Genomic DNA, 121,896 nt, shown 5'->3' on the forward strand with positions numbered 1-121,896 from the left:
TGGAAGATTCAGATTCCCAATATACCCCTATCCTCACGCATACATAGTCTCCCAGATTATCAACATACCCCATCAGAGTTATGTATTTGTTACAATTGATGAACCTACAATGACATGTTATTATCACGCAAAGTCCATGGTTTATATTAGGGTTCACTCTTGGTGTACATTCTATGGATTTGGACAAATAGTAATATAAAGATATGTTGTTGCTGTTTAGTTGCTAGGTCATGTCTGACGTTTTTGCGACTCCATGGACTGTGGCCAGTCAGGCTTCTCTGTCCATGGGATTTCCCAGGCAAGATTACTGGAGTAGGATGCCATTTCCTTCTCCAGGGGATCTTACTGGACCAGGGATTGAACTTGTGTATCCTGCATTGGCAGACGGATTCTTTACCTTTGAGCCACCAGGGAAGCCCACGTGCACTATTATAGTATCATATGGAGTAGTTTTCCTGCCTCCTAAACCTCCTGAGCTCCACCTATTCATCCCACTCTCCTCCCTAATCTCTGGTGACCACTGATCCTTTTACTAGCTCAATAGGTTTGGCTTTCCCAGAATGTCGTATAGTTGGAATCATATAGCATGGAGCCTTATCAGATTGGCTTTTTTTACTTAGTGATATGTATTTAAGGTTCTTCCATGTCTTTTGATGGTTTGATAGCTCATTTCTTTTTAGTGTTGAATATTTCATTGTCTATTTGTACCACAGTTGATTCATTCACCTACTGAAGGATATCTTGATTGCATCCAGGTTTTGTAATTATGCACAAAACTGCTTATAAACATTAGTATATAGATCTTCATGTGGATATGTCTTAAGTTTTCAACTTCCTTGTGTAAATAACAAGGAGTGTAGTTGTTACATTGATACATTTTCTAAGAAACTGCCAAACTTTCTTCCAAGCGGCTGAACCATTTTGCATTCCCACCAGCAAAGAACAAGAGTTCTTGCTATTCTATATCCTCAGCAGCATTTGGTGTTGTCAGTGGTCTGGATTTTGGCCATTCTAATACGTCTGTGGGTGTCTCATTGTTGTTCAATTTGTATGGCTTTGATATATGATGTGTGGCATCTCTTTATATGCTCATTTACCATCTATGTGTCTTCTTTGATAAGATGTCTCAAGGTCTTTGGCCCATCTTTAAATTGGGTTGTTCATTTTTTTATTGTTTCATTTTAAAGAGTTTTTGTAGATTTTGGAATAAGTCCTCCAAAAATATCCATGTCCAAATTCTGGAATCCCTATGAATATGTTCCCTTACATGGCAAAAGAGACTTTAAAAATGTGAAAATTTTAAGGACCTTGAATGGGGGGATTATCCTGAATTGTCTGAGTGAGTGTAATCCAATCACATGGGTCCTTAAAATGGGAGAACGTTTCCTGGCAGTGGTCAAGGAAGATGTGACTACTGAAGAAAGCACAGAAACCACTGCGAAACTAAGACACGTAACGTTGCAGCTTTGAAGATGGAGGAAGGGGATCATGAGCCAAGGAATGTGTTGCTGCTGCTGCTGCTGCTGCTGCTGCTAAGTCGCTTCAGTCGTGTCCGACTCTGTGCGACCCCATAGACGGCAGCCCACCAGGCTCCCCCGTCCCTGGGATTCTCCAGGCAAGAACACTGGAGTGGGTTGCCATTTCCTTCTCCAATGCGTGAAAGTGAAAAGTGAAAGTGAAGTCGCTCAATCGTGTCCGACCCTCAGCGACCCCATGGACTGCAGTCTTCCAGGCTCCTCCATCCATGGGATTTTCCAGGCAAGAGTACTGGAGTTGGGGTGCCATTGCCTTCTCCGAGGAATGTGGGTAACCTCTAAAATCTAGAACAATCATGGAAATGAGCCTCCAGAAAGGAAAGCAGCCCTTTGGAAACTATTTTAGCTCAGTGAGACTCCTGTCAGACTTCTAGAACTAACTTTGGATTGTCTAAGCTGCTAAATTGGTGGTAATTTGTTACAGTATCAATAGAAATCTAGTGCACTGAAACTTGTATTTTTCATGTTTCAAGTGTGTTTAAAATTGCTCATGAAGCATTTTTATCCTGGCTTAAAATCTGTCAATTCTAACACGTTATCTTGGTGTTGGTGTCTTTTTTCTCCCTTCAATTTGAGCTCTTCCTGGCTCTTGGTATAATTTTGATGGAATCATGGACATTTTTTGCATTATGAGACTCTAGATGCTATTTAAACCGTCTGTCAGTAGCTGGCCTTCCCTGACCCCACTGACAGGAGAAGCTGGGGCTGAACCTTGTGACTGCCAGATGTAAGTGTTAAGTCAAGGTTATCCACTCAGCCTGTGTTGCCACCAGAAACTGGGTGCTTCTCGTTATTTCTGGGTGAGTCCTGGCCCCGCACCTGGTCTCCACTGACACTGCTCAGGGATAGAGGGACCCGTCATTCCTGGCTGATGGGGATGAAAGTCCAGGATCTCTACTTGGTCATCTGGGGCCCTACACCAGTGGGGGTGTTGGCACTTCATTTTATCCTTATGAAGGTGAGGTCTAGGCTCCCTATTTTGTCTTTGCTGGTGTGGGTGTGAATAAGGCCAGTTTTTTTCTATGGCTGGAACAGACTGGTTATTGTCTGAATAGGAAATAGCATTTATTTAAAAAAAAATTTTCAGAGTTGTGTTTCTTAACATAGGTGGGTATATTCCAAACTTTCTTTTTTCTTTTTAATAAGAATCCCTGGGATAGAATGTTACTGTTCTGACAGGAGGTATCTTACTCCTAAAGGCTTTGGGCAGAAGAGATTCAACTCACAGCTTGAGACTCAGGTACAATAAAACATTGGTTCCTATGGTCTGTATTTATCACATGTAGAAGACCAATTCTGATTTGTAAAAAATTCCAGAAACTCAGAATTCTTGAAAAAAAAAATGCATCATTTTATTTGTACACTTAAAAAGTTGTACATAGAAACTTATAATACAGTTGTGTAAAACTGAAAGAACTGTCAAGGGAAAGGGAGGGTGTTACCTTTATTGACTGATCATTAAGGAAGTTAGAGAAATAAAACAAAAACACAATAAATGTTTAAAAAATTAAAGAACATTTTCCAGGTACAAATTTTATAAATACAAAACAAATTCACAAAATTACTTTGAATGCTAAATAAATATCTAGTTAATAAACTCAGACTCAATACCTCCAGCCAGCACTGGTACAGCACTTCAAGGATATAAAATTGGATTCATTCATGTGTAGTGTTGTAAGAATGTGCTCATTAAACAATTCTTAGATGTATATACTTTTTCCTAATCTGTGCTATAATGGAAGATTTTTCTGTGTAGATAAATCTCCCTTAATACCACACTTCTAAAAAAAGATCAATGACAAAATAAATCATAGGTGGAAAAATATTTTCTGAGATATTGGGACACATGAATGATCTCAAAATGTACAAAAACCTCTGTAAACCAGTACTGTATCCAATACATATATCAAACTTATTAGATATTGAACAAAACTGTAGCAAAGGAAATCTTTCCTACATTCTCCTGAGTGCTTAATATTAAAGTTGAGAATATAGTGCAGGCCACACTTCAATGTGGTCAATCAGCTGTTATTGCTTTATACATATATGTCTGCTTTAGAGCATGATTTAATGTTCCATTTTCATGAACAATTTGATTTCTTCATATCCTTCAGAAGGACAAAACTAGATTCGTGACTTTTTTGCAGCCGGTGGTGTGCTAACTTGATCCACATTCCCAGATGTGACATGGAGTCCAAGTTTTTGAGCCTGAATATGAAAAAATGCTTGAAGCCTAGTTCCAGCTTTTGCTTCACTTGTGTTACGAGGGTTGTACTCAAAGCAGTTCGAAAACATTAATTCAATATCATCAATAAACTCAGCTAGAATGAAAAAAACAAATGAGATTAGATGAAAGTCAATTATAAATATAATCTTTGTTGGTATCATATCTGGAAATCTCATTAAGAAAATGTAAGTCCACTTTTTTTTTAGAAGGTGGCAAAACTGAAGCTTAATATTTAATTAGATGTATTTTATATAACTGTACAGAACATCTATTAAGATCAGATTCTATAAAATATCTTTAACTCATCTAACCCCCATCCATCTTTCATTTCCATATATGCATGTATATGTATTTTAGGGATTTCTTGGGGTGCCATATACACAATTACATTAATATGCATCATTGAAAGAAAAACAGCCTCTACTTCCTTAAAAATAATTATCAGAAAAAACATAAATTACTCACATGCTAATTTATATTCACACTTGTTCACTTTTTCACGAATTATATTTAAGGCAATGGGCTTTTTGATGATGTCATAATAGTCTGGGACCTGTAAAATAATTCAAATATATCTCTCCTATAGACAATTTATTGAAGATAAGTAGTCAAATATATGCAAGTTTTGCACTTGAAAGCAACTGAATATTAGCCTCTGAATACTATTATTCCATTAAAATTACATAATACATTTTAGTCATTATAATGTTGTAAAAGATTATTTAATACTGTAAAAGTCTCTCTCTGTATATATGTATCTATAAAAAACTTCTTTAATGAGCACGACTACATTTGTAATGAAGAATAAAATATGCATAACAAAATTTGGCACAAAAAACTACTCAGGAAAAACAAGTTACAGTCCAACTGAGAGCTAATTTTTATAAGATGCTATTTCAATTAACCCTTCACATTTTGGCTCTATAAGTCTCAAAACAGAAATCTGATGATGTCACTTTTTCATTCAGAAACCTTCACCTGATACTGACAAGTGAGGCCCTTTACAATCCAGTTGTGTCTGAGCCCCTCTAATACACCCTCTGCTCCATTCAAACTATATCCCTCATTCCCATATTCTCATTTCTAGGTCTTTAACTTGCCATTTTTCTTCCATAAAAAAACTTTCTAATTCCTGCTATTTCCTCCCTCTGAAATGCTCAAATCTATCCTCTCTTTTCTACTTCTGCAAGACCAGTATAACTTCCAGTACAGTACTCGAACACTGTCCTGTCTCTGCTACGGCACATCATATTCTGCCATACATATATAAATAACCACAGCACCATCTCAAACCCCTTAGTTAGGTTATGCCATCTCTGTTAAGAGTACCTTTTATGTCAGTGTTTCTCAAAATGTGGTTCCTGGACCAGCACTAACAGCATTGTTTGGGCATCATCCCAGACCTAGGGACTCAAGGACCCTGGGGTGGGGCCCCGTCAGCTGTGTTTTTACAAGCCCTCCGTTGATTCTGGTGTATGCTAACGTTTAAGAAACACTGTTTTACATAAGGGAAGTACCAAAAATGGTACTTAGTTGAATCAACTCTATTCATATTCATTACACAGAATAAAAACAGTGAGGTTACTGCAACACACTGCCATCGTTTCTAAGCATCAGTCACAGGACTAGAAGGGACTGAGGAGACTATGCTAACTTCATTTTCTTCAATATAGGAACCAACTGTCCAAGTTTTGCCTTGTTTTCTAAGTAGACAGTGACTAAATAAGCATTTTGACCACCTCAAGTTGCTATGCAGACTAAATCAGATCATATACACAAATACATTTTATACAGTCCAGTATTATTACCTGAATTTTAGAAACAAGTTTCAAAAAAGGCCAGCTGTCATCATGCCGTACCAATTCCACAACAAGTTGTTCAAAAGCAGACAGTTCATGAACTCCTCCCTGTCGACCTGAACTCCTTCGATTAAGTGTCATAGGGGATGATTCTGAACAAATAATTATATTAACTTTAGGTGATGATAAAATGAAATATTTGGAAAATACAAACAATTATCAGAATAAAAAAGATAGCTGGTAATCACTCCCTAACAATATTTAACTTATAAATAAGGCATATAAATACAAACGACATTCAAACAGAAAATCAACACTCTACACACTGAGATGTTAAACTAACATATATTCTGAGAGACAAGTAAATCTGGACCAAGTGTTCATTATTTCCTTTTGATCTTAAAGATTTCAAATTGAAATAAACACTCATTGGGAACAGATTGGTGTATAAAGAGTGTAATACAAAAGGTAATTCTAGAACACAAAGTTTTTGCGTTGTTCTAAAAATATGTTTTCAACTACAGTAAGATGAAAGCAAGCAATCGTCTGGTATTTTCTGAAATACATCCTTAAGAAAATAACCTCTTCAGATCTAGAAACCTGGCCTCTTTATAAATTACCTTGCATAACAGAAAATATTTCTCAATGATGAAATAAAAGATTGTTCTTATAAATCTAACTTCATATGGAGAATTTTCTTAAAGCAAAATGCTTTTTCATAAAATGTAAGGTACATAATGAGATCTAAGGTGTATAAATTAGTAGAAAAAGGTAGTATAGTCCATAGATGAATCTAGGTGTTTAAATTCCCTGCTTAAATGTAAATCCACACATTTCCCTGTTTATTTGTCCTTAGAACCACATTATAAATTGGTTAAAAACATTTTTTTCCAGCAGGTTTTTTGTTTTTTTTTTTTAATAAAAATGCTTCAGGTGTATTATTTTCCAAATAGCTTGGGGTTCAGGATTGTGGAAGAGCAAAGCATGTAAGAGGATAGGAAAAGCTCAATTAGATCTTGGTACAAAGTTACCTCATATCCACAACCCACCAAGCCTGACAACAATGACTGCATCATGCTGCATTCTTTCCCCAGTGAATTAATCCTGTCATGTGTTTATGCAGTACAAGCTACCTGAAATTCTTCAAAGAACAGTAACTAGCATTAAAATTTTTTTAATTGGAGGATAACTGCTTTACAATGCTGTGTTGGTTTCTGCTGTACAACAATGTATATCAGCTATAAGTACACACATATCCCTTCCCTCTTGAGCCTTCCTCACACCTGCCCTGCCTCCCCCATCCCCCCCCTTTAGGTTGTCACAGAGCACTGAGCTGAGCTCCTTGTGCTATAAAGTTGCTTCCCATTAGCTACATATTTTACAAATAGTAGTGTATTTATGTCAATGACTAGTAGCAATTTTTATGTGTAACTTCTTTTTGAAATACCAAGGTTTTATTACCACTGATAAAGAAAAAAGAGGATAGCATTAAAGAGATTAATGGAAATAAAATAAAATTAAAAAAAAAAAAGAAATCTAAAAAAAAAAAAGAGATTAATGGGTAAACAGATTATTACATAGATAAATATGACAAATAATTTATCATATAATAAATATGATAAAACAACATAACCCTATATAGTATGTAAACAATTTATATATTATATATAAATATTAAAAAAATTATCAGAATAAAAACAATAGCTGGTAATTACTCCCTAACAATATTAATGTTCCCAACTCTCCCTTGCCCCCAAATTCAGTATATCAGGTGGGAACCTTACCAAATTACCAATGGTAGCTTGTCTAGGTGATGTTGAGTATGTGCATTTTGAAGGAAGCAAAAGTGGATGAGAATGAAATGTGTTATAATGTGATATACTGAGGTTGTTCAAGTTTTGGCCAAATCTCTCCATTAAACACAAAATGCTGTTAGCAAATTTTTCTCAAGTACTCTGCTACACTACTACAAACACTAGCAGTGTAGTTTACCTTTATTCCCCAAAGAGCTGCCCCTTCCTTGAACATTATGCTTCAGGTCAGGTTGCTCCCTAAAAACTCCGTATAGTGGACAGCCTTTCAAAAATGATACAAACTATCTCAACATTCAATCGTTCCAGATTACTCAATTTTCTCAGGTGAAAACATTAATTTAGAATCTTCATACCTGCAGATTGTCTTTTCCTGCCTCTTCTCTTGGATTCACTATCTTGGAGGGAAAGTTTTGAAGCAACATTTAGAGGACTTGACTGCTCACTTGACTTTGCGGCAATCACCCTGAAGTTAGGGAAGCTGGGACTGTTTTCCGGTGTATTATTAGCACTCTTCCTGCCTCTGCGCTTTCTACGAGGACTCAGTAGTTCCACAAATACATCTGCTTGCAGTGCACCATGACTCTGGCGAGTAGAACGACTGGCAATTCTTAAAGATTTAGTTTCTGTAGGAGGAGCAGATTTTATCTTTCTTAGGCTTCTACCAGTAGTTTTAGAAGAAGCAGTTGTTTTCGGCGTACTCTGCTGACTCCGTGAAGTGTATCTTCCAGGGTCTTGTCGTTGGCCACGACTTGAGAAAGAAGAGCTCAGTCTCCCTCTTGTTTTAATTGGCAATCTAACTTGTGGTCTTCCTCGTTTTGGTGGGCTATAAACAGTGTTAGAAAACAGTTACTGTACAGAGCAATGATGCACATATGATACTTCTATCCGCCTTGTTCTACTATTCAGCCAATGAGTTCAATACACATCACTTATGTGTTACTGAGACTTATCCTCAGTAACACGTGGATAAGTAACATCCTTATTACTCAGTTTTTTCCCCGGTAGTTCAAATGGTAGAGAATTTGCTTGCAATGCAGGACACCTGGGTTTGATCCCTGGGTCAGAAAGATTCCCTGGAGAAGGAAATGGCAACCCACTCCAGTATTCTTTCTTGGAGAACTCCATGGACAGAGGAGCCTGGAGAGCTATAGTCCATGGGATTGCAAAGAGGGGGACATGACTGAGTGACCAACTTTCACTTTTTTTTTAAACTTAGAACTGACGAAATCTAAAATGTGCTTTCATTTATTTCTTTGTAATGCAAGGAGAACATGTAATAATTTCTCAGTATAACTCCAGGACATCATCATGAAAATCAAATCCTAAGTCATGAATAAATTGCAATCAGATCCTCAGAAGAACTGAATAAAATGGACTTGATCATGTTGAAAACTTAAAATGCAAATCTTTAGTTTCCTCATGCTTCAGGAGACTGTCACTCTTCCTTATTACTGATACTGAGGTAACCTACAGTTTTGGCCAATGGGTCCCACAAAAGTAGGCCTTAAACCTACTATTCCTCAACACCAGGCCAAGAATCTCTTTGTTGTATTTGATGTTTACTGTAAGATACAAAACTATATTCAACCTTTTATTTGCCTTTATGTTGTAGACAAAGATGATACAATCCCATTAAGCCTCCTATATCCATCTCCCCACATACCTGAACCTCTGGTTTGCCTAAAATATTTCCAAGAATTTTCCAAGTTCTTTATTGTCTTTATGCTTCTATAATACTGTTGAGTTGGAGCTACTAAACAACTTGCTTGAAATAGAGGGGCTGGCTCTCTCTCATCTCCTCAGGCGGTGACCTTTTTGGACTGTGTCAGTTCTAGTCGCCCTTGCTGCACATTCATTTTCTTGATTCCACGTGTGTTACGTGTGCATGCTCAGTCGCTCAGCCCTGTCCAACTCTTTGCAACCCCATGGACTACAGCCCTCGAGGCTCCTCTCTCGTGGAATTTACCAGGCAAGAATACTGGAATCGGTAGCCATCTCCTACTACAGGGGATCCTCCCGACTCAGAGATTGAACCTGCATCTCCTGTGTGGGCAGGTGGATTCTTTACCACTGAACCATCTGGGAAGCGATTCCACATGAATGGAGTTCAAATGTTGAAAAGGGATGGAAAGTCTTAGAGACAAACAAGAAGAGACTGCCCAGCAGGAATAACCAAATCCACGCGTTAGGCCTGGGTGACACAGCTTGCGCTAAGTTGTCAAATACTTGGCTATGCAGTAGTATACTATAGTAGCGTAGTAGATGCTGACGTGGCAGGAGTATAAAAATACAACGTGCTTCCTGGCATTTCTCTCTGTTGACTACCAAGATCACCAATATTTGGGTATAACTTCTTGAGAAAGCAAAACATGCATCCAGAGCTGTGTTCATCTGTATCTCCTAGCTGTCCTCTGGACTGCTTATTTGCTAAAGTGAAAAAGTAAGTAATGTCGACCTTAATGAGGCTCTGACTTGACATCCTATCCAAACTTAAACTCATACTTGACTTTGTTATCTGGCTAAGTTCACACAAGGACTATACGCCTTTGGGAATAATTTCATATGTTTATAATACATAAAAAACAAGGGGAACTTTACAACACTATACTGCACACTTGTTTTTTAAAAATTAGAGGCCAAACCATTCCATTTGTATTTGAAAAGTCAAGAGATTGCCTAGTCATGACTCACGAACTCTCATTTTATTGCATGTTAGGATTTACCTGACTTCTTCTTCTTCTTGAGAATCATCTTCATCTTGTTCTACCTCATACTCTTCCTCTTCACTTTGACCCTCTTCTTCATCATCATCAACTTCATCATCCTCACCTTCCATACTACCTTCCATCTCATCATCACTTTCCAAGGATGGTCTCTGTCTAGAGGAGAGTCTTCTAGAACGCTGCTTTGGCCGACACTCTGGACAAAACCAGTCTCCTTCAGGCACAGTCTGATAAATCACATAAATGATCAGTAATCATCTGTCACTCAAAATCTCAATTCTAATCTGAGAAGCAGAAGAAGAAAATAAAAATACCTTGAGCTTTGGTCGAACACAGTAGGTATGGTGGCCCCGATCACAGCCATCACAAAGTACCATGTTCTCAGCATCACCCTTCTTTCGGCAGATCTTGCAACGGGCATTCAGTATAGATTTAGACCATATCACACTACGATCCAGGGTGGAGAGATGAAGAAAGACTTGGGATAGACTAGCAGAAGAAAGGAGAGACTCTCTCCAACGGTCCAGGACTGTTTTATAAGAACGCCCACTGTCACTGGCATCTTAAATGAAAGGGAAAGTAATTAAAACTTCCTAGGAAAACCCTAGACATCTCCTAGAACTATTTTTTCTTGGTATTGTTAAATAGGTAAGAATTTAGAGTTCTTCTCTCCTAATACTTCACAAAAAGACAATATTGAGATTAAAAATAAAAAATTCATGATAAAAAAAATTTGCTGAGCCACACCTTGCTTATGACATGAAGAATTACTTAAATCTGTAAAACAAATGCTTGGGGATTTCAACAGTTAAAAGAGAAAAATAACTTAGGGCAATGTGTTCTCAATCTAGCAATCTAGTTCTTTGTATCAAATCTTGATCTTATTTAGAAACTTGGCTAAATACAATAACAAGTCAGCTACTATTCATATGAATCAAGAATGTCACTGCCTCATTTGCAGATAAAAGATAAAGATGGATTGCTCTTTAAGTTAAGTCTCAATCATATTTGAGGTTTCTTTTGGGGCTAATGAAAATGCTCTGAAGTTAGATAGTGGTGGATCTATTGTGAATATATTAAAAACCACTGAACTGAACAATTTTAAAAGGGTGAATTTTATATATGTGAAATACGGTTCAATAAAACTGTTACAAAAAATATCAATTATGGATAAATGCCAACTACATTGCCTTCTAAGAAAATATTATTTTTAAAATAAGGTAATTTTTTTATACAGAAACATTTGAATCTATTAAGAATCATTTGACTGGATGCTATTAATCTAGCTAGTCTATCATTTTATATTGGCATGTGATATTGACCTCGAATTGATCTTCACTACTGCAACTACCTTAGTTTTCCTAAGACATTATACTTAACTATAAAGTGCCTACCACATCACATCAAAATTCTGCAAGATATATCCTCAAATGGAATCTCATGGATAGCAGCATGACAGTTAAGAAAACACAGGCTATGGAGTCAATCTGCCTTGAGGTGAGCACTAGCTCCCCTATATAGCTTGGGCAAGTTACTTAAGGTGCCTCAGCAGCAGTATGTGGCCAGCTTATACCTCTGAGTGCTATTGGGAAGATTAAATGAGATAATACACATAAGACATGTAAACTCTGTCACAGTGTAAATGCTACTGTTGTTATCATTATTCCTGCATTGTATTTTCCCTTCAATATGCAGCATTTTAGAAGATAAGAAACAAGTCTACTCTATGGCCCCTGCTCTTAAGAAAATTTTAATACAGCTGGGAGGATGAAGATGTACACAATGAGGGGAAGTCATAAAGCAAGAGACCTGTCAAACACTAGCAGATCTTGAACTTTTGTTTTGATTGTTAGGCAGGAGAGAGACAGGACATGAAACCTAGGGCCCACTCAATGTGGTGAATCTTCCCTTAAAAGTTAGGGCCCCAAAAGGCCACACCTGTAAGTGTCAGGGCGGAAACAAGTACCACAAAGAAGGAAGCTGGCAAGGAAATCTGCTCATCTGGACCGTGATGTTGGGTGGAAAGGGGAAATAAATCTATTTTATGTAACTACAAACAAAATCTTGAACAGGTTTAAAACCTAAAAAAACACAAGCTAAGATTTTACAGTGGTCCAGGTGACCAGAGTTCCAGAAAAACATCTATTTCTGCTTTCAAGATTGCTGGGAGAAATATCAATAACCTCAGATATGCAGATGATACCACCCTTATGGCAAAAAGTGAAGAAGAACTAAAGAGCCTCTTGATGAAAGTGAAAGAGCAGAGTAAAAAGGTTGGCTTAAAGCTCAACATTCAGAAAAATAAGATCATGGCATCTGGTCCCATCACTTCATGGCAAATAGATGGAGAAACAGTGGAAACAGTGGCTGACTTTATTTTGGAAGCCCCAAAATCACTGCAGATGGTGATTGCAGCCATGAAATTAAAAGACGCTTACTCCTTGGAAGGAAAGTTATGACCAACCTAGATAGCATATAGCAGAGACATTCCTTTGCCAACAAAGGTCCGTCTAGTCAGGGCTATGGTTTTTCCAGTGGTCATGTATGGATGTGAGAATTGGACTATAAAGAAAGCTGAGTGCTGAAGAATTGATGCTTTCAAACTGTGGTGTTGGAGAAAACTTGAGAGTCCCTTGGACTGCAAGGATCCAATCAGTCTATCCTAAAGGTAGTCAGTCCTGAATATTCATCGGAAGGACTGATGTTGAAGCTGAAACTCCAATACTTTCACCACTTGATGTGAAGAGCTGACTCTTGAAAAGACCCTGATGCTGGGAAAGATTGAAGGTGGGAGGGGAAGGGGACGACAGAGGATGAGATGGTTGTATGGCATCACCGACTCAATGGACATGAGTTGAGTGGACTCTGGGAATTAGTGATGGACAGGGAGGCCTGGAGTGCTGCAGTCCATGGGGTTGCAAAGAGTCGGACACAACTGAGCAACTGAACTGAACTGGTGACCTCAGGTATGGCAGAAACAAGGGCAAATCTCTGCAATGAAGAAACTTCTGCAGATTAAGTTCTACAGAGTGAGAGTTAATAGTCAACACCCACGAGGCACATGTGGAAACAAAACACTATAATCAAGAGCCTGCAGAATCTGATCCATAAAGAGGCATGAGACACAGAATTAGACACTATATAAAATAACTGTGTTTAACATGTCTTAAGAAATAAACATTTGAAAATATCCATAAATGACCAAGCCATTTGAAAAAGCATCTAGATCTCTAAAAATAATTGAGATTTATTACTCAATGAGAGAAGGATAAAAATGGATGGGTCAAATGACTCTTTAGACAAAGCTAAAGAGAAATATTAGCAAAGAGGGACATAAATGCAATAATATAGTTCATGTAATTTACTTCCATCCTCTCATTTTGTGCTTCTATTTATCCTAATTTTCTAATGTAAGTCTTCATGGAAAGTTCTGGCCTAAGTGGGACTCTCCAAGGAAGAAGGCAACAAGAGTTGCTAGTTCAAAGATCTTAAAGAAATATTTCTGGGTAAATCAGAGGGTATTCTTATTGGTAATGGCAAGAAATAAGATTGCAGAGACCAATGTGGAAGAATGGAAGAAAAATTACGACAAATTGGAACATTAAAAGTCAGTTTGACTGGTTCTTGACTCAACGGCTGGTGAAACTATGGGTTTTGATCAAAGATGTGCTTTAAGAAAATTAACCCAGTGGTAGCTCCATTTTTATTCTACCTACTCCAATCCATTTAAAATATTCTAAATATGAAATATATATGGATGTCCATATTTTTCTATTTTCATATAACTACTTAAAAAAGGATAAAAAACAGTATATAAAATTGATACCATTTTTTCTGTTAATTGTTTTCTCATTTTAAACTTTGCTTCTCCAGATTATACAATTCTCAAGGGCAGAAATGTCTTTCATTTTCCATTAAGCTAGCACAGATAAATTCCTCAAGATATTGCTAATTAAATGTATTTTACTAATATAAAATATTGGTAGATTCATATGATCAAATATCACACCAGGAGATTTTATGCTGTTAACTGCCACTATACAGTAATTCATGTCACCATGCCATGCCGGCTTCCCTAGGAAATAAAACAATAACATCTCCTACTCCAGAATTCTCCCTGTGCTCATAAAGGAAAAACAATGTGAATAAATACTATATGTGAAACAACACGTAAATTCCATAGATGCTCAATCTTTAACAATAACTAAGTATACTAAGGTGCAACAATGTCAGTTTTTTATATAACAGGGTAAAAGAGTTTGATTAGCTGAGGTATGAAATGTATCAAGAGCAAGAAAAATTTTAGGAAGATATTGTTTTATAAGCTTGCCCTCAACCCTATTCTCTCCAAAAAACCAAATTTAAGGTTTTTCCTTCAAAAGCTAAAAATGTAAATCAATATTCAGCAGTAAAGTAAAATTATAATTCCTTAAAAATACAAAATTCTTTAAAAAGTTAAATATTTACCATCTCTCACACTAGATTGATCTTCCTTTTTTTCTTGTCCCTTTTTTTTTTCTATCTCCCTTTTTGATCTTTATTAATTTCTGTGCTGCCGCTGCTAAGTCACTTCAGTCGTGTCCGACTCTGTGCAACCCCGTAGACGGCAGCCCACCAGGCTCCCCGACCCCTGGGATTCTCCAGGAAAGAACACTGGAGTGGGTTGCCATTTCCTCCACCAATGCATGAAAGTGAAAAGTGCAAGGGAAGTCACTCAGTTGTGTCCGACTCTTCTCGACCCCATGGACTGCAGCCTACCAGGCTCCTCCGTCCATGGGATTTTCCAGGGAAGAGTACTGGAGTGGGGTGCCATTGCCTTCTCCGAATTTCTGTGCTACCAAGTTTCAAATTAATCAAGTTAATTTGACAATTCCCCCCCCCCCACACAACTTAAGGGCTTAACCTTAAGCATGACTTAATAAATTATTAAATTATCAACCTAAAACAATTATCACATCTTACCTAAAATTAAGTGAAATATGATTATGTTCCCCAAGTTAAAAAAGCCAAGTTTTATCAATGTGATTGATCACTAGAATAAGAGGGACATCTAGAGAAGGTGGAATATAAGCAGAAATTTTATTTCTTACTTGATTCTTCAAGAAACTGAAATAATTTCTAAAGCTAAACTGGGAAAATTCCTACTATAGTTAATTTGCTATGTTGAAAAATTATCAAAAATAGAGAATTTTAATGTTTTCTATCTTAAGCATTTATAAAGTGGAACACCCTTTTCTCTCCTGGATTAAGTATATATTCTTGATTACCTTTCTCCAAATATTTAGACTACCTTAAAACCCTAGAGGTACTTCCATTTCCTGCTGTCTCATTCAAAATAGATCATTCAAAGGCTTTAAGAATTACAGACACCAGTTCTATTAACTTTGAGGCAGCAATGGTAGATGGTAACATCCATTATTACAAATGATCAACATCTGACTCTGATTAATATTTACAAAGTAAGGTAAGCTGAACACTTACAAAATAAGTAAGGTAAGTTGAACTTGTCTTATTTCATTTATTTTTTCTTTTATATGTCTCAGGATGAAATGAATGTCTAAACACTGCTGTATACAAACAAGCATAGGGAACACTATAGTTCTCTGCTCTTGTATAATCTATTAGGTGTAAACTGCAATATCTCTCAGTGTCAACTTTTTCCCTTTGTCTAAATAGTTAATAAAAGGTACTGATGAAAATTCAAACATTAAATAATAAATTTGATCCCCCCTCACCAAACCTATAAATAGCTTTAATTGATGGCAATTTCAGAAGTGGAAAAATCAGCAGAATTACATTTTATTCCCACACCCCTTTTGGAATCACAGAATTAATAGAATTAATAGTAGTAATAATATTTTACATTTATAAGAGTCCTATGACTTACAAATAACTTTTAATTGAAATAACTATAAATTCACATGTGTTTGTAAGAACAATACAGACATCCCTTATATACATAATTTGATTTTGACACAAAGTATTAGGAAATACTGAAGACAAAATAACAGTGATACAACAAACACAAATTTGAATCTTTGTGCTTATATGTATTTTATTTCTTACAAATGTTACTTTCAATGTGAAAAGTGAGTTATTAAGCTCATGGTGGAATTATCAATTTATAAGAAAATTAAAATATGGACAGGCTTATTAGAACAATAAGATACTAACTACAAATTCTTCATTTTAAAAATAGATAATTTACGAATATACTAATGTTTCAAGCACCATATATTTATGAAAACTTTGTTCTTACTACTCAAAACATTAACATTCAAATCATTTTTAAAGGATTTTAGTCTACTCAAGACTCTCTCAATATGAGATCAAAAAGATATAGTTTAAAACAACTTTAAAAAAAATAAAAAAATAAAACAACTCTTTCTTCTAGTACCTCACTATTGAGATATAAACTATCTCAATATAATAAATTATAAATTAATTCAGTTTTTCAGAAAGACCACAGCAAACTAGAGGCAGTTATGATATGAAAATTGATCTGGAACTTGACACATATTTTCCTAAAAACATAAGGATTATGTTTCCTAGATTAGCCCTAATAACCATAGATTGTAGAGCACTTCCTCATCTATGTACCCTGAAACACTTGGTATTTCTGATTTAGCACTTCGTACACATGCTCAGGTGAGTGACCCACATTATTAAACCATACCCTTAATGGGGGGCATTTAAGTAGTTTCTTTGAGGTTCTGTTTTAAATGGCAATACATTTATGTACAGTGTTTGATTATTCAGGGTCTGGCGAGTCATAGAACTTGGTAATGTCTTTGGAAGAAACATTCATAAAAGAGACCGACAGAAATAGTTAGACATTCATTGAAATGAATGAATACCTAGAATAAAATTTTAAAGTATTATTAAATAAATCTCACCTGAAATAACTTATATTTTAAAATGAAAACGTAATCTCAAAATTTTCAAATTAGTTGATCAATTTTATTCTGTCAGCCAGTAAAGTTCTATTAATTAAGGGGTAATTGAAAAGCATTTAAAATGTAACATATTTTGAATTAAAAACAGATACTTACCAAGTGGAGCTTTTAGAAAACGCCTCTCAATACCCTGTTCTATTTGGAAAAGTGCCATTGCAAGATGATGAACCACGTTGCTCACTGACTGTGGTGTACTTGCATTGGTTGAGACAGTACTTGGAGATTCTGTTTTTATGCCCAAAAGTCTACAATTAAAACATTGAAGAGTTTATAGTACCTAAAACCACTATTAGATGAAACTTGAGTCCACTGACTTACCCAAATCCTTACTTATACCTGTGTAAGAAATGGTTTCCTCAATCTCTAGGAGTTCTCATAAGCCACCAGGAAAGGGAGAGAAAAACATGAATCAAGAGCTAAACTATCATGTCATTTAGGCACATCACAAGGGCAAATACAGAGAGGAGGGAAGGTGGATGAGAGAAGGCTTAGAAGGCTTTAGGAAAGAAGCCTTAGACGGCTCTGACCTTTCCTTAGAGAGGTGGGTATCAGATGGGCCTTAAGGGAAGAGTAGCTTAGGCAGCTCATCTCTATTTCTCGTGCTTCAACTTTTACTTATAGCTGCCTCCTAACTAACTAGTTCCTTGGCCTCCAATCTTACTCCCTTTGCAATAAATCTCCATGCTGCACTTAAAACGATCATTTAAAAATGTAGGCTCATTTACTCAAAACCTGTGTAATGTCTTCCCTCCCAGTTTCATATCCTTTCCACCTTTAGGTCTCAGTTTCAGTCACTTCCTCTAGCATTTCCTTTGCTGTCTTCTATATTCTCCTATGTATCAATATTACATTTCCACTGGGTATTTACTTCTACCAGAACTCTGACACTGCTCTATAATTGCTAGCTTAAGGTCCCTCCACCATTTCTAGACAATAAATTTATTCTAAGGGCAGATACTATCTGAAAAAGTAAAAGTATCTGTCTATAGAGAAATCAGTTCTGATTAATAGCTCAAATAATATTTTAGTCTATTACAGAACAGAAAAATGATAATGTAAAGCTACTTTCTGAAATTAATACAACTTTAAGTTCAAAGTCTTTTTAAAAACTTGAATAACTACCATCATCTTAACAAGTTGTCTTTCGGCTGCTTTAGTACTAAGAAAGGTAAACAGAGAACTTGCAGTTTAGCAAAATCATCATTTCAGTGGTTATAAATATTAATGTCCTCACAATAAGATTTTAAGACCATTTTTTGAAGAAAAAGAAACAGTTTCTTAAAAACATAAAATGGCAAGAAAAAGTGATGGTTACTTTAGAAAAATCCTTTTCCTACCTGTCTTTTACTATGACCTTTGCTTGCTCATCAATTTCCATCTCCTCTGCATCTTCATTCACAGTTTTAATTATCCCGTTTTCCTTGTTTTCCTCATTTAACAGCTCATACTGTCCATTTTCTAATGCTGACCTCCAGAGGTGTCGGTCTGTAACCTGTAACAAAACTCAAATTTACTAACTCTGAAAAATGGCATGTACTGTTCCTAAGAAGTATGAAGTTCAATGTACATATGAAAAATTCATGAATATTCTAGAACAGATTGTGAATCAAAAAGAGATCTAAAAATAAGGTACTAAGTGGCCAAAATGGAGTTCATATCATTCATAGATGGAAGCTTTAATACCTTACTCTCTATATAGTGAAATTATAAATGACTCTAAGGTTGGTCACCTGACAGTAGCAAAAGAGTGACAGATGACAGCAAAGGAATGAACAGAACACACAGATCAAGCATGAATTACTTACAGATTTTAAAAAGGTAACAAAGAAACCAATAAACAAACCAGACTCAGCAGAGCAGGCAGGAGCTAGTCAAGGAAGAAGAAAATATCCTTATACATTTCAACATCTTGGATGAAAATACCGTAAAACAGATATTTTTTAAATACCAAAAGTTAATATTAAAAAAAGGTTTTAAGAAAGATCTATATATATATATATAATTTGATACAGGGAAATAAAATCAGTTATTATAAAAATGCATCACTCCTGCTATTTATTCAGAACATACATGCCTTGACTATATCAAATAAGTTAACAAACATAAAATATCAAATAAGTTACCAAAATTCTGGTAACTAGGCAAGTTAAAAATGGGAACAGGTACAAACCTTGATTGCGCCTAATGTTCCTTGGTAGATTCTGTCTTCAATATCCAAAAGAAAATCTCTCAGCCTCAACTCAAGCTGTCTTTCTGCAGACATCTGGGATGGATCATACACACTGGAAGATCTTCCCCGACTATATGTAGGTTTGCTATCAGTTTGAGGTTTGTCTGAAATAGTTAGCAAACATCTTTATTATGATTTTCTCATTAAAAAACATAATTACCCATATGACTGTATGATTGTGAGACAGTGGATATAAAAACAGTAAGTCCTGAAGTATGGGGAAAAAAAGAAGCAAATGTCTGCACATCATTTATCTCATAAGGGACTTGTATCTATCCAACAGAATATATAAAGAACTCTTACAGCTCAATAAAAAGACAAATAATACAATTAAAAAATAAGCAAAGGATCCGAACACACTTTTCTTCCTTTCTCTCTCTTTTTTTCCTGCTGTGCCATGAAGCTTGCAGGATCTTAGTTATCAAACCAGGGATTGAACGCAGGCCCATGGCAGTGAAAGTGCTGAGTCCTAACCACTGACCACCAGGGAATTTCCCTGAACACATTTTTCTTTGGCCAATAAAACCATGAAAAGATGCTCAACATCATTAGTCATTTGGGAAATGCACACCAAAACCACAATGAGATACTTCACACCTCTACAATGGCTAGAATAAAAAAGTCTGATAACAAGAATTGAGAGGGATGTGGAGAAATTTAACCTTCAATATAAAATAGTGAGCCACTTTAGGGAACAGTCTGATGACAGTTCCTTAAATGATTAAACAGAATTACCATAGTGCGTAGTGATGATATATGCATGCCAAGTCGCTGCAATTGTATCCAGCTCTTTGCAACCCCATGGACTGTAGCCCACCAGGGTCCTCAAGGGATTTTCCAGGCAAGAATACTAGAGTGGGTTGCCATGCCCTCCTCCAGGGGATCTTCCCGACCCAGGGATCAAATCTGAGTCTCCTGAGTCTCCTGCATTGCAGGCAGATTCTTTACAACCTGAGCCATTGAGGAAGCCATATGACCCAGTAATTTCACTCTTAGGTATATACCCAAGAGAAATGAAAACATATGTCAGCAAAAATTTATACACAAATGTTCAAAGCAGCATAACAGCCAAAAGGCAGAAACAATAGAAATGTCCATTAACTAACATATGGATAAGTAAAATGTACTAAAATGTAGTATACAATGAACATAAAGAGAATGAAGTACTGACATATGGTACAACTTGAATGAACCTTGAAAACATTATGCTAAGTAAAAGAAGCCTGTCACGAAAGACCATATATTACACAATACCAGTTTTGGGGATAATGAAAATGTTCTAAAATTGACAGTGTAAGATATCTAAGAATATATAAAAAACTACTGAATTGTACACTTCAGGGTGAACTGTATGATAAATGAATTAAATCTCAACAAAGCTGTTAAAGAATTGTGATCAACAATCAAGATTGCCGGGAGAAGTATCAATAACCTCAGATATGCAGATGACACCACCCATATGGCAGAAAGCAAAGAGGAACTAAAAAGCCTTTTGATGAAGGTGAAAGAGGAGAGTGAAAAAGTTGGCTTAAAACTCAACATTCAGAAAACGAAGATCATGGCATCTGGTCTCATCACTTCTGGGAAATAGACAGGGAAACAGTGGAAACAGTGTCAGACTTTATTTTTTTGGGGCTCCAAAATCACTGCAGATGGTGACTGCAGCCATGAAATTAAAAGACGCTTACTCCTTGGAAGAAAAGTTATGACCAACCTAGATAGCATATTCAAAAGCAGAGACATTACTTTGCCAACAAAGGTTCGTCTAGTCAAGGCTATGGTTTTTCCAGTGGTCATGTATGGATGTGAGAGCTGGACTGTGAAGAAAGCTGAGTGCTGAAGAATTGATGCTTTTGAACTGTGGTGTTGGAGAAGACTCTTGAGAGTCCCTTGGACTGCATGGAGATCCAACCAGTTCATTCTGAAGGAGATCAGCCCTGGGATTTCTTTGGAAGGAATGATGCTAAAGCTGAAACTCCAGTACTCTGGCCACCTCATGCGAAGAGTTGACTCATTGGAAAAGACTCTGATGCTGGGAGGGATTGGGGGCAGGAGGAGAAGGGGACGACAGAGGATGAGACGGCTGGATGGCATCACTGACTCGATGGACGTGAGTCTCAGTGAACTCTGGGAGTTGGTTGGTGATGGACAGGGAGGCCTGGCGTGCTGCGACTCATGGGGTCGCAAAGAGTCGGACACGACTGAGCAACTGAACTGAACTGAAATGAACTGAAAGTAGTCATGGTAATAATAAAACCCTAAATTTAAGATCACTCTACCTAGAAAACCCCATTTACACCTAAAAATGTCTTACTTCTTTCTCTTATTTGTCGTCAACAGACCAGCCATCAAATAGGAAATACTGCTACCTGAACTGTCCTTGCTGCCCATCTCCTAAGGTGTGATCACTAATAGAACCTGTCCCTGGACCCTCAGCTAATACATTCAGTGAGTGACCTCACTCACTATTAGATCTCAAAACTCGATGGTAACCCTAGTGCCACAAGTATTCGATCTACTGATCAAACAATCCAAACAATGAGCTCAGAAAGAGTATGTAACTTCTCATATTGTTAAGATGTGCTTATCATAATCCAAGTGGAACCCAGGAGAATCTAGAAAACTTTATTTCTCTAACTGGCAAATTTCTCTAACTCAAGAACTGAGAGCGTTGTTCAGATGAAAGAGAAAGTGTTTTAAATACAGCTCTTGATAAGTTTGAAAAATGTTTACTCCTGAGCCAGAGATTACAGGAAAAGAAAAATAAAGGAAATAGGTGTCATTGAAAATTTACCTGAAAAATGAAATTTCTCTTCAGAAAATCGGGATAGCTGTGCACATATTCTGCTTTTCTCTTGCAACAAAGTTTCTTTTAAGGCACTTTCTCTATGTCCTCTAGAGTTAAGGGCTTCAATCAGCTGATCCAGCTGTTCACAGGAACTGTAAAAGCACCACCGATTTGGCTTATGCACCGGTTTTGGCAGCTGCACAGTATCATCATACGGACCGTGGTCAATGCTGGAGGTAGATTCAGACATCAATGAATCTCCAGTTTTAGTGGATACCTGAGGCGCTTGAGACTGTACATTATCCTGAAATGATGAAGGTCTAGGCAACAGCATGTCTTCAGTGAGACCAGAATAATCCTCTTCAATAAACAATCCAGGAATAGAAGGGAAAATCCAGTACCGTCTGTACATGCGGTCACGGCCCAAGGGAAAGATATTGGTACATGCTATGGCACTTTGGATTTTTTCTAAGAGCTCTTTCTCTTTTCGTTGGTGTTCCTGTTTTAAAGCTTCTTCCTCCTCAGCAGTAAGAGGCTCTCTTGTTATGCAGTTGACCTCTTCTTGCCTTGTAAATTCTTTAAATCCATTTTGTCCCCTTTTTCCTGTAATTGAAACCACCATCATATTTTAATTTTTCACTAGAAAAACATGACAAGCTACCCCAAGTTACTACACATTATGGAGTAAACTATGTGCCACTCCCACATACCCCCAATTTGTAGGTTGAAGTCTTAAACCCCAAGGTGACTGAATTTGGAGACAGGGCCTTTAAGGAGGTAATTAAGGTCAGACTGGTGTCTTTAAGCAAGAGGAAGGGAGATCAGGGCACTCTTTCTCTCCACTTGCGAGTGAGAAAGGTCATATGAGGACGCAGTGAGAAGGTGCTATTACCAGCTGAGAAAGGCCTCACCAGAAATTAACCCTGCTGGCACCCTGATCTTGTACCTCCAGTCTCCAGAACTGTGATAAAAATTTTTGTTGTTTAAGCCACAGTCTGTAACATTTTGTTATGGCAACATGAATAGCCTAATAAACTATGTTAATAAGAAATTGGCACACTTATATATAAAGAGATACACAAAAACCTTCTATCTCCATACTGGAGAGTGTGCCAGAGTCTGTTAGTTATTTTGCAAGATACATTCAGTCCTTCTTCTAAGGCAGAAGTTAGCAAACCACTTCTATGAAGGGCTACTGTTACTGCTAAGTTGCTTCAGTCGTGTCCGACTCTGTGCGACCCCATAGACGGCAGCCCAGCAGGCTCCCCTGTCCCTGGGATTCTCCAGGAAAGAACACTGGAGTGGGTTGCCATTTCCTTCTCCAATGCATGAAAGTGAAAAGTGCAAGGGAAGTCACTCAGTTGTGTCTGACTCTTCGCGACCCCATGGACTGCAGCCTACCAGGCTCCTCCGTCCATGGGATTTTCCAGGGAAGAGTACTGGAGTGGGGTGCCATTGCCTTCTCCCCTATGAAGGGCTAGCTAGTCAATATTTTAGGCTGCTTGGGTCATACGGTTTCCATCCCAGCTACCCAACTCTGCCACTGTAGGATGAAAACAGTCACAGACAATATGCAAATGAACGAGCATGGCTATACGCAACAAAACTTTACTTAAGGTCACTGAGTCTGAATTTCATGTGATTTTCACATGTCACGAAGTATCACTCTTTTTAATTTTTTTTCCCAACTATTTAAAAATGTAAAAACCCTTTCAGGCTCATGGGTGATATTAAAACAGGGGGCAGGGTGGATTTGGCCAATGGGCTGTACTTTAACAACCACTGCTTTAAGGTAACAGAAGCCTTAATTATTAGCAGGCACCTAGCAATCCAATCGGAGAAGGCAATGGCACCCCACTCCAGCACTTTTGCCTGGAAAACCCCATGGACGGAGGAGCCTGGTGGGCTGCAGTCCATGGGGTCGCTAAGAGTCGGACATGACTGAGCAACTTCACTTTCACTTTTCCCTTTCCTGCATTGGAGAAGGAAATGGCAATCCACTCCAGTGTTCTTGCCTGGAGAATCCCAGGGACCGGGGAGCCTCGTGGGCTGCTGTCTATGGGGCTGCACAGAGTTGGACACGACTGAAGCGACTTAGCAGCAACAGCAGCAGCAATCCAATGGAGAAGGCAATGGCAACCCACTCCAGTACTCTTGCCTGGAAAATTCCATGGGCGGAGGAGCCTGGTGGGCTGCAGTCCATAGGGTCGCTAAGAGTTGGACACGACTGAGCGACTTCACTTTCACTTTTCACTTTCATGCATTGGAGAAGGAAATGGCAACCCACTCCAGTATTCTTGCCTGGAGAATCCCAGGGATGGGGAAGCCTGGTGGGCAGCCATCTATGGGGTCGCACAGAGTCAGACACGACTGAAAGGACTTTGCAGCAGCAGCAGCAGCAATCCAAGAGAAGGACAACGTTTCCCAGACCTTCTTTCCCCAGTAAATATGGCTACATTAGAAACTACTGGTCAAAGAGATGGAAGCAGAAGCACTGTCTGTAACCTCTGGGTTATGCCTCTTTTTCCCCTTTCCCTAGACAGAATGGAGACAGGGTGATAAATCATTTTGGAACATGAGGATGGCAGCAAATGCTCAAGGATGACAGTACCAACAAGACAGAAGGAGCCTAGACTCCTCCTGGCTGGCCTTGTATGCTATGTTGAAGCATTAGACTTCTCTCCTGTTTCATTCATTGTCAAATTGTTTAAACGGATGGGGGGTGTTTCTTCTCTTTCTTTTGCCTGAAAGGGTTTGTGTAAGATTGGAATTATCTGCTTCTTTGAAATTTGGCAGAATTCACCATAAAGTCGCCTAGGAGTGATGTTTTCTTTATAGGAAGGTTTTTAATACTAATTCAAGATCTTTAACAGTTTAGGACCATTCATATTTTTAATCTTTGTATTAATTCATTTCTATAATTTGCATTTTTTCTAGGATTTAGCTTTCTGCCATTTTCAAATTTACTGCTATTAAATTGTTATGTTATCCCCTTATCTTTAAATTTCTACTCTATCTAGTTATACTGCTTCAATTTTTAGTCCTAATTTTGTTTATTGTGACCCCTCACCCCCCCGAAAGTCAATTCAACAAAGGTTTGTCTAGTTTGTGTCTTTTTCAAAGAACAAGCTTTTGGCTTTGTTGTTTTTCTCTATTACAGTTTTATTTTCTATTAATTTCACTCACGTTTATTGTCTCCTTATATTTCGGGAGATTATTCTAGTTTTTACCTCTAACTTCTTAAATGAATGCCTAGTGTAATTTGCCTTTCTACTTTCCTAATATGTATTAAAGCTATAAATTTTCCTTTAAGTAGAGGGACTGTATCCAACAAGTATGGACTCGTATGGATTGTATCCATCAATACGCAGTATTAATTAGTTTTAAATATTTTAAAATTTCTATTAGGGCTTCTCCTTTGAAACTCTAATTACTTAGAAATATGTTCTAAATTCTAATGGCATAAGATTTGTTTTGGATTTCCAAATCAATTGCATTGCAGTCAGAGAATACAGCCTCCATGATATTGTATAAGAGATTTTTCTGTCCACTTACGATAACCACTTTAAAAATAATGTAAAAAAAGAGATACTGTCCAAATTAGAGGCACAGAATAAACTTAAGTATCTCCTTTAATAGTTATCAAATGAAAATGGTTAGAGATCCTCAGAAGTAACTTGTATCACAAGCTTCAAAAAATGCATTTCCTTTGATCCAGCAACTTATGACATTACTTTAAGGCAGCATAGATTTCCATTCTCAGTAATATGACACCAGTTACAAGCATTACTGATCTTTGTATCTCTAGCATCTAAGAGGCATTCAATGTTGAATTGGTACATTACAGAATAAAAATTTCTACTTGGTCAACATAAAGTAGCAAATACAAAAAATCAACAACACACCTTGGAATCACAAATGGAAGTAACCTAATATATATTTCAGAATAGTGAATTAATAAAATGCCTTATCAATTAAAAGCAAGCAAGCATGCCCTTACGAAATTCTGTATTACCCCTTCTGCCTCTTTTATGTGGTCCCGGGTCATCTTCATCTTCAGAAACTGTATCTTGATCTTGTTCCTTTTGCTCTATTTCTTTGCTCTCAGTGCTAGTATCAAAATCTTCCCTTTCTTCCTCCCTTAATAAGAAAAAAATATGTATAATTCCATTCATGAAATATTTATTGCCTGCCTATGAAGTGCCAGGGTTTATCCTTCGAGAAGTAGTGAACAAGATAATACAGAGTTTATAGTCTTGCAGATAACTATATAAACCATTGTACAATTAAAATATGTAATAAATACTAAAAAAGAAGGAGTTCAAAATGCTATGAAAGCATTTTGAGGAGAACTTGATCCCTAATCTCAGGGATCAAGTAACGCTCGCTTATAAGAAGTGACGTTTAAACTGCAAGACTAAGGAGGCTGGGAGGGGTGAGGTGGCAGTTAAGAAAAAATCTTTGTTTCTAGAAGAAGGAATAACCTGCAAATGCACTGAGCTCAAGGGAAAAGGAAGGAGCTTGTAATTTTGACAAGAATATAAACAAAAAAGAAGCAATTTAAGATACGAATGAGAAAAATCAGGGCAAGATCATACTGGGCCTTTTAGGGCATTATTCAAAGAGCAATGGGGGTGGATGGGGAGAAGCTACAGGGAAAAAGTGGAAGAGTTTAGAAAAGGGAAATGACATGATTAGAAGGTACTCTTGCTGTTATGTGGAAAATCATCTGAGATAGAAAGCAGATGAGGGGAGATTAGTAAAGAGGCCACTGAAATTAATCCAGGTAGCTGGCTGGGAGGTAATGGTGGCTCAGAGTATAAAAGGAGATAAGTAGACAAACAGTAGGGGGGAGAAGTAGACAAATTCAGATACAGTAAGTAGGAACAATATGGATGTTTTATCACTGTATTGTCCAAATCACTGTATTGTCCAAATCAAAATTAAAGTTGCATGGAATTTGAATTCCACCACTTATGTTCTACATTCAAAGAGTTTTGCAAACTCAATGTATTCAGGAGCCAGAGGGATAACATAAATGAGTGAGGTTAGATGAGTACAAACATATGAAGTGGTGGGATCTATTACATGCCTAATTTCTTTTTTTAAAAAACTGAAGATATCACATGGAAAAAATAATTGCAACTACATGAGGCAATGAATATTAACTAAATTATAGTAATCATTTAACAATATATACATTTATCAAATCATTATTTTATATACCTTAAATGAATACAGTATTTTTGGTATAACTGACATAATTGGAAAAATATTTATAAAGTGTAAAAAAAAATTTGAGACAGCGTTCACATACCATAAAAATCACCATTTTAAAGTGTACAACTCAGTGGTTTTTAGTAATATTAACAAGGCTGTACAATTACTGCCTCTATCTAATTCATCATCTCAGAAGAAAAGCTGGATACTATTTTCAATTCCTTTTCCCCACTGCCCATGGTAACCACTGATTCTACTTTCTGCTCTGGACTTGCTTATTCTGGACTTTTCCTATAAATAGAATAATCACACGGTCTTCTTTGATTAGCTTCTTTCACCTAGCATGTTTCCAAAGTTCACCCATGTTGTAGCATGTATCAGAATTTCATTCCTTCTTATTTCTGAATAACATTCTGCTATAAGGATATACCACAGAAGCAGTATATCATTTTGTTTATCCATCAACTGACGGACTGATGAACATTTGGGTTGGACTATTTTTTGGTTACGAAGAATAATGCTGCTATGAACTTTCATGTATACATTTTTGGGTGAATGTATGCTCTTAATTTTCTTGGGTACATACCTAGGAGTGGAATTGCTGGCTACATGGTAACACATGGTTTAGACTGTTTGATGAACTGTCAAACTTATCCAAAGCAGCCACACTGTTTTACACATCCCTGTGAGCAATGTATGAGAGTTCTAATTTCTTTATTCTCACCAACATACGTTACCATCCCTCAACTGAAATACCGCCATCTTAGTAAGTGTGAAGTATATCTCATCGTGGTTTTGATATGCATTTCCTTAATGACTAACGATGTTGAGCACCTTTTATGTGCTTCATATAGATCTTCTTTGAAGAAATGCCTGTTAAAATCCTTTGCCCATTTTAAAAACTGAGTTGTCTTTTTACTATTGCGTTGTGTGAGTTCTTTATACATTCTGGATGTCAGACCATCATCAGATATATGATTTATAAAAATTTTTTTCTCTTCTCTGGGTTGTTTTTTTAACTTTCTCAACAGTGTTCTTTGAAGCACAAAAGTTTTCAATTTTGGTGAAGTCTATTTTTTATTTGGTTGCTTGTAGTTTAGGTGTCATATCTATTATTAACTTTCTCAAGGTATCCAAATAAATTTCTTAAAGTATTACTGATGGCCATATAAAATACAACTGTTCCAAGTTTGTGACCTATGAATGTAACAGGTATTTTTATATGTAAGTATAATCAAAAGTCAATATGCTGAATTTGGAATACTGAGGTTTTTAGAATTTCTTTTTCAGATTTTATTTTATAATGATTATTTCTGCTAATTTTGAATATGATTTGCCATCTACAATATAGGAAAAGTTCCCACTTGTCTTCACAGCCAATATTCATCCCTAATATGTCAATATGTAATAAAATACTTTAGGCAGTCACTGAATTATTTAAGGTGTTGACATCTTCTCCCTCCACCTTCTACCAAAAGCTCCAATCTCTTCCTTAAAAAGCTTGAAGGAACTCTGTGAAACACAGAGTACAACTGTGATGATGGTGGTGGAAGGGAGAGATACTATTAGTAATGCTAGAATGAGTAATGCTAGCAGTTTTAGATTCCCTCAAAGTGCTTTTTTTTAAAAAAAAAAAAAAACCAACACATGTATATCTGAGGACTCTCTGTATGTAAATTTCATAGGCTTGCTGACACTATTACAAAACTACAGAAAATTCGTTTTCTAAAAATTTGGAAAGCATTTTAGAGTTTAAGGTGCTGATTTTTATTCTTTATGTCATCCAGATAAGCAGTGTAATTCGAACCATACCCAACAGATATATCTGCAATTGAATTTCTTTGCTCATCTTCCTTTAGTTTTTCTTGTTTCTCCTTCATTTTTTGTTCTTGCTCCTTAAGTTTTTCTTCTTTCCTTTTACGAATTCTGAAAGTTAAAATAAAATATTATAGTCTATATGATACTTTTAACTTTTTATCTTTAACCACCCAATTACAGAAAATGCTCCAAATGTTATCACAAACTACAAAGTAATCTATTCATAACAGCCCAACATGGTTTTATTTTTTAATAAATTTTATTATTATTATTGTTATTTTTTTTGCTGTGCTGTACAGCATGTATGGGATTTTAGTTTCCTGACCAGGGATTGAACCCATGTCCCCTGCATTGGGAGTGTGGAGTCTTAACCACTGGACTGCCAAGAAAGTCCCCAACATGTTTTTAGAGGAAAAGAAATAAATAGCTTTCATTAGCACAACGGACTATAATTATCTCTCACCTAGCAGCTGCTTCTTCCCTCTCTTTTCGATGTTGTTCTGCTTTTAACTCCCGGAACTCCTGTTTTGCTTGTCTTAATATGTCAACATAATCTTCAATGAAATCCCTAGTAGAAACTAGGGTCAGTAGTTTCCCACAGAGAGCATGAAGTATCTTCATCTTTTCTCCTGCCAAAAATTGGTAAATAACTTCTGGATTATCAATGACAAGAAAAAATTTAATTTGTGGCTCAATGTGAAAATATTTAATAAAGACTAGGGAAGAGTCTCTTAAGATCAACTAAGCTAGTGGCATTTATGGAAAAAAGCAACTTTGAATCCAATTAACAGTTATGTGATATACAACACATTTCAAATACTAATAACTACTAAACAGACATGAAAAACTTTCTAATTGCAAAGAATTAACTTTTAAGTTTTAATTTTAGGCTTATGTAGCTTATGTATGAAGAACAAATCAAAACTAAGTTATAACCACATGAGACGCAAGATGTGGGTTTGATCCTTGGTACGGGATGATCCCTGTAAGAAATGGCAACCCACTCTAGTATTCTTGCCTGGAGAATCCCTTGGACAGGGCTACAGTCTACAGGGTTGCAAAGAGACATGACTAAGTGATTGAGCATGCATACATGCACACACACACACACACACACACACACACACAAATGGCAATAGGCAAATTGCTACTCAGAAAAGACTGCACAAAAACACTACCATAAATTTTAAAAATTATATGAATGTTAGCTCAACTATACCACAATAAAAATTTTTTAAACTACATGACTCTTAGGAATTAGGTTTTCTTATGTTTCCTTAAATAAGCATAATAAATTCAATACTATATATTGTACATTTCAATTTTTACTTTTATCTATAAAAGGAAGTAAAAAAAACTCTTAATTTTACATATTGTGCCTCATTGCTCAAACATTTACTCAACTGAATGTTAGCATTCTGCAGCTACAGCTTACATTTCTGATATATTAATAAATAAAAATTAAAGCTAGCTAATTCCCACTTATCTTTCTAGACTTGCTAGATGTAGTAAACTAACCACACATTTTTAAATTAATAGAAAATCCAAAGAGAAAAAAGACAAGAAAATCATAAATAATTAAAAGTTAATATGAATAACAACTGTAGTTAATTTAGGTCACTATTTGTATTCTGATAATTTTTTTTAAAAAGACTGTTTTCTTCCTTTCTCTTTTAAAACTAAATGTCATCTAAAATTTTCTCGTCGGCTACCAAGTATTCTGGGCATAAGTAGGAAGGTTATACAAATTCTAACTTGCAAAGTTTACCTGGTGTCAAATCATACACTGAAGTGCTTGACAGTTTCTTCACCAGGCTGGGGTTGCTCAAACGAAGCTCCATGCAAGCATCATCTGTAGCATCAAACCCTCCTCGTTTCTGATACCTGTACTTCGCATTTGCTGATGTTACATCAGCACCCGAAGCTAAGATGTGTAGTCTGAGGATTTCAGAAAGAGTGCAGCTATCGAGATCCAAGCTTTTCAAACTGCAGCCTATAGTCATTAAAAACGAAACAGTCATTTAGAATGTAAACAATAAATCCTCAGTAATGTAAAATATACCTTTATAAAAATAAAAAGGCAATAAAAAAAAAAACAAAAACCCACACATACCCTGATGCAACTGCGGCCATGCAGCTGCCAAAGATGCAACTGCAGACAGTGCAGATTTTGTGGGGTCTGTATCTTCATCCAAAGCCTCTGTTAGATCTTTAAGGAAATAAATACTTTATTCTAGTGCAAATCAAAGCTTGAATATTTGGGAATAATGCCCTTTTTAAAATGATGAAAGAAACAGCAAACAGCTTAACATTCAGGAACCTCAAAAGAACTGACACTAGGTACCACAAGCATCATTCACATTCTGCCTAGGCTCCACCTAAAACTATAAATCCTAAGACATGTACTACACACTAATTTTCCCCTTACTTAACATAGAGAAGACAATTTCCAAGTTACCAACAAGATACACATACACATTCCAAAAATATGGTAAAATACACTTTAAAATGAAAGACAAATTTCCTTGCTCAATATAACTTTAAAAAAACTCTACTTTGAAAATCAGAATCTATTTGAAGATATCCAAATCTTTCATAAATATTCAATTACAAATACTGAATCATAACAAAGTATAAGTTGTAATCATCACAAAACCAACGCAGGAAAAGAGCTAGAAGAACTTAAAGACAATACTACTGTCACTTAACCACAGATTTATCTCTTCATTTAAATTGCCTGTTTTTATTTTGCAAACTCTCTGATCCATGAAACAATAGGAAGATATCCCTGTACTTTCTAAGTAAACTGCTTCAGCTTTGAAAACAGTGCTTAAGCTACAAATAGGACCAAAGAGCAAGTCTACTGACATAAATATATTTAAACCATTAGGATATACAATTATTCCTTACATAGATAATAAAATGTCACCAATGAAAAAACTTTTAAGCTGATAAAAAGCCCTTCTGCTCTACCACAGTAGACACAGCTTCAGACTAAGTCTCAGATAATGTAAATTCTACTCTTAGCTCTGTCCATCCCTAGTTTCTACTTACGTAGCCTCTAGATCAGGCACTTAATTGGCTTCATTTTTTTTACAGCGCTAAGTCAAGATCAGCAGTTTTCAAATTCCTCAAGTATTTCTTGGAAGCACCATATAAAGTGAATGGAGATGATAATCCTGCCCATTCATCTTTTCAACTCTCCTACACTAGCAGGGAGGAATCCCTGTACAATTTGTAGGCCTCCATGGATTAGAGCTGGGAAATCACTGAGCTAACCTGGTTCTGTGGTTCCTTCACTTTCTACTTTCCCTCCTCAAAGTTCACAAGCTGAAAAAATGAACCTTAGAGAAAAGAACTGCTGTCCTTTACTAAAGGAAAAAGGCCCTTTGGGATTATGTCAGATTACAGTTACTGACAATTCCACAGCATTTGAAGCATAAACAGTACCACACAGGAGAAGTTACCTAACTAAATGTTACATATATACATAAGTTATTCCTACAAGGCCATGAATTTAGTCGAAATGACAGACATTTATAATGTTCCTCACCAGGGAAATACTAGATGTAAAACTTTTTTCAATTTTCATTTTACATACAAAGCCAAACAAACTTAAAATTAATATAGGCACTCTAAAATTAACAAGTCCTAGTTAAAAAGCTGTATAAGTGTACTGGCTCTCTTCCTTTGCAGCAATTCAACTTATTTTATCTATAGTAAGCTATCATTTCCTGGGACAAAGGCTGTAAAGGCCTCAGGAAATGGACAACCAACAAAATGACAATTTACTTTTAGTTGTGTTTAACATGCTAAAATACATATTCTTCAACTCATCTATCTACCAAATTGCTCTTTCAAGAAACTGTAAATATCATTCTAGGGTTTATTTGCTGAGATAGTCACTTGGATACATCATACCAAGAGAATACAGCTAAACTGTGTGGGGGATGACCACCTGAAACATACATTTATCATCATCATAATCTAGAATCAGGTACATATAATTTCAACACTAAACAATAACATCTCAGCAATACACATAACTATTATATATCAGGAGAATGCTTTTGTCTCTATACTTGTGAAAGGCATTTAAGTTCATGATGTAAGACTAAAGAGAGGAACTGATATTTATAATCTAAGTTAAAAAATTGCTGGTCAAAATTTCCAAGATTCAATATAAAAACAAGGAGGCCAAAAAATTACATGTTCTTGACAGATAATTACTTCTTTGCCATATTATAAGGTAATAAAATGTAATCATTACGAGGCTCCAGTCCAGAGTGCCTGAGTTTGTATCCATCACTTCTTATTAGCCACGTGTCTTTAGGCAAGTTAATTAAACTCCTTAAGACTAAGCTTCTTTTACATATAAAGGCAAAAATAATTACATCTTCCTTATAATGGTGGTATGAGGATAAAACAACACATACATGGTGTCTTTCTCGTTACGCCATCACTTAATCTCTATGTGATCTTCAGTAAATGACCTCACTGGACCTCATGTTTCACCACTGAGGTAAATACACGCTTTTATTGTCTGCCCAATTTCCCCATTTCTAAAAGGAGCAAGAAACACCTTACGGAAGGCCAGCTAATGAAGAAGTAAATAATATTCAATCCCATGTGATTATGTCAGGTGCTTTCAGGAAGACTACAGAAAACCCTTTTTGTTACTGAGATGGGAGAATACATGAAAAATACCTGGGGGAACAGTCTGGGGCCCTTAATGAAACTGAAGTCACCATTTAAAATGTGGTATTAGGCAAATGAGAGAAGGGTGAAATTTTTGAAGTAATTTTTTCTCCCTCCATAACATTTAAATAGTTTCAAACAAAGCATTATTAATGGTCAATACTTATTCCGAGGTAGACTTTATAGACAGTTGGTATAGAAGTAGAGCTATAAAAATTACAGGAATGACAAATCATGAATGGAAAATAAAATGGCAATACAAACATCAACAGTTTTTCCTTTACATTAGCTGCTTTTCCAATATAATTTCCTTTTGACCCCACTTTTTGTCATTAAGCCTTCCAAAACTACAAAATTCACCTAATTCAAATCCTGAATTAAAGAAAGCTTTATGTCTTGTATTAAGGTCAGAATTTGGTCAATAACCTTGTGATGTTATCGGTCATTAAGACAACCTAAAGGTTAAAAGAATGAATATATGTTACACAGTCTATCTTAGATCATCCATCTTTAGTGGTGGTACTTGTCAATAGAAAATCTTTGGATGTTTTATAAATGGATATACCCCTCTCCCTTCCCTTTTATGAAACTGACTAAATCATCCAAGATGACAATGAAGACCACATTGCTAAAATGGCCTTGATAAGGGAGCTAGAGTGATTAGCACTCAAGCAAGAGAATATATTTTGCTTGAACTTTGACTGCAAAATCAAAAGACAACTGAACTGACTACATCCTCATGACTATCCTATTGCTCCATCGACCAGGCATAAAGGAAATTAGCTCAAAGTATCTAAGGCCAACCACGCTACCTGAATGGAGGAATGTCCCATTTTTTTTCCTACTAAGATTATGCTATCAAGATGGCTCGAAACTATTTCTTATCGTGTATTTCTACATAATACACTAAAGTTTATTTAATGGTCCGATCTCATAGGTGGCAAAATTCACAGAGAATTTTATTCAGGAAGTCAAATCAACCTGTTAATATAAATGCTTAACAATTCCTTGGATTGAGGTAAATCCTAAATAAAACAATGAACACTCTACTCTGTATTGAAAATAAAATAAGATTTCCCCAAGAATTATTCCTACATTAATATGTACCATACAGACTCTAGATACTTAACTGTACAGAAATTAAAGAGCAAAATTTCTAGTTCAAACTAGCAAAATTTAAAAATTAAATGTTCCTTAACTCTGATCTAAAAATTGTCAGAATGAAATGAAATCAGTAATAATACTTTTAACTTAAAGTATTAATAACAACAACTGAAGTATTTTCTCGGATGGGGACAAAAACTCAGTGCTATTCAGTAAATTTCCTGGAATTACACATACTGGTCAATGAAATTTGTAAGATTCCTAAATCACAGGAGAAATCTAGAGGAATAAAAAACAAGATAGGTTGGCAGGGTGGGGGTTGCAGCATTTTTAAGGTCATCAGAAACAGGATATATTAAAACAAAGCTTCTGTAAAACAACTGATAATGTGTTGCTAGCATATGACTCAAAAATCAAGTAACTTGAACGACCATGTTTTATAACTGTAAAAGCCAAGTTAATTTAAAATTTAATCACAAGTTTATTTCACTACAAAGCTACTATCAGCCAGCAATAATATTGAATTCTGACCTTTGGTGTCAGCATCAGTTATTTGCTCTTTGGCTACTTCCTCTTCTTCTTCAGCTATCGCCTGGAAGATGGCAGTCAGGAAGAAAAAAAGCAATTCACATAGTGGGCCTTCACTGTCATTTCCTACAAGAGCTTCCTCTAACACTTCTGTGAATAAAATGTTTAAAATGAATTTAAAGTTCTGGTCACATACTGGAAAAACAACTCCATTGGAACAATAAACATTTTAATCAACAATAGCCTGTGTAACTATTTTCTTAAGTGCCCATCAGGTAAAGCCAAGTATCACAAAGTAATTTTTAGTAATTACAACAAAATCATAAGCCAAAAATCACTGCATTCAAAGAAAGCCAAATTAGCCTCAGTTGATACAATATTTCACCTAAATTTAAACCTGAGATGCAAATTAGTCATATATTAAAAATTATAATCTTACTCTAATTTGAGTAATGACACCAAAGATGTTATTGTTGTCCCAGTGTTCTCAAGAGCTATATGGGACATGACTGTTTACCAAACAGTACACATAAGAGGTAATCATCAGCATTAGCTGTAATCCTAATATTGTGTTCAGGTCATAAATAATTCTCATCTAATTCACCTACCCTAAATGTCTTACCTCAACCAGCGTTGTTTAGACCTTCTTGATCTGTAAGGCACAGTGATTCATGCCTCACCTAGCTCATAAAGAAAAACTAAGGGACTGTGAAAGCCCTCCTGAAGAATACAGTCGATAAAATAAGAGTGGCATTAAAATTCTTTTAGAATTTTTATCTGGATCTAAAGAAGATTATTTTTCTATTGGTTAGCTAAAAATCTAAAATGGGATCTAAAGCCCTTCTCATACTAATTTAGCTCTTATGATGTACATACAAAGTAACAGTATGTAAGTGCAGAGGAGAAGCAATCGTAAGTTAAAGTTAGGCAGTAACTTGTCTTCAAATATGGCTGTCAATCCCTCCCTTCCCTGCACTTACATACCATGCCACCCTCAAGAAATGAGGTCTATTCCTTCACCCCCTTGAATCCCAGGAGGCCTAACTAATGGAATACAGCAGAAGCAAGGCTTGGCAGTTCTAGGCCTGGCCTTTAAGAAAAGTGATAGCTTCTGTTTCCAGCCCCTTGGAGCACTCGCTGCCACATAAGAAGTGCAGGCTACTCTGACAAAGCAGGACACCATGTGGAGGAACACCGGGGTACCAGGCATGTGTGTGAAGAAGCCACCTTGAACACTGAGCCAGGTGAGCCTTGAGGTGACTCCAGTCCCAGCCACTGTGACTGTAATCACATGAAGGACCCCAAGAGAGGACTGGATAGCTGGGTCCAGTGACTCTACAGAACTTTGAGAGAGAATAATTCGTTCTTTTAAACCACTAATTTTAGGGTGAACTATCACATAGCAATAGCACTTGCCTAGGGTCACTCCCTCAGGAAACTCATCTTGAAGATCAAAAAGCTCCCCAAATGCATTAAGAAACTCCAAAACCATCAGAGCATCACCAAAGATTTCAGGAGGTAGTCTAGTTTTCACTGGAGTTGGTTCTGGAAGTTCCTGCAAGATTAAACAATTTATATAACTATTTGAACCAAGTACAGGAAATTGTACAAAGACAGATATGATATATTCTTTACCTAAGAACTATTTCACATTTCTCAACCCTGGATGTTCATTATAATCACTTTTAGAACTTTAAAAATTATAGATGCGGTGGCTTTAATTCAACCTTATACCTTATACTAAATCACAGTCTCTAAATTACTTACTAAATCATTTTTTCTTTCATTCAACTAACAGCATAATTTAGGTTGAGCTGTACTTCTGACTACATTTCCTAGTTACGAGTGACTCCTAACCTAGATTCTGAGGCCAAGGCATTAGCCATATCAGTATGATCTCTAATGTGGTATTTTCCTTAGGATATGGAACAAAATTAATCTACCATCTATTGTCTTAGAAATGGTTCCATATAAAATGAGATGAATGAGTTTGGTATAGATACTTTGGTTATTTCTGGAGACAGGCAGAATCTTTGTCCAGTAACCACATTAAATGTTTGCCTGGCTCCAGTGGTTACTGGACTACCAAGGATAGCACAGATGACCAACTATTTCCACAGGATAAGAATCATTATCAAAGCTTGTTATAAAATACTAACAATGCTCTCCTAGAACTCTAAATATACATATTTGCCTAATTGGCTATCTCCTCTGTTACACAGGTGTGTGAAACATCACATAACATGCTTATACCTTAAGGTCATCACATTCCATATCTTCTCTGGGTTTACTCCACTGTTTTAAGTATTCCATATACTTTTTCTTTTCTTCACGCAACTTCTCTCTTTCCTAAAATGAAAGGTCAATAAAAATTCTTATAAGATATTTATAAGGCAGCATCGGCATCACCTCGGAACCAGTAGGAAACACAAATACTTGCACCCTACCTAGATCTCTTGGACTAGGAACTCCAGGGTTGGGACCCAGCAACTGATGTTTTACTAAGCTCTTTTGGGGATTCTGCTGTACATAAAAGGGTTAAAACCACTGATCAAAACTATGCCTGTCTGATACAACTGCTACAAAGATGAAAGACGTTTGACACATAGCAACTCATGGGTAAATATTAATTCAATCTGACCTTGTCTATAGCAGTGCTTTCTCCACTTTAAATTAATGAGATCTCAAGTGAAGAGATAAGAAATTATTAGAGTACCTAACATAACTACCCCCCCCTTATATTTGTAATACATTAGTTTTCAAGATTCATTTAAAAATTAACTGCCTAGAGACACACAGAGGGGACAGTAAGTAAAAGCAATATTAGAGTACAATTGGTGAACTTTTTGCTCAGTTGGTCTTTTGACAACTTTTCTTCTTGGTTCTGGTATTTGAAACTGCAGGATAAATACTGACCCTAAAAAGTCTCTGATAAAGCAGAATGTAAACAAAATATTTTGTTATAATTATTTCCAATAAATATGTTAACTATGTAATAATATATATGTTTAATGCATGTTAATATTCTTTGAGATTTATTAACACTGAAAGTAAACAGATGTACACTTCTCAAGTTTAACAGAAAACACCTAGATAGTTACAGAACTTAACTGTGCTTTGAGTGGCCTGCTGAAATAAGCCCTCCCTCCACCCAAATAATTCTTGTAGGGTGTAATAAGATGGGTATTTTCATTCACTGTTGCTAAGAGTATACATAAGTACAACACATTTGACAAACAAATACCTATGTTCACTAGGTACAGAAAGTTTTTAACATGTTCTTACCCATTGACCTAGTATTTCAATTCTACAAATTAATCCAGAGACACAATCCAAAAACAGGAAAGACTTTTGTTCATAAATTTGAACAAAGTATCCTTGTTTATGAGCAAAAATTTGTAAAGTGCTTACCTGTATCTATTTGATTAAATACTACATGCAGTCACTAAAAATTTCACATTACTTAGTTTATTTAGTAGCAGGACAGAATGTTTATAATAATGTTAAAATATATATATACAAAATTATAAATGCTGGATCTTATTCTTTAAGCGCCACAATAAAGTTAGAAATAAATTAATCAAAGCAATAATGCTATCTCTAAATATTACCATTTAGATTACAAGTGGTTTTTTTTTTTTTTCTTGTATTCTACACTTTCTGGAGTGAACACATATCAGACACTCCCTACTTCCACGCAAGGGCCTATCTGAAATAATTCAAGAAACACATGCAATTTAAATGAACATAATATATAACATGATCATCTAGGGTACTTGTGGTGGCTTAGTCAATAAGTCATGTCCCACTCTTGCAACCCTATGGGGTGTAGACCACTAGGCTCCTCTGTCCATGGGATTCTCCAGGTAAGAATACTGGAGTGGGTTGCCATGTCCTTCTCCAAGGGTGCTTGTGAACATCCAGAAAACCAATGACAACGATGGACTTCAGAAGAAACCAGCTATGGAATTCTCTAAGAAATATCTACCGCTGAAGATGATAATAAAAGATTTGCTGAAACAAAGATAATTTATTCTTCAAGGAAAATAACAACACTACACTAATTCTTATCGCTCATACATTTTATTGTATTTTTCTAACAATGTAGTTTTACTTCTGAAAGTTTTATTTCCCTAAATATGGAAGTCTAAACAATGAAGAAAAGCAACGTTAGAATTGTACTTCGGAAGAGGCTCTGAGACGTAAAGTCACTCATATATGTTGAACCTTAAATCATTCATTAAATTTTCCAAGGAAAATGGAGATATCCCAATACCATTTATCAGTGCTCTATGCACAACTATAAATGTAAATGAAAGTGATAAAAGTATTTTTAAATTAACCATGAACTTAAATATATAAAGTGTTGAATACTATTTACTATTTGTGGAGAGTATAACTAATATACTTGGATATACCTTTTCTCTTTCTATTTTAAGCCTCTCTTTTTCTTCTTTCTTCTTCAGTCTCTCTTTTTCAACAATTTTCTTCAATTCTTCCTTCTTTTTTTCTTTATCCTCCTTTTCTTTTTTCTTTGCCTCTAGGGCATCTGCTTTTTCTCTTTTTAATTTAGCCTTTTCAAAAGCTGTGGAGAAGATCAGACTTAGAATTGTACACAGATAGAAAATACCACACTTTTTAAATGTAACAAAAGAACCTCAGAAATATTTTAAGGTTTAAATGAGATCAAGAGACACTCACAGAGGGAGTCAGCTGGTGATTAAAATGGGAAGAGCAAGTCCTCTCTGTTTAAGACAAACTACTGCCATAGGACAAACACAAACCTGCCTTTGAAAGCCTTGCGTGTGGCCCTAAGACCAGCAGCAAGGTACCACCTTGTTGGAAATGCAGAATCTTTTCTCCCACCCAGGCCTACTAATTTAGAATCTTCATTTTAGTAAGATTCCCAAATGATTCATGTATATAGTCACATTTGGGAAACAATGTTTTATAAGGCTGTAGGAATCAAACAAAAATGGCTAGAAACTGCCAACTTGTGCTTAATCTAGCATTAGGTCAGTTTAATAGAGGATATGTTATACCTTGAAATGTTGTTTTAAGAGATAAACAGAGGTCTCATTTATCAAAGAAATTAATAGTTATATGAGGGAAAAAACTAATCTTAAGAAAGACAAAACCAGAAATAAGCCATTTTAGAAACATCCCCTACCTAGGCACAGAGAAATACACTTTCCTGTAACTAAACAGTTTTTGGAGACAAAAAAATGTATTAAGAGGGCTGACAACAAATGAAGGTGAAGGAATTGGAGACATTTATTAAGCCTCTTCTGTTTGCCAAAATCTTTGGTATATTCTTTACATTAAAACTCACCCAGTGATTTCATTTCTTCTTGTTTTAAAAGTTTGTCTCTTTCTTTAGTAGTTTTGTTCCTATAGCCTGCAATAGTCTGTTTACTGGCAATGCTGTCCTCCTAAAAAAATAAAAACAAAACACACACATAAAAACCAAGAAAGTAAAGTTGTAACCACAACTTTTACAAACTGGTCTACTTTTTCCTTACACTTAAAAAACGAAAAAATGTAAAGCCCTCATCAATTATACTTTCTTTATACTAAGGTTTTATTCTAAAATATAATTGAACTTTTAGTAACTCTAATCATAGTAACATATAGAATATAAGTTAATTCTATAGTTCTACAAATTAGTACAAAAACCTCCCAGAAAAAAAAACCAATAATACATAAGAGGAGCCTTAAAAATATGCATTAGAAAAACAAACAAAAATATTCCAGGGTACTTAAACTAGCTGGTGTAGACATCAAATAAGAAAGAGGCAGAGTAAACACATGTCAGAGACATTTTTGTAGTCTATCATGCTTTACATTTTAGTAACTGCTTACATTTCAGTACGAAACCCCTGTGGCATGAGACTCATGTCTAACTCACACCTGAAACTTCTACAAGCCTCACTGCTAAGCAGTTGTCAAAATACACTACACCCTGTTCTTGTGTGAAGGAAAGTGTTCCTTCCTACAGGGTCCAGGGGTGAAGCGAGCCAAACCCTACTCGTAATTTTGGTTAGTTTTATTAAGAACTACTGTGCACTTTTTATCTATTCTCTATTTACCTGACTAACAGATATTCGTTTGGGAGGTCTCCCTCTTCTTCTGTTAGCTGGACTGAAGATAAATGTGGGTGGATCATCAGGGAAGAAGTAAGAAAAATCTTGTTCTGCTATTTTATATGTTGAAAGAGATGATGCCTTCATTAAAAAAAAAAAAAAAAAAGACGACACAGGGTATAATAACACATTAGTAAATCATATGTATATAAGCTTTAACATGTCATATGATTACTGTTAAAAACCAGGTCAAAAGCATTAGAATTTTATGTGTATTGTATAGTAACATACATTTTATTTCTTGATCCTTTTAAAAATTACATAATTAATCAGCTTTACCAGGAAGAAATCCACAATTCAAAGGATTCCTTCACCATAAAATATTTAAGAATGCTTCAACAGTTTCCTGAATTCTAAAACTATCTCAAAATTTCACTTATACAATAATCTTTTTTGTTTGCTTTTGACTAATTTTGTATGAGGCTTTCTAGTAAATAAATAATCCATATATTAAATATTAAAAAATCCACTATATTAAATCAATAAATTTTTCTTAGCCTAACTGCTGAACATTTAGACTTCCCCCTTCAGTTTGAAATGATAACTTAAATACTTTATGTATCAAATTTTAAAGCTGGTCTGGATAAAAGCAGAAATACTGATAAATTTCTATAAAGTTTCAACTCAAAATTTAAGTTCATAGAAGTCAACCTCATTTTTACTGTAAGTTGTGTGGTTCCTGGATATCTGCTAAAATCAAGAGTTTCTTTCCTTCTACTTTCATCCATGTCCAACTCTAAACTTCTTATTTTCGATTAGCAATTCTGAAGATAAGTTTTGGTCTAACAGCAAAGATTATCTTCTTTCTTCCTCTCCAAAAAAAATGCTATTTACAGAAATACAGAAAATGTGATGATATAAAATTTTAAGTTATTAATAAAATAGGATTGCTTCTACTGGGAATTCAATTTACTATAATAATATTTTTACTTTTGGTAGAACATAGCTTTTAACACCTAACACAGTAAATGAATAATTCATTAAGATTTCACATTAAATTCCATTAAGATGGCTGTCTACTGTCCCACTTAAATAACCTGTGATATTCCACACGCAGTGTGGGAGACTGGGTTCCATCCCTAGGTTGGGAAGATCCCCTGGAGAAGGGAATGGCTATCCACTCCAATATTCTGGCCTGGAGAATTCCATGGACTGTATAGTCCATGTGGTTGCAAACAGTCAGACACGACTCAGCAACTTTCACTTTATAGACAACAGTACTTTAAGTATAAGTGGATGGCTTCTTCTGAAACACATACCCAAAAAGGATCAAATAGGCTTTACTATATTAACTGCCAAGGTATCCTTATTCACACACACAACACACACAATAAAAAAAAATCCCACATCTTTGTGTTCTTGCAGGTATTCCTAACAACAGTCTACTACATTCACCATACTGGGTATCAAACTTAGTTGTTTTAAGGGTGTGTGTGTGTGTGTGTGTGTGTACTAGAATATCTACTAACTGTGTATCAAACTTGGTTGTTTTAAGGGGGGGGAGTGTGTGTGTGTGTATAAGTATACTAGAATAGCCACTAACCATCTTTCATTATACTCCTAAGAGAAAAATATTCACTAAAACCTTAATTTTTATTTACTTATTAAGTAAAGTTGAACTTTTCAAACTTATTGACTTTATTTTCCTGGGTGAAAACTTATGTCTGTCACCATTTTTTCCTTATTTGGGCTATTTTTATTCGCTGATGTGGAAGAAATCTTATAAAATTAGGTGAACTGGCCAACTGGCTATTTATGATACACATAAGCAGCTATATTCATTGACTGTCTATCAAATGTTAGGTACTGTTCTAGCCATTTATCACAAGTGTCTAAATCATCAACTTTTTTAAGCATCATTTTACATGACTACCTGTTCAATACTATAGACAGAAGAATGCTTAAATCATGTTCTCTTATCAAGACAAATACTTTAAAAATTCTTTCAGATGATTTTACCTTACATGTTTTCAAGTTTTATACTTCATCCACTATAAATTTTGATCATGTCTATTTTTCTAATGGAGTTCTCATATTTTATAATTGATTTGAGCTCCTCAATGTATTCACTGAAAGTATCTTTCCTCTAGCACTTGCCCTTTAAATCTGTTCATGACATTTTTAATCCTACATAAGTTCATATTGTCAAATCAATCTCATCCTTGGTATTTCTTTTATATTGCTCCACCTAAGTACTTTAGCATAAATAACATTAAGATTTATTTTATGTCCTTTTTATTTTTTGAGTTAGACCCAACATTTTCCAAATAGAGCCAACTATTTTCCAAGTAGACCCAACTATTTTCCAAGTAGTTCCAACTATTTTCCAAGTAGTTAACCAAGTGTCCCAGTTCTATTTATCTTTGTCTCTAGAGATGTGAAATACTACTCTTCACATAAACCAAATACCCTTTTCCTTCGTATCTTTTCTTTTGATGTAATATATACATATGATGAAATACACAAATCTTAGGCATACAGTAGCTGACTTTCGATACATGCATACATTTCTCTAATCCATTCTATTGTTTTACTTAATGTCTCTCTCCCAATATAAGTATTTCTCATTTAAAAAAATTAGTTTCAGTTTTATCATTTAACTTTTTACTGGAGTGTACAATATGAGGTTCCTAAACTTGGTTTTTTCCCTCTAAATAGTTATTAATGAAATATAATCTATCTGCTTAGTATTGGTCTCTGAGATTCTTTTTATTATATATATTATCTTCTTACCTAGTAGGATCTATTTTAGCATTGTTCTTTGAATCTGTTTTTCTGAGCCAGCATTACTATTAGAAAACTCTAGTTGCCCTATCCATTCACCTTTTTTTTTTTGGCCATGCAGCTTGTGGGATCTTAGTTCCCTGACCAGGGATCGAACCTGAGCTCCCTGTAGTGGAAATGCAGAGTTCTAACCACTGTACTGCCAGGGAATTTCCCCCATAGTCTTCCATTTACTCTCATCTATCGTGGTTGACCTTTTTATACAAGGAGAACCGTAGAAGTAACTGAGGCCTCTAGCATTTCTAGCAATTGCATAAAAACTGTATTTAATCCAATGAATACAAAGAAACTAAAAACTGGCTCCAGGTAGAGAGAGCTATTTTCAAGCAACTTTGGAGTAACATTTCTGCAATGTTACAACCTTATAACACTACTCATTTTTATCTTTCTTCCTTCTTTTCAACAAATAATATCACTGTTCTAACTACCTTAATTTTAATGACTCCATCTTGTGGTTCACAGTGTTGCTTCAGAAAAAGCTTTAGTTTATCACGAGAAAATAGGTGTTTTCTCCGGCTATAAGGAAAAGGAGGAGAAAGAAGAAAGTGTTAATATCCAAGAATTCAATCTGAGCTCCATAATCTCTTTAGATCCATAATTCAGTTTCAAACCTAGGAAAAGAACATTTCATTTTCCAATAGTATTTATAAGTTACAAGAAACTTATACAGAAGTATTTACGTTACTACTTCATTAAACAAAAAAGATGGAGAGAATATATATATATTTATATGTAAAGAAGTATTTATGTAGAATGTTATAAGATCTACTTGAGTGGATCTACCATAAAAGTCTATTACAAAAACAGTATATGCATTTGTTGCTTAGGAACCACTTAGAAATCAAATAAACCTCAAAGAAAATATACTACACAGAGTAAACCAAATTTTATAAAATTAGATGATCATCCCTATAAGTATTACCATTAAAATTCTTAACATAATCAAAATTCACAGACTACCATGTATCACATAGTGCTACATAAATCAACATTCAAATGGATATTGTGAACAGAAGTGAACATGGGTTTTATCAAATTGTAAAATATTTTGTATTTAAACTTCATATGTAAGCCAGCAAATTCATGAGATTAAAATTAAAGAGTTAGAATGATTAAAGCTTTAAAAATACACTATTTTTCATTTTCCTTAGGCCCCAATTAAAAAACAGCAACCACAATAGTACCATCACCACACACAGAAGACAAAAAAATAAACATAACAAGTATTTCTAGAAAGGTTCTGGAAAGAAAGCAAATATTTCAATTGAATTTAATGTACTCCTTTTAAGAAAAAGCTAAGTTAAAAATTTCTATGAGTAAACAAACAATATAGGAGTTCTTAAGTAGTGGCCCTCCTCAAAATATGTATTTTTTCCTAAACTATAGGAAGGACTACATGAAAAAAAAGGTCTGAAAAAGGAGCCCAGCACCATACACTAGCTGAGAGTAATTTTCTTTTGACTGTTAACTAAATATACTAGTCCTCAAGAAATGTATTGCTCTACATGGCACCTATTAGCCATATGTTTTTTAAATAAATAAAATTAAAATAAAAACTTCAGTTCTGCACTGTTACTAGCCACACTTCCACCATACTAGACAGTACACATATAACCTTTCTATTACTGAAGGAAGTCCTCCTTGTCAGAGCTACTCTATCATAGTAAGGCTACCTTAGACGAATATTACTATCTCTTTTATTATAGGAGTAGTATTATCATTTGATGCTAACAAAGAGCTGCAAGTCAATTAAATCTTCTATTATCAAGCATAACTTTCCCATCTTATAATCTCTGGTTCACCAATTAAGAAGAAAATGAGTTAATAAGACTGTAACCAAGATCTAGCAGAATTATATTCAAAGTATAAGTCAAAAATTAAATAGAAAAGTGAAAAATATTAAACAGGGGGTTACATTATATAAAAAACATATTTTGACCTAATTTTTAAGATTTCTTTCCTTCTACTAACCCTGGGGTTCTTCATTTCTTCCTTTTCTAGTTGCTTTAGGTGTAGAGTTAGATTATTTATTTGACTTTTTTCTTGTTTCTTGAGGTATGCCTGTATTGCTATGAACTTTCCCCTTAGGACTGCTTTTACAGTGTCCCACAGGTTTTGGGTTGTTGTGTTTTCATTTCCATTCGTTTCTATGCAAATTTTTTTTTTTTTCTATGCAAATTTTGATTTCTTTTTTGATTTCTTCTGTGATTTGTTGGTTATTCAGCAGCATGTTGTTCAGCTTTCATATGTTGGAATTTTTAATAGCTTTTCTCCTGTAATTGAGATCTAATCTTACTGCATTGTAGTCAGAAAAGATGCTTGGAATGATTTCAATTTTACTGAATTTACCAAGGCTAGATTTATGGCCCAGGATGTGATCTATTCTGGAGAAGGTTCCGTGTGCGCTTGAGAAAAAGCTGAAATTCATTGTTTGGGGATGAAATATCCTATAGATATCAATTAGGTCTAACTGGTCTATTGTATCGTTTAAAGTTTGTGTTTCCTTGTTAATTTTCTGTTTAGTTGATCTATCCATAGGTGTGAGTGGGGTATTAAAGTCTCCCACTATTATTGTGTTATCGTTAATTTCTCCTTTCATACTTGTTAGCATTTGTCTTACATATTGCGGTGCTCCTATGTTGGGTGCATATATATTTATAATTGTTATATCTTCTTCTTGGATTGATCCTTTGATCATTATGTAGTGACCTTGTCTCTTTTCACAGCCTTTGTTTTAAAGTCTATTTTATCTGATATGAGTATTGCTATTCCTGCTTTCTTTTGGTCCCTATTTGCATGGAAAATCTTTTTCCAGCCCTTCACTTTCAATCTGTATGTGTCCCCTGTTTTGAGGTGGGTCTCTTGTAGACAACATATGTAGGGGTCTTGTGTTTTTGTATCCATTCAGCCAGTCTTTGTCTTTTGGTTGAGGCATTCAACCGATTTACGTTTAAGGTAATTATTGATAAGTATGATTCCGTTGCCATTAAGCTAACACCTATCCTACTCAAACTCTTCCAGAAAATTGCAAAGGAAGGTAAACTTCCAAACTCATTCTATGAGACCACCATCACCCTAATACCAAAACCTGACAAAGATGCCACAAAAAAAGAAAACTACAGGCCAATATCACTGATGAACATAGATGCAAAAATCCTTAACAAAATTCTAGCAATCAGAATCCAACAACACATTAAAAAGATCATACACCATGACCAAGTGGGCTTTATCCCAGGGATGCAAGGATTCTTCAATATCTGCATATCAATCAATGTAATACACCACATTAACAAACTGAAAAATAAAAACCATATGATTATCTCAATAGATGCAGAGAAAGCCTTTCACAAAATTCAACATCCATTTATGATAAAAACTCTCCAGAAAGCAGGAATAGAAGGAACATACCTCAACATAATAAAAGCTATATATGACAAACCCACAGCAAACATTATCCTCAATGGTGAAAAACTGAAAGCATTTCCTCTAAAGTCAGGAACAAGACAAGGGTGCCCACTTTCACCATTACTATTCAACATAGTTTTGGAAGTTTTGGCCACAGCAGTCAGAGCAGAAAAAGATATAAAAGGAATCCAAATGGGAAAAGAAGAAGTAAAACTCTCACTGTTCGCAGATGACATGATCCTCTACATAGAAAACCCTAAAGACTCCACCAGAAAATTACTAGAACTAACCAATGAATATAGTAAAGTTGCAGGATATAAAATCAACACACAGAAATCCCTTGCATTCCTATACACTAATAATGAGAAAATAGAAAGATAAATTAAGGAAACAATTCCATTCACCATTGCAACGAAAAGAATAAAATACTTAGGAATATATCTACCTAAAGAAACTAAAGACCTATATATAGAAAACTATAAAACACTGGTGAAAGAAATCAAAGAGGACACTAATAGATGGAGAAATATACCATGTTCATGGATTGGAAGACTCAATATAGTGAAAATAAGTATACTACCCAAAGCAATTTATAGATTCAATGCAATCCCTATCAAGCTACCAACGGTATTCTTCACAGAGCTAGAACAAATAATTCCACAATTTGTATGGAAATACAAAAAACCTCCAATAGCCAAAGCTATCGAAAGAAGAATGGAACTGGAGGAATCAACCTGCCTGACTTCAGGCTCTACTACAAAGCCACAGTCATCAAGACAGTATGGTACTGGCACAAAGACAGAAATATAGATCAATGGAACAAAATAGAAAGCCCAGAGATAAATCCACACACATATGGACACCTTACCTTTGACAAAGGAGGCAAGAATATACAATGGATTAAAAACAATCTCTTTAACAAGTGGTGCTGGGAAAACTGGTCAACCACTTGTAAAAGAATGAAAGTAGAGCACTTTCTAACACCATACACAAAAATAAACTCAAAATGGATTAAAGATCTAGAAGTAAGACCAGTAACCATAAAACTCCTAGAGGAGAACATAGGCAAAACACTCTCCAACATACATCACAGCAGGATCCTCTATGACCCACCTACCAGAATATTGGAAATAAAAGCAAAAAAAAAAAAAAAAAAATACATTTGAATCAGTTCTAATGAGGTGGATGAAACTGGAGCCTATTATACAGAGTGAAGTAAGCCAGAAAGAAAAACACCAATACAGTATACTAACGCATATATATGGAATTTAAAAAGATGGTAACAATAACCCTGTATACAAGATAGCAAAAGAGACATTGATGTATAGAACAGTCTTTTGGACTCTGTGGGAGAGGAAGAGGGTGGGATGATTTGGGAGAATGGCATTGAAATATGTATAATATCATATATGAAATGAGTCGCCAGTCCAGGTTTGATGCACGATACTGGATGCTTGGGGCTGGTGCACTGGGACGACCCAGAGGGATGATACGGGGAGGGAGGAGGGAGGAGGATTCAGGATGGGGAACACATGTATACCTGTGGCAGATTCATTTTGATATATGGCAAAACCAATACAATATTGTAAAGTTAAATTAAAAAAAAAAAAAGAAAACAGAAAATAAAAAAAAACACATATTCTGAGCTAAAAGCAAAAAAAGGAAGAAACTCAGTAATGAATAAGGAAAATACTGGTCACCTCAACTATACTATTCATTAGCCCATAAACTGAACAATATAATTATTCTACTTTAAACCAGCATAGAGAAGATACAGAATTTTACCTGATTTGTGTTGCCTTAACAATAGCACACTCATACAATTCTTTTTTAGTGGGTTGCACCTTGTATTTGAATAATAAGGGATCGATTGCATCTTTTTTCTTTCTAAAAAAAGCAAAGATATGAATAAGTTAATAATTTGTTTGGAAACAAGATATTTTAAATGAAATCTAGTTTTGAAAAACATACTATAACAGAATTTAATGCATTTAACTTTTAATTATGATTGTATGTTACTGATATGCCTCACTATTTTATTAGCCAAAATAGTACAAAGCGCTATTTTGTTAGATAGGTACTTTAATTGCTCATTCAATAAGTTTTCCTGAGTGAAGAAATTAACTACAGATAAATAAGCAGAATACCCAGTTTAGGTTAGATAAATTTATAAACAAACAAATAGCTCTCGATTTACTTCTTCTTGGATTTACTTTCTTCTTCATAGACATTGGATTTACTTTATTCTTCATAGCTATGTAATCCAAGAGCAAAAGTGGAGATAATATAGTTTACCTTGTTTCAAGAACTAGCAAAAAGCCTACACATTTAATTCCCACCCCCACCAATTTCTCATTTTTCCTGCCCTTTGAGGGTACATTCATTCATTCATCCATCCATCCATCCATTCACTAAATAGTTAAGAGCCAACCATGTGCCATATACTAATAAAGATTAAGGATTCAGTGGTGAGCAAAATAGAAATACAGTAAGGAGACAGACAAAATACACAACAGGGTAGGTGGTTAACTGCTATGAAGGGAATACAGTACACAGAGTGAAAGGTTCCTCTTTCATATAGGGTGATGGTCCCCAATAAATTGACCAGGTAGGTCTTCCAAAAAGTTGACATGTAAGCAGAAATCTGAAAAAAATGAGTGAGCAACTCATGAGAAAAATCTTGGGGATATGAGTTTTTAAAGTAAGAGAGAAAGACTGTGTTAAGGTCCTGACAGAGAAGCATGCATGGTTTGCACAAGAAGCAGAATAAATAGGGAGAAAAAAAAGAAGGTCCAGTCAGAGAGGTAAAAGCAGGGACCGATGATGGGGTCACCATGAAGGGCTTTAATTTTACTCTGAATAAAGACACCAGAGGATTCTGAATACTGGAGTGATGATGATTTAACTTAATACTTCTGAAGGATCATCTTGGCTGTGAACACGCGGATAGAGTGAAAACAGAGATATCAGTTAGAAAACTGCAATGCAATAGACTAAGTGGGAAAAAATGTTGGCAGGACAGAAGAAGACGGTAGTAGAGAGAAATGGGGTCGCTTTCACTTTTCACTTTCCTGCACTGGAGAAGGAAATGGCAACCCACTCCAGTGTTCTTGCCTGGAGAATCCCAGGGATGGGGGAGCCTGGTGGGCTGCCGTCTATGGGGTTGCACAGAGTTGGACAAGACTGAAGCGACTTAGTAGCAGCAGCAGCAGAGAGAAATGGTTAGATAAAAGAAAAGCTGCCTCTAGAATGCCAGTGTAAATGTAAAGGGGATATAAGTGGAGGTTATAGAGAAAAAAATGATATGAAAGGATGATAAAGAGAAGCAATGGGCAACGAAAGTAAGATACAAAGTGATACAAATATAGTACACACACTGCAGAGTCAATCTATCTGGATTTATATAACTTTCTCGGAGAACACTCAGCTGACCAAAACTGTCAATTGACTGAATTTCAGAGTTAGTTTCTTTACTATCTGCACTATAAAGTGAAACATAAAGCTCAGAAAGTTACAGTTTCTTTACTGCTGCCGCTAAGTCGCTTCAATGGTGTCCAACTCTATGCGACCCCATAGACAGCAGCCCACCAGGCTCCCCCGTCCCTGGGATTCTCCAGGCAAGAACACTGGAGTGGGTTGCCATTTCCTTCTCCAATGCATGAAAGTGAAAAGTGAAAGGGAAGTCGCTTAGTCGTGTCTGACCCTCAGCGACCCCATGGACTCCAGCCTTCCCAGCTCCTCCATCCATGGGATTTTCCAGGCAAGAGTGCTGGAGTGGGGTGCCATTGCCTTCTCCGAGTTTCTTTACTATATACACCATAAAGTGAAAAATAAAGTACAGAATGAATTTTTCCAAGTAAACAAAAGTGGAATGTATAAGTGTTAAGTGAATGAAGTGAGCTTCACTCGCTCTTCAATAGCTGACTAGAATTAACTAGGTAAATTTCAATTTTGCAAACTCTAACGTGTTGTTGAACCACATGGTCTAGATGCACAGTATATACATGTATGGCTAGAAAGAAGAAAAAGTTACTTCAGTGGGTTATCAGTACCCAATCTGACATACATACATACATAACATATACATTTGTTTATTTATTTAAGCTGTGTGTGGCTTGTGGGAACTTAGTTCCCCAACCAGGGATTGAACCTGGGCCCCTGGCAGTGTGTGGACAGCCAAAGAATTCGTACATTTTAAAAGTTGATAAAAATCGCTTACCCATTTTGAAAAGAACTGTTTTGTGTTTCTGAATCATCACTATCACTGATGACAATAGTTTCTCCATCTACACTGCTGACATGCCCATTAGCAAAACCATTCTGGTGTGACGGAGGAAGGACTTCCAAAATCCTACACTGTAATCTGAAAGAAAAAGGGAAATTTAAAAATATAAGTCATTTGATATTTTATAATCAAACATTTCAGAGCAATCTATTTTGAACAAGTAAAAAGCAATTTTGCAGAAACTATGGCTGATTAATATAACCAATTTAGTACAAAAGAAAACCGTCAATTTAAGAAACAGCCAATTTAAGTAAAGGTTAGCTACAATTTAAAACAATACAAACTTATTTTAAAAGTCAGTTTATCAAGATTCCTAGCAATTTATCACTAAAGTTTAGAAAATCAATTATTGCATAATATCTCATTATACAGATTGGTATTATGAGAGTTTTTTTTTAAGCATTCAATATTTTAAATTCTGAAATTCTCCTGATCATAACCTTTATCATAGTAACATTTTGGCTTGCCTTACCTCTGCCTGCGGAATATGGATTTTATGGGCTGCAATTTCAGACTCACTCACCACAACTGAAATATTCCTCAATCTCATTTTTACTGTGCCAATTTTCAATTGATAAGTAATTTAAACTTGGTAAGCCCTAAAACTGAACATTATTCAGCAAAAAATAGGAATGAAATACTGATGCATGCTATAGTATGGATGAACCTTTAAAACATTATGGTAAATTAAGGAAAAAAGACTGAAAAGGTCATATAATATATGATCCCATTTATATGAAACATTCAGAACAGAGAAAGTAGATGAGTGGTTGCAAGGAACCTGAAGGTAAAGGGGAATAAGGGAAAAGGTGAAAGAGGAGCGTAATCGGCAGTGACTGCTAATGAGTATGGGCTTCTTTTGCGGAGAGTTAAAAATGTTCTAAAATTAGTTTGTAGTGATGGTTGTACAATTCTATGAATATACTAAAAGCCACTGAACTATATACTTTAAATGGGTGACTTTTATGGTATGTGAAATATATCTTAAGTTGCTAAAAAACAAAAGTCACAAGTAATAGCAAGGTATAGGTGGTGCAGAGAGTAAAGAATCTGCCTACAGTGCAGGAGACCTGGGTTTGATTCTTGGGTTGGGAAGATCTCCTGGAGAAGGAAATGGCAATCCACTCCAGTATTCTTGTCTGGAAAATCCCATGGACAGAGGAGCCTGGCGGGCTACAGTCCATGGGGTCGCAGAGTCGAACATGACTGAGTGACTAACACACACTAACTAAAAAAGAGAGGGCATTTCTGGAATTTTATCTATGGCACCTCTACAAGTCTCAGGCAATCCAAGGTATTAACTAACTAAGAATATATAAGGCATATATACACCTAAAAATGGGATAAACCCCTAGTCTCTGAGAAACAGTGGCTCAAAATTAGACAATCTACTCACTGTATCATTCATTTGGTTATCCCATACCATAAACAAGTTTTGATACATTGTGGGCATTCTTAAAGCTGCCTGCCCACTCAGCCCTCCTCTTCCAGGAACTTCATTCCCTCCATGCTGCTGCTGCTGCTGCTGCTGCTAAGTCGCTTCAGTCGTGTCCGACTCTGTGCAACCCCACAGACGGCAGCCTACCAGGCTCCTCTGTCCCTGGGATTCTCCAGACAAGAACACTGGAGTGGGTTGCCATTTCCTTCTCCAATGCATGAGAGTGAAAAGTGAAAGTGAAGTCGCTCAGTCATGTCCAATTCTTCACGACCCCATGGACTGCAGCCCAGCAGGCTCCTCCATCCATGGGATTTTCCAGGCAAGAGTACTGGACCTCTATTAATAGTAGAGCTGACATGCTTCCACAAGACCCTGACCAGAGTCAGTTGCTACCCAGTGGGTATCTTTTTGCTGAGTCAATATATCTTTTCCAAGATTTAAACATTTGCAATCAAGAAAGTAAAAATCAGCTCCTCTCCCATCATGGAATCTGTACGATGTAAAATTCCAGGGCTGCCAGCAGCCATGTTTTCTGCCATGTGCAACAGGTGCAGTGAGTGCCATGAGAGAAGACAGGAGAGACAGCAAGGGTTCTAGAGGCAATTCGTTCTCTTATTCCTGCTGCACCTAGCCCAATCTCGTTTACTTGTTTATAATCTTTCCTTTTATCCTATAAACTGATAATTTGGCATTTTGCCTACATTTTCAAAATAAAATGTTGTATTTATAGTCAAAACAGAAGCATACAATTCCAGAAAGACAAATAGTATATTTAGAGCTGATTCATTTTGGGAAGCTGATTGATTTTTCCAAGATAACTGAACTTATTTTCATTAGTGTACATTTTAGCATATGCTTGCTTATATTCTCCTTTAGGAGAACATTAAGTATCCCAACAAAATCTAATATTGCTATTTGTTGTTGTTTCATCACTAAATCATGTCCAACTCTTTTGTAACCCCATAGATTATACCCTACCAGGCTCTTCTGTCCATGAGATTTCCTAGGGAAGGATACTGGAGTGGGTTGGCAAAGGAAATCAAGACCATGGATTCTCTGCTAGGAATTTTGCACTGTACACAAATAGAGGAAAACAACTGGTTTCACAGAACCCTGAGGTTTAAGAATCAATAAAATAAAGACTATGTGGGTGAATACAAAACCCTCAAGCATTTCATCTTCCTCCCTCAATTCATTTCAAGCATCATATATGACTCCTTACTAATCTACTTCTAAAAAAGAATTGAGGAAAGACTCAATTTATTAAAACCAGAAGTAAAAGTTGGAAGAGATTATAAGAGAATACCATGCACTAACTATCTGCTAACAAACCGGATAACCTAGATGAAATGGACAAGTTCTTAGAAACACATAAATTGACTTAAGAAGAAACAGAAAATCTAAATGGATCTATAACTATTACAAGGGCTGAATCAGTAATCAAAAGCATCCCAACAAAGAAATGTACAGGACCAGATGGTTTCACTGGTAGGTTCTACCAAACTTTTAAAGAATTAATATCAATTCTTCTCAAAATCTTCCAAAAGACTGAAAAGGAGAGAACAGTTCTTAATTCATTTCCTAAGGCCAGCATTACCCTCATGCACAAACCAGACAAAAGAACAAAAGAAACCTTAAAACTAAAAACCAAACGAAAACCAAACTAATTCAAAAATGGGCCAAGGATCTAAACAGACATTTCTCCAAAAAGGATACAAACAGTCAATAAGCACATGAAAAAATGCTCAGAATCATTAGTCATAAGGGAAATGAAAAATCAAAACTGCAATGAGATACCATTTCATACCCGTTAATATGGCTATTATTAAAAAAAGAAAGTATTGAGAAGGATAGAGAAACTGGAACTCTTGTACACTACTGGTAGGAATGTAAACTGATGCAGCTGCTATGGAAAACAATATGAAAGTTCCTAAAAAAATTAGTGAATTATCCTATGACCCAGAAATTCCCCTTCTATGTGCATGTATATATATACAGATATATACACCTATGTGTATATACATGTATACATATATATGTATGTATACATATATATATATATATATACACACATACACACACCCCAAAGAACTGAAAATAGGAACTCAACAGATACTTATACACCAATGTTCATAATGACATTATTCACAATAGTCAAAAGGTAGAAGCAACTCGAGTATCTATCAACAAATGAATAGATTAAAAAAACGCAGTATATACACATACAATGGAATAGTATTCAGCCATAAAAAGGGATAAAATTCTGATACATATTATAACACAGATGAACCTTGAAAACATTATGCTCAGTGAAATAAGCCAAACACAAAAAACCAAATATTGTCTGACTTCACTTATTTAAGTATCTAGGCAAATTCGCAGAGACTTAAAGTAGAATAAAGGTTACCAGGGGCAGAAAGGAGGGAGAAATGGGGAGTTATTGCTTAATGGGTACAGAGTTTCTGTTTGGGATGATGAAAAAGTTCTTGAAATAGTAGTGATGGTTACACAACACTGTGAATGTACTTAATGCCACTTAGCTATACACTTAGAAATGATTACAACGGTAAAGTTTATGTTTATTTACCACAACTGAGAAAAAAAACTATTTTTTTGTCCCAACAGTAAAGCTGAAGAAGGCCCAATTACCAAGCCTACCAAGCAAATGGAAATGGTGTTAAAAGAACTGCAGGTCAACTTTCACCACTGGTTGATAGAAACAAAACAGTGTTTCTAAAGAGGAACATCTACAGGAAATTATGTAGTCTGATGGTTAAAAGGTTCTGTAATTTAGTGACATGAACTGCACAAAAATAAGCAATAATCAAATGGAACCAACTCTGAAGGGCCTAGGTATGACATTCAGGGATTATACGGCTCAGAGTTACAGGAGGTGATAAAGGAGGCTTTTCATGAACCTGCAGCAAGCTTCTTCAGATTAGAAAAAGGGGTGGTTTTCATTTGGCAGAGTCCAGGTGCGTGTCCCTAAGTGGCCGGAGTGGTGGCCATCAGAGAAAAAATAAATGCATCTATGCTGGGCACAGGGACATTGGTGTGGTGCCTAAATGGTCTGACAGCCCACTGAAGGGAACAGTCCTGTAGGGCCCACAGAGCTAAAATAATTTAAGAACTAATTAATTTAAAACTAATAGAAAATTAACAGACAGAAATACAATTCCCTGGCAGAGAAATAAGGGAGAAGCAAATCAGCACAGCTTTATAGAGACATTGCTTCAGTTCAGTTCAGTTCTGTTGCTCAGTTGTGTCTGACTCTTTGAGACCCCATGAACTGCAGCAGGCCAGGCCTCCCTGTCCATCATCAACTCCTGGAGTTTACCCAAACTCATGTCCATTGAGTTGGTGATGCCATCCAACCATCTCATCCTCTGTCATCCCCTTCTCCTCCTGCCCCCAATCCCTCCCAGCATCAGGGTCTTTTCAAATGAGTCAGCTCTTTGCATGAGGTGGCCAAAGTATTGGAGTTTCAGCTTCAACATCAGTCCTTCCAATGAACACCCAGGACTGATCTCCTTTAGGATGGACTGGTTGGATCTCCTTGCAGTCCAAGGGACTCTCAAGAGTCTTCTCCAATGACTCCTGGAGAAACCATAGCCTTGACTAGACGGACCTTGGTTGGCAAAGTAATGTCTCTGCTTTTGAATATGCTATCTAGGTTGGTCGTAACTTTCCTTCCAAGGAGTAAGCGTCTTTTAATTTCATGGCTGCAGTCACCATCTGCAGTGATTTTGGAGCCTAAAAAAATAAAGTCTGACACTGTTTCCACCATTTCCCCATCTATTTGCCAAGAAGTGATGCGACTGGATGCCATGATCTTAGTTTTCTGAATGTTGAGCTTTAAGCCAACTTTTTTACTCTCCTCTTTCACCTTCATCAAGAGGCTCTTTAGTTCTTCTTCGCTTTCTGCCATAGGGTGGTGTCATCTGCATATCTGAGCTTATTGATATTTCTCCTGGCAATCTTGATTCCAGCTTGTGCTTCTTCCAGTCCAGCGTTTCTCATGATGTACTCTGCATACAAGTTAAATAAGCAGGGTGACAATATACAGCCTTGACGTACTCCTTTTCCTATTTGGAACCAGTCTGTTGTTCCATGTCTAGTTCTCACTTTTGCTTCCTAACCTGCATACAGGTTTCTCAAGAGGCAGGTCAGGTGGTCTGTATTCCCATCTCTTTCAGAATTTTCCAGTTTACTGTGATCCACACAAGTCGAAGGCTTTGGCAAAGTCAATAAAGCAGAAATAGATTTTCTGGAACTCTCTTGCTTTTTGATGATCTAGCAGATGTTGGCAATTTGATCTCTGGTTCCTTTGCCTTTTCTAAAACCAGCTTGAACATCTGGAAGTTCATAGGTCACGTATAGCTGAAGCCTGGCTTGGAGAACTTTGAGCATTACTTTACTAGTGTGTGAGATGAGTGCAATTGTGTGGTAGTTTGAGCATTCTTTGGCATTGCCCTTCTTTGGGAATGGGATGAAAACTAACCTTTTCCAGTCCTGTGACCACTGCTGAGTTTTCCAACAGACATTGCTTATAATGTAGTAAACATTTTATATATAAATTATATTAGTTACTATCAGTGCTACTATAACTTCGCACCACACCCAAACCATAGGTCAAGTTTTGCTAATCTAATCAAGGCTGGGCCTCTCACTGGTGCCTGTCTAAACTTCAGTTAACTGCAAAATGTCAAGTCAACATGTTCTAATAGATTTCCAAAGAGACTCTCTTTCAAATCCACTTGCTGTAATTTCTTAGTTCTAGGGAGTTCAAAAAAGACTGGGGTTTAAGAAAAGGTTAAAGGATCATGAATTAAGACCAAGCTAGTGGGTCTTGGAGAGTATGGCAACTCTAAAATGATGCTCCATTATTTGAGGACAGAGTAGAGAATGACAATCAAGAGATGGTCCTCATTATGACTAGAGCTCCTGTGTGCCAGATAAGTACCTAACTGACACAAAGTGCTCTCCTTGTATCAGCTCCTCAAGGGACACATTTTTCAGAAGATGAAATTCAGAGTCAGAGAAGTTAAATCATTTGCTTATAGTCACACAACCAATAATGGTATATATGTGAAGCCCATATATTTTCTAATCTTCCACTCTATTACTGGAGGTAAGGGGAACACAACACTACACTGACACAAGAGTAGTTCAGAGCTTTAAGCCCAGGTAGTCAAGAGGCACTTTTGGAGCCTCTCCAAAACGCATTTCAAACTTAAAACATGGTTCAGAATGAAAGCAAGTCTGTGGAACAGCAGCAAGCACAGGATGAGGATATAGCCGAAGTTAGTCATAAATTTCTAACAGTGACCACCTAAAATGCAAACAGTCTTTTATGAGAATATTCTGGAATGGTATATGTCTTTCCCCAAAAAAGTTGTTTTTGTTTTAACAGTCATTTAATAATAGTTATAGTTCAATTTGGGGCTTCCTATGTGGTACTAGTGGTAAAGAACATGTCTGCCAATGCAGGAGACCTAAGAAATGTGGATTTGAACCCTGGGTTGGGAAGATCCCCTGAAGGAGGGCATGGCAACCCACTCCAGTATTGTTGCCTGGAAAATCCCAAGGACAGAGGAACCTGGTGGGCCACAGAGTCAGACATGACGGAAGCAACTCTGCACACATGCATGCACATAGTTCAATTTATATCCCAAAATACAAATTAATTAATATAAAAGTAAATTCTAGAAGAAACATGCATTTACAAGGCATTTGGGTAGAAGATAAATAATTAACAGCAAAAGATAAGAAGACTAGAAACCTGGGGAGACCTGCTTGACATAGAAGATTGTCCTTCTCTGTTTGGGTCTCTAAAAACGGAAAATGCTGAACTGATGGCGTGTTTCACACCTGCTTACCTGTGCTACCTTTTATTTCCTCGAAATCCAGGTGCCAAGAACATTTATTTTAAAAATGTTATGCTTGAATAATTACTTCAAGTTTATAGGTAGGAACAGAGTAAAACCTGCTTAATTTGAAGTTTAGAGTTTAAAAAAACTAAAGGTTAAGTGATACCTCATTTTAAGTGGAGGAAACTAGACTACTCAACAAGTTTGCTACTTCAAACAAAAAGACTGTGAATTATGTTGATTACTTGTCAGTGGGGAAGAAGAGGTCAGGAAAGGTTGCTTTGTAATTTCTCTTTTTAGACAAATTGATCAGAGTAGCTCAAAGAATGTTTCATCCTGAACTGCTCTGAGGCTCTTTGTGGACCTGAGAACCACATCTTCTTACTTCTCCAATTGGCATTTGACTTATTATAAGCCTAAATATCCTAAGACAACTAGAATCATTAGATTCTTACTAAAGACTAAATCTTTTATTAAAAGATACATATAGTGAATAAAAATCTCTAGAAAGAAGAATTCTAGATTTAAGATATGGGCTATATCCTATGTATCTCCAAAGTTTCAAACACTTGGATAGTATCAATATACTGTTTAAACTCTTTAGTATTCAAAATTACCATGTTAAAGCCACATGATTAAGTTTGGTTAATTTCAATTAAATTAATGAAAGTCTCACCAAAATACTTTATACAAAATTCCAACTAGTATATTCAAGTTAATAGGTATTCAATGTGTTTGTGGGCTCAGCTTTATGTTGACACCAACAGAAACGATAACTTGTGAGGAAAAAAGACCAACATATGCAGATCAGAAAAAACAAAACATCAAACACAATGAAAAGCCATGACAGACTCAGCAGCAAGTGACTTCTGTTTCAAAATGCTAGTAGTACTTTAGAGCACTTCACTTGGCCTCAGTGTGAAGGATGGCTAGGCAAGGAAGAGAAGCAGGCCTTCTTGCCTTTCCTCTGTCTTACTGCCGTCCTGAACAAAAAAACAATGTCACAACCGTGGGATGAAAGAGTAGAACACGGGAAAAAGCCTGGGCTCCTGACAGCTTTGTGGATCTGCCCTTACACTACAACTTCTGCACTTGGTTCTGTGCGAGACAGTAATTCCTATTTTGTTAATGCCACTAATATTTGTCCTATTATAGGCACATGAGTCAAATACCAGCTGATAAGGAAAAGTGATATGAGCAATCCATCAGGTATTCTATTTATTAAACAGTAATCAGTTTATAACTTGACGTATGTTAAATTTATTTTGAGTCAGAGTACTGTATTCTTCAATTCAGCCAAAAAAGCTGAGTTAAGATGTTCAAACTTGAAAGTTACCTTGTCATGGGCAATACAGATTTTTCAAGTCAGATTTGTTTCAGAAAACAAAGTCTGAAATAGGAAAGTAAGTTTAACAACCTCTGATTTGTGGGTGTGGCATAAAAGAGCAATATGAGGGATCCTTACAGTGACAGAAATATTCTGTACCATGACTGTAGTAATGTCAATATCCTAGTTGTGATACTGCACCAGTGGGGGAAATTGTGTATTATTCTGTATTATTTTACAACATCATGTGATTCGACAGTTATCTCAAAATAGAAAGTTCAGTTTAAAAATGCTAATGATAAACATTAGGAAAATATTAACTCCAATTAAAAGCATTCATTTCACATCATGGGGGAAAAATCAGTAAAAGATGGAAGTAATATATATGTATCACTAAAAAGCTACAATAAAGAATGACCCTGTAGTTTTGACAGGACAGCCATACAGTTCAACAGAAGGGAGTTCAGAGATAGACCCAAAGTTCTATTTACATTCATATTCTGAAGGGGCAAAATTATGAGGACAGAAAACAGATCGCTGGCTGCCTGAGTCTAGAAGATGGAGGTAAAGGGTGACCACACAGAGGCACAAATGCCACTGCAGGGGGCAGGGGTTCGATCCATGGCCTGGGGAACTAAGATTGTGCGGTCAGGAACAAGAGGCACAAAGAAATACTATAAATGTTTTATACACAACTATGCATCAAAAGTCAGAACTATACACTAAAACGGAGAAGGCAATGGCACCCCACTCCAGTACTCTTGCCTGGAAAATCCAAGGACGGAGGAGCCTGGTAGGCTGCAGTCCATGGGGTCGCTAAGAGTCAGACACGACTGAGCGACTTCACTTTCACTTTTCACTTTCATGCACTGGAGAAGGAAATGGCAACCCACTCCAGTATTCTTGCCTGGAGAATCCCAGGGACAGAGGAGCCTAATGGGCTGCTGTCTATGGGGTTGCACAGAGTCGGACACGACTGAAGCGACTTAGCATCAGCATACACTAAAAAGGATAAATTTTATTAGAAGAAAGTAATGTACCTTGAAAGTGAAAGTCTCTCAGACCTCTCCGACTCTTTGCGACCCCATGGACTATACAGTTCATGGAATTCTCCAGGCCTAAATACTGGAGTGGGTGGCCTTTTCCTTCTCCAAGGGATCTTCCCAAGCCAGGGATCAAACCCAGGTCTCCCGCACAGCAGGTGGATTCTTTACCAGCTGAGCCACAAGGGAAGCCCAATGTACCTTAATCAAAATTAATTAGTTTACTACTTGGGATAAAGCCCTATCTGAATGTAACTTATTCATTTTATTCTTTAACATAAAAGAAAAATATTTATTGCATTTCTTAAAACAATATATATGAAAATGGGTAATTGAAGTAGGTCTATTTGTTAGATCTCACGGAAGTATATAGATGGGTCCTACTAAGAAGATAGCCAGAGAGTCCTTTGTAATGCAAAAAGGGAGTAACAAATCCTTTTCTAGAATTTGTTTCCATTTCAACATCACAAAAATTCATCTTAAAATCCCTATTTTTCATAGAAAGAAGTTCAAGATAGCCAAATCAAACAAAATCAGATGACTTCTACACATATAAAATACAGGGCATAAAAAACTATAAGAATTTGCAAAGAGATTTTTATATAACAAATTAAGATGACAAAATTATACTTTTACTCCCTGCATTCTCAGATTCTTTGAGCTAGAAGCTCAAACAAAATAATCTGAATATTTTTTGTTATTCTTATGGTCAATAAGCATATTTAATATGATAACGATGAAATCAACATGCTGAATCACTTGCTAAGAAGAAAAATACAAACACATCTTTATAAAGATAAAAGGTAAACATGAGCCCATCTAGTGTTAATCACAGGAAATTATTAATGAAGCACTACATTAATTTGGCATTACAGTACCTTTTATTTGGAATGCAAAGTCAAGCGGGCCTTAGGAAGGAAGCGTCACTACCAACAAAACTAGTGCACGTGACAGAATTCCAGTTGAGCTATTTCAAGTCCTAAAAGATGATGCTGTGAAAGTGGTGCACTCAATATGCCAGAAAATTTTGAAAACTCAGCATTGGCCATAGGACTGGAAAAGGTCAGTTTTCATTCCAATCCCAAAGAAAGGCTTTGCAGAGTACATCAAGGCTTTGTTTGGCAGAGTACATCTGAGAAACGCTGGGCTGGATGAAGGACAAGCTGGAATCAAGACTGCCAGGAGAAATATCAATAACTTCACATATGCAGATGACACCACCCTTATGGCAGAAAGCGAAGAACTAAGGAGACTCTTGATGAAAACAAAAAGCCCAGATGTACTCTGCATATAAGTTAAATAAGCAGGGTGACAATATGCAGCCTTGACGTACTCCTTTCCTGATTTGGAACCAGTCTGTTGTTCCATGTCCAGTGCTAACTGTTGCTTCCTGACCTGCATACAGATTTCTTAAGAGGCAAGTCAGGTGGTCTGGTATTCCCGTCTCTTTCAGAATTTTCCACAGTTTGTTGTGGTCCACATGGTCAAAGGCTTTGGCATAGTCAATAAAGCAGAAGTAGATGTTTTTCTGGAACTCTCTTGCTTTTTCAATGATCCAACGGATGTTGGCAATTTGATCTCTGGTTCCTCTGGCTTGTCTAAATCCAGCTTGAACATCTGGAAGTTCATGGTTCACATACTGTTGAAGCCTGGCTTGGAGAATTTTGAGCATTACTTTACTAGTGTGTGGGGTGAGTGCAATTGTGCGGTAGTTTGAGCATTCTTTGGCTTTGCCTTTCTTTGGGATTGGAATGAAAACTGACCTTTTCAAGTCCTGTGGCCACTGCTGAGTTTTCCAAATTTGCTGGCATATTGAGTGCACCACTTTCACAGCATTATCTTTTAGGATTTGAAATAGCTCAACTGGAATTTCATCACCTCCACTAGCTTTGTTCAATTATTTCTCGATAAAACTGGAAAAAAGGGGCATAAGAAGTCTTATTTGGCTAGTGAATATATCACTAACATTCAAATAGAATGAATAAAACGTACCGTAATGCCAGTCAGTATGCAGGTTAGGAAGCAACAGTGAGAATTGGACATGGAACAACAGACTGGTTTCAAATAGGAAAAGGAGTACGTCAGGGCTATATATTGTCACCCTGCTTATTTAAATTATACGCAGAGTACATCATGAGAAATGCTGGGCTTTAAGATGCACAAGCTGGAATCAAGACTGCCAGGAGAAATATCAATAACCTCAGATATGCAGATCACACCACCCTTACAGTAGAAAGCGAAGAAGAACTAAAGAGTCTCTTGATGAAAGTGAAAGTGGAGAGTGAAAAAGTTGGCTTAAAGCTCAATATTCACAAAACTAAGATCATGGTATCTGGTCCCATCACTTCATGGCAAATAGATGGGAAAACAATGGAAACACTGACAGTCTTTATTTTCTTGGGCTCCAAAATCACTGAAGATGGTGATTGCAGCCATTAAACTAAAAGACATTTGCTCCTTGGAAGAAAAGCTGTAACCAACCTAGATAGCATATTCAAAAGCAGAGACATGACTTTGTCAACAAAGTTCTGTCTAGTCAAAGCTATGGTTTTTCCAGTAGTCCTGTATGGATGTGAGAGTTGGAGTATAAAGAAGGCTGAGCGCCGAAGAATTGATGCTTTTGAACTATGTATGGTGTTGGAGAAGACTGTTGAGAGTCCCTTGGACTGCAAGGAGATCCAACCAGTCCATTCTAAAGGAAATCAGTCCTAAACATTAATTGGAAGGACTGATGTTGAAGCTGAAACTCCAAAATTTTGGCCACCTGATGTGAAGAACTGACTCATTTGAAAAGACCCTGATGCTGCGAAAGATTGATGGCAAGAGGAGAAAGGGACGACAGAGGATGAGATGGTTGGATGGCATCACTGACTCAATGGACATGAGTTTGAGTGAACTCCGGGAGTTGGCGATGGACAGGAAGGCCTGGCGTGCTGCAATCCATGGGGTCACAAAGAGTTGGACACAACTGAGCGACTGAACTGAACTGGACTGACCTGTACTACCATATAAGCTTAAATCATACCACATGCTGGATTGATTTACATATATAGTGAAAATCATTACCACAATAGGTTCAGCTAACATTCAGCACTTCATATAACACCCAGCATTTCCTAAGTAAAAAAAAAAAAGAAAATTCGTCTTGTGATGAGAATTCTTGGATTTACTTTTAACAACTTTCCTGTATATCATAGAGCAGTGTTAACTATAGTCATCATGTTGTACATTACATTCCTAGTACTTATTTATCTTATAACTGGAAGTGTGTACCTCCTGAGTGTTGTTGTTTAGTTGCTAAGTCCTGTCTGATTCTTTGTGACGCCATGGACTGTAGTCCCCCAGGTTCATCTGTCCATGGGATTTCCCAGGCAAGAATACTGGAGAGAGTTACCAGTTCCTTCTTCAGGGGATCTTCCTGAGCCAGGGGCCAAGCCCACGTCTCCTGCATCTCCTGCATTGGCAGGCAGATTCTTTACCACTGAGCTACCAGGGAAGCCCACCTTTTGACTACCCTTCCTTCATTCTCCTTCCCTCTATGTCCTCGTAATGCATTTATCTTATTCAGTCTTTCATTAGTCACACATATTTTGCTTATCTTTGTATTTTGATAAGTATTTTGTATTTAAGGTAAGTATTTTGCTTATCTTTGCCCTAAAAATTCTACTCCTACTACCAACAGGCTACATAATGCTAAGAGAACAATAAGTACTATGCTTTTCTGACACTTGATTAACACTTGCATCGAACACAGAGAATTGAATTTAAGTGACTAAAACAAAAAATGACTCAAAATTATTCCATCAAGTTTTACTTTCTTTACAGCACTCATCAGTATCTGAAATTATCCTGATTGTGTTTCTCTCTCTTGCACTTGAATGTAAGTCCCTAGTCCTTGTCTTATTCACTACCCTCTTCCCAATACTTACAACAAAACTGAGCATGCAATGTTCAATAAATGAATTACAAAAAATCTGGCTTTGTATAATACTAAACCAGAATATTCCCTACCACCTCTAAGAAAAAGTCATACACTGTTGTATTTTTCATCCCTTGAAACTGTGCCAAAAGACAGAAAAACAATACATAAATAAAAATTCTATTTTCCCCATGTTTGCAGTCATTTTCATCTTTTGTTGCCACTCCAAAGCATTCTTTCATCTGCAAGCAAAATATTTGAAGAAAAGAAAGCTTATATAGCCCAGAATGCAGAAGTAAAATCATTAAGGCACCTTGATAAGTACAATGGTTAAAAATATAAACAGAAGAACCTGTTTAAATGCAGGAGCTTTTTTCGTTTTGAATCAACAATCATAAGACAGTGTTAATTTTCAGACATTCAACAATATGGGTCAGTCTTAAGAGTAAATGATCAAAAGCTTAATCTAACCACATCATATACAATCCTATGTTGCTTCACACTTTGACAGAATTATAAAATGCTTAAGTAAAGTGAAAAGTAAACAGTAATCAATAAGCACATTCAATTTATAATCTTTCAACCCTGCTTCAGGGCTCTCTTTTAGTAATTTTTCACATTCATTCCTCCTACAGAGGAGAACTGCCTGGGCTTGATAACATCATTGTTTGTGACTGTAGGCAAGCTTCAGTTAGTTAACCTCTGTGCATGAACTCCTCAACTGTAAGATGAGCAAATGGGCACCTATCACATGTGGCTGCTGTGGGAATTAAATAAGATAGTCTAAGTTAAAAGTTTAGAACACTGCCTGGCATATAGTAAGTTCTCAAAAGCTTAGTGGTATTGCCATCATCTCCCTAAAATGTCATATAGTGAACTCGGAAGAACAGTAACTATGATGTAAGAAAATTAGTGACTGGCTACAAGAAAAGATGAGTCATCACAGCTGGCAGTACTTGTCTCTGACAAGTACAGGAAGGACCTAGCATCCACAGAGTGCTTTATGTGCCAGGCACTATGCTGGGCGCCAAAAAATATTAACCTCTGTGACAGACTACTGCAGTTATGGCCCCCACCTCCTTGATCCCCTCGCACGTTAACTCTAGATTTGCTCGTGTGACTTGCAGTGGTCTATGACACCAGCAAACATGGAGCAAGCTGAGGCTTGATATGTGCTTGCACACTGCGGCTTTGCCTTCTCTTGCTGCTGGGAACTCTATTCCTACCCTGGGAACAAGTTTGGATTAGCTTCTTGATAAGAGGCCACAAGAAAATACCCACCCCGGGCTGAGGCCCCAGACATGTAAGGCCAGAGTAAGCAATTTAGACAATCTAGCTCCAGATAATAAGAACATTCCAGTCAACTAGGAAACATGAGAATGTTTATTGATTTATGCCACTAAGTTTTGGGGATGGTTTGTTATGCAGCAAAAGCTAACCAAATACAACCTCTATACGAATGGAGACACTGTTTTACAGATGAGCAAAGATTCCCAACACTAGTAACTCAGGTTGGTTCCAAAAGCTTTTTCCACCACACAAAGCCACCTCTTTATGCTATACTCTGAGGTTCCAGATTAAAAGGGGATCTCTGGAAACTTTTTTCTAGAACCGTTTTTAAAGCAGTAAGTAATCTTTCCTCTCTACCAGGAATCAGCACACTATGGTCAAAGGGCCAGATTCAACTCACTGACTGTTTTGTGTGGTTTATGAGCCAAGAATGGCTTTTACATTTTAAAATGGCTTAAAATAAAAATAAGAATACTTTGTGACACATGAAAATAATATGAAATTCAAATTTCAGTGTCCATAAATAATTACTAGAATAGAGCCAAGCTCACGTATATATTACGTATGGTTGCTTCTGCACTATTATAGCAGGGTTGGCTGGCTGTGCTGGAGACCATATGGACATCGAAGTCTATCTATTTCCTATCTGGCTCTTTATTTTTAAAAAGGTATGCCAATATCTGCTCAGAATTACTCTCTTGGCATATGTTTTTAAGTTAAACAAAGGACCTTGCCTGGCCTTTAGTGATGAGTAGACTTTTTTTGTACTTTTATTACCCCTTTTCCGTTCACTGGAAATTATTTTAGCTTATGTCATTTCTCTAGGTTCTCTTTAACTTTTATTTTTGGATAGTCTCTGAATTGGTCTAAGAAAGACAGATAACTTCATTTTCAAAACAGTTATTTGGAACCATTGTGATCTTATATTGGCCAAATGGAACAGACCAGACAGGAAGTAGGAGATGATGTAGGAGAGAGATTTTATTCAGAAGGCCTCTAATTTCCCAGACCTGAGCCTGTGTAACAACCACATAGAAATGGACTTCCTTTTTATTCCTAACAGAGATTTCAGGGCAGAAGTAGCTATAGTCTCCTCTCTTTTGTGAGATTTGTCTCTAATATTCTCTGGCCACAGTGAACTAAGAACTTTAGGACTACTACCATTCTACTGACATCCTGCTGCTAATCAGTTAAACAAGACATGAACTGAAGTAAACACTGATTTCCTTTTATGTAAGAAAAGAGGTGACCTCAATTTACTTGCCGTCCCCCATTTTTATCACTTGTCTTACTACAAGTAAGACTCCCTTGATAGAGATCGTAAGTCGTGGCAGAGACTCAGCTGACTCTTGGACTTCGCGTTAGCACAAGGGATTAATAAAGAAACTGCCACAGATACCAACCACCCTTGGAGAAGGGCATGGCAGCCCATTCCAGTATTTTTACTTGGAGAATTCCATGGACAGAGGAGCCTGGCAGGCTACAGTCCATAGGGTCATAAAGAGTTGGACACAATTGAAGAGACTTCAGCATGCACACACACACCTATTTATCAAAGACTTTTGAGAGGCATTAGACAGATGCTCCTAATGGCCAATGCAAATGTGAAGGTCCTTAGAACACTGAAGAAGATGAATACGTTTATATGATCAGTCCAAACTTAACTGAACTATTTTGTTAAGCATCAGGCAGTTGAGTCCATACAGAAAATTTACAACAGAAGTTTTATATGTTATTTGAATTAAACATGTTTAGAAAGACAAATTCATTTGTCTTTGTGACTACTTAATAGGGATTTTTAGGGTATAAAAAGTGTTTTCCAGGATGGCCTCTCAATTTACATTATTATACAAGTAAATAAGAATTCTAAATTTTAACTGTTAAGCTTGCAACAATATGGTAGTCAGGTTGTAAGTCTGGGTCTCTGGTATATACAATAATATACATCTAAAGAATATGGTTCCATTCTAACTTAGAATTCCAAAGAAATAACAGCTGTCCCAAATAGTCTTTTTTACCCTATTAATAATTATATCATCAACATACTAGGGTCATCAGCAATTAAAGACTGAAACATCAATTTGGGGATGTTCCTTAGGATTCTCCTTGCCTAAGAACCAGGAACTTTGACCTTAAAAGGGCAGCAGAGTAAGCTGACCAATAGAAAGCCTTTATCTGAAAGAACTATAATAAACTTAACTAATATATGTTGTTAAAATTTATATACTATGGACTCTGTGGTGGTCCAGTGGCTAAGACTCTGCACTTCCACTGCAGGGGGTATGGGTTCTCTCCCTGGTCAGGGCAGTTTCGTATGCTGCATGGTGTGCCCAATAAAAGTTATACACTCTATCTTGGCACCTAAATAAGCCTTCCCCCCCTCAATCCTTTCTGCTAATTTTTTCTCTGTCTTCAAATTTCTAGTCAAAAAACCCTTTTCCGAAAACTTCTCCTTGGATTAATCTCATCTGGATCCAGTCACTGATATCCAAGCACATATTGTTTAAATCAAAATAACTGTATTGTTCCTTACTTACACCTTTTATGTTCCTCTTATCTCCTCAATATATTTAGTATTTCCCTTTGTCCTAATATTAACGCATTTTAATTAATGCATTATGATTCACTAATATCATTTAGGTTAGCACAAAAAAGAGCGCAAAGATAAAAAGTTCATTTTCTCAAAAAAAAAAAAAAAAGTTCATTTTCTCATTTCCAATTCTAATATATAACAAGTACTACTCTCTATATTTTAGGTTTATGTGCTAATCTTCTCTTACTTCATTAGACTAAAGTGCTTGGAGCAACGCACCAATGAAACACAGAAAGCCACAGGGAATGCGCCTTGATAGTTGAATAGATAAGAGTTCTAGGAACTAGGTGGTCGGTCCCTATTTCATGACAAAATTGATATCAGTTTGTAAGATTAAAAGGAATTTCACAACCTGCATTTTACAAAGCAGTTCTAAAAACAATACTGAACTATAGTCTCTTACACTTAATTAGAGAACATTTCGAAATGTTAAATCTAGTTTGGGGATAGTATTTGGAAAATCTAGCTACAGGGGAAACTCTTTGGTGCAAATCCAATTCTGCTTTTGTACTGATTTAACCTACACTGGAGAAAAGGTCTGTCATTAAGTCACAGATTATGTGAAAGAAAATGTAGGTCATTGTTTTCAAAGAGCAAATTCACACAAAGTTTAACAAACGAAATAACTTTCTCCACCCTCAGAAAAAGCAATATTCCAATTAAGCTTTTTAAACAGTTTAGCTAGTTTATGCAAAAATCAGTTAGAAACGGTGTGCGTGGTTTTCTAATATAAGAAGCTATCCAAACCATTACTAACTGAAAAAGTTACTTTAAAAGAAAAAAATTTAGTGTTATATACAAAAACCCCCCCAAAAACTGTGCACTATTTTTTTTGACCATGGTTATCTCTGAGAGGAGCATTTGGGAAATGTATTCCAGGCGTTCACCTTTTACTTTTCTCTGCTACATGTGAGTTTTTTTTATAGGGGAAAAAAGCAGATTTTTAAAAAATGAGAAAGTTCAGTCTTAATAAGCAGAGTATATAACTTTTTAAAATTTAAAGACCATTTTTTTTTAGAGCAGTTTTAGATTCACAGCAAAACTGACAGGAAGACACAAAAATCTCCATACACTCCCTGCCCCAACTCATGAATAACCTCCTCCTCTTTCAGCACCCCACACCGAGAAGTAACACTTGCTATAATCAATGCACATACACTGACCATCATTATCACCTGAAGTTCACAGTTACTAAGTTTCACTCTTGGTGGTGTACAGTCTATGGGTTTGGACAAATATGTCATTATAGCACCACCGAATATTTTTACTGCCTCAAACATCCTCCAAGTTCAACCTATTCATCTCCATTTCACCGTTCTCAACCCCTGGCAACCACTAATCTTTTTCACATTTTACCTTTTCTAGAAAGTCATATTGTTGGAATCCTATCATATGTATCCTTTTCAGATTGGCTTCACTTAGTAATATGCATTTAAGGTTCATTCGTGTCTTTTCATGCTTGAAGGCTCGTTTCTTTCTAGCACTGAATTAATATTCCATTGTCTGGATGTGCTGCCATCTATTTACCCATTCACTGACTAAAGGATATTTTGGTGCTTCCAACTTTTGGCAATTATTAATAAAGCTGCTAGAAACAATTACATGCAGGTTCTATGTAGACATAAGTTTTCAACTCCTTAAGGTAAATACCAACATGCAAATAACCTTTCAGAAGTTCTGAGTCACCCATCAATATCATGAGAATTAAAATGAAAGCATCCAGCGTACTGCCATTCTGCAATGTCTTCAAACTTTATCAAAATATACACTGAGCCAGGCCAGTATATTTTGGAGTTAATGTTTAGTCCATCTCCTCCTTTAAGGCGCCATTTCTTGCTGCTGTCAGTATATCTGCTTTTAAAAGTACCTTCTCACACCTGTTGTTTCGCATTTCCTATGAATCTTTCAGCTCCCAGAACATCTTGACTGTGCTTGTAAAATGCCTGAAAACAAGCTGCCCAAAGCCTACTTTAACTAAAAAAAAAAAATTATCAAATATAAAATTATAATTCTGACTCATTTTTTAAAATTCTTTCAAACTCTATAGTTTTTTCTTTACACTGAATGATGACTCAACAGTCCAAAATGTTTATTTGTTGTGTGATTTCTACCTCCTTTTTCCTAATTTAATTCTCTAGTTCTAGGATTAGGGACAAAAGATGAGTTTATCATGCAAGAATTTGAGCTCTAGCTCATCATCCTCCTAACCTTTCATTAAACAATGGTTATCAAGGTGGTTAAAAAAAAAGATGGTAAAGTTAGTTGAAACTTGGATGTCTTGAAATCTGCTTCTATAGCATTGTAAATCTGCTTGTGTAGCATTGTTAGAAGATAACATAAAAATGTGGGATGACTGTCTTCAAAAACAAACATCTATGTCTTTCTAAGAAATTCTTAACTGTGGGGTTTCCTTTCAGAGTTGTAACAGAAATTTGATTCCAAGTTACAGTGTCCCAGGCGCCTACTGTTTAGCCTCACATCACTACTAGCATGTGACAACAAACAAAAATAAAACACTAAAACTACATGGCTCTCTGTAACCTAAAGGGGTGGGATGCTGTGGGAGGTAGGAGGGAGGTTCAAGAGGGAGGGGACATATGTATACTTATGGCTGATTCATGTTGAGGTATGGCAGAAGCCAACACAATACTGTAAAGAAATTATCCTTCAATTAAAAATAAATAAAAAAATACAACTCCATGGCCACTGATAAACACATTCAAATGCTAACAAGACAATTACAGCAAAGACAGTATTATATTAATATAGCTTTTAAAAGTTCACATTCATTATGCCATTTTATCCCATGAGGCCACCCTGTAAGTCAAGGGTCCATTTAACACATGAAAAAAAGACCGAAACTTAGAGTTTAAATCACTTGCACAGAACCATACAGCTAATCACAAATGGCAGAATCCAAAACCAAGGACACAGTGATACAGAGAAAGAAATAATTTTGTAAGTCAGGCCTATCTGAATTTAAATCCTACCATTTATGACTTGTAAGATTGGAATGGACAGTCCATGACTCCGCTCTGTACACTGCTTAATCTCCAGTGTCTGGAACCAGTGTAAGTAAATAGTAGGTATCAGTAAATATATGTTAAAAAAAATTACCCCCCCCCAAAATCACAACTTCTTTGGATCTGTTTCCTCATCTGTAAATGGAAACCATAAGTCCCTGCTTCATATCTGCTGATGTAATGTATATACAAACATCTGGTAGTTATTTAAGAATTCACAGACCTGACTGTTTGGTGGTTTTTTCACAAGACCACTCATCCCTTCACTTCTCCCATAGGCTCCAAGGAAGTAGCAGAAAACATATTTCAGCATGACTGGCAGGCAAGCTGGTGGTAATGCAGATGGGCGTATAAAGAACTAAACTGGTGTGGTTCAATAAGGTAGCCTGCTGTTCTCTTTATCTAACACAGAAATGACAAAGGATCTTCTAGAAGAATATGTCAGCTTGCTTGCTAATTTCAAAACAGAAAGTTCTGGGGAGGGAAGCACCTAATCTCTAAGATGCAAAAAAGAAAGGAGGGAGGGATATCTAAAGATAAATAAGACAATAAGAATACTGAAGTGAGGAGATCCAGAATACCCATACTGAAATAATTCAGCCTAAGAAGGGGCCCATCCACTTCTCTGTAAAGTAGCATGTTCTTTCCAGTAAATCTAATTCTAATGGATGAAGAGGTCTTTAGGACCACTGCTAAATTCTGCCAACAGAGATAGAAACAAAAGGTAGATACTTTTGATACAAAAGCTTAAAAGCAAAGGGAAATGGTGCTGCAAATGGTACCATTGAGAATATGAAAAGACAACTCACAAAAAGGGAGCAAATATTTGCAAATCACGTATCTGCTAAGGGACTTGTACCCAAAATCACAAAGATCTCTTGGAACTCGGTAATAAAGATAAATAACCCAATATTAAAATGGGCAAAGGACCAGAGTAGACATTTCTCCAAAGAAAATACACAAATGATCAATAAGCACATAAAATGATGCTCAACATTATCAGCCACTGCTGCTGCTGCTGCTAAGTCACTTCAGTCGTGTCCGACTCTGTGCAACCCCGTAGACGGCGGCCTACCAGGCTCCCCCGTCCCTGGGATACTCCAGGTAAGAACACTGGAGTGGGTTGCCATTTCCTTCTCCAATGCATGAAAGGGAAAAGTGACAGTGAAGTCGCTCAGTCGTGTCCGACTCTTTGCGACCCCATGGTCTGCAGCCTACCAGGCTCCTCCGTCCATGGGATTTTCCAGGCAAGAGTACTGGAGTGGGGTGCCACTGCCTTCTCCTATCAGCCACTAGGGAAATGCAAATCAAAACTACAAAGAGAAACCACTTCACACCCACTAGGATGGTAAAACAAAACAGATGGACAACGTCCATCTGCAAACAAATGCATAAAGAAGTTGTTACATATACACAATGGAATATTACTCAGCTATGAAAAATAACACATTTGAGTCAGTTCTAATGAGGTGGATTAAACTGTAGCCTATTACACAGAATGAAGTAAGTCAGAAAAAGAAACACCAATACAGTATATTAATGCACATATATGGAATTTAGAGAGACGGTAACGACAACCCTATATGCAAGACAGCAAAAGAGACACAGACTTTTGGACTCTGTGTGAGAAGGTAAGGGTGGGATGATCTGAGAGAATAGAACTGAAACATGTACATTACCATAAGTAAAACAGATGACCAGTGCAAGTTCAAAGCATGAAACAGGGCACTCAAAGCCAGGGCTCTAGAACAACCCAGAGGGATAGGGTGGGGAGGGAAGTGGAAGGGGTGTTCTGGATGCGGAGGACACATGTGTACCTGTGGCTGATTCATGCCCATGTATGGCAAAAACCACTACAATATTGTAAAGTAATTAGCCTCCAATTTAAATAAACTAATTTTTTTAAAAAAGATTTACAATAATAAATATGTATGGCTTGGTGAGGACATGGACAAACTGGAACTCTCATACATTGCTAGCAGGAATGTAAAATGATGAAGCTGCTTAGAAAAGTTGGAAGATGCCTTAAATGCTAAGTTACCATGTGACTGAGCAATTCTACTTCTATGTATATACCCAAGAAAACTGTAAACATATGCCCACACAAAAACTTGTACAGGAATGCTTGTATCAACATTATTTATAATTGTCCAAAAGTGGAAATGACTCAAATTTATCTATCCATTGATGAATGGATAAACAAAATGTGATAAATCCATACAGCAGAATTTATTAATAAAGAGAAATAAAATACTGATACATACTACAACTCAGATGAACCTGAAAAACATTGTACTAAGTGAAAGAAACCAAACACAGAAAAGAAAGGTACATACTTTATAATTTCATATATATGAAATATCCTGAATAGACAAATCCATAGGGACGGAAAACAGATTAGTGGTTGCCAGGGGCTGAGGGAAAATGCAGTTGGGAGGGCCTGTTCATTGGTACAGGATTTACTGGGGTGATGAAAATACGCTGGAATTAGATAGTGGAAACAGTCATATAACTAAAACCCACTGGGTTGTACACTGGGCGAATTTTACAGTGTGTGAATATTATATCTCAATAAACTTTAAAAGCAAAGGTGGATAAAAATTTATGCACTGTGCAAGAAAATTCTCCTAACTTCACACTCTAACTTTCAGAGAGTGGCAAGTGGAAGTAGGAACACAGATATCTCATACTGTGGATCGTATGGTTCCCCTTGAAGATAGAGCCTGCTATTTCTCAGGCACTGTGAGAAATCCATTGAATTCTCCAAATAAGTCCCCTAAGGATAAGCCTCAAGACACAATTAGGTACAAAGGTCACAAGAGCCTGCAGTTAAAGTCAACAGAGATACTGAGGAAACTCAATGTGACGCTTCTCTCATCACTGAAGCCAGGTTTGCCCTAGCCCACCCAGAGGACACCAGAACCTTTCCACTAGCATCATCACCTCAAAACTGAATTCAAAGGCTTTCTTGGTGGCTCACTGGTGAAGAATCCTCCTGCCAATGCAGGAGACATGGGCGCAAGTAAGAAATACACGTTGTTGTTGTTCAGGCACCAAGTCATGTCCAACTCTTTGCGACCCAATGGACTGCAGCACACCAGGCTCCTCCCTTAAATTTCATGGAGTTTGTCCAAGTTCATGCCCATAATAAATAGATGGCGGTGGTACAATTCCAACCAAAGGAAATTTAGTCAAGTTTAATATATATTACAGTTATTTAAACTGAAATTTAAGTGAAAAAGGTGAAAAGATAAGGGTGTATTCAGAAAATAGTACCTAAAGTTGCAGAAATCTCAAGTCAGGCTTGAAGCTTAATTACAATATAAAGTAATAGAAAAACTAGCCAATAATAGAAGAAAAATACTAACTTGCATATAAGACTTGTGGGCCAAAAGCAGCATTATTTCCCCAGTAAAATGCCACTATATTCTATTTATACAGCAATTCAAACCCCCCGCCCTTGCTCCAGCCACGCTCTCATTTTAGTCTCACAAAAACCTGAAAAGATGTCATTGTCCAGCAAGGTCAGTCTGACTCCAAAGCCTAAACCTTCAGTATCACACAATTCTGCTTCCTATAAAACTAAAAATTTATACTTTTTCTCAAACCATAAACAAACATCAAAGACAAAGATATTTTATTAAAACCAAGTGGTCAATGTGTATTTATTGAATTTTTATTCATTATTCCTTAATTCTACTAGTATTCCTTTTACATATTTTTTAAGTCTTTTTAACTTTACATTTACTGAACATTTAAAAAAAAGCAAAAAATGAAACAAAAATATTTGCAACAAAGTGACAAAGAGTTTAATATGCCTCATATTTAACAGCCCTCTCACAAATCTACTAATCACAGACAAACCAAAAGAAAAATGAGCAAAGGACCTGAAAAGCATATTAAACACTGAGATATCATCAAATCTGGCAAAGAAGAAAAGACCAAAATAATCAATGTTAACGTGAAGAAACCCAGGCCTAGCCTCTACGGTCACTCTGGACCTGGTTGCTCCTGAATCACCTCATTCACATTTTTTTTTTAATATCCCACAAGTTGGCATGTTTGTCTCTCCTTTAACTGAACTCTTAAAGGACATCTTAATCCTTTTTACATCCCCAATAACTAGCGTCTACCCTCTAAGTGACACTCATGAATCACTAAGCAGTATGTGGATGAAAGACAAAATCAGAGCAATCAGAAATATCTGGGCCTGAGATGACAGTGAAGAAGGCTAGACTCTGACAGTATTACTTCCTGAGGCCTCTGCATCTTATCATTCACCCAGCTGCTAAAGGCAAAAAATAAAGATGGAGTCATCAATGATTTCTCCTTTCACACGCAGATTAAGAACAGCCAATATGTATTATGAAAACAAAGCCTTAAATTACTCAGAAAAATATCAATTTCTTATACTTTACCATTTAAAAGCTTCATAAGGCAGAAGAGTGTTTCTAATGAATAATCAACAAAATGGTGACTCTCAGATTTCCCATTTCTACAATGTATCCTAGTTTACTACTGTCATTAAAGCAGTAATTATCTGAAGCCAAAGATAGTTGGTACAACTTAAAAAAGCTATGCAAAAAACACTAAACAACTATATTCCTAGATGTAAGCCATATTTAACCTAGTGTTAAAGGTTAATGTATCGCAATGATTTGTGAGTTAAAAAACACTATTGGCATAAGTCAAATAAAATAATGACTATAAGGAGAAAAAAATTGCGCTCATCCTCAAATAGGCCCTTTTCGTAATACAGATTGGTATGTTCTTGGTGGGATTATTGGTGACATACCAATCTTTCCTCTTGAAAATAAAGATATGTCTTTTACTAAATGTCAGGAGACAAATAAAAAATGTTTCAATTTTTACCATTTTTTACTTCTACAGTTAAAAAAAGAACTTGTTCAGTAATTCACCAAAATCAAATTCAAACATAAATATCTTTTGGCTTTTTAACATTCACATAGAGTAGCATTTAATAAGTGAAATGGATTATATTAAAGACATTATTCTGAAATTACACATAAATTCATGATGATTCTCCAAAATAAAATAATAAAGAACATAATTATTGACATATAATTAAGAACATATATAATAAGTTTTTGCTGCTGAAGTTTAAAATTCAAAAAGAAATAAATCTGCATTCAGGTTAACAAAGAAGGGGAAAAAAGGCATCCCAAAAGAGTCACTGCCTCAAAAGAGGGTATAAAAAGTTTTAATGCAAATAAAGATTACTATAATAAGTATCAGTGACTAGCCAATCATAAATTCTTAACATTTCAGAAAAGCAGATAATTTTTAACTTAGTGCCACAGAAAAACTCATTTTAAATTTCATATATGAAAAATCTACTTTTTTCTGGGTAAAGGAGAAGAGAACTTAGCAAAAATTCTCTTAATCTTATCAAAAATGTAGTCCTCATCTTATCAAGAACTACTAAAACCCAGCAAGAAATATAGGCATATTTAATAGATAACCTAATGACAACCCAGTAGATACATTTATCTAAGATCTTTTTACTGGTAAAAAAGAGAGATGAAACTCTGATATAATAGAACACACAGTAAATGAAAAGGAGAAGGAAAATGGTTTATAAAGCAATAGACCAATCTTCAAGATATTTTGAGTGAAAAAAGGTATAAAATACAGTATGATACCTTTCGCATTGAAAGGGGCAGGAGACTGTGTGTGTGTGTGTGTGTGTGTACATGCTTTTGGTGGTCTATACCAAAATCAGCTTTGGAAAAATACATATGAAACTGTTAACACAAGGGTTATTTGGGGGGAGGATAAAATGGTAGCCGGAAAGTAGTAAAAGGTAAGCTTTCCCTCATTTCATCTGCTTGTGTATTTTGAATCTGAGCAATGTGAATGTATGTATATCAAAAGAAAAAATTAAAAGTACTTTACCTTGCACCATTGTTCCTAATGACTTCCACAGTTTCTTCAACAAAATATCGATCCTTGATGTATGCAAAAATATCATCACAAATTTCATGTAAGCGTGAACGATGGGTGAGGTTGGTCAAGTATAAAACTGGAACAATTAGTGGTTCTGGAAAGCTCTGAAGATTCTGTCTCGCTTTTCTTTCTGACTCAAGTGCTTCCTGATAGGTGAGTCCAGGTCTGCCCGTCACAGCACAGCTCCACACAAGACTGTTGCACAGAATGGTTCGCTCAAAAAAGTCACTGATTCAAAAACACAAACAAAAATGCATTACCTGTCATTCACAAGTTTTATATTAAAAGCTGACAAAGGATTGAGCCTTTATTGCAAAATTTTATACAGAATCATATAACTCATACAAAAATTTAGGGACTGGTCAATTTATACATTAATACAAACATAAGAAAAAGTATATTTAAACTAGACATTTATAGTTTTCAATTTAAAGGTACATTTGGCCAAAATTGGACTGTGATTTCTATCAGTTTTGAAACTGAGTGAAACAAAATAAACTCAGCCTTTCTTTTTCCTTCTAATTTTTAAGCTTTCTATTCCAAAGCAGTCAAAACACTGAATTCAAGCACTTGGCTATGAATTTTGAAAGGGTTTAACATAATAGTGAAAAACTGGGAAATCTAAGCATCTAACAATAAGAGAAAAGTTAAATAAATTATAGTACTTCATACAATGAAAACTCACAGTCATGAAACAGTAAGAGAGTTCTTAAATAATGTAAACAGGAAAGACAACTTTCCAGTTTGCTTCCATCCTATATTTTTTTCAAAGTAAAAGCTTACCAAGACAACTAATGGTTCCCAAGGGAAAAAGTAGGTGGGACAAATGGGGAGATTGGGATGGACATATACACACTACTATATATAAAACAGATAACTAACAAGGGTCTACTGAATAGCATGGGAATTCTACTCAATACTCTGTAACAACCTATTATAGGAAAAGAATTTAAAGTAGATATACATACATGTATAACTGAGTCACTTTGCTGCACACTTGAAACTAATACAACACTGTAAATCAACTATACTCCAAAAAAAATGTAATAAGTATATAAAAAAAGCTTATCAAAACTATATAGAATATGGTCCACTTGTGTTAAAATTAAAAAAAGAAAGATGGAAGGAAAGTAGAGAAATGGCTTAAGGAAGCATAAAATATTTCTGGAATTGTAATACAAAATATATTATATGTTATATTAATATAAAAATCAAGGTAACAGCTACAGAATGGGGATGGGATTAAGGGACCATTCTACTCAGTGTTTTTCTACACTGTTGGGATTTCTTACTACGGCACTGATTTCTCTTCAAAACTTTAATTTGGTCATTTTTAAAATGCAAGAGATCTAGTATAGAGATAGACTTCTAAGGTATATTAAGTAGAAAAAACTCAATCACTGAATGATATAATTCCACATGCATTAATATAGTAATAGCAAAAATGTGCAAAGGTTTGCATTTATACAAATACCATAAACAGATGTTCCCTATGGAGAAAGGGAGGAACTGGGAAGGAAGAAAAGAAAATTTGTCATTCTAAATATTTCCATATTGTTTGCGTTTGTAAAAGTATTTAGTTGATTGCTCGAGGTCTTAGTTGCAACACACGGGATCTTTGATTCTTGTTGAGGCATGCAGGATCTTTACTTGTGGCATGTGGAATCTAGTTCCCTGACTAGGAACTGAACCCACTCCCCTTGCATGGAGAGTGTGGAGTCTCAGCCATTCAACCACCAGGGAAGTCTCTATTTGAATTTTTATGATGAGTATTCATGTTTTTGTAACAAAAATATCTTTAAATGGAAAAGGTTAGAAATATGCAAAAAGATTAACAATAGTTGCCTCTAAGTGGCAAAATTTGGGTAAATATTTTGCCCTCTTCTATATTTTGGTCTCCTTTTCAACAATTATGTGTAACCAACATAACTCACAATTCTCTAACTTTTCCTCCTTCCTGAGATTCACCTTCCCTTCTACTGTCATTCTAAAAATTGTTAAAAACTATTACATGCGTATTTCCTCATCAGTATATCTGTCCAGGTTACCCTTACAGTAGGGTCTGATTTTCAAAGAAGATTTGGAATAATTCCATTAAGATAGTTTCATTTGTATATTTGTCTGTAGTCTACAAGAACAACAAAAAATAAAACCTACAGAAGTAAAGAGAAACTAATCATACCTTAACATAAATGAGATCTAAAGAGATAACACACATAAGCCAAGTTACACGACTGTGCCTGCATGCTAAGCTGTTTCAGTTGTGTCTGACTCTTTGAGACCCTGTGGGCTGTAGCCTGCCAGGCTCCTCTGTCCATGGGATTCTCCAAGCAAGAATATTGGAGTGGTTTGCCATGCCCTCCCTCCAGGGGATCTTCCTGATCCAGGGATTGAACCAGCATTTCCTGGGTCTCCTGCATTGGCAGGTGAGTTCTTTACCACTAGCGCCGTCTGGAAAGCTCAGACTAATTCAGTACAAAGGAAAATCCTTTTGAAGTATGTACCTTTCAGTAATGGAGATAATGGGTGCACATCGTTAAAATACAAAGTAAAAAGTGATTATCTTTACTAGACAGAGGCAGATATTCTTTGGGAATTCAGAGGAAGGGAACAAGGAGAGACAGGCACAAACAAGAAATGCTAGGAAACATCTTTGGGGGGAAGTGGCATTAAAAGTTAGGATGAAATGGAAAAGTAGAGTTGAAGAAAAAATATGTGAGAGAGAAAAAACAATGAATATAATCTGATTTTTATAATAAAATCTATGTCAGATAAATAATTTATTAGCTAAGTGAGAGGCAAGAGACTTACCCAATCAAGGGTTATCAATAGTGCAGAATAAAATGAATGAACAGACAGATCTTGGAAGAGGTCTTATTCAATTTTTACTGCCTAAAACTGCAGTTCACTTAGAAAGCTTCATAAAAAGTCTTGAACTTTTTCCTTTAGAAACAAACATAGGTTCCCAAGCCACATATTTAATGTGCATGAGATATTCTAATAATTTAAGCTGTATCTAGTGGCTCAGAGGTTAAAGCGTCTGCCCGCAATGCGGGAGACCTGGGTTCAATCCCTGGGTCAGGAAGATTCCCTGGAGAAGGAAATGGCAACCCACTCCAGTACTCTTGCCTGGAGAATCCCATGGACGGAGGAGCCTGGTGGGCTACAGTCCACGGGGTCTGAGACACGTGACTGTAGCGACTCACTCAGACACGACTGAGCGACTTCACTTTCACTTTCACAGGTGACCTCTGCACTATGAGGAGAGGAAGAAGGGGTGCTAATCTCCACACAGTCAAAAATCTGCGTGTAACTTTACAATCAGTTCTCCTTATTCACAGTCAACTGTAAGGAAGTGAGGTGAAATGAAAGTCGCTCAGTTGTGTCAGTCTCTTTGTAACCCTTTGGACTATACAGTCCATGGAATTCTCCATGCCAGAATACTGGGTAGCGTATCCCTTCTCTAGTGGATCTTCCCGACCCAGGAATAGAACCAGGGTCTCCTGCATTGTAGGCAGATTCTTTACCAACTGAGCTACCAGGTAAGCCCCAACTCTAAGGAAAAATATACTTCAAATCTAGCTATTTTACACATTAACTAGTCTCTGGTTGTGCTCAGTCACGTCCAGCTCTCTGTGACCCCATGGGCTGTAGTCTACCAAGCTCCTCTGTCCACGTGCAGTTTTCCAGGCAAGAATACTGGAGTGGGTTGCCATTTCCTACTCCAGGGGCTCTTCCCAACCCAGGGACCGAACCCACGTCTCCTGTATCTCCTGCATCGGCAGGTGGATTCTTTACCACTGAGCCACCTGGGAAGCCCAACTAGTTTAAGACACTGCTATCAAAAACAAAATGGTAGCTACACATACAATTTAAAATTTTCTTGTGGCCACATTTAAAAACTTTTAAAGAAATACTAATGAAATCAATACATTTTATTTAACTCAATATATTCCAAAATATTGCAATATGTAATCAATAATGAAATATTTTACTTTTTTTTTTGGTACTAAGTCTTCAAAATCCAGTAAATATTTTACATTTATTGTGCATCTTAATTCTGACAGGTGACATTTCAAGTTCTTAATAACCAATGGCTCCTGCATTAGACAACACAGCTCTAGCCTTTGTAGGTCGGTATCTAACAGGCTGGAGTATTTGCAGCCATGGCAGGGGGAAGACTTTGGACTGAGCTGCAAAAAACACTACTTATTTATTTTGATTATTTTTTTATTATTGGAGTATAATTGCTTTATAATGTTGTGTTAGTTTCTGCTGTACAAAAATGTGAATCAGCTTATGTATACATATATCCCCCCTCATCCGTGAGCCTCCCTCCCACCCTATCCCTCATTCCACCCCTTCCAGGTCATCAAAAAGCAGGGAGCTAAGCTCCCTGAATAAACGTTATTTAGATTTGTTATCACTGTTCAAAGTACCAAGGAGAGGAATGGTGTAAGTACCACAAACCTCCACTAAACATGTCAATAGACAACAACCAGTGATGTAGAGCTACCTGACTTCACCAGGTTTCCACAGCCTCTTGTAAAGGGTTTCTACTGTTTCCTTTGTGCTTATCTATTCTACAAAGCTGCTGTTACATTATAGCCCTGCTATGTACAAAATCCACCATTAGGAGGAGGGAGGCAGGACACACTATCATAGTGGTGTGGGAAGCAAGGGGAAATAAAGCCCAAAGCTCTGTCTCCCTATTCAACACCCCTGCCAACATTGCACCATCTCTAACGTTATACACCTTCACTTCTTCCACTTCTGCAATTCTGCTCTTCACCCATTCATCATACTCATTCAAATGTGTGGGGGTTTGTTAATAATACTGAACTCTAGGGGATAGGTTACAGTGCCTCTTCAATTTCAATATTATAAGGCTATAAATAATGAAAAATTTCCAAGAAGCACATTTTATTATTGTGAGGAAAAATTTATAAAATACAAAGTACTATTTTATATCAGTTTAGACTAATATAGATTATTATGTCTCCAACTGATTGCTATAATACATTCCTTCAACAATCCTCTTTACTAGAAATGGGCATAGTACTAGCCCAGAGGTCAAATCCAGACTTCCACCTGTTTTTCTATTTTTATTGGAACACAATATATTTAGGTATTGCCTATGACTGCTTTCTCACTATATCCATAGAGTTGGGTAGGTGCAACAGACACCTAACAGCCTGGAAAGCCTACAATATTGACTATCTGACCCTTTAAGAAATTGTTTGATGACCCCTGCCCTTTACTATTATTTCATAAGGAAAAACTGCTTCTGAGTTACCAGGTCAAGTACTGGTAAGAACACACTTCTAAGGGCAATATTTCTGTTAACTTGCTGAGTATCTGGAAAACCAAAAACCTAGTAGAATAAGGTTAAGAATGAAGTGACATAAAAAACAGAAACCAAATACAATTAAGAAAAGATAAATGCAAAGCATACTTTATTTACTTAATGGCCCAAACTATTAACTAGACATACAACAAGAAAGATTCAGCACAAAACTGCAGAAAAAATCTAAGGGACATAAACAAACTCCTCCATCTGCAAAATAATTAGTAACTGAGAAACCCATCCATAGGTTAAAAACTAACATAACTCGACTAAAACAGCATATGGCATGCAATAGATGGATGGAAAGTATGGTTTATGAACTTAAAACAGACAGCGTGGGTTGGTCTAACAATTGCTTTCACTAAAGGGGTTACAAGAGCAGATTAGGTGCTAACTATGGCCATTGTAGACTAAACATGTCTTATAGACAGAAAAAGCTGCAAGAGGAAAATTACGTTTGTTTTGATGAGGGGGAGTTCAATTAATTAAAAATATAAAGTTTAAAGACACTTTAACAAGATATTACTTTGCAATTAGTGCTGCCTCAGTCAGACTTAAGATAGTGACATACAAGGTAAGCTTCTAAAATCTTCCGATGACACTAAGGTGAGGAATGGGTTTCCCAGGTGGCGCTAGCGGTAAAAAACCTGCCTGCCAATGCAGGAGATACAAGAGACCAGGGTTCAATCCTGGGGTTGGGAAGATCCCCTGAAGGAGGGCATGCTAATCCATTCCAGTATACTAGCCTAGAGAATCCCATGGACAGAGAAGCCTGGTGGGCTACAGTCCATAGAGTCGCAAAGAGTCAGATACGACTGAAGCAACTTTGCGTGAGTGCAAGGTGAGGAATAGCAATACAGAATTTTAAAATCTAGACAAAGCCTAAAGCACAAATCAACAAAGGTGAAACATATGGCTCCATCTTTCAGGACCCAACTTAGATGTTATCTCCTATTTGAGGGCTTCCTCATCTCCCCAGCAGTCTTCAGCTCCATCGTCTATGTTTCCATTACACTAGCCCCACAGCATATGTGAATTATATCACTGTGTTCCAGACACACATTCACTTCTCACTAGTGAGCATTAGTGAAGTCGCTTCGTCTTGTCTGACTCTTTGCGACCCCATGGACTGTAGCCTGTCAGGCTCTTCCATTCATGGGATTTTCTAGGCAAGAATACTGGAGTGGGTTGCCATTTCCTTCCCCGGGAGATCTTCTCCACCCAGGGATTGAACCCGGATCTCCCGCATTGCAGACAGCCACTTTACCATCTGAGCCACCAGGGAACATATAATAAGCATTACGTGTTGGTAAATAGGAACACAAGCTCTAGAGTCTTAGGTATGTGAGTGAGAACTCTAGTGTCACCAAATTGCTATATAGGTAGTTTTGGACACTGATCTTGGACTTAATTCTTCTTACCCCAATCCCAGCTTTCTCATCTGCAAAAAGAGTACAGCAAGGACTGAATCAACAAGGGAAGAGCTGATGAACAATGAAAACAGGATGTTTTATAAACCAGTCACACTTTTCATTGCAGTCAGGTTGAAACATAAAGCTGGTTTGTCAGTGATGTTGTGGAAGAGACTCCTGCATTGTATATGAAAAATATGACTCACATAAAGATGGGAAATACATTCCAAGAGTATAAATGCCTCAAAAAAGAAGTCACTTTATTAAGGAGATTTAAGTCACTAGGTAATACAAATCATTTTCCTATCCTACAAAACTAGGATTTCTGGGATTCAGACCTAACTGTTCCATTTCCACAGACCAAAAAAAAAAAACTTTAATGAAGTTGTTGTCAGCTAACTAAATTACAGAATAAATGTTTATTTAAGAGAGTAAATTATGTACTTTATTTGGCTTGCTTTATCTATGAGCTTCATTTTTCTTATATTTTTTCCCTTATGTTTCATATATAAGTGAGATCATATAGTATTTGCTTTTCTCTGTCAGACATTTCACTTAGCATAACGCCCTCAAGGTTCATAGGCATTGTTGCAAATGAAAGATTTTGTTCTTTTTAAAGACTGAATAATATTCTATTGTGTATTCTTTACCCATCTATCCATCAGTGGACACTTAGTTTGTTTCTTTATCTTGCAATGAACACTGGGGCGGCATATATCTTTTAAAAAAGAATTAGTGTTTTCATTTTCTTTGGATAAATACCCAGAAGTGGATCATATGGTAGTTCTATTTGTAATTTTTTGAGGAACCCCTATATTATTTTCTAAATGGCTGTCCCAATTTATATTCCTACCAACAGTGCATGAGACTTTGTTTTTCTTTACATCCTCCCCAACACTTATTACTTTGTCTTTTTGATATTATAATAATAGCCATTCTAACATGTGTGAGATGATAACTCATTATGGTTTTCATTTGTCTGTCCCGTATGATTAATGATGTAAAGCACCTGTTGGCTCTTGAATATCTTCTTTGGAAAACTATTCAGATCTGTCCATTTTAAAATCTAATTGTTTTGTTATTTTTTTGCTGTTGAATTGTATGAGCTCTTTATATATTTAGAATATTAGCCCCTTGTCAGATATAAGACTTACAAATATTTTCTTCCATTTAGTAGGCTGCCTTTTCATTTTGTTAATACTTCTTGCTGTGCAGAAGCTTTTCAGTTTGATGTAGTCCCACTAGTTTTGCTTTTACTTGTGGTATTGGGTTAAAAAATCATTGCCAAGACCTATGTCAAGGAGCTTACCACCTATGTTTTCTTCTAGGAGTTTTATGGTTTCAGGTCTTATGTTCAAGTCTTTAATCCATTTGGAGTTAATTTTTGTTTATGGCATAAGACAGTGGCTCAGTTTCATTCTTTTGCACTCTAGCTTATGCATTTGCCTACAGTTAATGTGCTATTTTTTAGGTCTTCTTTACTTGTGGAAAGCAGGTCAAACAAGAGTTAGCAATTAATTAGAGTACATAGTTCAAAAATAAAGGAGTTTGAGCTGTATAAGTGGTTACACTTATGATAAGAATACATCTTTGTCATAGTCCCTGTCTCAAAGAATTTGGAGTCTAGAAAAAGAGAAAATGTGATGCAACAAACACATTACATTACAGAGCAATAACTGCAGATAAAAGTTACACTAGATAAAATGGAGGTGGTGACCACTGCTGCTGGAAGGACAAAGGAGGAAGTGTTAGGCTATAATATCAAGTAAGACAGACAAAACATTAGTTAGCAATTAAAAGGTCACTGGCAACCTCTATTAACCAGAGTTAGAGGCAGTTACTTTGCCTTGTGCTAGGAAGTGAATGAGGTGGGGAGCTGTTGTAAAAATCTTTAAGACTGATTAAAGCTATATTCAAGAAATCAAAAACCTGAGCAAATAGGTAAGCATAGTGATCCTCAGACAAATACAAAAGAATATTCAAATTTATGCACTTAAAGGATAATCTTCAAACAAATTCACATAAATCAATATGTAATTTAATGAATTAGTGAAAACAGAAGCTCGCATCACAGCTTCTCCAGACTTGTGGCAAGGGTCAGATTACCATAATCTGCAGACTACCATATACCATTCATCATGAATGCATTTTTAGAAAAATCCCTTTGTAGTCATATAAGAGAAAGTAATTCAAATAAATTTTAACACAAATGGCAATCTTCTTCCAATTTTGCAATTCAAAGTCATAAACAGTTCTGCTTTGCTCAGGATATATGATTAAGTATTTTTGCTCCCAAACCAATCCTATCCTCTAAACTACTCGTAATTTCCAAAAATCCAAACACTTCAGCACAGAGAAAACAGAAAACAAACAAACAAACAAACAAACAAACTAGTTTTTTTGTTTTCTTTTTAAATTTTAATGTCATAAGACAATAAAGGAAGCAGTTCCTTAACATTAATGGAAGGTAGGTTTGGAATACCAAAAGTCTCTTCCTTTATTTGGCATTTCGGATTTCTCCATGATTATATTAACAATAAATCATCAAGAACCTAAGTATTTGAAAAGTGTTTAATTCAAAGAGGATAAAGGTCATATTTACACACCCTTCTAAGAAGAGTGTCTCAAAAATTATGACTGCTTACATGAAAGAAGAAAAGTTTGAAATTTAACCCCATTTCCTATCTTGTTGGCACTTTTAAATACAACTGTGTGAAAAAATTCAGAATTACCAAGGATTTTAACTTAAATCTTCCTTAAAAATAAGACAACATCCTTGTCAAGTTACTTAATCCAAATTCACTTAAGTAGTTACAAGAGTGAACTCTATTTGAGTAACAAAACAAGTCCGTACAGGAGCAGAGTAAGATGTGCACTCTTATTTATTTAAAAGTATTGTGTGCTGAAAAACTTGTTTAGATGTAACACGTTTACGTGTAACTCCTGTGGAGCTGGAGAAAAAGACTTGCTTAAAAATAAAAGCTTAAAGGAAACGTCTTTCCTAACCACTGCTCATTCCTTAGACAGGTGCAGATGCCTAAAGCCCTCCTTCCATCAAGCCCCTACTCAGAAAAGGTGCCTCCTACACACAATTTATTTGGTTGCTATAACACTCGGTTTCTAAGCCACAAAAGGATTGCTTCTGAGTGGAGAGGATAAAGCATAAGAAAAAGGGAGGGTCCGGCTGTTTCAGCGATTGATCAATTCAGGTTCTCACTTGGAGATCCTGCTTAAACACAGAGATCTGAAACACCCTGTTGTTAGGTGTCACAGGACAAGGCGATCTCTTGGGATACACCAGGCAAGGGACTAAAATTTTAGGGGTTGCAACTACACACGCAGCAGCTCCGGATTCTTATCAAAACAATAGCGAGTGGCACATGTCAGGCGGCCCACATGCTCAAGGGGATAAAGAGGCTGGTTAGGGTTGGAGTTGAACTTGTCTTAACCCCCTCCCCCAACTCCCACCGCCGCGCTCCGGGCTACGGGAAAGTGAAAACGAGGGGGCGCCCAGGGCCCGGCTCTCTCCCCCGCCTTTTCCCCCGCCCGGCCCCGACTTCTTCCTCACCCGGTCTCCCGGGGGCGGAGACGCCAAGTTCCCCGGGGCCGGGAGTTAGTCACCAAGAAGAGGCGGTGACAGAGCGCACGGCTCGCTTCGCACACTAAAGGCCTAGCTGCACGGGACCGGGGGCGGCCGGCTGAGGCTCTGGCGTCCCGCGCTCCACGGCCCCCGGCCCGTCGGGGACCCCCTCTACCCCCCCCCCCCCCCCCCGCTTCCCCGAGTCTCAACTCCGCTCCCACTCCACCCCCGCCCCTACCCGGGGCAGCTCCAACGTCAGGCTCCACTCCAGACTGGGCAAAACGACTCCCAGCCCCGGCCGTTTCCTGCCCCCGGGGGCGGGGATTCCCTCCCCGGGCCGGGGGACGGCAACTCCGTGCCGCTGACCCGAAAGGGGATCCCCTCGGCCGCCGGGCGGGGATCCCGGAACTGGCCCCGGAGCGCGCGTGTGGCCGCGGCGGGGAGGGGCGAGGCGGGGAGTTTCCGCCGCTCGGCGGCCGGGTGGCAGCCGCGACTAGAAGCGGTCCCCGCAACCGGCGGGGACCAAAGGCTCCTCCGCCCCGGCCGGCTGTCCCTCACGCGCGCCGCGGCCGCTCGGGCCGCCGGGGGCCCCCGCGCAGTCACCGGGTCGGGCTCTGGGGGCCAGAGAAACACGGGCCCGCAGCCACCCGTCACTTTCGAGTCGCCCCGCCAGAAGCCCGGGGCGAGGAAAAGGAGAGAGACAAAAGGACGCTGGGGAGGGAGTCCCCACACTCCCTCGCACCCCCCGCGCCCGGCCCGGCCCTTACTCATAGTGGCGGAAGATCTCGTTGGTGACTTTACAGTAGAAAACTTCCTCGTCGGGCCGCAGGTCCGCGGGCGGCTTCTGTCTCACAAACGGCTTTCGGTGTAGCAGCGGCATCTCGCGTCCGCCCGCGGGCTCACCCGGACCCTCGGCCGCCCGCGCCGGCCCCGCTTCCCTATCAAAATTGGAGGGAAAGGAAAGCCGGTAAGGTAGGGAGCGCTTGGCGGCGGCGGCGTGGGCCGGTCCGCGCGCCGGGGGAAACTCGGCTGCCTTTTGTGTGATTGACCGACCGCGGCTGCCACCCGAGCCGAGGTGGCTGCTGTCGCGACCAGGGTAGTGAACCGGCGGAGCCGCCCCACCTCCGCACACCCGGCTGCCGGCTCACAATGGGGCCGGACGCCCTGCCGCGGGCGGTGCGGGAGCGGCGGCCCCCTCCCCCAGCGCCCGCTCCCTGCCTGCTGCCGCTGCCGCCGCCGCCGGGCTCACAACGTGCTCGGCGCGCAGCCGGCCGGCCCGACGCCGCGAGGGAGTTCGCTGCGGGCGGACCCCGGCGCCGCTCCGCTTTGTTCCCCCGCTCGCCTACACTTCCCTGCCGGCGCTGGCCGGCTACCGAGCGACCACACCGAGCCCCTCACCTGCGAGCACGCCGGCTGCCACTTCTCCACCTTCTCAACTACAAAGGCGGCGAGGGGAGGCTCTGTCCCCCCGGGGGGTCGCTTCTCGCCGCCCCGCCGCACCGCTGGGCGCCGCTTCTCCCGCTGCCACGGCCTGGCTCCGCGCGGGGGATCGCGTCCCACCGCCACTTCCCCGCCTCTCGGAGCTCCTGGGAAGTTTCTGATCTACTTTCGGCTCTGAAGGAGGAAGAGCTGTTGGGAGGAGCTTTTCACTTCTCGCTTCTACCTTTTTATTGGCTACTCGATGACTTTTACAGCCTGTCACTGATACAGGAAGAGACGGCGGAGAGCCTGGGAGAGCTACATTATTAATTAATGGAGCAACCCCTAGTGAAGAATCAGAAGCATCCTCCATGTTTGCGATTATCAGCCCAAAGATCTGGGGAGAGCGCTGGGGTTTCATAAACACATGGCTAACAAAGTAAAAGCCTTCCTCTTCAAGTCTGGCAGCAGCGCTTGGTTCCACGATGGGAAAAGGATTCCGATTAAGATTTAACTAGTATTTTAAGGATGGGACGAGAGATAAGGAATAAGAAATGAATAACCTTTTGAAATTTTCTTCTTCAGAATTAGAATTCTCATGTCTAAAATAAAATACTTTGCTAGTGTAAACATTCATCTCGAAAAGAAGATACTTTTCTTGACAGCCGTGCTCTTTAATACTTAGGATAATTCAAAGATTTAGCAGAAGAAAAGACCAAAAAGAAAAGTATACGTCAGAAAATGTCATGTCTGTAGAACGACCCCCACATATTTAAAAACCACACCTTTAAAAAGTAATGTTTAGAATACGCCGCTGAAAATATATGCAAGGGATCAATATTTAGTTCAATCACCCAGAATTTCAAAGATTATGAATTTACTAGTGAAATTTCCCCTAAAACAACTTTCCCATATCTATGATTTCCATTTGTGAAACTAATTTTAATGCATATAGTACATGTGACTCATGAATTTAAAAGAATTGTCAAAATATGTTTGCCGTCTTTGTATTAAATGGTCATTTTTGCTGCTGCCCTTGACATTTGCTTATTTGCAGATTAACATGTAAGAATGGGTCTAAAAGACAGTAAGTCTGAAGAAGTCATTCAAAAAAGGATGCAGTAATACTATGAAATGATCTCAGTTATAGAAACAATGTGGGATCATCTCTGTATTTTCAAATTAAGTACATATATACATGGGAGCAGAAAATGTTAGAATTCTATCCAAGTCTCGAGTTATTTTTAAACTTCTTTTAAGATACTTCTGTGGTGGCTAGCAAAATAAAACTTCGTGCTTCAAAAATCATTAATCAAATTAATGCACCTAGTGTACAGTTGAAGAAGCTTGAAAGTGCTCTCAGTAGTAAGTATATTTTTTAGCCCGGATAAAGTCTTCAAAAAATTATAAATGCAAAGATTTGGTGTTTTAAACTGGTCTCCAATTAGTACACTGAGTGATAATATAGATTTCCCTACCTATAAAGTAACTTCCCAGATAAAAATGTTAGAACCCACAAAGATAAACTCAAAATGAGGACAAGGAGAATGGATACTTTTCAACCAATATTAAACCATCACTCTCACAACTCAAAATCCCACCTTAACTGTTAAGCTAAAATTAGATGAAATTTTGTCTGATTATATAGTCTTTATATTTCTTAGCTCTATTTGCTAAGCTAATTTGTTAAAATCATGATGAAAAATAGTAATGTTGACTTTACTTTTATTAAATATAAATTTTTAAACAACTGGATTCTTTATACTAACCTAAAATTAAAATTTTACTTTACTTCAAACTACTACCATCTAATTTTCTCAATTACCATACCCAAATTTCAGTACCATCATAACTCAGTTCTCTGAGTTACATACATAGGATTTACTTTAATTTCTGATATTTAATCATTGTTATACATAGTTATTATTTTAGAACATGTTTAATAAATTATAATTAACATATTCAAAGTTTATTTTTATATGCTTATATTTGATCAAATCAATAGCATGGCTAACGTACCTCAAAATAACACTTCTCCTAAAATTATCCTACATGTTTACTACTGAAAACTTACCTAATGTATTAGTAATTTCATATATTGGTATCATGATCACCTTCTTGCTTCTTTACTACTTCTAGACTTGAGAGTGAAAAGCTGATTGCTGTATTCAGAAAGTAGTTAAAAGATACTGTCATGAAATAGGACTTTGGGTTTTTAAAAAATTAAAAACATTGTAAAGGAAACTATGAAAGAGTATCACAAAGGAAAAAAGAGAAAACAAATTAATTTAAAATTTTATCAATTTAATTCCGTTAAACATTTGTCCTCCATTTATGTGCCAAGACACTGTACTAGCTTATGTAAGGGATACAATATAAATGTATCCTGACCTCAAAAAATGTATAATCTTGTAGGAAAGAGATGCTGCTGCTGCTGCTGCTAAGTTGCTTCAGTCGTGTCTGACTCTGTGCGACCCCCTAGACGGCAGCCCACCAGGCTCTGCCGTCCCTGGGATTCTCCAGGCAAGAACACTGGAGTGGGTTGCCATTTCCTTCTCCAATAGGAAAGAGATGATGTAAGGGCAAATAACTAATACAAGAATTGTGTGAGTCCTAATGACCATGAGTAATACAATGCAAAAGGAGACGTAGAAAAGATTAAAAGAAAATATAGAAGGGGGACCCAGGGTGGGTCCTAAATGAAGTCATTCACAGGGCATGATTTGGATGGCAATAGAAAGCTCATGTTCCAGCATATCCTCCTCTCAAGTCTCAAGATGCCACCCTCCACTCCGTTACCCCTCTGGATGAAGAAACCAGTGGCCCCCACTTAAATGTAAAGTGTACATATTCTAGTAAGGCAGGACATACACCAATCTAATACCATCCAGACTAGTTTAATATTTGAGAAGGTATACTGCCTTGGATAGGTGAAGACAAGGGTATGAAATATGTATTTTTTAAAAAGCTTGAGCTAGAATACTTTGCCTGTCTTCTATTGACTGATTAAGAAAGGCTTTACTTAGGTGATTTGGTAAGACAGTAGTTATCTGGAACTGAAAGAACGCTTTGGGAACTTTTTTTTTTTTAACACATTTTTAAAAATTATTTTTATTAAGCTTTGGGAACTCAATTCTCTCATTTTGCAGCTGAAGAAATGGAAGTTCAGGAACTGAAATCTAGGCCTCCTGACTCCTTGTCTAGTCTCTTTAGACGTGGATTTGATAATATTTAATTTTCTTGTATACCCTAGTTGCACTGTATCTATAAATGAGCTAAAATACTATTACAAATCCTTCCTAAACTCCTAAAATGTGTAAGGGGATAAGATATACTACTCATGATCAGAAACAGTAGTTTTTGAGAATTATCCAGAAAAGCAATCGGGGTAATACAAATCCTAAATTTGTCCAGTTGAAGAGCTGACAAGACCTATCTCCATGCTTCAGTAAACACATCTAACAAATATAAACACTTAATGTCCCTTGCCTCTAAGTAGCAGTTACACAAATATTCAGAGGATAGCTGAGAAAGGTGTCTTATAATTCTATTCAAGGAATATCTTCAACTTCATAACTCCTTTCCTTAGTATCTCTGACGCCTGTCTCAACTCTGTGATCTCTTTTTACATGCGTGCATGCTTGCTAAGTTGCTTCAGTCATGCCTGACTCTGTGCAACCCTATTGACTGTATTCCGCCAGGCTCCTCTGTCCATGGGATTCTCCAGGCAAGAATACTGGAGTGAACTGCCAGGCACTCCTCTGGGGGATCTTGCTCTCTTTTTAATGTCTTTATAATTCACGGCAATTTTGCCTATAAAAGATTTTTATATATTGTTCTTTAGAAGCAATGAGTACCCGAAACCATTGGCCTTGTATTAGGATAGAGGTGCTAGACCTTAGCTGCCCACTGAAATCACCAGAGGGGTTTTTGGAAGACACTGATGCTTGGGTCATATCCTAGACTAATTAATAGGAACTCTGGGGTAGGGACCCTGGTTTGGGGGGTTTAAAAATCAACTCAAAAAAAATCAACTCATGATTCTAATGTACTGCCAACTAGAGAACTACTAAGAGGAGATTGGATCGTTAATGCTGAAGTAGGAATGTTGGCAATTTTTGAATTCATTTTTTATTCAACCCCTTAAAGATATGAATTATGGGATGGTAAGTAGGAGTTGAAAGAATGTCTGTGGCTATCATCATCATCACAGAAATAGTTTACATTTAATGAATGCTTCCAGCTTGTCAAGCATTGTGCTAAGGGCTTTAAATGAATCATCTCATGCAGTTCTCTCAACAAAGTACTATTTATCACTTCCATTTTACAGATGAAGCCACTGAGGCTCAGAGAGGATAATTAAGTAGCTTGCTTAAGGTCAGATAGCTCAGGAGCAGAAAAAATGAAATTATCAACTCTATGGAGTCCAAACTCCTTACTACTACTCTATATTTCCAAGGGACTGATTTGCTAATCTAGCTCAGATATAAATTGAAGCAGGGAAATTGAGCCAATGCACTAAACAATGCATTTAGAACTTGTAATGATCAAGAATGTTTGTTAGAGGAAACCATGGAGAATTTTTAAAATTATCTCAGAGCAGTGAAAGCCTAAGTATTATAACTCACAGTCCCAAATCCATAAAGATAATTCTATAAAATAAAAATTAAAAGTCTCTGCATGACAAAGGCTACCACAAAGTTGGAAGACAAATAGCAAACTGGGAAAATAATTATTTGCAACTCACTGACAAAGGGATGATTTCCCTAATGTATAACTTCCTGTTTTCCTGTCATAATAATAAATTACAATAAGCCAAGATACACAGAAAAAAGAACATAAATGGCTTTTAAAACATATAGAAAGATTCTCAACCTCACCCATAATAAGAGAAATGCAAATTAAAACTACACAGAGATGACATTTTTCATCCTTCAGATTTGCAAAGATCATCATCATATGTTGGTAAGTCTGGGGAAACAGGTACAACCTCTGTAAAGGGCAAATTGGTGATATTTATCCAAAATTACAAATGTACATAAAATCTCCATCTCTAGGAAAATATCCCATATTTGAATATTAGACTCTATTTTGGCTTTGTTAGAAATAGCATAATCTTAATGGAAATGTCCATAATTAAAGTATGATGTGTTCATACAATGGAATGGTATGCAGACATAAGAAAGAATAAGAAAATTTTTTAAAAAGTTCATTAAAATATGCATTTAGTGTATATTAAATGCAGACTTAATGTATATATATATTTGCTTGATACATAAAATGCATCTGGAAAGATACTGTGAAATAACACACGTGTTGCCTCTGGGAAAAGAGTTGCTGGGGACAGGGGTCAAAGGAAGATTTTTCTCACTTGTTGAAAGTTGAATAAACATTTTTAAGATACAGAGATTAGATGGTAAGCTGGCAGGTCAGGACAGATAGCTAATATAATAAAGTCTTCAACACAACAATTGGAAATAAGTTTAGAATTGCAAATACAAAGTAAAAAATGTCTGTTAAATATTTCACAGGGCCTAGCACAGTGCTTTTTCCATGACAGGAGTTCAATACATATTTGTTGGATGGATGAGAAGTTAAATGGATATATAAAATACAAACTTAATTTGATTACAGTGAAAGAAACAGAGTCGGATAGGTGGCTGCTTTCATCTTATCCTAGAAATAGAATTTAGATTACACACAACCGAGAAACTCTCTCTAGAGAGACTACCTTAATTATTATCTCTATATCAATTTACAGAAAAAGTTATACTATATTCAGCCAAATAGATTATTGTTTTTAAAAATAAGACATATAATGAACAAGTAGAAAGTTTTAAAATTTGAATTACAGAGTTCTTATTTTTATCAATTGCAAAACTAATTTTTAAGTTTTAGTTTATCTGTAGTAAATAGCTACCAGATAAAAGTTGCATTAATATTTGCCATCTCATTTACTAATTTCTGTTAATACTGAATATAAAATACTGGAATATACTACTTTTTCCTCCTCTTTAGTGTTCAGGCTACAACCTATTATCATCAGATATAATTTAAAATATTGCTATATATTTAAAAAAATCTTTTAAAAAAATTTACTACCATGCCTGGAACACTGTAGGCACTCAAACCTATTATAGAAATGTACTAAATTCTTTCAATTTTTCCTTAAAATATTTAAATGATTATTATTTATAATATTTGTAATTAGGACCACCATCTTTTTTACTAGTTAGCTCAAGTGGTTGAAGCATGGTATTCATGGCATACTGTAAGTTTGACACCAATAACTAGCCCCATATTGCAATGTATTCATGGACTGCCTGGCGATTATGGATGAAGAGATAGAATTAAGACAGTTAAAATTCAGAAATCAGTTCTGAACATTTAATTTTAATCTAAGAGTTCCTGGTGAAACATGCTAATGTTACTCTAAGACATTTAGGATTTTCTCCCTCTTACCTCCGTATCCATCATCAGACCTAGAACCCAGCAGTCATGCTGCTATCCTATTTTCTCTAGTCTAAATGTTTAGGTCAAAACACCCATCTTTTATTGTCTTAGCAAAAGTGAAATTTATCTTTTTCAGCTGAAAAAGCTTTTTCAACTACCAGTAAGATGTTTCTTAATGACTTCCTAGCATCTAGACCCCACATTCCTGGCATCTAGAAACTAGTTTGCTGCTGCTGCTGCTGCTGCTGCTGCTGCTAAGTCGTGCAACCCCATAGACGGCAGCCCACCAGGCTCCACAGTCCCTGGGATTCTCCAGGCAAGAACACTGGAGCGGGTTGCCATTTCCTTCTCCAATGCAGGAAAGTGAAAAGTGAAAGGGAAGTCGCTCAGTTGTGTCCGACTCTTCATGACCCCATGGACTGCAGCCCACCAGGCTCCTCCGTCCATGGGATTTTCCAGGCAAGAGTGCTGGAGTGAGTTTACCTACCAGAATAAACATCTTGCCTATTTTAGAAACAAAACCCAAATTCCCCAATACTAAATACCTCTCTTTTTTTCCATTTCAATCTTCCCTCTTAAAATAAAGACCTCTCTCTTGGTTCCAGTGTGGTAGGGAGAATAATAGCCCCCAAAGATGTCCACAGCCTATTTCCCAGAGTCTGAATGCTATTGTACATGGCAGAAGAAACTTGCGGGTATGATTAAAGTTAAGGGCCTAGAGATGCTTAGATTGGGCCAACCTGGATAATCCAGGCAGCTTGCTGCATCTCTAGGTGCAGCATCTCCAATCCAAGCTGCCTGGATTATCCAGGTTGGCCCAATCTAATCATGTGACTGCTCACATGTAGAGAACCTTTTCTGGGTGTGGTCAGATAGAAGGGAGGACTAAATAAAGGTCAGAGGGATATGATGTTGCTGGTGTGGAATGGAGAAAGGGGGCCATAAACCAGAGAATGCAGTGATCTCTAGAAGCTAGAAGAGGCATGGAAATGGATTCTCCCCTGAAAGCCTCCAGAAAGAGACATAAACCTGCCTACACTTTTATTTTGCCCAGTGAGACCTGTGTTGTGGACCTATCACTAAGTTTCTGGTAAGTTTTTAGAAAAGCAATAGAAAAATAATATATCCAGTGATGAAAATATTCTTAATTTTCAGCTGATTTTCACAGCAATAATGAATGATACCTTTGATCTTTAATGAATGATTTGGCTCTTTCAAGCTGAGGTTGTTAGCAATTCCTACTTCTAGAGTTTTCTGTCATGATTCATCCAACTGCTACCTCTCCAAGTTGCAAAAATTCATCTAGTTATTTCATAATGCATTTTTACCTAACCATACACAACCATAATATATATACAGTTAGAATAAGCTGTATATAGTTGGAGAAGGAAATGGCAACCCACTCCAGTATTCTTGCCTGGAGAATCCCAGGGACAGAGGAGCCTGGTAGGCTGCTGTCTATGGGGTCGCACAGAGTTGGACACGACTGAAGCGACTTAGCAGCAGCAGCAGAATATAGTAAGAGGATTATCAGTGAACAAAGACTTTCCCCCCTCATTAGTTTCTATCTCCTCAGACCTCCTTAGGGTCTTGATCCATCAATCTTCCCTCTATCCAATATTAGGCTTTCCTTCACTACTGAGACCTCTGCCCTTCGACTGTAATCTAGCTGCAAGTTTCTTTCCTGAGGGTGGGGGTGGGGAGGAGATTAAGTACATCTTTCTTGATCTTCAGCACTATTTCTCTTTCTCAACCAACATTTAAAAAAGGAAACCTATGCTCCTTGTTTCTACTTCTTTATTTCTCAACCTTCTGTAGCTTCCCCATACTCCTCCCTGAAACTGCTTTTGATTCTAAACCCCTAACTGCCAAATCCAATAGACTCTAACCAAGGAGGAGCCCACCTTATTCATTCTGTTCCTTGGCATCCTCTCCTACATTTGGTTTTGTGACACACTCTACTCTGGCTTTCCTTCTACCTCTCTGAACTGTCCTGAGTGTCTCTGCCATCACCTTTTCCTCTTCAGCCTATTCCCTAAATCCTGGTACTTCCCAGCTTTCTTCTATCCATTCTCTTCACCTGTCACTCTTCAGGGAAGCCTTCTCTAAACCAACATCTCCTCCTGACGACATCAACTACTCCTATTCTCACTGAAACATGAGCTTTTCTTAGAGTCTCCCTGTTCCCTTGGGGACTCCACCACAGCTTCTTGAAGATTTTTTGAGATGAGGAGTGAGTCAACAAACTGAAATTTTATGAAGATTAATCTAGGTGTGGTAGGTAAGACTGACTGTGTTGAGTGGAGCCTGGAGGCAGGGAAACCAGTTGAGAGGACACTGGAGAAGGATGAGTAGGGAATGACAACAGCCTGAATATTGCCTTGGCAATGGTAAGGAAGAAAAGCCAGGAGAAATATTTCAGTGGATGTATTTAGTGACAACTTGATTACACATCAAGGGAGAGAGAAGAAAAGTCAGAGATGAGTCAGAAATTTCAGACATAGGAGACTAGGAAGGTCATAATTAACAAAGTTGAGGCAATCAGGTATAGAAATAGGTTTGGGAAGAAGATGAAGCACTGGATTTTAGACATGGAATATCAAAGCAGTGATGCCCTCCAGGTATTGGGAAGACTGGGCTCAGTGGGAAATAACTCACCTGCATTGCAGGAAATGCAAGAGATCCAGGTTTGATTCCTAGGTCGAGAAGATCCCCTGGAGTAGGAAATGGCAATCCACTCCAGTATTCTTGCCTGGAGAATTCCATGGACAGAGGGGCCTGGCGGGCTACAGTCCATGGGGTCACAAAGAGTTGGACACGACTGAACACACACACACACATACACGCAAAGTTGATCAGTATACAAAAGTAAATAATACTTACTAAATAAATAAAACTCTTGATACTCTTTCTGCTCTTCAGGTGCTTGACCCAAGTATCAGGATGCTCTAGAGCCTCACCGGCACTCCAGAATTCCTCACTGGTATTCGCACCGTGAATCAGCCCCAGCATTTGCTTTCTGCTGCCTTTTCCTGATCTATCATTGGAAGGTATTATGAAACACATGCCCTCTAATCGTAGGGCCTCATAGACACGCTAATGTCTTTTAAAGCCATCTCTACTGACCACGCTACAACAGTTTTTCCAAACCTCTTCATTTTTCTCAAGACTCCAACCTCATCTTCCTTTCTTAGCTGCATCTTGCCTCCTCATTTATTTACAAAATCTGGGCCACTCAGTATGACTTGTTCTCAACCCAAATTTTCTTTTCACCTCACCCTCTTTTCCTCCTCTGTTGTCTTCTTTCCAAGGCTACAGCTGTGCTTTTGACCATATTTTTTTCAACCTCTAAGATCTTATCCCATGCTTGTTTCTTTAGTATCTCCCCTCAGTTGCTCCTTTTTTGACCTGCTAACAAATTCAAGCCCATGTTATCCTTTAAAAAACCTTTTTTCCTTCACTTTGATTCCCTCAGAACTGTCAACTTATTGCTCTTTTTTGGTGTTATTAATATAAACTTTACCACGTCATCTTGATAGTGGCTTGATTCTCACTAGAGCAGTTTTATTTATGTATATCCTATATGTTTGTCTCGCAGACTCCAAAATTTAAGTTTCGGTAGGGCAGAAATCATATGGTAAATTAATCATAAAATGTTTTCAGCTATGATTAATCAAGAAATAATTGTGAGATTTGGGAGGCTGACTTCTAAGAAACAATAAATAATATAGTATTACTTTGCCTTTATCTGTTTCCAAAGAGTTAAAATTGTAAATGTACTTAGAGTTGTCATGTGATGGTTATCTCTTGGTCATAAGTCAGAATTTTTCTGATGTCTGTAACAATAGCAATTATACTCATTTAAGAACATAAACATGAGTCTTGGGCGATCCCTATAGCAACAAATGTAGATGCTAGCACGAGAAGTGGGCATTCCAGTTTTAAACTTAGAAGGCATCATGAGAATACTAATTTTTTCCATTATTAATTTAGATACAATTAATCTTACTTCATAAAGGTTATTTACATTTTAGAACTTTCTATCAGGAAAGTTGACAGTGCTTTCCCCTCTCTGCTCTACACATACACCTTATTCTCCTTCTAGCATACAAAGCTACCTTTCTTCAGTTAAAAAACAAATAAATTAAAAAAAATAGATACCTTTCACCCTTGTCCACTATACTGCCTTTTTAATTGTTGATGAAGCTAGAGAAAATGCCGGAATGTATTGCTAAGTATTTGGATTTAAGAGCTAAAGAATGAGCTATGTAAAAACTAACTGTATAACCAACTATTAGAAAAAGTTATTTTTGTAATTTCACAAAAATAAAATGTGTATTTAATGTTAAGGCTGCAGTCCATGGGGTCGCTGAGGATCAGACACGACTGAGCTACTTCACTTTCACTTTTCACTTTCATGCGTTGGAGAAGGAAATGGCAACCCACTCCAGTGTTCTTGCCTGGAGAATCCCAGGGATGGGGAGCCTGGTGGGCTGCCGTCTATGGGGTCGCACAGACTCGGACACGACTGAAGTGACTTAGCAGCTTAGCAGCAACAAAATTAAGGCCCCACAGCTAGAAAACTCCTGAAAAATATCTAAAGATATTATGATCTATAATACATCAAGTTTATTCCTCTTAATTAAGTATAAAAATTAAATTTAAATCATTTAGAGAGCAACTTTTAGGTGTAAAGGTCTTTGCCAAGCACTGAGCTTAATATTTAAATATAAGAAAGTCATAATGGCTCAGATTAAAGGTTTATGTCACAAACGTGTATAGGAGAACTACATTCCATATTATTATTCTTGTCTTAGAGATAATAAAGCTGAGGTATAGCAGGGTAAAGAAATCACCCAAGATCCCTCTTCTGTGTAGGTAGAAGAGCTGGGATTAGAATTCAGATCGATTAGATATCAAAGTCCATTTATTCAATAAATATTTCTGTGTGCCTTTTATATGTTAGATACAGTTCTAGAGACTTGGGCTTCATCAGAGAAGAAAACAAGATCCCTGCATTCTTGGCATTAATATTTGTTAGCCGACAACGCCTCTGTCTTCTCGCCTGCCACCTATCTACACATGTAAAGATGAATTTATTTTCCCAAGATTAACCCTTCTACTGAGGCTGTTGATTTTATCACCTTTATCACAAGTCTCCTTTGAAACCCAGCTTCATTATTGCCTCTTTCACTGGATCCATCCAACCACATTAAATATACATGTCATGTCTCATCTTGAAAGATAACTCTATGTCCCTATTTTCATTTCTTTTTCTCATTCCACACCATACTCCATATTCCACAGCACTCTTCTAACCCTCTGCTACCTCTTTTTCCTTCCAAAGGTTGTTTGCAGTCCTCATGCCTCTCAATTTGTCTACAACATTTAAGCATTCTGACCACTCCTGAAAACTCCTTCCTTGACTGATAAGAAGTCAGTTTATCCTAGCTTTAAAAGAACTGTATTTCCACATCCATAAGAGTATCTTTAAGAGAGAAATAGGACCATCTCCTGTCATCACAGTAAGATGTTGAATAAGACAGAAAATTAGCTAAATTTTTCTTGAAATCATCTAGAGGAATTTTTCCTTTTACATCTTAAGAGCTTTCTAATACAAACAAGAAAATACATATTCATATTTATTGTATCATACATTTTCCTGAAAAGTAGAGATAACTACAAGCTAGTATAAAAATCACATATCATTTCTACCACTCAGAAGGTGACTCAGACTGCTTCTGACTCAATACACTCAAGAACCAGATACAAGAACTTAAAAAGCATGGATATGGAGTCATTTAGTGGTAGGACAAAAAGTTCCACATAAATCAAGTTTATTTCAGCCCAGTATCACAAGAACTTAGTGCCTCTAAATCATTAAGAAAAGACAAAATGATATTCAACATGCTGTTCAAGAGTCTCAGTGTTATATACTACATATAGTACATATATATACTGTATACACGTGCACTTTTTAAAAATCCTTTCCATTGTGAATTACATGGAACAGTGCACAAAATAAACATAGCTCAATGAATTATCACATACATATACACACAAACACACAGAAAGAAAGAAAGAAAAAACCACTACCCAGGTAAAGAAAGAGAAGGTAGCCTGTACTCCATTGTTTATGAGATTCATCTATGTTTTCACATATGGCTGCAGATTATTCATTTTCATCACTATATGGCATTCACCATAATTTATCCATTCTTCTGTTGATGAATATTAGTTGTTTGCAGTTTTTACCTACGAATATTCTTATGCATGTTTCTTGGACACGTGAGTGTGTAGATAAGAGTGAAATAGGACTACTTTTAGCTTTATTAGATAGTCAAACTCTCTCAAAGTAGTCATACAAATTGGCATTCTCATCAGAAGCATTATATAAGTTCTAGTAACTGCATACCTTCATTCATATTTGGTATTGTCTCTTTTTTAGCCATACTGGTGAGTGTGTGGTAACACCTCACTGTAGCTTAAATTTACACTTTCCTGATTGCTAATGAAGTTAATTATCTTTTTATATGTTTATTGGCCATTTAGATTTTTCTTTGGTGATATTTCTTCACATTTTAAAAGATTTTCATAGTAAGTGGTTGAAATAAACAGAATAATTTTTGTTAGGTGGAAGGGGGCAAAAGAACCGCTGTTAAAAGTGCTTTAATTTTGCTTCTGGGCTCTCTGAGCAAGGCAAGAAAAGACCCAAAGTTTCTCTGTACAGCAAAGGAGAGTCATTGTTTCTACTGACTCAGCTTAAGGCCAGCAAATATAGAGAAAATGTTATTTTGTTAATAGGCGTTACAGAAATTTGTCTATGAAATTTGTCTATGTTTCAAAGCTTACTAGGTAAATTTTGTGGAGTCTAAAAGAACAAGGAGGCTAGAGCCAGAGGTATACTGTTGAGAGAGAAGGCATTAGCTTAAAGAATGGACTTCAGTCAGTTTCTAGTGGTTTTCGGTAGCAGCAGAGAGTCTCAAAGCCAGAAAGAGTATTTTCAAGAGAGAATATAAGCCTGACTGGTTCTCCCCCATAGGCTAAAAGTGAAGCTGCAAGTGGGGGCTGGGATGGGAGGGACAGCTAACCACTGGGTGATCATATATGGGAAATTCACAAATACAGAAGTTTCATTTCCCCTCCACGTCAGATTATTGAAGCTTTTGGTAAAGTCTGTCCTATCAGATGAAAAGAATCCCTTATTTGCCAGATATCCTTATAATAGTTCAGGATAATTCATCATGCTGGAGAAACAACAGGCTGTTGCAGATAGCAAATGCCTTGGTAAGATGGGAGTGTTAATTTTCCATTTGGTACACAAAGCCTTGGGAAATGAAGTTTCCTTATCTAGAAAGAGTGGAAGTAGATTCCAGGCTCATAAATATTTCCACACAAATTCAACCAAAACTTTGAGGTATACGTAGATTACAATCAATAATATCTAATCTAGAAAACAGAATGCTATGGAAAGCTTTATTGGTATTCATTTTATAAAGTTAGAATAATTTGAGAACAAAATCTGAGGCACTCAGCATACACACACACAAAAGAAAGCCACAGTGTGACTCAGGGAACTCAGACAGGGGCTCTGTGACCATCTAGAAGGGTGGGATGAGGAGGGAAGTGGGAGGGAGACTCAGGAAGGAGGGGACATGGGTGTACCTATGGCTGATTCTTACTGGTGTATGACAGAAAACCACAAAATTCTGTAAAGCAATAATCCTTCAATTAAAAAAAATAAAGTGGCAAAAAAGAGAAAACAGCAGATTAACACTATTTATGAAAACCGATGCCAAAATTCCCAAATAAAATACTAGCAACCAAATTCAGTGGTGAAGTATCAGAATAACACACCCTAACCAAGTGGGGCTTATTTCAAGAATGAACAGATGGTTCAACATTAGGATATCAATAAATTAATTTCACGACATTAATGGATCAAAAGAGTAAAAATCCAAGAGTGCTTTGAGACAGAACGAAAGAGGACTTGATCAGATTCAATGTCTGTTCCTGGTTTGTAAACAAACAAAAGGGTAAATGAAGACACAATAAAGCTTATGTTTTGCAAAGCAAAACTCATCTTTTTTTTTTTTAATTCAAACTTAACATTAAAATTTTGGTTACATTTCCACCAAAATAGAAAACAAAAAAATCCCCATAATTATTGCTATTCCTCATATTTGTTCAGGAAGCTAGTTAATAAATGAGATAAAAAAAGTAAATAAGAGGTATAGTCTCAAAAAAAAAAAAAGAGAAATTATGACTGTGTGTAGATGATGTAAAACCAGAAAACCAAGAGTCAACTAAGAAAGTGTTACTACTAATAAGAGAGTTTCAGAAAAATGTTTGGTTACAAGAGAACTTTCCCATAAAGTAGCAGTAACCATTTGGAAAATATAAGGGAAGAAAGATCCCACTCAAAAAGTGCCCAGACTGAGAGTGAAGGGTACATAGGATCTCTCTGTACATTTTAAAAACAACTTCCTGTGACTCTACGATAATTTCAAAATAAAAAGTTTAAGATGTTACACAGCCCACCAGTGGAAGCTAAGAAAAAGAACTTCTAGAATCTGTGGTGTGCCAGACCCTTACCAGATGCACCTAGAATGCTCTTTCCAATGAAAAATGGAACTTAACAAACAACACATAGAGATAGATGGGTTCACTGCCCTCTCCGGAATGCAAGTTTTCTATTCTAAATCGAACTATCATACCATCCTGTGTGTGCTAAGTCATTTCAGTCGTGTCCGACTCTTTGTGACCCTATGAACTGTAGCCCGCCAGGCTCCTCTGTCCATGGGATTCTCCAGGCAAGAATACTGGAGTGGGTTGCCATGTCCTCCTCCAGGGGATCTTCCCTACCCAGGGATCAAACCCAGGTCTCCTGCAGCTCCTGCACTGCAGGCAGATTCTTTACTCCTGAGCCACCATGGAAGCCCATACCATCATGAACTCTCTACTTTTCTACTATAGACACGCTGTTCTTTCTATTACACGTAGGCGCAAAATCAGTGGTCAATGTTTTTAGTCACCCTCCCACCAAGAGTGGGACTAATCATACCTTATCTGTGCAACCTGAGAGATCTCTTTTCTACTTTTAGGCTTTCATGTTCATTTTAACTTGATTTTACCTTTAAAAAAATGCTGGGCCAAAAAAGGCTGTGCAGGCACCCATTATAACACAATCTGGGCCCAACCTTGTCTATACGTTGTTCTAGTGTTTTCCCCTCAAAGTTACACCCCCACTCACACATTTCAGCTCTATGCCTATGCTGGTTCTGTTCTTCCTCAGAGTTCCTGTAAGCCCCCGATCTAACCCACTAAAAACACCACTCTGATGCTTCTATGCTATAGCAACAGCAACACTTCACTTTTCTAGGAAGGTCATTGAGTCTTGGGCTTCCCTGGTGGCTCAGTGGTAAAGAACCTGCCTGCCAATGAAGTAGATGTGGGCTCAATCTCTGGGTTGGGAAGATCCCCTGGAGTAGGAAATGGCAACCCACTCCAGTATTCTCCCCTGGGAAATCCCACGGACAGAGGAGACTTGAGGGCTACAGTCCACGGGGTCACAGGAGGGTCGGACACGACTGAGCAACTAAACACCTGCCACCTTGGTTCATATGGTAGCTCAATGCCACTCAGTATAAAATAAGATTCTTTGGGACTTGCTATCTATATTTATTTAGTCTCTGACTCTCCTAGGACTTAGCTTCACAACAAAAAGCATATTCTCTCTATTCTAACAAAGTAGCAGGTTTTGTTTTAGCCTGAATATTGCTTGAATCTTTTGAAGGCTTCAGGCTTACAAATCATCTATTAGTAACATAACTTTCTATGCATGTCCTCAAGGACAGCCTAAAATTTCATTTGGCTGTGACTCTGTTCTTCATAATAATGGGTTTCACAACTAGGTAGGCGCCTGTATCTTCCAGAGTCCACTCCTACTGTATGTTCAGACCTTGGGAAGTATATTCAAATGTTGATTCCCAAGAGGCAATCAGCACAGAAGGTTCTCAGCAACTTGCACTTATCTGTTTTTTGCATTATCTGTGCACAGTTTAAAGTCTGAAGCAAAGTAGCAGGTCTAATAGAAAGCTAAATTTGAACTGTAGTGTTTCTGTTTGTCTTTTAACTTAACAAACACATTCCAAAGCTGTTGCAACCAGTCTGTTCAAGAACAAAAGCTCATTAGTGTGTGTCAACAGTCAGAGAAAACATAAATGCAATAACTTAGGGCTAAAATTTCCAAAATAAGCAGGACCTAGGAAAGTTCTTACATAACTTTAATTGGCCCGAAAAAAAGCAACTACTGCCTCCAAATTTTGTACAAGTCAGATATAATTGCAAAGACCATGCCCTTGTTTTGCAAGTACAGATTAAGAATACATATTAGACTAAGCACTATCTTCTCAAGGAAGCACTTCCTGTACTCCCGCCCCCAAACACCCATAATGCTGAAAGTCTCTTTCTTTTTCTCCTTACTCCCTTACAGAGCTCCTGTAACACATTGTATCCACTTGTTCCTACGTCAGTATTCCTGGGATGGGAGTTGGCCTTCCTCCCCTAAAATAAGACCTGACCCTATTTAATATATCCTGAGTAAAGGAATATGAACGAATGAACACTAGAAATAATCTGGACTGTATTTTCTGCATCTCTATTGTATGAATTTACAGAGATTTGAAGTACTTTTTCCTTTTTTTAACCAAGAACAAGGTTGAAGTAAGTACATGTTTTAAACAGTGGACTTCCCTGGTGGCTCAGATGATAAAGAATATGCCTGCAAAGCAGAAGACTCACAATGCAGAAGACCCGGGTTTGATCCTTGGGTTGGGAAGAATCCTTAGAGAAGGTATTGGCTACCCACTCCAAAGAGATGTAGTCTCTGCTGTTAACTCTATTCACTAAACTTCTGGTAGTGGTAGGCACTCAGTTTTCTCAGTGGTGGGTTAACGAATCTATAAAATCAGAGGTTTAAATTAGATGCTTGACAAAGAACCAGCTTATTCATAGATTTCGTGAGGCCCCTCACATTATTTCATAGTACGAAAACAGCTTCATGCTTTAGAAAAATTAGTGTCATGAACAGAGTCTCTGAAGTCATTGTTATTACTTTTAGGAACGTATTTTTTGTTTTCACGTGACAATAGCCTTATGCATCAGTAGGATAGCAGTTTTGTAAACACTCCTGTTATAGCCCTTGTCACTTTGTAGTATAATTATTTGCTTACTTGATGGCTTCCCTCATAGCTCCTCAAGGACAGGGGCCAGTGCTGCTGTATTTATGCATCTTTGTATTACCCGCTCCAGCACATGTCTGATGCACTATAGACATCTATAAATATTTCTTGAAGAATGAATTAATTTTCAGTGTCTTAGGTCCACCATGAACTAGTATAAGCTTAAGATTTCACATATTTCTAAAGGAGCTCTGTGGTTGAATAGAGTTTTCCTAGTTATTTTAAACTCCTTTGTATTTCTCTGTGACTTGTGTCATTATTGTTATTTAAACTTTAATATTTCACTCTAAATAGGTAAGAGGGCATATTAACCAGGAAATGATTAATATATTGGGGCTTCCCTGATGGCTCAGTGTAAAGAATCTGCTTGCCAGTGGAAGACAGAGGCGACTCAGGTTCAATTCCTGGGTTGGGAAGATCCCCTGGAGTAGGAAATGGTAACCTAAATCCAATGTACTGAGGAGCCCAGCGGGCTACAATCCATAGGGTTGCAAAGAGTCAGATGCAACTGAACACACACACACACACACACACACACAATTTATATATCAAGTGGGTAGATAACAGCATTTAATTACCTATGAACTGTTTGTCAGAGGGGTTGTGAATTTTAATATCTGCAAAGGTTTTTACCATGCTGGGATGAAAGATGATCAAGATTAATGCATCATTAAGAAGAGTACAATCACAATTTGCATGTGGAAATCTGAAAGTACATCTAACATACCATTTCAAATTTTATAAGAAGACATGTAAATGTTCCACATCACGGCTACCACCACAAAACAGAAATAATTTAGATTTTTACTAATGCTTTTTATAGTCAATAATGTGTAGATAAAATATTTTATCTGTTAATAGCACTTAGTCTTCAGTTACATTCTAGGAACGTTTTTGTTTTGATTTATTGCTGTGGTGGTTGTGAATACAATTAGCTCCCAAATTACTTTATCTCTAAAGCATGCCTATATTTCATGGTAAAACCACTTACTTCATTGTCCTTTAATTCTTATGATCCATTCCATAAAAAACTTTTTGTTTCTTTTGCTGCTGCTGCTAAGTCGCTTCAGTCGTGTCTGACTCTGTGCGACCCCAGAGACGACAGCCCACCAGGCTCCCCTGTCCCTGGGATTCTCCAGGCAAGAACACTGGAGTGGGTTGCCATTTCCTTCTCCATTTGTTTCTTTTAAATATCACTCAAATCGAATTTAATTTTCCTACCACCACCATGGAGAGCATCCAAATGCAAACCAATCATGCCTAGCTTCAAATAGTTCCGTGCCCTCTTGTTCCACCTGTAGTTATTCTTCCTTCTTTCTTAGCAGCTCTCCATGCTATAGATTTTCTTTTTTTTGGTAAGATCTAAAGCAGAGTTCCAAAGTATAGCAAGGAGAGATAAGAAAGCTTTCCTCAGCAATCAGTGCAAAGAAATAGAGGAAAACCAACAGAATGGGAAAGACTAGAGATCTCTTCAAGAAAATTAGAGATACCAAGGGAACATTTCATGCAAAGATGGGTTCGATAAAGGACAGAAATGGTAGGGACCTAACAGAAGCAGAAGATATTAAGAAGAGGTGGCAAGAATACACAGAAGAACTGTACAAAAAAGATCTTCACAACCAAGATAATCACGATGGTGTGATCACTGCCCTAGAGCCAGACATCCTGGAATGTGAAGTCAAGTGGGCCTTAGAAAGCATCAGTACGAACAAAGCCAGTGGAGGTGATGGAATTCCGGTTGAGCTGTTTCAAATCCTAAAAGATGATGCTGTGAAAGTGTTGGACTCAGCATGCCAGCAAATTTGGAAAACTCAGCAGTGGCCACAGGACTGGAAAAGGTCAGTTTTCATTCCAATCACAAAGAAGGCAATGCCAAAGAATGCTCAAACTACAGCACAATTGCACTCATCTCACACACTAGCAAAGTAATGCTCAAAATTCTCCAAGCCAGGCTTCAGCAATACGTGAACCATGAACTTTGAGATGTTCAAGCTGGTTTTAGAAAAGGCAGAGGAACCAGAGATCAAATGGCCAATATCCTCTGGATCATGGAAAAAAGAAGAGAGTTCCAGAAAAACATCTCTTTCTGCTTTATTGACTGCTTTTTGACTGCCAAAACCTTTGACTGTGTGGATCACAATAAACTGGAAAATTCTGAAAAAGATGGGAATACTAGACCACCTGACCTGCCTCTTGAGAAACCTATATGCAGGTCAGGAAGCAACAGTAAGAACTGGACATGGAACAACAGACTGGTTCCAAATAGGAAAAGGAGTACATCAAGGCAGCATATTGTCACCCTGCTTATTTAACTTATATGTAGAGTACATCAAGAGAAATGCTGGGCTGGAAGAAGCACAAGCTGGAATCAAGGTTGCCGGGAGAAATATCAATAACCTCAGATATGCACATGACACCACCCTTATGGCAGAAAGTGAAAAGGAACTAAAAAGCCTCTTGATGAAATTGAAAGTGGAGAGTGAAAAAGTTGGCTTAAAGCTCAACATTCAGAAAACGAAGATCATGGCCTCTGGTCCCATCACTTCATGGGAAATAGATGGGGAAACAGTGGAAACAGTGTCAGACTTTATTTTTGGGGGGCTCCAAAATCACTGAAGATGGTGATTGCAGCCATGAAATTAAAAGACGCTTACTCCTTGGAAGGAAAGTTATGACCAACCTAGATAGGATATTGAAAAGCAGAGACATTACTTTGCCAACCAAGGTCCGTCTAGTCAAGGCTATGGTTTTTCCTGTGGTCATGTATGGATGTGAGAGTTGGACTGTGAAGAAAGCTAAGTGCCGAAGAATTGATGCTTTTGAACTGTGGTGTTAGAGAAGACTCTTGAGAGTCCCATAGACTGCAAGGAGATCCAACGAGTCCATCCTAAAGGAGATCAGTCCTGGGTGTTCATTGGAAGGACTGATGCTAAAGCCGAAACTCCAATACTTTGGTCACCTCATGCGAAGAGTTGACTCATTGGAAAAGACTCTGATGCTGGGAGGGATTGTGGACAGGAGGAGAAAGGGATGACAGAGGATGAGATGGCTGGATGGCATCACCGACTCGATGCACATGAGTTTGTGTGAACTCCGGGAGTTGGTGATGGACAGGGAGGCCTGGGCGTGCTGCAGTTCATGGGGTTGCAAAGAGTCGGACATGACTGAGCGACTGAACTGACTAAATACTCCTTGGAAGGAAAGTTAGGACCAACCTAGACAGCATATCAAAAAGCAGAGACATTACTTTGTCAACAAAGGTCTGTCTAGTCAAGGCTATGGTTTTTCCAGTAGTCATGTATGGATGTGAGAGTTGGACTATAAAGAAAGCTGAACACAGAAGAATTGATGCTTTTGAACTGTGGTATTGGAGAAGACTCTTGAGAGTCCCTTGGACTGCAAGGAGATCCAACCAGTCCATCCTAAAGGAGATCAGTCCTGGGTGTTCATTGGAAGGACTGATGTTGAAGCTGAAACTCCAGTACTTTGGCCACCTGATGCAAAGAGCTGACTCATTGGAAAAGACCCTGATGCTGGGAAAGATTAAGGGCAGGAGGAAAAGGGGATGACAAAGGATGAGATGGTTGGATGGCATCACGACATGGGTTTGGGTGGACTCCGGGAGTTGGTGATGGACAGGGAGGCCTGGCGTGCTGCGGTTCATGGGGGTCACAAAGAGTTGGACACGACTGAGTGACTGAACTGAAAACTGAATGTCACTTTCAACTCTTCAACCTTCATTGTCTTTCCATTGTCCTTAAAGCCCACACTCCTTAGCACAGCCTCCGAAATCCTGGTCATTCTAGACCTTCACCTACTCCACTTCCTATTCCAATCACTGCTTGGGCATCCTTCTTATCCAGACTCTCTTTCAGTCCCTGGTGCTCCTGACTTTCCTGATGCTGCTTTCTCTGCTGGGAATATTCTTCCCAGGGTTTTCTTCTAGTTACTTGTACCCATCCTTCAGAGCTTATCTGTCTCTTCCTCATGGAAGCCTAGCATAACTTCCTTAGCTAAATTAAATATGTTTTCTACAGTCTCTCATAGCACCATCTACATCTTCTTGTAGCCCTTACTACAAGGACCACTTTACATTTATTTGTGTGATTATTTGATTCTTCTGCTTCTCCCACTAGACTGTATACTCCATGAGGGCACCATTTGCTCAGCCTTAGAGACCCAACTCCTAAACAGTGCCTGGCACATAGTTGCTCAATAAATATTTGTTAATTCTATTCTATTACTGCTTCATCTAGATTTACTATAAGCACAAAAGTAATAAACTTCTTAAAAAGCAGAATCCTAAAAAATGAAATTATCTTTCAGAAATAATTTTATTAGTAATTATTAAATCTGATAAAAGAGAATTACATGAGATCAGAAGATCTATGTTATAAAAATTTTCACCAGCAATAACATTTTTACTAGCATATATCAATGTCACTCTTCTTTGAATTGTTACTATGAAATAACAATAAAAATAACAACAACAACAACAAATAACAGATGACATTTATTGAATGCTCCTATCTGTATATTGTCACCCTGCTTATTTAACTCATATGCAGAGTACATCATGAGAAACCCTGGGCTGGAAGAAGCACAAGCTGGAATCAAGATTGCTGGGAGAAATATCAATAACCTCAGGTATGCGGATGACACCACCCTCATGGCAGAAAGTGAAGAGGAACTAAAAAGCCTCTTGAAAGAGGAGAGTGAAAAAGTTGGCTTAAAGCTCAGCATTCAGAAAACGAAGATCATGGCATCTGGTGCCATCTCTTCATGGGAAATAGATGGGGAAACAATGGAAACAGTGTCAGACTCTATTTTTTGGGCTCCAAAATCACTGCAGATGGTGATTGCAGCCATGAAATCAAAAGACACTTACTCCTTGGAAGGAAAGTTATGACCAACCTAGATAGCATATTCAAAAGCAGAGACATTACTTTGCCAACAAAGGTCCATCTAATCAAGGCTATGGTTTTTCCAGTGGTCATGTATGGATGTGAGAGTTGGACTGTGAAGAAGGCTGAGCACCAAAGAATTGATGCTTTTGAACTGTGGTATTGGAGAAGACTCTTGAGAGTCCCTTGGACTGCAAGGAGATCCAACCAGTCCATCCTAAAGGAGATCAGTCCTGGATGTGCATTGGAAGGAATGATGCTAAAGTGGAAACTCTAGTACTTTGGCCACCTGATGCGAAGAGCTGACTCATTGGAAAAGTCTCTGATGCTGGGAGGGATTGGGGGCAGGAGGAAAAGGGGACGACAGAGGATGAGATGGCTGGATGGCATCACCAACTCGATGGACATGAGTTAGAGTGAATTCCAGGAGTTGGTGATGGACAGGGAGGCCTGGCGTGCTGCGATTCATGGGGTCACAAAGAGTCGGACACGACTGAGTGACTGAAATGAACTGAACTGATGTGTAGGCATTGCGTTAAGTGCTATATATGTATTATCTCAATTCAATCCTCATAATCCCTCAATATAGGTATTATTAAACCCATTTTACTCATGAGAAAATTAAGGCTCAGAGGAGTTAAGTCTACTTGCTCAGTCAGACAGCTACTTAGTAGTGGAGGCCATATACACAATAGTCAGCCCAGATTTGTCTGACTCCTGATTCCCTTCTCCATCCTTTCCTTCCCTTTCCTCCTCCTTTTTTTTTTTTTTTTTGGTACAAATTCTACAAGGTTTACTCTAGAAAAGAAGGTTCAACAATAGAATCTCATAAATAAGCCTTCTTATTGAGTAAAAGTATTTTGGCCACCTCATGTGAAGAGTTGACTCATTGGAAAAGACTCTGATGCTGGGAGGGATTGGGGGCAAGAGGAGAAGGGGACAACAGAGGATGAGATGGCTGGATGGCATCACTGACTCGATGGACATGAGTCTGAGTGAACTCTGGGAGTTGGGGATGGACAGGGAGGCCTGGCGTGCTGTGATTCATGGGGTCGCAAAGAGTCGGACACGACTGAGCGACTGATCTGATCTGATCTGATTGAGTAAAAGAAAAATGTGAATATTACTAGTGCATTTCAGAGTTTCAAAATTGTTTAGTAACATAATTTAATTTAGTTGCTTCATTTATCAAACATTTCACCCACACCTAGTATCATATTTGAGTTCCTCATTCTTTTCTAACCACGAGTATCAGTACACTGAGATACTGGGACACCATAGGCCATGTTAGATCAGCTCTGACTGCTCTGGCACTGACCAGCCATTTGATATCAGGCAAATTACATAACCATCTCACTCCCACTTCCAAACATCAGCCTCTGCGAGTATAAAATGGAAATAAGTGCACCTATCTTGCTGGGTTGCTGTAAAAATTAGGTACACTATACTGTATGCAAAGTGCTTGACATATAATTGATATTCATTAAGTCATTTGATTATTACCTTATAGATGTCTTTATTTTTTTTTCAAGTAATGTGTATTTGGCAGCATTGTGCTTGAGATTGTCCTAGATAGTTTTCATTTCTATGATACAGAAGCACAGTCACCAGAGATATTTGTCTGAGCATGAGTCCTATTTGTTTTGGTTTAGAAAATAAGATCATTATACTCAAATATCCTTTAGCCAAGTGCTATGCCTATAAAGGATACCTAATAAATCCATGCTAAATAACTGAGTGATCATTGTACAGCAAATGTTTAAAGAATTCACAGGTAAACAGAAAAATCTACTTAAAATGGGCCAGAAAGAATAAGCAGAATTCACAAATTACCTCTGAGTTTTGTCTCTGATTTATCAAGCTCTGAAAATATAGATCCAGTTTAATTTTTACAATTTGATGCAACAATGAAAAAGCAACCCCATTGTCTGCACATTTCAGTCTATATTACCGATTAGTCAAAAAGTTATGATTCATCATTCACATAAGCAAAATAAATGAGCAAATATGATGTTTGCTAAAATGATGCACAATGTTTAATCATGCTCATGTGATAGTCCAAACATTTTTTTATTTAACTGAAAGAAGTACATATGATTCCAAAATTGTCCACAAAGTATTGAAAGTTAATTAAAGTATCTGGATGATAGTAAAAATATACAAGAATCTTTCAACATATTCTGAAAACAATTCTGCTTTCAGAGCAATGCAAAAATTTCCCCCGATTTCTCCCTCAAGGAGAAATCCAAATTAGGTACTACAGTTTAAAACCAGATTCATGAGGTCTGCAACTGAAATATATACTGAAAAAATATATATATACTGAAATATATATATGAAACAAAATTATAGCTCAGTTTGTATCAATCAGCAGTATTGATTTAGAACCAATAATTAGTGCTGAAGTTCCAATCATTTTCTTATTTTATTGACTTGCTAAGTAGGGAATCAGTTCACATACACAAAAGTTAAATTCTACAGCAAATTCATTTTGAGTGTCTAACATTTCCAAAGTTTTATCCATCCTGATTTAATATTGATATGAATTAACATTATATACATTTTAAAGGATAAATTTATAATGATATATTTAAACCTGTGTACTTTTATAAATGGTAATATTGTAGAAACCACAAGATTATGATTTTAATTATAATTATTATTTATTTTATATTTGTAACGAATAATCATTAATTTCCATGACATTTCTATGGATATAACCACATTTTATTCCTATTTTATGAAAGATTAATATAAGACTGCATATAAGGATATATCTAATAGTAACAAAGCCAGAAAAAAGATGAGTTTCTGCTCTGTGATTTTGGGATCAGTTTCCTAATTCTCACTTCAAATCCGGATGTTCAAAAAAAAAAATTCACACATGGAAGACACAATCAAATCTAAGCAAATAACCTACCTCATAATAAAGAAATATTTTATATTTAAACAATACAGGCTTTCCAAACATACAGTACTTGTCAATTAATTTGGTTAGGAACAAGACCCCTCTTAGAGATAAGCTAATTAATCTGTTTCCCAGGTGGGATCTGAAAGCCATAGGGAGACATCTTCCCCAAACCGCTGCCCCAGATTCCCAAGGCAGCTGTCAGCCATTAACATGTTAGTTTTGAATTAGTTTATCAGTTACCAACCTGAGGAAGACTTGCAGGAAACAGGAGCTCAGTGCCGAAAGGGAAGGAAAGGACAGCTGCCAAGCTAATGAGTCTGCAATGGGGACAGTAGGCAGTCTGGAGAGCAGCGGCGGAACACAAGTCCCTGGCAGAGTGGAGAATGCAGAAAGATGCCACAGAAAAGGAGATAAAGGATTCATGAGAAAAAATTCACCTCGTTCCCAGTTTTTCAAACAAGCTGGAGTATTAGACAGTTGATTCCAAACAGTATTCAAAATAGTCAAATCATAAATACTAAATGCAGTTACAGATAACAAAAGTTCTAAACAGCCAAGAAATAATTAATTACCTTTTTTTTTTTTTTTGGTGTTGGAAAGTTACAGGCTGAATTTCATATTGGTGTGAATGTATTCTATTTATTCTACTGGTTTTTTCCTCCCAGCAGTTAAAAACCAGTAACCTACCGGAAAGCAGCAGTATAATCTCAACATTCTATTAAAGTTGCCCATCATCAGCAACTGAGCCAATACCGAAGTGGGAAAGGTGACTTACTGACAATTACAGTAAAGTAAAGATATACTTGTGTTTTCAATCTCTTTTATTAGGAAAGCTGAGATTACTCAACATTTAAGTTATTAGAGAAAAACATTCTTACTCTCCTTTCTCAGTTATTCTTTGTACACAGTTTTGATTATATGCCTATAATCAGGTGTTGAGTTCAAAATATAAAGATACAGATAATATAGGGCTTCTCTGGTGGCTTGGTGGTAAAGAATCCGCCTGCCAGTTCAGGACACATGGGTTTGATCCCTGATCTAGGAGGATCCCACATGCTGCAGAGCAACTCAGTCCAGGAGCCCTAACTGCTGAGCCCATGTGCTGCAACTGCTGAAGCCCACGTGCCCTAGAGCCTGTACTCCCCAACAGGAGGGCCCGCTGCCAAGGGATGTCCGTCCACCACAGTTAGAGAGTGACCCCTGCTCTCTGCATATTCTTACTCTCTTTTCTCAGTTATTCTTTGTACTTAATTTTGATATATGGCTATAATCAGGTGTTGCGCTCAAAATATAAAGATACAGATAATATAGGGCTTCCCTGGTAGCTCAGCTAGTAAAGAATCCACCTGCAATGCTGGAGACCCTGGTTTGAATCCTGGGTCAGAAAATTCCCCTGGAGAAGGGATAGACTACCCACTTCAGGATTCTTGGGCTTCCCAGGTGGCTCAGAAAATAAAGAATTCACCTACAATGTGGGAGACCTAGGTTCAGTCCCTGGGTTGAGAAGATCCCCTGGAGGAGGGCATGGCAACCCATTCCAGTATTCTTGCCTGGAGAATCCGCATGGACAGAGGAGCCTGTCAGGCTATACAGTTCATGGGGTTGCAAAGAGTCGGACACGACTGTGACTAAGCATCTGCTCTCTGCAACTAGAGCAAAGCCTGTACAGCAACGAAGACACAGCACAGCCAGAAATTTAAAAAATAAACAATTTTTTTAAACAAAGATATAGTTAATATAGATAAAATATTTGAGGGAGGGTATATATCCATATTTTCATGTTTCAGATATCTGCAGGGATGCCAAAGACAGAAAAGAAAGCATGCATTTAAATAGGCCCTCTAGGCACTGTTGAGCCCATAAGTGAAAGTGAAGTTGCTCAGTCGTGTCCAACTCTTTGCAACCCCATGAATCGCAGCACGCCAGGCCTCCCTGTCCATCACCAACTCAGACTCCCATCCATCGAGTCAGTGATGCCATCCAGCCATCTCAACCTCTGTCGTCCCCTTCTCCTCTTGCCCCCAATCCCTCCCAGCATCAGAGTCTTTTCCAATGAGTCAACTCTTCGCATGAGCTGCCCAAAGTACTGGAGTTTCAGCTTTAGCATCATTCCTTCCAAAGAAATCCCAGGACTGATCTTCAGAATGGACCGGTTGGATCTCCTTGCAGTCCAAGGGACTCTCAAGAGTCTTCTCCAACACCACATTTCAAAAGCATCAACTCTTCGGCACTCAGCCTTCTTCACAGTCCAACTCTCACATCCATACATGACCACAGGAAAAACCATAGCCTTGACTAGACGGACCTTGGTTGGCAAAGTAATGTCTCTGCTTTTGAATATGCTATCTAGGTTGGTCATAACTTTCCTTCCAAGGAGTAAGCGTCTTTTAATTTTATGGCTACAATCACCATCTGCAGTGATTTTGGAGCCCAAAAAAATAAAGTCTGACACTGTTTCCACTGTTTCCCCATCTATTTCCCATGAAGTGATGGGACCGGATGCCATGATCTTCGTTTTCTGAATGTTGAGCTTTAAGCCAACTTTTTCACTCTCCATTTTCACTTTCATCAAGAGGCTTTTTAGTTCCTCTACACTTTCTGCCATAAGGGTGGTGTCATCTGCATATCTGAGGTTACTGATATTTCTCCCAGCAATCTTGATTCCAGCCTGTGCTTCTTCCAGTCCAGCATTTCTCATGATGTACTCCGCATATAAGTTAAATAAACAGCGTGACAATATACAGCCTTGTACTCCTTTTCCTATCTGGAACCAGTCTGTTGTTCCATGTCCAGTTCTAACTGTTGCTTCCTGACCTGCATACAAATTTCTCAAGAGGCAGATCAGGTGGTCTGATATTCCCATCTCTTTCAGAATTTTCCACAGTTTATTGTGATCCACACAGTCAAAGGCTTTGGCACAGTCAATAAAGCAGATATAGATGTTTTTCTGGAACTCTCTTGCTTTTTTGATGATCCAGCGGATGTTGGCAATTTGATCTCTGGTTCCTCCAAAAATAGAGCAGAGGCCCTAGAAAAGGACCATTCTCCCACTCCTTTTTTTCACATGTTCCTGGAGGAAAGCAGAGTGTTTTTTAAAAACAAAACAAAATAAAAAACCAAAACCCATGACCACAGACACACAATGCTGCTGCTGCTTAGTCACTTCAGTCATGTCAGATTCTCCAGGCAAGAGTACTAGAGTGAGTTGCCATGCCCTCTTCCAGGGGATCTTCCCAATCCAGGGATCAAACCTGGGTCTCCTGCATTGCAGGCAGATTCTTTACCACGGAGCTACCAGAGGAGCCCCAGACACACAGTAGGGATGGAATTAACAAGAGATGAAATTGCTTAGTTAGCAGCTTCCAAGCACCATTTCAAATCTGAGTTTTCACTATCCCCCTGACAACAGGAAGGCAGGCAGGAAGGTACCTTTCCTTTCTAGTGTAGCAAAGAACAGCAACATATAAGAGAGCAGTTTGTGTGATGGTTTCTCACTTATACCCTGAAGTCAGGCAGGCTTGGGTTTGAATTCTAACTCTGGCATTTTAATAGCTGCAACTAAACAATGTGTGTCTCTGTTTATTTCCTGATCCTGTGCCTACTTCCTGATCTGTAATGGGAGTTAGTGCCTTCCTCAGAGGGTTGTTCTAAGGATCAAATAAAATGGGCTCCAGGCATGGAGTAAATATTAGCCTTTCAGTCATCATAATTAACTCTCTCCCCTTCTACTATTCTGAAGTTGGGAAAGACACATTTTTGAGACAGATGACAAAATATGTTACAAGTGACTTGTTGATAAACATTTGTTAAGCCAAGTCTGCCATTAGCACTCTAACTGTAAGCCCAAAATAACAAGGATGTTAAATTTCTGTCTTGATAATAAAATTCTCTGTATTTTTCACCTGCAGATTCTCTTCAGAAGGTTGTGGAAACAAATATTTCAAACAGAAATAGGCCTACAGTTTGAGGGAATTATATGACTTTAAGTTGAAAAAAAGAGACTAGAGCTCAGTCAGTGCAATTCAGTCGCTCAGTCGTGTCCGACTCTTTGCAACCCCATGGACTGCAGCACACCAGACCTCTTTGTCCATCACCAATTCTCAGAGTTTGCTCAAACTCATGTCCATCGAATCGGTGATTCCAGCCAACCATCTCAGCTTCTGTCATCCCATTCTCCTCCTGCCTTCAATCTTGCCCAGCATCAATTTTCTAATGAGTCAGTTCTTCTCATCAGGTGGCCTAATATTGGAGCTTCAGATTCAGCATCAGTCCTTCCCATGAACACCCAGGATTGATCTTCTTTAGAATGGACTGGTTTGATCTCTTTATTGTCCAAGGGACTATCAACAGTCTTCTCCAACATCACAGTTCTAAAGCATCATTTCTTCTGTGCTCAGCTTTCTTTATAGTCCAACTCTCACATCCATACATGACTACTGGAAAAACCATAGCTTTGACTAGACGAACCTTTGTTGGCAAAAAAATGTCTCTGCTTTTTAATATATTGTCTAGGGTGGTCATAGCTTTTCTTCCAAGGAGCAAGTGTTTTTTAATTTCACGGTTTCAGTCACCATCTGCAGTGAATTGGAGCACCCCAAAATAAAGTCTATCACTGTTTCCATTGTTTCCCCATCTATTTGCCATGAAGTGATGTTAGAACTGGACATGGAACAACAGACTGGTTCCAAATAGGAAAAGAAGTACGTCAAAGCTGCATACTGTCACCCTGCTTATTTAACTTATATGCAGGGTACATCATGAGAAACGCTGGGCTGGAAGAAGCACAAGCTGGAATCAAGATTGCCGGGAGAAATATCAATAACCTCAGATATGCACATGACACCACCCTTATGGCAGAAAGTGTAGAGGAACTAAAAAGCCTCTTGATGAAAGTGAAAGAGGAGAGTGAAAAAGTTGGCTTAAAGCTCAACATTCAGAAAACGAAGATCATGGCATCTAGTCCCATCACTTCATGGGAAATAGATGGGGAAACAGTGGAAACAGTGTCAGACTTTATTTTTGGGGGACTCCAAAATCACTGAAGATGGTGATTGCAGCCATGAAATTAAAAGACACTTACTCCTTGAAAGGAAAGTTATGACCAATCTAGACAGCATATTCAAAAGTAGAGACATTACTTTGCCAACCAAGGTCCGTCTAGTCAAGGCTATGGTTTTTCCTGTGGTCATGTATGGATGTGAGAGTTGGACTGTGAAGAAAGCTGAGCGCCGAAGAATTGATGCTTTTGAAATGTGGCGTTGGACAAGACTCTTGAGAGTCCCTTGGACTACGAGATCCAACCAGTCCATTCTAAAGAAGATCAATCCTGGGTGTTCAGGGGAAGGACTGATGCTGAAGCTGAAACTCCAATACTTTGGTCACTTCATGCGAAGAGTTGACTCATTGGAAAAGACCCTGATGCTGGGAGGGATTGGGGGCAGGAGAAGGGGACGACAGAAGATGAGATGGTTGGATGGCTTCACTGACTCGATGCATATGAGTTTGGGTAAACTTAGGGAGTTGGTGATTGACAGGGAGGCCTGGCGTGCTGCGATGCATGGGGTCACAAAGAGTTGGACACGACTGAGTGACTGAACTAAACTGAACTGAACTGATGGGACCAGACACCATGATCTTAGTTTTCTTATTTTTCTTAGTTTTAGTTGAGTTGTAAGCCAAATTTTCACTCTCATCTTTCACTTTCAACAAGAGGCTCTTTAGTTCTTCTTTGCTTTCTGCCCTAAGGGTGGTGTCATCTGCATATCTGAGGTTATTGATATTTCTCCCAGCAATCTTGATTCCAGCTTGTGCTTCATCCAGTCCAGCATTTTGCATGATGTACTCTGCATATAAGTTAAATAAGCAGGGTGACAATATGCAGCCTTGATGTACTCCTTTCCCAACAATCAATGTGTTGTTCCATGTCCAGTTCTAATTGTTGCTTCTTGACCTGCCTACAGATTTCTCAGAAGGCAGGTCAGATGGTCTGGTATTCCCATCTCTTTCAGAATTTTCCACAGTTTGTTGTGATCCACAAAGTCAAAGGCTTTGGTGTAGTCAATAAAGCAGAAGTATATGTTTTTCTGGAACTCTCTTTGCT

The 121,896-nt window shown here is 37.4% G+C and overlaps 1 protein-coding gene across 5 annotated transcripts; it reads right to left on the reverse strand.

Moving 5' to 3' along the window:
- Window positions 1-2,862: 2,862 nt before the first annotated feature.
- On the reverse strand, window positions 2,863-116,159 carry BAZ1A (bromodomain adjacent to zinc finger domain 1A). Of its 5 annotated transcripts, none has more exons than XM_059879153.1 (27): window positions 116,041-116,159; window positions 89,634-89,804; window positions 78,477-78,755; window positions 51,992-52,135; window positions 49,558-49,659; window positions 44,796-44,883; window positions 41,530-41,664; window positions 40,773-40,872; window positions 39,859-40,025; window positions 37,694-37,789; window positions 36,857-36,995; window positions 35,444-35,590; window positions 31,224-31,319; window positions 30,879-31,103; window positions 29,574-29,739; window positions 29,105-29,218; window positions 26,088-26,212; window positions 22,079-22,675; window positions 19,225-19,388; window positions 18,392-18,546; window positions 17,151-17,299; window positions 10,413-10,660; window positions 10,099-10,325; window positions 7,729-8,198; window positions 5,571-5,713; window positions 4,228-4,315; window positions 2,863-3,856 (listed from the first exon to the last, which is right to left on the reverse strand). In XM_059879153.1, exons 2-27 carry the CDS (start codon window positions 89,744-89,746, stop codon window positions 3,660-3,662), a joined length of 4,674 nt encoding a protein of 1,557 aa, XP_059735136.1. In that variant the 5' UTR covers window positions 89,747-89,804; window positions 116,041-116,159; the 3' UTR covers window positions 2,863-3,659. The 5 variants fall into 5 exon arrangements, with proteins under 5 accessions (XP_059735136.1, XP_059735135.1, XP_024837680.1 ...); XM_059879152.1 differs by having other exon boundaries at window positions 26,073-26,212; XM_024981912.2 differs by lacking the exon at window positions 116,041-116,159 and adding an exon at window positions 90,265-90,465 and having other exon boundaries at window positions 26,073-26,212.
- Between the last annotated feature and the right edge of the window lie 5,737 nt (window positions 116,160-121,896).

The sequence above is a fragment of the Bos taurus genome, chromosome 21, assembly GCF_002263795.3.
Source record: "Bos taurus isolate L1 Dominette 01449 registration number 42190680 breed Hereford chromosome 21, ARS-UCD2.0, whole genome shotgun sequence".
In the NCBI taxonomy this organism is placed as follows: Eukaryota; Metazoa; Chordata; class Mammalia; order Artiodactyla; family Bovidae; genus Bos; species Bos taurus.

Coding starts and splice junctions, on each gene's coding strand:
- BAZ1A (XM_059879152.1), bottom strand. CDS start 89,746: ATGCCGCTGCTACACCGAAAGCCGTTTGTGAGACAGAAGCCGCCCGCG. Junction 37,790..39,858: donor TTAAAATAGAAAGAGAAAAG/GTATATCCAAGT, acceptor CTTTCATTTTAG/GAAAGAGAGAAGTTGCGTGA. Junction 3,857..4,227: donor GTGTGAATATAAATTAGCAT/GTGAGTAATTTA, acceptor TTTTCATTCTAG/CTGAGTTTATTGATGATATT.